The 101,637-nt window shown below is 32.1% G+C and overlaps 5 protein-coding genes and 1 pseudogene across 10 annotated transcripts; 4 read left to right on the forward strand and 2 right to left on the reverse strand.

The window, feature by feature from the left end:
• The first annotated feature begins 15,396 nt into the window (after positions 1-15,396).
• LOC100787707 (GRF1-interacting factor 1) lies at positions 15,397-19,125 on the forward strand. Its single transcript, XM_006589135.3, has 4 exons — positions 15,397-15,883; positions 16,995-17,071; positions 18,138-18,222; positions 18,386-19,125. Exons 1-4 carry the CDS (start codon positions 15,803-15,805, stop codon positions 18,779-18,781), a joined length of 639 nt encoding a protein of 212 aa, XP_006589198.1. The 5' UTR covers positions 15,397-15,802; the 3' UTR covers positions 18,782-19,125.
• A 1,467-nt stretch (positions 19,126-20,592) lies between these two features.
• On the forward strand, positions 20,593-39,799 carry LOC100792816 (myosin-10). Its single transcript, XM_006589136.4, has 38 exons — positions 20,593-22,169; positions 23,533-23,661; positions 24,649-24,792; positions 24,872-25,017; positions 25,100-25,256; positions 25,392-25,450; positions 25,832-25,991; positions 26,066-26,215; positions 26,317-26,453; positions 26,531-26,677; positions 26,809-26,910; positions 27,057-27,114; positions 27,195-27,296; positions 27,890-27,927; positions 30,793-30,919; positions 31,000-31,170; positions 31,322-31,453; positions 31,578-31,687; positions 31,813-31,873; positions 32,134-32,311; positions 32,475-32,680; positions 32,766-32,885; positions 33,553-33,651; positions 33,847-34,068; positions 34,560-34,699; positions 35,224-35,335; positions 35,420-35,464; positions 35,550-35,816; positions 35,920-36,072; positions 36,159-36,365; positions 36,523-36,666; positions 37,102-37,172; positions 37,273-37,372; positions 37,466-37,522; positions 37,622-37,678; positions 37,751-37,831; positions 37,956-38,038; positions 39,257-39,799. Exons 1-38 carry the CDS (start codon positions 22,167-22,169, stop codon positions 39,378-39,380), a joined length of 4,599 nt encoding a protein of 1,532 aa, XP_006589199.1. The 5' UTR covers positions 20,593-22,166; the 3' UTR covers positions 39,381-39,799.
• Positions 39,800-41,421: 1,622 nt separating this feature from the next.
• LOC100788250 (bifunctional TH2 protein, mitochondrial) lies at positions 41,422-45,806 on the forward strand. Of its 5 annotated transcripts, XM_041005760.1 has the most exons (8): positions 41,423-41,851; positions 42,322-42,430; positions 43,025-43,315; positions 43,456-43,870; positions 43,971-44,237; positions 44,907-45,007; positions 45,459-45,515; positions 45,611-45,806. In XM_041005760.1, exons 1-8 carry the CDS (start codon positions 41,532-41,534, stop codon positions 45,614-45,616), a joined length of 1,566 nt encoding a protein of 521 aa, XP_040861694.1. In that variant the 5' UTR covers positions 41,423-41,531; the 3' UTR covers positions 45,617-45,806. The 5 variants fall into 5 exon arrangements, with proteins under 5 accessions (XP_040861693.1, XP_040861694.1, XP_040861696.1 ...); XM_041005759.1 differs by having other exon boundaries at positions 41,422-41,851; positions 45,459-45,806; XM_041005762.1 differs by lacking the exon at positions 44,907-45,007.
• An 8,259-nt stretch (positions 45,807-54,065) lies between these two features.
• LOC100793342 (inositol phosphorylceramide glucuronosyltransferase 1-like) lies at positions 54,066-58,706 on the reverse strand (annotated as a pseudogene). Its single transcript, XR_136860.3, has 10 exons — positions 58,467-58,706; positions 58,149-58,269; positions 57,814-58,000; positions 57,527-57,690; positions 56,736-56,839; positions 56,440-56,581; positions 56,226-56,360; positions 55,644-55,923; positions 55,399-55,522; positions 54,066-54,551 (listed from the first exon to the last, which is right to left on the reverse strand). The product of XR_136860.3 is annotated as an inositol phosphorylceramide glucuronosyltransferase 1-like (transcript).
• Positions 58,707-77,782: 19,076 nt separating this feature from the next.
• On the forward strand, positions 77,783-82,340 carry LOC100793873 (leucine-rich repeat receptor-like protein kinase PXL1). The gene is made up of 2 exons (XM_003535325.5): positions 77,783-80,885; positions 80,982-82,340. The coding sequence occupies exons 1-2, from the start codon at positions 78,194-78,196 to the stop codon at positions 81,392-81,394; spliced, it is 3,105 nt and encodes a 1,034-aa protein (XP_003535373.1). The 5' UTR covers positions 77,783-78,193; the 3' UTR covers positions 81,395-82,340.
• Positions 82,134-96,514, reverse strand: LOC100794385 (probable inactive ATP-dependent zinc metalloprotease FTSHI 5, chloroplastic). The gene is made up of 19 exons (XM_006589137.3): positions 95,445-96,514; positions 94,421-94,892; positions 92,900-93,100; positions 92,511-92,804; positions 92,134-92,418; positions 91,381-91,470; positions 91,160-91,291; positions 90,348-90,521; positions 89,478-89,599; positions 89,183-89,384; positions 87,787-87,915; positions 86,744-86,926; positions 86,422-86,541; positions 85,245-85,430; positions 85,051-85,125; positions 83,977-84,036; positions 83,795-83,902; positions 82,922-83,002; positions 82,134-82,469 (listed from the first exon to the last, which is right to left on the reverse strand). The coding sequence occupies exons 1-19, from the start codon at positions 96,332-96,334 to the stop codon at positions 82,407-82,409; spliced, it is 3,867 nt and encodes a 1,288-aa protein (XP_006589200.2). The 5' UTR covers positions 96,335-96,514; the 3' UTR covers positions 82,134-82,406.
• Between the last annotated feature and the right edge of the window lie 5,123 nt (positions 96,515-101,637).

Genomic DNA, 101,637 nt, shown 5'->3' on the forward strand with positions numbered 1-101,637 from the left:
ATTTATAATTATTTGTAACTAATCTAATATATTATTATAGTAACATCTTTTGAAAATAAAAATAATAATTTAATATATTAAAATAATTTAATTTATCTTTTTTTATTAAAATATATATTTATTTAAATAATTATTAAATTATTTTTGAGATGTAATTGCAAGAGCGAGTGCAGCATCGTCGAGGTTCCCTCTGGGTGTGAGCACGATTGGGTTGAGATCCTACAAGCACGGCAGCAAAATGTCGCGTCGTCGTTTTTTTACTGAGAAACGAAACAAGCAGATTTTTTTTATTTGTTTGGTTAGGATTTTTTCTGAATTTGATTATTTCTCCATTTACTTTTGATCTGCCATGTGATTTATTTTTGGATTTTTTTGAATCTGCTATGTAATTGATTTGCAGACATGTCATTGTTGTTCTTTTGGATCTTTTCTCACTGTAATTCATTTTCGGATCTTCCATTGTTGTTCTTTTGAATCTGCATTAATTTCTGGATCTGTCATTGTTCTTCTTTTGGATCCTCCGTTTTGAATCTACTTTGTAGTGCATTGTTTTTAAACTACCATTATTCTTAAAATTAGAAGTGTGCATTTGAAGAAAGTTGTTGTTTGATAGTGGTGGCATGATTGCAGTGGTCCGCCGGTGTTACTATTTGGAAGGGGTGGAGGTATTGTCATTGATGGCGATTCTGCACAGTTTTGACTGAAATTGGATGATTAGAATGTGAGAGAAATCCGAAAAAACAGAGAAAAAGAAAAAAATATATTCACTTAGGCACAGTTGAATCCGTCAAAGTAACATGGAAACATAGACTTGAAAAATGACAAAAATGTGTGGGGGCAATTGTATGAACAAGTCACATGGTCAAAGACAGGGGTTACGATGGTACCACACATAATTGCAAAGTCATTTAAGGCAAGGCAAAGAGCTATAGACTTGGGAGGTGCACTGCAAGTAACTAATGCAAAAAAGGTCATGGGTTGATGTTGTTGCCATTGTAACCAACACCAAACGCGTTAAATTGCGTCTCATCAACACGTACCCCTAAAACTATACTGTATAATTCTTCAAAGCCTTTCTCGCAGCAGCTGTCACTACCAAACCCACGCGTTGTTATACGTATATTGTATGATTTTGGGGGAAAAAAAATGACTTACTCGAAAAATATTCAATCTGAACCGTGAAAAAGGGATGGATATTCAAACTGGTTAATCAATTTAGATCTGTTACAAGTATTAATTAGTTATTAAATACTCAAATTTTCACTTTTTTTTAAATAAAATGTTCTACATGCTTTGGAGTATTATCCCCTCATTGTGATGATGGTTCTGGGTGCAACCGACAGTACTGACTGCATTAATTTAATTATTAATTTCCTTTTCGGGTGATTCAATAGACTTCCTTGCATTCTGATTTGTAAAATACTGTACTATTTTGTGGGAGCTATTTCTTTTTATTATACTCCAAATATTCTGAGGTTCAAATTTTGGGAGTTGGTCTTTAATTACTCATTTTCATAAAATAATACAAGTAATGTTGTGTTTTTTATTTTTTTTAAAAAGCATGTCATACATTTCCACCTACTTTCTATATAGAAAGCTTCTAGGATTAAATTCTGTTTAGAAACATGTCATACATTTATCCTCATCCACAAAATGCTATAGTATATCATATATTTTTTCGTTTTCACAGAAAAAAAAAGTATGGATCTTTTTTGTAACTTTTTGAATTTAGTATATATTAACTGAAAAAAATGTATCAATAAGTTATTTTATAATATCTTTAAAAGAAGTTATTAGCTTTACATATTTACGGTCTTATAGGACGTGCAAAAACATTGGAAAGAAAAGTAAACGAAAAAAGTGAGAGAAAAAAAAGAAGTTTTTTAAATTAAAAATAATTATTTCTACGTTTATTTAATTGAACTGAAAGGAGAAAATAAATATTTTTTTATTATGTATGATAATGTATATTTTTTCATGTTTATAAGAAAAATATATTATATAAGATAGACAATTTATTGAAGAAAACAAGTAGTGTAAATTATTGCTTCACACCCTCTCTCTTACAAGGTAAAAAAAAAAATGTAAACAAAATCTAATGTAAGAAATGAACAAGGTTGGCATATTTCTTTCTTTGGAGGGCGCGTCATGAAAGGAAAAGAGAGATGAGAGGTACATAGGATGGAAAGCAGCAGGGTGTTGAAAAGACAGGATTGGGATTTATGCACACATAAAATCAATTGAGACACCCTAACTACCCATCATGTTTCAAGACCTGGGAGCACCACATTTCTTGCTTTTTTTTTTTTATTTGACTCCATTCATAACCAATACAGTAGTAATCGTACTTCTATTTTTTAGAATAATAATAATAATAATTAAATACCCCACTTATTATTTATACACCTATTATCATTAGATATTTTCAAGTAGTATTTATTCTCTCATTATATTTGAATTTGGCATATCCACGAAAAAAATATCTTACCACATTTGGTGTACTTTATTTATTTATTTTGGCACAACTAGGTTTTTTATTTATTATCTTCTCGAGACAAACTCATGTAATTTGTCCCAATATTATATGTACTATTTTTCCAAGTCCTTTTTTCGTTCTGTTTTTCTTATGATCCATTATTATGATCTGGGAATCTTAAGAAGTGGACCCTCGCCTCTAGTTAAAATGGAAAGGCAGCCCAAAAGCTAGAGTGGGAAGGTACAGATACGTTGTTGTTGTTGTTGTATTTATTAATATCGCGGTAAATTATGAATAAATACTATGGGAAGTGATCTTAATTAGGATTGTGTTGCGGTCCTAAAGAATTAATTTGATGTTAGGACTCAAATGAGTCTCAATAGTTTTTTTAAAAATGTTGGCATGGTGTCTCCCTTTGATTTTATTTATGTGACCTACAATTACATCACATAGCTTAGGAGTGTGTGCGTGTGGGTATAAGGATAAGGTCAGTTTGACCTTTTGTAGTCGTAATGAGGGCCCTGTTCTAATGACAGTTGGAAATGGACTGGACAACACTCAATATAGGCCATGTGAACCTTCGCCCTTGGGTCCCAACCCTCTCGAGGAATGTGGATCAATTAATGGGATCAAATGAATGATTCAAAATTACTCTACTGATTCATTTATACTTCTTCCCATCTTTTACATAAAGAAGCAAATCATTCATTTATCAATACTGATAAAAAATAGTTTAATTAATTAATTTAATAATTTTAAATTGTATTCTAAAAGTATCTATTGAATCACAGTATAGTTTAAAACATTAAGTATATTTAATTACTCTATATTTTATTTGATTCAAGGAATACCTTTTTCACTAATAAATACCTCCTCTGTTATAAGTGAATAACATGTTTTCACACTTATCAAAAAATTATTTAGTTTCATTTAATTATGTTAATCTCAAAATAAAAATATTTTTTTTAAATTACTTTGTATTAAAACTTGATATCAAATATAAAAATAATCTTTGGTCCCATTAAATAAAAAACATTTTAAAGATAATTTTATTAAATAATATAAAGTTAATTAATTTTTTCATGCATAGTAAAAAACCGAAGGGAGTACTTCACTGTTAATAGACCAATGTATCTATTTTCATAAAAAAATATGATTGGATGTATTATTGATAGATTAATTCATACTAAATCAGGATGTAAAAAATAAATAATTAATAACTTTAAAATCATATAATCTTACCAATAAGCTAAGTACGAATAATATAATAAAATTTATTGTCGAAAAATTTAAATTAAAATATTTTAAATGTATATATAAAAAATTAAAAAACATGATAGAAGCCTAAGGTCACCCTATTAGCCTTGGGGCAACGTTGACTCTAAATCGAGGATGCACCATGTATGTGTGTTAGAGCAAAAGATGTGGAAGTATCAGAGTCAGTAGGCTAAGAAGTTTCTGAAAAGAGAGTAACGAGATAGGTAGAAGAGTCTCTAAAATGAAAATAAAATAAAATTAAAGTAATTATTATATAATATAATAATTTTAACACGTATAAAAATTAATAATTAGACAATATTATATAAATTTGATACACTATTAATTTTTAATTAAATTCTTAACATCAATGTCATAAAAATCACAAATATTAAATTGTATAATAATTCATAATTAGATAATAGTATAACTATGGACGAAATTCAATTAAAATATTACTTTATGGCGTCCATGAAAATAATGAATTCCTTTCTACATCATTATTTTATGTTAGTATTTCAAACACTTTTCTAGAGTGATTATCCTTCTACATTTCTTTTAGAAATTGATTTCTAAAATGGATTTATTTTAAAATATATTACTTGTATGGTTTGTTTATTTTTTTCCTTCTGCAAATCAAGTCAAACTGAAATTTTGACAATATAACAATACAAGTCAACTTTATCATTATTACAAACGGCATTATTTTGATATGACTTATATATTATTCAATAATAATATAATATCACGTTGACTCACATCATCATAAGATCATTTATCTAATCAAATTTCAATTAATAAGTTGTAATTAAATATTATCTAATAAATTTTAAATTTATCTAAAAAATAATATGATTTAATTATATCTAATAAATTGATATTATAATTATCTTTTATACAACATTAGAACAAATATATATTTTATCAAAATTAGAATAAATATATCTAATAAAATTTTGAAATATTTATTTATTTTATCTTTATCTTATTTTTTTATAATAAACAAGCTAAAGAGGAAAATATTATGTATTTATTAGAAAAATATAAATATTTTTTTCTATTTTTTAGTTCGCAAAAATCATTTAAATATAATCAAGGTAATTATAGCAATTATATCTTCATATTTAAAATTTGAATAAATTAATTATTATCACACATGTATATGTTTTAATTATGATAATTATAAATATTTAAATATTTTATTATAATAAAAGGAAAAAAATGAGAAACGAATCTTATGTAATTTATTTAAATGTATTTATGTAAAAAATGTCAACACTATAATAATTAATTTAATTTATGATATTATTCCGTATGTAATATTTTTGTAATAAAAATATATTTAATCAATTAATATTATAATTTATTATATAATCCTATAAAAAAGATATTTAACCTTATTTTATAAATATTAGTTAACAAAAGTTTCATATATAAAGTTATTAATTAAACATAGAGATAAAATATTATTTTATAATAAATATATTAACTAATTAGATTTAAATTAATTTTCAGCATAAATATTTCAACTATATAATATAAATATTATTCAGAAATAGTATTTATTCATAAAATTATTTTATATGATTTATAAGTAAAAATGATTTTATAGGATTTCAAATTAAATAAATAGTAGATTTTATATTTGTGTCATGCATGTGTTTAATTACATTATAAATTTTAAAATATGTACTTAGTATTTTTGTATTTGATATATATATATATATATATATATATATATATATATATTTATCATTTTAAAAAATATTTAGTGTCATACTACATATAATTACATTAAAATTATGTAAAAAGATTAATTATATTTTTAGTTACACATTAAATATGTAGTATTATGCTTTTAATTATGATTTTTGGAAATATTTATTATCATATTAAATATAATTACACTGTAAAAAGATTAATTATATTTTTAATTACATATTAATTAAATCAAATATAATCACATTAACAAATTTTGTTAGATATACTTGTTCTAATATAAATAAAAGATATATTTATTCTAATATTAAATAAAAAATAATTAAAATATTAATTTATTAAATATAATTAGATCATATTATTTTATTAAATATATTTAGAATTTATTAGATGATATTTTATTAAATTAAATTAAATAATTTTTCTTTACCAATATAAGTCACGCTAACATTATATAATTAAATAATAATATAAATAACACTAATATTACATATTTTAAAACACAAATAACAATATAAATTACTGTTTCAACAAGCAAATCCACCTTTTCAGTTACGTCTAGTACGGTATGCGTTGAAACAGCAAAGATAAATTGTTGATTCTTGTTTGACCCGTTAATTAAAAAGGAAAATATTAATACTAATATTAAAGTAATTTGTTTATATCATTAAAATGTATTGTTGTCTCCAAAGTTGTGAACCGATCGATGGTTTAGCAAGTCTGCTTAAGCTATCAAACAAAAAATGCGCAGATTTAGCCAAAATCGATGACCTTGAAGTGATTTGATCCGATCAATCAACTTTTTTTTTTTTTTTGCAATTCTTTTCTAAAATATGTTAAACTATTAATAATTAATTATAAAATATTAATATATAATATATTCTTATAATATTATTTTAATCTTAATAATAATATATGATAAACTACTAATTATTATCTTAATTTTGATAAGATTTAATATTCATGTGTTTTATATATTTTTATTGTATTTATTTATAACTATTTGAGAATTTTTATATTTAACTGTGAAAAATAACAAAAGTTTTTGTAACAATTTAATATAATATCCAATATAATACTTTTAATAATAAATAATTATATAATATTAAATTATAAATTATAAATTAATTATAATTTATTAATTATAGTATATATATATTTTTATTTTTTAATATATATATGTATATATATAATTAACTAATAAGTGGATATTTTTCACAACACTGGCTGTCTCTACTGTTTGGGGGAACATTACAAAATATTAATCTTTACGGGTGCAAGTTTGGATTAGAACGTCGAAGCAAAATATATATATAAAAAATAAGAGTTAATTAAATTTTTAGTTCTCTTTAATATTTTTGAATTTTTTATTTTTATATTATTTTTTTAAAAAAATTTAACCCTTAAAGAATTTACTGTTATTAAAAAATAGTCTATATCATTAATGTTTAAATGATGGGGTATCACATATATATGAGGAAATTTTCATTATATTTAGATAAATAATTTAAATATTATGTTATTAAAATAAAAAAAAAGAAATATTATTAACCTTATTACTTGAAATATCCGTGAACATATAATAATCATTCATGAAAAGATTTGTGAAATGAAACAATAATTTATCTTCTTTATTTATCATTTGTGAGTAATTTATGATACTTAAATAGATAATTCAATACTTAACAAAGATTATTATTATTAACGGTAAAAAATATTTATAATAAAAAATATTATTTAATGACAAACTATTTAAAAAAACAATTTAAAAATAAAAAATTCAAAACTCTCATAATTTAAGAGTTAAAAACTTAATTAACCCTAAAAACAATAAAGCAATTATTAAAAAAAAAACTGTTATAGATAGCTCTTACTCATCCGACTATCTTTTCGGGCCACTTTTTTTTTATTTAAAAAAATATATATTATATTTCAATTTCTTTTAGTATAACAAGCCTCTTAAAAGCCATTTTTTCTTCCTTAAAAAAAGTCAATTTTTCTCCCTTTAAGACTAAACATTTCAGTATTTACTTTAAAAATTCATAAGATAAAATCAATTTTTGTTAGTATAATTTATTTGCAACGGAAGAGAGACCAGAAATTTCTATTTGCTGTTTCAGCACGTGGCACCAATGAAAAAGTGGATTTGCTGGTTGAAACAACAATTTGTATTTGTTGGTTCTTGTTGAGTATCAGAGAAGCACATGAATTTTAATATTTTTTAGTAATTGTGAAGCTGATCTGGACTCTTGTCAAATTATCAGTTTAACTCAATCTTTTGAGAAAAAAAAAAAGAAGCCCATATCAATAATATATTTTAAATCAGACTCATTTTAATAATCAGTTCTTAAAAGAAATCAAAGGGATCTATTACTTCACCTTTTTACATTATTAATTTGTATATTTGGTGATATTTTTCGCTTGACAAGAAAAGGAAAAAAAAAAATGAAAGAGGGAGAACAGGTGACACGTGCATACACATTAATTATTTGACTACCTATCTCACCAAGCTAGTAATATTCTGTATCTTCTGTCGATTGGTAGTATTATTTTTTTCTTTCTCAATCACGGATATAAGTAATAAAAAAATATTTTTATTTTGAATAGAAATAAATTTTAAGTATTTATGTTTTATTTAATAAGGTAAAAAAATGATACTTGTTATCAAGTTTTGACCAAGGATCAATTTTAAAAAAGACTTAATGATTTAATTTAACAAATTAATTAATTTTTAAAGAAATATGAAAAATTTATTTGTTTTTAGTTATAATTGAGTCGGGAGGAGTAAAACACCGCACTACATTCATTTATACAATGGTTCCTGGAAATTAATTAAATAAATTAACAAGCATGACTGCACGAGGGGATTGCGACAGTGATTCATCGATACGATAAAAGTAAATATTATAAGAAAAGCATGCCATGATGTTCTAATTAAAATAATTAAGATTGTTTAAAATTTTCGAATAACTCTCTGTATGTGTTTCTGATTGGTTTACTCTGTATTAGAGTAATTCTCCCAAGAAAATCTGAGTAAGCATACATGCACTGATTAATCCAATTATCGAGGCCTCTTAATCACCGCTCAAATATACTTGTTTAACCATTGACGAACGGCGAAAGGGAATTGATTAAAGTAGTACTAACTCAAGATTAAAATATTCACCAAAATAAAAAAAAAACTCGAGATTATGAATGAAACGGACAAACATCTGCATGGAATTAAAGAAGAAAAGGGTCTGACTAGATAAAAAATTAGCATCTTTAAGAATGAAACCATAGTAGTAGTACTCAATATTAAAAGAGGAGAATACTATTTTTTTTTTAAGCAAGTGTTATTTTAGATTTTAGTATTAATATTATACTAAAAAATTAATATTTATTAAAAATATTGATAAAAATAATTAATATTATACTATAACATTTATTTTGGATAAAATTTTCTTCAGGTGAGATATTTATTTTGAAATAGAAAGAATATTTATGTATTACATTTATTGATATTTTAAATTGGTTTTCTTTAAAACTATTCACGTATTATAAATTTAAAGTAACATTTTGTAATTATTTTAATAAATATGTTATTAAGTCTCAGAAGACAATAGTAATATTATTTATGGAAGAGTGAAAATTAAAATATTTTATTAAAAATATAATATTGTTTTCAAAAGATAAAACTGTAGAATTCATATGAGAAGGATGAAGTATTAGGAAGCTATGGCTAGTTAGCGATGATTTGCACAAAGGTGAAGAACTGAAGGTTAATTAGCGGTGATTCCTAAAGAAGGAGGAGCGCATGATGCAAATTGCAATAGTGGGAATCTCTTACACAAGTCCAACGTCATCATCAAACATTAATAAGTGTGAGACCTATAACCCTCTGCACAGTGTGTCATGTTTATTGTAAGAGAAGATTTTTGGATTCAAATTCCTATGCTTCCCCATCACTTATTCACTTTATAATTTATTAATTTGGCTTGTTTTTCTGAGAAAGGGATCGGAAAATAAAGATGGACTTCCTAGTCTTGTTTTATTTCTCATTTTTACAATTTAGAGTATTTCTCTGGCATTATTTGTTACCTTAAAATAGTAAGGAAATGCCTTTTCTTTTATTGCTTTTTCAATGATATTTTCAAGAAATAAATACACTAGTTAGTAATAGTCACTTAGTCAGCAAAGAGGTGCAGTTACTCATTTATGAATTATAACATTTTAGTAAGATACAAAATAATTTATTTTATTCACGACAAAAAAATATTTTATCATAAAAAATGGTGGTAATTTATTTTATCATAAATATTTTTCATGACAAAATTTTATTCAATTGGAATAAGATTTTTATAAAAAAAAACTTATTAAAAACAAAATTTTCATGTAAATAAGATTATTATAAATAATAAATCTAAATGTTTAAGATAATTACATCTAGAACTTCAACTAGAAATATCTGATAAATTAAAACAGTTTCATATCAATTAATTTATATCCTCGATAATATATGTGTATATTACTCTAAATAACAAATAATTAAATTGAGACAGAAAAAAATATTTATTATCTTAAAATATAGTTTTTTTTATCTAAATCAAATTTAGTTTGTATGGAAAAATTGTAAGACAATTATCATGTCTCGACAAATATAGTTTTATTAAAAAAAAACTTATTTGACAAAGAATTTTTTTAATGATTAATTTAAAAAAGAATTAGCCATTAAAACAAGAATCCAAAAAAACATAGAAAGGTTCAATTTTGTTGTTAATCAATGTTACACTAATTATGAAAAGATAACAAAAATTATATCGTATCAAAAATAATAACGTATACAACAATTTAGTGTGGTTCAACACCTTTTACCTAAATTCACGAAATCATCTTAAAAGTATTTTACTCTTACAAAAATGATTACAAGACTATAACTCATCTTAAATTATGTATCATTCTACAAAATTCGACTTAATGGTTATAAAAAATAATAATACTCTCATACACAAAGAAATTTTTCTCTCAAAAAAATTATTTTGTTTCGCCATCTCTCTTCTCACACACTCTCTTTATGTGTATCTTCTCCACTAATTATTTTTTTTATTTATAGTGAAAATTATTACTAACTATAATAAATAATTTATCGTGAAAGTTGAAATAAAAATAACTTTCAATATATTTATTCAAATAGTCTTCTTATAATAAAATGTAATTTTTAACTTTACATTTAAATCACCTAACCAATGATAAAAATTCAATTCCGATTGTATATTAAACACACCTTATATTTTACCTTGCAACTCTACAAATTTTATATTTTATGTATCTTATTCTTCTCAACGTTCTTAAACCCCAACACTTCAAAAACACGTTAAATTTCCTTCCACCTTCTCACCTCAAGATGCCCTTCCTCCTCCTCTTCACTGGTCACCGATATCTTAGATTTCAACATCATTTATCCAATCATGCATAGCTTTACTTCTTTCATATAATGCTTCCTAATAGCGACAAACATGTTAGAAATTAAAGATAGAGTGTTGCTCCAACGGAGGGCTGATTTCAGAAACACTGACGAAATTTCTGACATGGCGAAATTGAAGATAAGTTGTTACTCAACACTGTTTCAAAAAGCTTATCAATCACTTTTGCCTGTTATTTTTATAAAAGAATTATAAAATAATTTTTAGATATATAGAAAGATAATCAAACACGAGATCAATTTTTTTTCTTTAAAAAAATAGAAATACTGATCATTTATAAATTATATTTTCCATGTTTTATTGTTATGTATAACTTCAGATAAGAATAATGAACTAAAAAATTAATTTACTTAAATATAGTTGTATCTTAAAAAAATTATTGATATTTATTAATTTTTAAATATCACTGTCTTTGTCTCTGTTGTATTCCCACATAATGTTTCGTGAGAGTAGTAAACGACAGGATAAAGGAAAGAAAAGAAAAATTAAAGAATCGAGTGAAGATTTATTTTTCCACAAATTGTTTTGTTTTTGTGGGGACTGGAGGTATGAATTGTTTGAAGAAAAATGACGAAGGAGAAGTTTGAACAACAAACAACAACTGAGTTTCACCTATCTGATATTATTTCTTCTCCAATCTTGATTAGGAGCAAGCAAAAAGGGAGAAAGGCATGCCAAAGAGCTTGTGGGGAGTATACCTGAATGAGTTTCGTTTTGTTGTGGAGAGAATTGTAATAAACGTAAATTATTATTATTATTATTTTTGCTGAAATGCATGCTATTTGTTAATTAATTGCATGCATGTTAATAAGATTCTCTTGAAAAAATAATGCTCTCAGGGAAGCTGAACACCACCATCCAATGCAAACACAACAACATACTCTTTGTGACTATAGGGAGAGAAAGAAATCTCCTTATAGTCAACATCCAACAATACATTGGTGAACTTGCACACCATTCGAGTCTAGCAATGGTTAAAAGAGATGAAATGGAAGAGATGCGAACGTAATTGTGAGAGGAGTACTTACAACAACAAGTAGCCACCATGAAGGAGGAGCAGATGATGACTATGTTCTCGTCTAACCTCACCGCTCGAGAATCTCATGTAGTTAAACTACTATTTGTTGATACTATACAAATATTTATTAATTAATACTTATTTAATTATGTATGAAATGTTTATTTGAAACGAATCTCATCTAATTCCTAAGCCATGGCCCTTATCAATGTCACTTGATCGACATAGGTCACTCATATTATAAATAAAGGATTCAATCTATATGTTTGCATCGGGTTGCTATTGTTGGCACAAACAGTCATGAAATTATATGTGATGCCTAACCAAGTTCAGGAATTCTTGATCTGGTAAGAAATGCTTTGCGTGAACCTTATTTGTAATTTAAGCAAATTTTTAAATGAATAACTATGCATTGTTACCCGAACATTGTTCTTTCTAGTGTCACATGGATGTCTATAGCCTTTGCAAGTAAAATAATATAATGGATATAAGTATGAATTCAATTGTCCAATTTACTTGCAACAATTTTTTCATAGTTAAATTAATTTGATAATTTCTTAACTATTTAATAATTATTGCAATCTGAAAAAAAGACCCAATTAAAAATCTAATGTAGAGATATAATTAGATTTCTTCTTAAAATAAATCGACATGATGAAGGGAAATCACTTAATAAAAATATAAATTATATGTCAAGAATTGAGATAAATGATATGAGGCTTTTCAAACAGACCTAGTTAAAACAATTAGATATATGTCAAAACAAACAAGTCTATTAGAATCGATAATTTACTAAGATGAGTTATAGATTTTGGTATCAATACCATATACTGCAGGAACAGACTCAGGTTTTAGCCAATGGGTGCAATCGTCCCTCGAAAATAATAAGTTCTCTTAATATGCTCGATTTAAAAAAATCAAAAAATAAGCCTCTAATGTCAATCTGTGTGCATAAATTGTTAATTTTCCTACCGTAGACATTATGTTTTTGTTTATCTCTTTTATACAAGAAATCAACAAGTAAAATGTACTTTTTAGATTACTCCAATACACATGTGGTGCACTACTTCTCATTTTGGGAGCGCCGTCTCTCACACTCACTTGGATAGTTGATTTCTCATTGTATTTTAGAATTTACAATTATCATTTTTTACGTTCAAGATCTCATATTTTACCATAAAGGAAATTTTCATAATTTACTATTAATTCATACACACGTACTTTATCTTTTAATAAAGGTCTTTTGTTATAAATTTTGGTATTTTCAAATTTAAAATAATTTATGATTTTTTTTATTTTGATAAAATTAAAATTATATATATATATATATATATATATATATATATATATATATATATATTATATTTGTGTGCACGCTTTATTGCTAAATTCTTAGGTTAGTATTTAGATGAAATTTAAAAACTTCCTATTCATACTCAAAATATTTTTGTCCCTTATCATTTTCTACTTTCTTCCCTATCATACTAGATTATATCTTAAAATTAACCGACATCATGTAAAGTTGTTTGATACCTATAAATTATATAAAAAAAATTGTGACACACAATTTAGAACTTCCCAAAGAGATCCAATTTATTCAAATAGTTAAATAATCTAATCAATAATTAAAAAAACTAACAAATTGATTTAACTTTTTAATTTCTGTATTTCTTTCTTATTTTTCTCCAATCAAACACTCACAAAATTATCATATTTTTTCATCTATTTCTCTCATTCTTATTCTCATTTTGTATTTCTACTTCTCAAAATTTTCTCATTCTTTCTCTCAAAATTTCTCAACTTCTTCTTTAATTTGCTTTCATTCAATGGATCCGAATCAAAATTCATTCAATATGAATCCTGGATTTAATATTATGTCATGTTATCAACAACCCGCAAATCCAAATTTTTAAAATTTTCCAAGTTTATCCAACCTATAAAATAATCCTAATATAGCAGATTTTCAATATCCTACACTCTTATTTCATCCATATCAATTTTACATGTATCCATCACTACCAATTAACCCTTCCATGGATCGAGAATCTTCAATGGGTACTAGTGACATCCAATGTAACGAAAAAGAGCACGATACACCATCCGACTTTGCATCAGAGTCTCAAATTCCACCATTTTTCACCCAAATTGAGTTGGATATATTGTGGTCAACGAAGAAGGAGGAGGAGAAGAAGCATCCAAAAGACAACAAAGATCATGCTTTTTTGCAAAGGAAGATGGATGTCTCGCCGACGCATGACTAAATATTTTGAAGAGTTCAATTGAGGGGATCCAAAAAAGGTTAACTTTTGGACAAATTTCGAAGATAATTGCAATAAATATCATGAGCAACATTTGAAGAAGAAAGATTGGTCACAACTAAAATATCGACAACAAAAGATCAATGAAAGCTGTAAGCAATTTTTAACATGCTATAAACAAACTTGTCAAAGAAAAAAGAATTGTGGCTCCAAGTCTGACATCATATGAGATGCACATGCGATTTATTTGCAAGATACAAAGGCAAGTTTCTAATTAGAAAATTGTTGGCATATATTGAGGAACCAACCTAAATGATTGACACAATTTGAACAATTTAGTAAGAGAACAAAGGTTTTTACTTATGGAGCATATTCATCCTCTTCTAATCCGGATACGCTGCCAAGTAACGATCCAACATCACCTATCATGGATCGTCCAATAGGGACAAAAGTAAGCAACAAAGAGGGTTGTAAAAGAAAAAATAAAGGCAAAATCTTTTGATGTTGTTGATTTCACATTTATGAAAGAGTTTTTCAAGACCAAATCAAAACCATTAGAAGATCAAGTTGAGGAATAAAGAGTCTGACATGCAAATTCTCTATAAGAATACTATTGATATGACCGTCGCACAACTAAAGATTCATTAAACCTTGTGAACAATATTATAGACAAATATGGATTTTAGTAATTGTGCTATTTATTGTAATGTAACTTTTATTAATTATGTTGTTGATTGGGGACGTCATCATCAAATTCAAGCGGATCTTATAAGTATATTTGAGAATGTGTTGGATGGAATAATCAATAAAATTAGTTGTTATTTTAAATATGTAACTTTTGTTATTTTAATTAGTGTATTTGATGTCGTGCTGTGTGAGATTAACTATTTTTATCATTTTAAGTAAAATATAATTTAATTATATTTTTATTTTTATTGTGCCAAAAAATATTTTAAATAATAATAGACTTAAAATTATAATTAATAAATAAATAAAATAATTATAAATTGATAAATAAGTTAATAATAAAATATGATAGATTTAAGATTTTTTTTGAGACCTTAGAAATATCCAAAGAAAGTTACTCCATTATAGACATTTAGTACTTAAAAGTACTTATATTGGAAAAAAATAAAATAAATAACGTATACAAACGAATCCCATTAAAAATAACTTTATAGAGTTATTTCATTATAGATGGTCTTTAGTTTCCAACATCTTTTGTGTTAAGTTTATTATTCTCTTTCTCTCTCTCGTCCATCACGTGAGCTACTTTTTGGAGAGAGAGAAAAAAGGACACGCAGTTCTAGAGAGGGACCCCATTGCAGAGAAGAAAGAGCCAAATCAAACAAGGTTCCCTCAACCTCAACTCTAAAGCAAGCACCATTCTCTCTCTCTCGTGTCCAATAAATAATAATATCTTTCTCGGTGTAGTAGCATCATTTGTAAGAGAAGGGAAAAGCGGGAAAAGAGAAAAAACAGAGGGTTTTGTTTCTCTTTTGCAGTTGCACTCTTGCGTTGCAGGCAGGGGCATCTGTTTCCCGTTCTGCTCCGAGCGATCAAGTGAGTGAGTGAGTGAGTGTCATATATATATACATAGTGCGTTCGAGAAATGCAGCAGCACCTGATGCAGATGCAGCCCATGATGGCTGCCTACTACCCCAACAACGTCACCACTGATCACATTCAACAGGTCCTTTACTTTCTTCCTTCATCCATTCTCCAACCCTTTTCTTTCTTCTTCTTCTTCTTCATATTCACGCTTCTTTCATTCTACTTTCCTTCGCGTTCGTTCATGTCCCTGCTCAGGGGAACCTTTTTTTTTTTTCGTCTCTGCGCCCTTGTGCTCTGTGGGTCTTACTGTGCCACTTTTAGCAGTACTTACCGCTCCATCATAATACCCTCTTCCTCTTTTTATTCTTTGTCAGTTTCTGCGATGTTCGCGCAAATGCTCTCTCTATTTTTTCTGTTTGCTTTTTGGAAATTTCGTAACATGTGTTGTTGTTCTCTTCAGACTATTATCTCATTAACGTAAATCCCTGTCTTTATAACTTCACAGGCCTCTTCTCAGCATTTATTAAGCTTAACTAGACTCTTTCTTGGGGCCCCTTTCTTAAGTTTGTGTTTTGTTTTAATTACTTTTTCCAGAGAAAAACAACTAAAAAGGTTCTTCTTTCATCATATCCACTGTTCTGGTGGCACCCCACTTTTAGACTTGGTGGTGTGTTGTTGTTTTCTTTATTCGTTTCATTGAGTTATTAAAGTGTTGTTGGGTATGAAGTTATTACTAGCTTCTCGGAAGTGTTGTCCTTGCAATTTTTGTAGATTGGTACAGGCATGTACATGTCTGGCTTCTGTGTTTTAGTTTAACTCCTCCATTGTGTGGGGACAGTTTTGAAGGATTTTAAGTTGAATAAATGGTTTGATTACTTCGTGACACTGACACACATTAACATTAATGTAAGATGAGAGGAAGGAATTTGCATGCCGGAAAATGCTAGTAATATTTTTCATCTCGGTTGCATTGTTGGAACATAAATAATTGACACTAATGAATCTTATACTATGGTATACAACTGTTTTTATCCTTTTTTTTTTTTTTTTTGCATACATACATTTAAAAAATACACCCTAAAATATTTTTAACTATTTTCAACCAACGAAGATATTTTCTGAAATTTATTAAGATCGCCATGAATCATAGTGACTTTTAAGGGAAGACAGTCCTTCTTTTTGTTGCTTTTCACACCTCACATTTACTAGGCATCTCTCATATAACCATTTTTCTCTCTCTTTACATGCAGTACCTGGATGAGAACAAGTCCTTGATTCTGAAGATTGTTGAAAGCCAGAATTCTGGCAAGCTGAGCGAGTGTGCCGAGTAAGATTTAGACTTAATTGCAACATCATCTTTTGAAAATTTTGTTTTTCATATCTTAATTTGGTAACAGTGATGACCCCTTCTGGTGGCTAGTTGGAAGGGTTATTGACATTTTGATGCTAGTTTCAGATCATATCTAGATTCCATCTAATGGTGAATGTCTTTGGCAACTAGACACGATACTACACCATACAATTTCCTGATCCCATCATCATCATATCTATATGCTACACCATACACATTATGTGATATAATAATGTGTGAGAACTTAGAAGAATAATATGGCTGATTTAGTGTTATATAATAACTGTAAGGTATAGAAAACTTACAAAATTACTTATATCAATTCCTGTCGTAACGTGAATTTCAATTTTAGTTTTCTGAGAGATCTATACCTTTGGAACATGAGCAATCACACAAATGAACCTAACACAATAGTTTAATCCAAAATCTTAAGACTTAAATTTATGAGTTATTTTCTCACTTATATGATGCTAAACTTTTTCATTCCTACCCAATATAGGACGACTTCACCTTGTATTTCAACAGATAGTTTACACGCAATTCTACTGTTTGTTGTTATAAACTACTCAACCAGTCAATCTAATGATAAATCAAAGGTAATCCATGTCTACAGTACTTAAAAAATTTGGATACCAATAGTTTTATACAATTATGAAGGAAAGTTGCAAAACATGATGACTTGATGCAAAAAAGTTGTAACTTTATGTATGTATATTTGACATCCCGTTTGATTGAAAGGTCAATCATTCATAGAAAGGTTGTAACCCTTTTTGGTAACTGCATCATTCATTTTTTTGTTGTCAATGCAGTTGGAAGGCGACAGAGGATGCTCATAATAGATTAACTTTTTTCTTTGGGGGGGGGGGGGGTTATGAAAAAGTTTCTTCTAGAAATCAAAATTCTCCTTGCTTGCCTTGAGATAGAAAGCCGAAACAATTATTGGATTTTGCCCTTAACATCTTAGCATCAGATTCTCGCTCCTCTTCTGTTCCTTTTGCTGTGGTCCTAAAACATCATAATGATCCTCTTGTCATTATTTCAGGAACCAATCAAGGCTGCAGAGAAATCTCATGTACCTAGCTGCAATAGCTGATTCTCAACCACAACCATCTCCATTGGCTGGTCAGGTACATGCCTATTTTCATAATAGTAATCACTATAACTATACAAGTACTCACTTTGAAAGCACTAACTTGAGAAGATGTTGGATACATTTTAATCAATGAAATATTGCAATGATACATAACATAAGCTTCATTTAACATCATACTCTTGGGGATATCACTACAGTATCCTTCTAGTGGACTTGTGCAGCAGGGAGCACACTACATGCAGGCTCAACAGGCTCAGCAGATGTCACAACAACAGCTAATGGCTTCGCGCTCCTCGCTCCTGTACTCCCAACAGCCTTTCTCAGTGCTTCAACAGCAGCAAGGCATGCACAGCCAACTTGGCATGAGCTCCAGTGGAAGTCAAGGCCTCCACATGCTGCAAAGTGAAGCCACTAATGTTGGAGGCAATGCAACCATAGGAACCGGAGGAGGGTTTCCGGACTTTGTACGCATTGGTAGTGGCAAGCAAGATATTGGAATCTCTGGTGAAGGCAGAGGAGGAAACTCTAGTGGCCACTCTGGTGATGGTGGTGAGACACTTAATTACCTGAAAGCTGCTGGTGATGGAAACTGAACTAGCCAGGGAGAATGGTAAAAGTTTCCTTGGCCTTTAGCCGTTTATTGAGTGAATTATGAGAATTAGGCAATGGAGATTAAGTAGGGAAGGGAAGGAGGAAAGGGAAAAGTTGCTGCTTAGATATCTTGTTTGTTAATCTTGTGCTAAAGGCAAACTGCCTTAACGTTTCTGTAGTACTAGTAACTAGTAAGTAACATGATGCATGCTTTATTTTTCTTGTGTAAAGTTCTAGTCATAAATGTCAGGGTCACAAGTTCCTTCCCTTTCTGTTCTGTTTCTGTATGCACACTTGTTGGCCAAGAGGGTTATTTGGTGAACGATGACAGATGTAATTTTGACGATGTTCCTGCTTTAAGGAGTTTGATGCATCAAAGTTCAATTACAAGCTAAACCCATTATGAAATAATGGTAAGGACACACTCTTTCTTTTATTGAATGAAATTAATTGAAAACCACTAAATTTTGTGAAATTCACATTCTGTTTCCTAAATCTCTTTCAAGATTTTGTTGATTATAATAAATTTTACTAATAAAAAGTGTTAGAATATGTTAAAAAGCGTATTGTTAACTCTTTTGCGAACTATAATTATTGATTATTGATTTTGCAACATGGTAGTTCGTGGTTGGTACTGCATAGCACTTTTCATTTTTTAATTAAGCAAATTTTAAATAATATAAATCAAAAGAAAAATATTTGAATTTATATATGACTAATTAATTTATTAAATCAAAAGAAAAATGTGCATATAAATCATATAAATTAAGATATCCTTCTTATGTAAGATAGTAGTATTTTTTAGATGTCAATTTTAATATAGTTAATAAAGAAAAAAAATTCAAGTGATTATATTTTTATAATACCTATTTACAATTTTTTTTGAAATATTCTTGTATGCAAATTATTAGCTAGCAACGTTCATGACTATATGTAAAAGAATAATGTTTATTAGTTATTGAGCTTCTCAATTAAAGGCTTATGTTCCATTAATAGCTATTGAGCTTCTCAACTATAGTAAATAAACAATCATAAAAGTTTTTAATAATGATTAACACCACAATTTTTAGTTTTTTACACGAAGTTCAAAGATACCTGATTGATGTGGTCATGTAAAATTTCATGAGTATTCATTGTTTAAAATTTTCTTTAAGTAAAAAATAATCATATCATAAATTAGATTAATTTCTAATCTAACGAGTTTAAGAACATTTATGATTTCTAATCCAATCAAGTTAAAAAAATTATCTATTTCTTTTATACGAAGTTAACTAGATTAGTTTTTTTTTTTTATATAAATTAATGGGTTTTTTTTCTTCTATAATTTTTTTCTCATGGAAAAAATAGATAAATAAAGTTGATGGATATGGTCCATACTTCTTATATAAAATTCACTCAACTTAATAAAGTTATTACAACTTAACAAATTACCAACTAAATAAAAATAGTTAGAGAATACATACATATATGGACGAATTAAAATATATATATATATATATATATATATATATATATATATATATATATATATATATATATATATATATAAAGTAACTTGAATATTAGGTAGCTATAAAAAAATAAAAAATATATTTTTTCCTCTTTAAATATATCAAAGTTTAGATTTATCTTTGTAAAATTTTGTCTATATTTTTTTCCTCATAAAATCATAATGTTATTTTTTAGTTGAAAGTTAAATCCCGATTCATATGAACCTAAACCTTAAAACCTACATGACATTTTTTAATATTTATATATTAAAATATAATTTTTGATGGTTTTACAACCCTCACAAATAGCAGAAAAAATAAAAAAACAAGCAAAAATCAAAATACAATTTGTGAAGCTTAAAAACCTGTCACAAATTGCAGATTTTTTTTTTCAAACACCATAACAGCACAGTACCATCACCGTCAAACACCATAACAGACCCAGATAAAGAAACTTGCAAAACCCTCCTACTCAATTCCTGAAACAACAAGTTTTTTGGCACGTTTTAGGCAATGGTAGTAATTTGGTGAGCAAACTACAACCTCCACAAGAGAAAAACAAACTTAAACAAATTCCTGATGAGAAACTTCATCACAATTATGATTAATTTCGAAACACAGAAGCAACGCGTGAAAAAACAAAGGACATGAGCTCTGCGTTTGTTAACATAACTCATAGGCTTGAATCTGATGGTTCTGTGCACATAACTCACATTATTCTAAACATATGTAGCTTAAATTGTATCTAAAAAATGTGACACATATATAATTTATATGGTAGATATTTCAAAGCTAAAGAAAATAAAATATGCAAGAATCGAAGCCTCTTCAGTCTTCCCTAACACCATCAAACACAATAATAAACTCAGATCAAATACTATCGCCACCTCATCGTTCTCCAGCGGAGACGAGGAGCCGCTACCGCTACCGCTGCCGCCGCCGCCTGAAACCTTCTTCCTCCGCCGCGTCTTCCTCTTCCGCATCAAGCTCACTGAGCTCTGCACCTTGCTTCTCTCCCTTGTCCCTCCCTCATCCGAGTGAGCCAATGAGTCGACTCGGACGAGTCGTCATCAATCCATCACCATAAACCACGCAACACCGCCACCGCTTCTCCTCCCCTTACCCGTCACCACAGACAGCGCACATAACAGAAAACACAAATGAACATCAAATAAACAAAGGAGATCGAGAGAGAGGAAAGCGAAATAGAAAAAAAAAGGAGATCGGTGTCGTTCTGTTTCTTTTCCCCCTTGCTCTTTTTTATTTCCTCCTCCTTGTACGAATTTCTTCCTTCCTCCGCTTCTCCCATCGTCGGAATTTCTTTCCCTGACTGTCGCCTTCGACCTTCAATCGTGCCCAAGAGAAAGAGAAAGAGCCTATACGTGTCCATTTTTTATTGGATAGACATTATACACGTAGGTTCTGACTCATCCAAATTCCGGAACATTGTGACTTTATAATGAAGAAATTCCAACTTTTGTATATTTACATTTTAGTTTAGAAAAAATAATATATGGATATTTAAAACATTTAAAACACCAGGGAGGGGAGTGAGAAGAAATTCCGTTAGACACATAGTTAATTAGGAGCCACGAGTTGGCGCGAAAGCAAAGGGAAGAAGAAGAAGGTGCCGAAGTTGAAGGGCGTGGCGAAGAATGTCTCTTCATGGATCCAAACCCTTGCTCACTTCTTCCATTTCCCTCTCTGTTCATCTTCCCCCAAAAACTAATCAATGTCGTCGTTCCTGTCATCTCACTTTCACACCATTTTCCCACTTTCTTAACGCCTTTCATTCAAATCTCAGCAATAACGCTCCCATCAGATCCCTAACTCATTTTCTTCTCTTTATGAACCTTCTCGTTGAGGTCTCCCTCACCTCCCACTTTACACCGCAATAATGGTACGTTTCTCTCGCCATTTTCACTTTACTTTTTGTATTTATTTATTATGCGATGCGATTTTCTTTCTGTATAGTCGCTTGCACAATCAATGGAAGCCTCTTGTTATTTTTATCTTTTTCCATTCAAAATAATAATAAGATCTCGTTTACGCAATTACGTGCGTTGGAATTGAAAATACTTACGTGAAAGATTGAATGAAACTATGAACTGGATACTGGAGAGAAGTTGTTAGGGATCATCATACTTTGAAGTCAAGTGATTCTTTGTAATGCACACACAGCTGTTTTATGTAGTGACCCTCCTCCATGATCAATGCGCATTGGAATTTCGGAGGAGTATGGGAAAAGGGATTGGAGTTCACTGGTAAAATCAATCCGACAAAACTTATATGCAGTTCCTTAGGTGCTTTTGGGGTTGTTCTCAAATCAGAATTGGAGTTTTACCTTGGGAGTCTATGGTGACATTTAATGTTGGGGAGTATTTAGTATACGGATTATTGAGATGAAACTCCAATTCTAATTGGAGAACAACGTTAAAAACACCGAAGGAACTGTATCCAAGTTTTGTTCAAATCTAAAAGCAAATGATTTATTTGGGAGATGTGGCATTCAAATTAAGTTGGGCAACTCAGGCAGCATTGTCAGAGAATAATGATGCCAACAGTGGATAAATTATGAAACAGAAAGTGATGAATCATGAAATGCAAAGCAGACAAACCACACTTGGTTCGTTCTGTATATAGAGTGGATGGATTTTAGCAATGGGTAGAAGAAATATAGATTTAGTAGGCATATCAAGTTTCAAAACAATATTGAGCTCAGAGTCCTGAGTTGTGGGTTGTGACTCGCATTTGTTTATACTTATACATGAACTTCCACTTTTGAAGAGCATCAGTATACTTGTAGTCTTGTAGATCCTGATTTCATGTGGTATTTGCAATTTTTTCAAGATTCAAAAACTCAAAATATCTCTCAGTCAATAATACATTAGAAAAGGATGTATTAGGAAAGAAATATGATATCTTGCCATGCAGCAGCAAACTGTGATTAAACTGATTTTTCTACAATGTGGTATCCAGTTGGTTGTTAGGCCAATATTCCTGAGAATTATGGTAAAACATTCTGATTTATTTTATTTGGCTGTTAGTATTACAGATTTACAGGCACTGTCTAACTAGGCATGTTTTAGTTTAGTTTGGAATTTATAGATCTTACTAGACGCATGTCATGGGACAAACTTATGTACAATTCTTGTTAGCTTTTCTTGAAGACAAGATAATATAAAAATACATATCCAGAACCTTAATGAAATCTTACATAGATCATTGTAATAAAAATAATGATTCCATATCTCCATCTGCAGGGTACTCCAGTGAATATTGTTGTGGGTTCTCATGTCTGGATTGAAGACCCAGAGGTATCTTGGATTGATGGACAGGTATTAAAAATAAATGGAAAGGATGCTGAAATTGATGCTACCAATGGAAAAAAGGTTTGTAGACTGTCAGAGTGCCAGTTACTTGGTTCCCTATTTTATAGTATTAGATTTTTTGCCTTTTTATATCCAATCTTTTTGAGAAGAAGATTGATAGGTTTACGACCAACTGTAGTCATTGATGGGCAGTACCCTATCTTGAAAAATAAGACTTTCATTCTAGAATCAATCCATACTGTGTTGGATAGCTAAACATTTGACATAGGCTTATCGTATGACAACAGTTAATACAGAAGAAAGATAAAATAATAATGACTGGTAATAATTTACCTCTCATTTAGGGGATGTGAAATGTTGCTTGGAGGAGGGGATTGTTCCCATCCTTTTTTTCCCCTTTAATTTTTTTTCTTCTTCCCATGTAGCTTTTTTTCTAAAACAAAATTAATTTGCCCCCTTCAATAAAGTAATTTTCATATTAGGTCCCCCATCTTATTTATTCTAGCTTTGTCCCCAGTCTCCTTTGTGATCATCCTAGGTTTATATACATAGCAACTACTTACATGGTTATCAACTAAAATAAGAAAAAGAACTGCTGGAGTGCTGGTCAGCTGTATCTGAGCTTCAAGTAGATTATGGAATGAGTAAAGAAGGACAAAGAAAACACTAAAAAGTAAAAAGGGAAGAGATCCGTAAACAAGAGTTCTTTCTTTCATTATTGAATGTCCCTGCTTGGGATTCAAGTCATCATTATGATCTATAGAAAATTATTTAATTAAGGTTTATTGTCCTGAAAATCCAGTGTCGAGGTCATTGGAGTCTTGAACAAATTTACTACTGTCTTTCTTCATTGTATTCCTGCTTTATCTTAACTCATTAAACTCTGCAGTAAGCAAATTATTATTTTAATTGCTTACTTCATTTCTTAATGCAGCACTTGTTCTTTCTCATGCATGTATTGCTAACTGGAAAATGTGCAAAATGTTGCAGTAACTTATTAAGCCAAAGATTAAATCTGAATTATTTACCTGTAATTGCTATTTTAAGGTTGTTGCAAATTTATCAAAAATATATCCTAAGGATATGGAAGCTCCTCCTGGTGGAGTGGATGATATGACAAAACTTTCCTATTTGCACGAGCCTGGAGTCCTGCAGAACTTAAAAGCTAGATATGAATTGAATGAAATATATGTAAGGCTTTCTTCCCTTTAATGAGATGAGATTCAGCATATTTTATCAGTGAAAAAGTTGTTACCTATTGTTTTGGCAGACTTATACTGGAAATATTCTGATTGCAATAAATCCATTCCAAAGACTACCTCATATTTATGGTGCGCACATGATGCAACAATACAAGGGAGCACCATTTGGAGAATTAAGTCCTCATGTGTTTGCAGTTGCTGATGTTGCATATAGGTAATCCTAATTTTTTCGTAAGATCCAAGTTTCATTTCTCTAAGTGAAGCAAATATTAAATTGATGATTTTATTAATATCAGGGCGATGATTAACGAAAAGAAAAGCAATTCAATTCTAGTCAGTGGGGAAAGTGGAGCTGGGAAAACAGAAACTACAAAAATGCTTATGCAATACCTTGCCTTCTTAGGTGGTAGGGCTGGTACTGAAGGGCGAACAGTTGAGCAACAAGTTCTTGAAGTATGATCCAATTAATTACACTTATTTTTGAATTCTAACAGAATTCCCGCCCCCCTCCCAATGAATAACATTCCATTTTCTTATCTTTTAATATGAACTCATTCAAGATTTCTTTATTAACTGATCTGAGTGCAGTCAAATCCAGTACTGGAAGCATTTGGGAATGCTAAAACTGTCAGGAATAACAATTCTAGGTGAGTCTCTCTTATATGTGGTAAATAAAGGATTCTGTGGGTTTTATTCTCTATGATTTCTGGTATGTAAGTTAACTTTTTATAAGTCTTCCTGACATGTGGGCAACAAAGAATTCCTTGTGCTTCATTCTTACCGCTAGTCTGAAATTATAGATTAACTTTGTTTCCAGTTTTGTTTCATTTCATTAACTTAATAGCACATTATATTGTCAAAAGTCATTCCGATATTAAGAAGGGCAGTTAGAATGATGTCTTTCTTTATCAAATTTTCATTCCAAAAAGGAATTTCTCTTTTTGCTAACATAAACTGCTACATGATACTTAATGTCTAAGCTAATACCAAAGAGTTGGTTTCAAATTCTCCTAGTGTTAATGGTGCAGCCGTTTTGGTAAATTTGTTGAGATCCAATTCGATAAAAGTGGAAGAATATCAGGAGCAGCCATCCGAACATATCTTCTAGAGAGATCTCGGGTTTGCCAAATTAATGATCCTGAAAGGAACTACCATTGCTTTTATCTTCTTTGTGCTGCACCACAGGAGGTGGATTTCTGGCTACGATCTACTTATTATTGATTCTTTTAATTATATGAACTCATTGAAAATTCTGCTAACAGGAAATTGAGAAATACAAATTAGGAAATCCTAGATCATTTCACTACCTTAACCAGTCAAAATGCTATGAACTGGCTGATGTAAGTGATGCTCGTGAATATCTTGCCACCCGGAGAGCTATGGATATTGTTGGGATAAGCCAAAAAGATCAGGTATTTCTTCCACAAGTATGAATGCAGCCAGCTTTTTTCTTGCTAGAATATAGAATGATTGTTCTCTCCCTCTCTGTTTTGCCCTGCTGTCTTGTTCTCAGGAAGCCATTTTCAGAGTTGTTGCTTCAATTCTTCATATTGGTAATATTGAATTTACCAAGGGAAAAGACATTGATTCATCAGTTCCAAAAGATGACAAATCCAAATTCCACCTGAAAACAACTGCTGAGCTTCTCATGTATGGGCATTGTTGTATTATTACTCATGTCTGTATGATTTATAGTTTCCTTAAGATAATTGTCAATATTGGATCAGGTGTGATGCTGATGCCTTGGAAGACGCATTATGTAAGCGTGTCATGATCACCCCTGAAGAAGTTATAAAACGGAGCCTTGACCCCCAAAGTGCAGCAATCAGTAGAGATGGATTAGCAAAAACACTCTATTCTCGGCTATTTGACTGGTAAGATACTAAAAATGGAAACAAATTCATTTTAAAGACCTTTAAAATCTCTAATTAGTGTCACAAATATTGAATATGAGGATACAGGGTTCTGATTTTTATTCCTGGATCATTTATGTGTTTACTAACAGGTTGGTGGACAAGATTAATAGTTCCATTGGACAAGACCCCAATTCTAAATCTTTGATTGGGGTCCTTGATATCTATGGTTTCGAAAGCTTTAAATCTAACAGGTAATATATAGTTTTGAAGAATAAACATATATATCCATAAGTATGTCCACAAGAGGGCATTACTGGAGATATTGAAAGCAACTACTTCTACTTATTCTCAAGTTTCAATCTTTTGTAACTTATTTTCAGTTTGTCATGCTCTGCAGTTTTGAGCAATTTTGCATTAATTTCACAAATGAGAAGTTGCAGCAACATTTCAATCAGGCAAAGTCTAAGAACAAATTATGCACTTCAAGTTTGTTTGCTATTTCCATTATTAATATGATGGTGATGATGAATTTCAGCACGTGTTTAAAATGGAACAAGAAGAATATACAAAGGAGCAGATCAACTGGAGCTACATTGAATTTGTTGACAACCAAGATGTTTTGGACCTTATTGAGAAGGTTTTCTTTCTCTCCTTTTTCCTACTTTCTTCAAGGAATCGAGTATAATTTATTCATTTTTAGTTGGAAGCCTTCAACATAGATGGTCAAAACCTTAATGAAACTGAAAGGTAGTGTGCGTTTGATATGCTTAAAGATGATATTTACATTGCTGTTGTTTTTAATCATCCAATATAGGTTCATCCCACAGTCTATTTAGTGTGACTATACCCTGCCTATTAATAATGAATTTTCAATTGATCCCAATCCTCCCAGGTTGACAAAAAATACAGAACAACTACATACATGTAGAAAGGAAGAGAAGCAGGGGAACAGGAACTTGTGATGAAAATAAAATTGATTAATGAGTTTAATTCTTGCTTCTTTTGGAATTGAACCACAAGACCTTTATTGTGTCTAATATACACAATCTGATATTTTGGGTTTTAGATGAATATAAATTTACAATCAAGCAAGTTCCATTTCTGAGTAGTGAGTAGTCTTCCACCAAGTTATTATTTTGGGCCCATTTTACAGCCTAATTCAATCCCTAGTTAGGCTTTTTCTGCCTTTTGTTCTTGTACTATTCTTTTACATTGATTTTGCTTTTGCAGAAACCTGGAGGAATCATTGCTCTCCTCGATGAAGCTTGGTAAATAATTGTTATTTTTCCCATGAACTACTTCCTTTTCACAGCTTGCTTGATGATTTTAACTTTCTACATCTACTTTAGGTTGGTAAAAGTAGACATGATCTAGTTTTTGTCTGGTTTCTTCAAATCCAAAGCTCCTTGTTGTCAATGGAATTGATTAGCAGAATATTAGTTATTAATTGACACAAATTGCAGAATATTTGTTATTATTGGCACAAATTTGCTGGTCATTCAAAACTACATATCTTACATGATTATACAACTGTAATTATCTCCTTAATTAGTGATCCCAGCTTTAGGATAACATTTATTGCAAATTGACTATTTAATGCATAGATGTAGAAATCAAATTGTATGAGCACTATTTAAAGCAGAATTCTCCACAGGAGAACACATAAATTTTTCATCTGCAACTTTCTTAGCTAATATGGTATTAGTCTAGGTTGCAATCCTATCATAGTTCTGTCCAAAATTCCTGGCCTCTTGGTTTTGCAAGACTATCCAGTTCTTGCTCCTTGTTCTTTTGTGATTTCTCTCTCGTGATTACCTTTTTTTTCCCCTTAACCTTATGTCTAGTGACAAGTATGATGTCTTATTCATTTGCCTTAATGGCAAAAATCATTTTGCCTGGGCATTCCAGTTCCAGATATTTGTCAAAGGTAAGAACCTTTGGGGTCATGTTGATGGCACTAGTTCTGCTCCTAACAAAGAAAACCAGCCGAACGAATATGCTGCGTGGGAAGTCAAGGATGGCCAAGTCATGGCATGGATCATAGGCTTTGTTGATCCTCATATTGTTCTCAATCTCTGACCATTCAGCACTGCAGCCAAGAAGATGTGGGCCTATCTCAAGAAGATTTATAACCAGAATAATACTGCTAGAAGGTTCTAGCTGGAACATGAAATTGCCATATTTCAATAGGATAGTCTCTCAAATTTTGAATTCTATTCTCAATTCATGAATCGTTGGACTGAATACACTAACATTGTCTATGAAGATTTGTCAAATGAAGGTCAAATTGCAGTGCAACAAGTTCATGAGACTACAAAAAGAGATCAATTTCTTATGGAATTGAGATCTGACTTTGAGGGTATTTGGTCCAATCTCATGAATAGAGCTCAATGAGCTTCTTTGTGAAAAACAACGTCTCCTAACTTAAGCATCCATTGAACAACAAAAATCTGACTCTTTTCCAGTTGCATATGCTGCACAAAGAAAACCTAAACGTCGAGACTTGAGTGCTATCCAATGCTTCTGTTGCAAAGAACTTGGACATTTTGCTTCACACTGTCCTAAAAAGTTTTGCAATTACTGCAAAAAGGATGACCATATCATTAAAGAATGCCCCATAAGATCACCAAGGAAAATTGAAACAGCCTTTACTGCTGCGGCTGGTCCTTCTACCGCTAGTGGTTTGAAAAGTTTCACCAATAGGCACCGAGAATATGGTTTGAAAAGTTTCGCACAACACTACTTGGTTTTTCCTTCATACAAAGCTAGTATGATCTGTCACTTTTCATACAAAGGAGCTTAAAAGTAATTGTCATACTTCTTGTTTATGTGGACGATATTGTGATCACCGGATCTGATCAAGAGGCTATCAATACAATCAAGAGACTATTGCATTTAACTTTCTGCATGAAAGACCTTGGCCAATTCACTTATTTCTTGGGATTAGAAGTACACTTTCGATAGCAAGACATTTTCGTCAATCAACACAAATATATTCAAGATCTAATTCAATTAGTTGGTCTCACTAATTCTGTTCCTGTTGACACTCCAATAGAAATTAATCTAAAATTGCGACGAGATGGTGACCTTCTACTAGACCCAACTTTCTATCGTATGCTGGTTGGAAGTCTTATTTACCTAACCATCACTAGACCAAACATCTCATTTGTTGTTCACACAGTTAGCAAATTCATGCAATTTCATCGGCATTTGCATCTTTCAGCAGTACACCATATTATTAAGTATCTATTTGGTACTTCTAGTCGTGGGCTTTTCTTCCCTACTGGTGCATCAACACAACTTCAAGCATACAGTGATTCTGATTGGGCTGGATGTCCAGACACACGGAAATCCACTACTGGCTGGTGTATGTTCTTCGGGAAAGCTCCAATCTCTTGGAAATGCAATAAACAAGACTCAGTCTCCAAATCATCCACTGAAGCAGAATACTGCACCATGTCTACTTCATGCTGAGAGATTATTTGGTTACGTGGTCTCTTTTCAGAGCTTGGTTTTTCGCAAGCAAAACCAACTCCAATGCATACTGACAATACAAGTGCCATTCAAATTGCCACAAATCTTGTTTACTATGAAAGAAAGGACATAGAGGTTGATTGTCACTCAATCCGGGAGGTGTATGACCATCGAGTTATCACCTTGCCTCATGTTTCTACATTTGTTCAACTTGTTGATATTCTCACAAAATCCTTGACACGTCAGCGCAATAATTTCCTAATCAGCAAATTGATGCCTTTAGACTTACCAACATCAATTTGAGGGGGGGTGTCAATGGAATTGATTAGCAAAATATTAGTTATTAATTGGCACAAATTGTAGAATATTTGTTATTATTGACACATTTGTTGGCCATTCAAAACAACAGATCTTACATTATTATGCAGCTATAATTATATACTTAATTAGTTATTCCAACTGTAGGATAGCATTTATTGCAGATTGGCTATTTAATGCACAAATGTAGAAATCAAATTGTATGAGCATTATTTAATGCAGAATTCTCCAATGGAGAACACAGTTTTTCATCTGCAACTTTCTTAGTCTAATACTTGTTACATAACATACTGAATCTATGTCCATCGTTCTTGCCTTTACCCTCTCCCTTTGTCTTTCAGCATGTTTCCGAAGTCAACTCATGAAACATTTGCAAATAAGCTTTATCAAACATTTAAGAATCACAAGCGCTTTATTAAGCCAAAACTGTCTCGAACAGATTTCACAATTGCTCATTATGCTGGGGAGGTACGACTAATCTCATAGCATTAGCTGCTGCTTAAATGCGATATCTTTGCTTATTCAAATTTACCCTCCTAAATCTGCAGGTATTATACCAGTCTGACCAATTCTTAGACAAAAACAAGGATTATGTGGTTCCTGAACATCAAGATTTATTGAGTGCTTCCAAATGTTATTTTGTATCTGGCCTTTTTCCTCCACTTCCAGAAGAGACATCAAAATCTTCCAAATTTTCTTCAATTGGTTCTCGTTTTAAGGTATCATTCTTTTTCAAGTCTTTATTGGTAAACTTTAGGACTTTGACTAAAAATTCAAATAATGAATATATGAACAAGCTCACCTCACAACCTACAAAAACTGAACTGCATTCTTACAATCAAGAAGCTAATGAAATTTTGAATGGTGCAGCTACAACTACAAAGCCTGATGGAGACATTAAATTCTACAGAACCCCATTACATTAGATGTGTGAAACCAAACAACCAACTTAAGCCTGCAATTTTTGAGAATGTCAATATTATGCAACAACTTCGCTGTGGTGTGAGTATGCTTTTATGTTCTTCCTTTATTTCATTCTTTGGAAGATGGTTTATACAAAAGTATATTCATAGTTTCATCAAGTCTTCACCCCTTCTTCAGCTGTTCCTAACTCTTGTTCCTATAGGGTGTTTTGGAGGCAATCAGAATCAGTTGTGCTGGCTACCCTACTCGCCGTGCTTTCTTTGAATTTATAAACAGATTTGGCATCCTTGCTACAGAGGCCATGGAAGCAAAGTAAGCACTCTTTTAGTTTATCTTCTATGCCTGGGAGGAAGAAAAGTTTTGGCTTGATATGCTCAAATATTTCGTACCAAACTTGGGGATGGTGCTAATATGTCAAAATTTTCACCTGTGAGTAGCTGTGATGAAAAGGCTGGTTGCCAAAAGATTCTGGAAAAGATGGGGCTTCATGGATATCAGGTAATTTGAAATATTTCACCAGCATAATTATTGCTCGTGTTCTTGCTCAGTTGTCCATAACTCTGTTGTAAAGCTCTTAAGGCCTTAGCAACAACTATAACCCATGCACATTGCAGCATGAATTTATAACAGCTCTTTCAGACTTAATGATCTAATATCAACAGGGAACTTGTATGGTCTTATAACTTGCATATGTGTATAATATTTATGCCGTGCTCATATGTTCACAAAATTCATTTGGTTGGCTTCAAATGTTGTAGATTGGAAAAACAAAGGTATTCTTGAGAGCAGGTCAGATGGCTGAACTAGATGCACGGAGAGCTCAAGTACTTGGTAATGCAGCAAAAGTTATCCAACGGTGCGTACGAACTCATCAAGCTCGTAAACATTATCTTGCATTGCGAAAGAAGAGCATATATGTGCAGTCTCGGTGGAGAGGTAAAGTTTTTCAAAAGTGAAATAACCTGATTAGAGTATGCTGTCAAGTTTTCATAGAGCATGACTTCCCTGGTTAGAATAATGTATCTCAGATCTGTAGGAGATCTCATTAATTAATAACTCTCCTTTTTCTATATTAAGATATATGATATATTATCTGTAGGAAGACTTGCATGTAAACTCTATGAGCACTTGAGAAGGGAGGCTGCTGCTAGGAAAATTCAAAAGAATGTACGCAGATATGAATCTAGGAAAGCCTATAAAGAACTTCATGTGTCAGCACTTACACTGCAAACAGCTATAAGGGCCGTTGCTGCCCGCAAGAAATTCAGATTTAAGAAGCAAACTAAAGCTTCCATTATTATTCAGGTTTTGGTCAAGTACTATATGATTTGGATTATCCTCTAGGGAAATCAGTATTCAGTATTTCAAATTCCCTCTCAAAAAATTGCAGGCTCGGTGGCAGTGCCACAAAGCTGCCTTATATCATAAGAGGCTTAAGAAAGGTGCAATAGTTACACAATGCAGATGGAGGGGGCGCATAGCCAGGAAAGAACTTAGGAAACTGAAAATGGTATGTTTCTATGTTTACCATGATTCTTATACATTAAGTAGATCCTTAAGAAATAGATGACAAAAGATGTAACACATTCATCCTACATAACTTATGGCACAAAAGGCAAAAGATACTATTTGATAATTTTTTTAATTGTAGAATTGAGTTTCAAATCATACATATATACAAACAATATTCATATTTTTTGTTTCATCATCATCATTATCTTCATGAAGGGAAAAACAATAGAAGAACTTAAAATTCTCTTCTGATTTGCAAAGATTGCAATTGGCTTTAATTTTTCACTTGTGATAACAGAAGACAAAAAAATCTTCCCTTTTTATTTTGATTTCTTAAACCACTACCATATCTTTATTTTGAAAGAAATGAAGTAGATACAAAATAAACCTTGGAGAAAACTACAAAATAGAATATCGCATCCAGAATGGCCTAAATTGATAGTCATGCAATATTTCTCTTTCTTTGATGTTTCTTTCCTTTTTAGTGGTATGATGGATCAAATCTAAAACTAACCCCACCTTGATCCAACTGATTAAGTGGCTTGTACCTGACTCATTCTGTAATATATAAGTAGCTTGAACCTCACTTTTTTAATTTTGTTTTCCTGGTTTCATTTTATCTTTCTGTTTTTTTCTAAGTTGACATATGTTTCCATTTGCTTTAGGCTGCAAGAGAAACTGGTGCCCTTCAAGAAGCAAAGGATAAACTAGAAAAACGAGTGGAGGAACTCACTTGGCGTCTCCAACTAGAAAAAGGTTTAAGGGTAAGATACATGTTTTGTGGATAAAATAATTTGGAAGGATTTTGTTGTTCTGATCTCTTACACAACCATGCATTTTGAAAAACATTTTTGCACAATTAAGAAATAAACAGAAGGTTAAAAGACCAATGTTTGCAAGTTATTAAATATCCTCTCAACTGGTAAGGCCTAAAGTAAGCCATGTGGAATCATGTACAGACCAATCTGGAAGAATCCAAAGCACAGGAGATAGCAAAAGTGCAGAATTTATTGCAGGAGATGCAGAACAAATTTGAAGAAACTAATGCTCTGCTCATCAAAGAGCGAGAGAATGCGAAGAAAGTTGTTGAAGAAGCACCTCCTGTCATTAAAGAAACACAGGTTATTGTTGAAGATACACAGAAGATCGAGAAACTGAACGCTGAAGTTGAGAGCCTAAAGGTAAGAAAGTTCAGTCATACAAGACCAAATCTCCTATTAGGTGAACTTATTTCAAAGATGCGTCTCTTTCTATATAAAATGCTTCTTTTAAAATTGATAGCTTTTATGACAATATTTCTTTCACTAATATATGACCTATATCATTCTTAGAATGGTACATTAATTTTGTAGCCTCTTTTCCTTCATTGATTAGTTCGTAAAGGTGAAAAAAAAGACAACAGATATGGAATTTGGTATATCAGATTGAGGACCATAAAAAATTTCAATGTGAAGAAGTTATTTAAATAGTATTTTTTTCTGGACAACATGTATCCAGTTATGTAACCTAGCTTGTAAACAGAACTATGGCCTATCTTGGATAAATTTATTCTTGAGTACTTATAAGAGAAGAAAATGAGAAGATAAAATGAATTAAAATTCTCTTAAAGTTAAAATCAACTTATGCACCTTAGCTCATCTTAAGTGATTTTGCCTTGGCTGTATCAACACAGACTTCACTCAAGTCAGAGAAACAGAAAGCTGATGACTTTGAAAGAAAATACAACGAAACCCAAGTTTGTAGCGAAGAAAGACGTAAAAAACTAGAGGACACGGAGAAGAAGACACGTCAGCTTCAAGAATCATTGACTAGGTAATATGTAAATAATGAAAAGTATGTCCTGATGTAATTGTTTTCCCGTGATAATCAATGATGTCTTGCAAGGGAGAGCCTTGTCACAATGTTAAGGTTGTTACTTGTAAGTTGTAACCAAGAGGTCACTAGTACAAATCTTGGAAACAGTCTCTCTGCTTATGGAGTTACAGCTGTGTACATTTACGATTCACCAAAAAAAAAGCGGTGTACATTTACTATCCCAGACCCTACTTGGTGGTGGGAGCCTAGTGCACTGGCCACTGGGTCACCCTTAAATCAACAATGACCTGCTTTGAAAATATTGGATGACTTGTGTAAACTTCTGTGCCAAATTCCTTGTTGTAGAGACTTTCTTTCTCTTGAAATGTGTGATAATATCATTGGCTAGCTGTTAAAACTTTATCTTTCTTTATCTTCTTTTGACATCTCAATAATTTATAGCTAATTCAAAATTTCATCATATTATGCCTGCTCTTAGCTCACTGAGATGGTTGACTGAAATCTCATGATTCTATGATTAGGCTAGAGGAGAAGATCACTAATTTAGAATCGGAGAATCAGGTTCTACGTCAACAAGCTGTGTCCATGGCACCTAATAAGTTCCTTTCAGGACGTTCAAGATCAATTATCCAGGTAATCCTCAATAATGAATATTATATGCATGAAAACAATATAATTCTTGACATTGGTTTAAAGGAGTTTTTTGTCTGTCAACAGAGAACTGAAAGTGGTCATATTGTACAGGAAGCAAAGACAACTCTGGTAACTAAATCTATTATTTTATACTCTTAATTATTGCTTTTGGATATGTCTATATGGATTTGACTCTTTCTTGGTCACCTAATAGCCTAATCAGGAAATGCACAGCAAATCAATGCACCGGAGGGAACCCTCTGACGGCTTGGACGATAAACCACAAAAGTCACTAAATGAAAAACAACAGGAGAATCAAGAGTTACTCATTAGATGTATTGCGCAACATCTAGGCTTTGCTGGGAACAGACCAATTGCTGCCTTTATCATATACAAATGCCTCTTGCACTGGAGATCATTTGAAGTTGAGCGTACTAGTGTTTTTGACCGTATCATCCAAACTATTGGCCATGCAATTGAGGTCTGAAAAATGCAACTTCCTCATGCTAGTAGTCTCTTTTTCTTACACCTCTTTCTTAGCGTCATACTTTCAAGTTGCTGATATATTTCAATTTGGATTTCAGACCCAGGATAACAATGATGTCTTGGCTTATTGGTTATCCAATGCCTCTACACTTCTCTTGTTACTCCAGCGCACACTCAAGGCTAGTGGTGCTGCTGGAATGGCTCCACAACGCCATCGTTCTTCAGCAACCCTGTTTGGGAGGATGACTCAAGTAAAGCATAGCTTCTGATATGAACAAATTAATTCCCAATGAAAATCTTTTATTCTTCAGATAAGCAAGTTCCCCTTTTTTCCCAGAGTTTCCGTGGAGCACCAGCTGGAGTCAATGTTTCCCTAATCAATGGTAACACAAGCAGAGGAGTAGATACATTAAGACAAGTTGAGGCCAAGTACCCAGCTCTGCTGTTCAAACAACAGCTTACAGCATATGTGGAAAAGATATATGGAATGATTCGTGATAATTTGAAGAAAGAAATTTCTCCCTTGCTTGGATTATGCATCCAGGTATGACAATTTATTCATTAATCTTTAGTAGGATTCTACAAGCTGGTCTATTATGTATGCTTTTTAAAAATGATCAATTTTTTTTTTCCAATTTATACATTTTCATAGAAATTCATTCATTTAAAACGTCACTGTTATTTGGTATGTGACGAGATAGGCACCGAGAACATCCAGAGCAAGCCTTGTTAAGGGATCATCACGTTCAGTTGCAAACCCCGAAGCCCAACGCGCTTTGATTGCTCACTGGCAGGGAATAGTGAAGAGCTTAGGAAACTTTCTAAATGCGTTGAAAGAAAATCATGTTAGTATAATCTCTTTTGGCTTCTTTCTTTCTATGTTTTTGCCTCCGTATTGCAATATGTGTCAATAACAATTCTGGCTCTTTACATATATTTTTGGATCATTTACATTAAATATATTGTTGTAATAAATCATGTATACACTTCTATCGAAATTTAATAAAATTACATGACTTCCCTTATTGATTCTCAAGTTACATATATTTTCTTTATTTTGGTTTTAAATAAAGGGGGATTTATATTAATAATTAAATATGGGGGGTTTCTATAAATTTGAGAACGAAAAGGTTGATCTACATAATTTGGCCAAACCTCAGAAAGGTCTTCATATTATATTCTTCCAAATTATTTTATTTGCCTTTCTTTGGCTAGTTATGTTTCCATTTATTTAGTGTTGTAATGTTGTGATTTCTCCAACTTTGGCTTAATTTTGGCAGGTTCCTCCATTTTTAGTTCGTAAGGTGTTCACACAAATTTTTTCTTTCATCAATGTACAATTATTCAATAGGTTGGTTTGTTCTGCACTTCTAATATTCCGTTTTAAGGGCTGTCTTCTGTTCTGTAAATTGGAAGTCTCATTGTAATCATCTCAATTTTTTTTGTTACAGTCTTCTTTTAAGACGGGAGTGCTGCTCATTTAGTAATGGAGAATATGTCAAAGCTGGTTTGGCTGAATTGGAGCATTGGTGTTATAAGGCAACTGATGAGGTGTATTAACTTTGCACTGCTGTTGTTATTCTCTTCAGTTCTTTTAATAGGCACATATACTAACCCTCTCTTCTCCAAAAAAAAAAATTGCAGTATGCAGGTTCAGCCTGGGATGAGCTCAAACATATTAGACAAGCTATTGGATTTCTGGTATCTATCTATTTTTGGCTACATAACATCTGACACTATTTTTTCCCCTAATGGTCCTAGATAAGAAAATATGAAGAACTGATTTTTTCCTTTGTGTAGGTCATACATCAGAAACCAAAGAAAACATTGGATGAAATAAGCCATGACCTGTGCCCAGTAAGTAGGAGAAATCTTTTTCATTGAAAGATTTGCTATTTAGAATAGTTACCATTCTGTCTCTGTGTACAGGTCCTTAGTATACAGCAGCTATATCGGATAAGCACCATGTATTGGGATGACAAATACGGAACGCATAGTGTGTCCTCCGATGTAAGTTTTTACATAAAAGTTTTACTTAAACTCTCCATGTTAGAAAGCAGTATGATGATAACTTCAAATATAAGATGTGCAGAAAAACTATGCTGAGCTCTGCCATATTAATGTTTTCATCTAGGTAATATCCAATATGAGAGTGTTGATGACTGAAGATTCAAATAATGCAGTTAGTAATTCTTTCCTGTTGGATGATGATTCAAGGTCAGCCAGATATCATGATAGCTCATGTGATAATTGTCCTATTATATTTAATATTCTTGCAAATAGTTAAGTTCACTCACATTTTATTGGGTGCTTCAACCGAATAATTCTTACTAATTAGTTTAACTGTTTAACTATGATGCATGACAACCAAATACAGAATAAACATAAAAACTGAAATAAGCCTGTGGCAATCCTTAGAGGTTCAGGGCTGTTTTCAGTTTGTGATCCCTGACTTTTATTCTTCTCAAATTTGTGATCCCTGACTTTCCCAGAATAACACGCACACGCTCACACAGAATATAGGCAGCTTTGTCATGTTTCTATATAACCTACCAAGCTTACTACCACATTCATTGGACTAAACCCATTTCAAGATTACATTGTTGTGTCCTGAGACAAAAAGCATGGGAAAGCTATATTCAGGAAAAAAAAATTCTTTCCAAAAAAGTTATAGAAAAAGAAAAAATCAAGTTCCACAATATGCTAATCTGGACATGTAAGTGAAGACCAATGCCTAGTTTGGATTAACTTGTGGGAATTTTTTAATTAAGAAACCCTACTATTATTATTTTTCAAAGGCAATAATGCCAAGTTTTGATAAATTTACTGGTGCTTATGAACAATTTGGACAAGGGAGCTTCTGAAAAATTATAGTTGCATAAGTTTTTTTTTTAGGTTTAATTACACATTTAGTTTCTATAGTTTTTAAACTTGTCCCTTTTAGTCCCTATAGATAATAAGTGGATTTATTAGTTCTTAAAGTTTATATTTTAATTTTCAAAAGGTCCCTACTGTTAAAATTCTTTAACTAATGGAGTTAAAAAAATTTAATGGGAGGGACCAAAGAATTAAAATGTAAATTTCAGGGACTAAAAAATTCACTTATTAGACTTCAGAGACTAATAAATTCACTTATTAACTATAGGGACTAAAAAAGATAAGTTTGAAAACTATAGGGACTAGATGAGTAATTAAACTTTTTTTTATTATTAGTGTTGATATATTTTTTTTTATTAGTGATAGTTGCATAAGTTGATTTTATGTAGGAAGTTTAATTTATTATACATTCATTTTATATTTTACACTTACAAGTATTTTGTTGAAAAGTTTATCCAAATTGACTTGAATACCAGTTTGAGAAGCTTGTATTCTTATTTGCAAATTTATATCGTGATATTGTAACATTAACCATATGAAAGCATCTATTTGGTGCAGCATTCCGTTTTCTGTTGATGACATATCGAAATCAATGGAGCAGATAGATATCGCAGATATAGAGCCCCCGCCTCTAATTCGTGAAAACTCTGGCTTTAGCTTTTTGTTGCCACGCCCAGATTGATAGCTTTTGGTGCAGATTTGATCCACCGGTATTCTTACCCACCTCCATGGTATTACCAAGTCACAACAAGTCAGTGCTTGAAATTGTTGACTTTGGTTGTGTCAAAAACAAGTCAGTGTATTAAACATACCAAATTTACATCTCAGTGATGGATGACAAAAGGTAGATAGATCATCACGTCGTGCAAGTAGATTTTTGGGCTGACAGTAAAAGGAATAATATTGTTATATGGCCTTTTTCTATGAAGTTTTCACTCATTTTTTTACGAACCTTGTTACTTCTGAGCACAACGCTTTGTTTGGAATAAGATTTTGTATCTAGAAAGAATTATAGGAATTTCATTAAATTATAGTGGTGAATGTAAGTCCGTCAGAATATGTGGCAACAAAAGTTCATTATTTTATTTGGACTTGTTCTGTCGTGCATTTTCATTGCTTTCGACTTCGAGTTTGCTACTTTATCCTATCAGTACAAAATTCTCGAATAATGAATCCACCTCCCACGATATCTTTACTAATTACTAGCTCATCGCTTCGTGGAATGGGACCTCATATAATTGCCAAATATATCTCGGTCTCTCCATGTAGCTAAAAATTTGTAAACAAAATATCAAACTGCTCTCAATCAATATTTGAATCTTCAAAGTTGAAATTTGGTAAGATTCCGAACAGTTTCAAAGCTTACTCTTTTTGCAATGCATGCTCGAGACTGAGGCATATGCATGGATAGAGAAGATGAAGGAAGAAGGATGTGTGTAAAAATAAAAATATTTTTTAAACCTCTAATACCCCTATCATGATTTAAGATCCGTACACGTTAGATCATTAATTTTTTTTTTTTTTAAATTCAACATCGGTCTCTCAGAAAATCTGACGGGCTTCATCCAATGCTACTAGGCTTGATGAAAAATTTAAGGTATGCTTTACTATTTGCAACATCTTTTTTTAATTTTACACCATCCTTCCTTCTTATTTTTCTATTAAAAAAATACCATTATCCTGTTCTGAAATTGAATTTCCAAATATAATTTAATGCACACTGGGTGTTAAAATCTGGAATATAATTTTAAAAAAATTATCAATATTCTAGATTTTAGTTTCAGAACATATAAACATTTTAAAAGAATTTCAATACTTCAAAATTACAATGATATTTCAAGAATTATAGTGATACTAAAATATTGTACAGAATAAATATTTATTTTATAATTAAAATAATTTATAATAAATAAATATTTAAAAAATAAAAATTATATTATAATTAAAATTTGTAATAAATAAATACTTTCAACATATAAATTATGTTTATGATAAATAATTTATATTATGCATATTTTCATTATTAATTATTAACGATTTATTTTAAAAAATATTCAAATTAAAGTTAGAAGTAAAGATTTTGAAACTAATAAATTGAAAGAAATAAGAAGTTAAGTTAAAAACCGCTTAGTTGATATTAAAAGCATAATCACAATTTAAATACATTTTAGGAGTGTATTTCAATTTTTAAGATGATATATATATATATATATATATATATATATATATATATATATATATATATATATATATATATATATATATATATATATATATATATATATATATATATATATATATATATATATATATATATATATATATATATATATATATATATATATATATAACTATTTTTTTTATATTTGATCACAAATTATTAACAGTTAAGTTGATATTAAAAATATAACATAATATGATTTATCATAAATAATCTCAATTTGGGTGTAATTACTTGTATTTGGTATGATGGTTTAAAATAATTTTAAACATTATTCAATTATAATTCATCATTTATAATAAATTTAAATTTTATAATAATTATCTTAAATATCATATATTAATGATTATTTTATATATTATTTTATACTATCAGTATTCATGAGATTAAACAAAAAAACACATTTATTACGGGCCATGAATATCTTTAGTTGGGCTTGGCCCAAACTGAGAGGTGGCAAGCCAGCCCAGGAACAAGAGTAGCACTCGTCTCTTTCTCAGTCTCACTCACTGTGTAGATTGTAAAACAAACACACAGGACAAGAAAGAGAGAGAGAGAGAGAGAGAGAGAGAGAGAGGCATCGGCGTCTTTGTAATTGTTGATATTTGATTGATGCGCATGCGGTGGTTCCTCCGAAGCCCAATCATCAAAACCTCGCTGCTGAATCTGAGCCCTCCAATTTCGTTTAGACCTCACTGGGCGAGGAGGACCTTCACTTCTTCGAGATTGTCAATGGCGGCCATCCACAACCACAGCAACAGCAACAGCGAAACCGGACTCGCGAGACGGTTTTGGATCAAGTTCACTCGTGAATCCATCTTCGCCATGTACACTCCCTTCGCCATCGCCTTGGCCTCCGGTAATTTGCACATTGATTCCTTCCACCATTACATCGCCCAAGACGTTCATTTCCTACGCGCCTTTGCTCAAGCGTGAGTTCACTCTCCTCCTCCTCCTCCTCCTCCTCAATACCTTAACCTTGCTTTGCTTTTCTCTTCTATTATTATTATTGTCCCCAGTTTGGTTGCTGAGAAACTTTACAACTAGAATAGAACAATTATTATCTTCTATTATTATTAATTTTAATTTAATTTATGGTTGTTCCAAGTTAGTGCCACTCAATTCATGTCTTTGGAATTTTATTTTATGTCTTTTTCCTTTTTGTCAGTTTTCTCAGCAACCAAAACTGGAAGGTTAGATTATTTGGTCAAATTGTATATGCATTCATTGAGGTGAGTTTCGGTCTTTAAATCTAGAAAGAAACAAAAAACGCCGTGCAAGACCTACTCTACTCCTCCTACCCTTTCTTTTTCTTTAAATATAAGAAAAAATTGTTTTAAGGTTGTGCAAAATAATTTGGTTGTTTAAAGGTTCTTCTTTGTGTTTAATTATTGTTTCGCAGGTATGAGTTGGCTGAAGAGTGTGCTGATGACGACGATGCGAAACTTGGAATCTGTGAGTTGAGGAAGGCAGTTCTAGAGGAGCTGAAGATGCACAACTTGCTGGTACAGGTAAGACGATTTTCCCCGTAGTGTAGGCATGGACTAGATCAGGGTCCTCAGATCTTACTCGTTACGATTCTGTAACTTATATTTCTGAATTGTGACTTAATTATGAAGCATTCCAGGGCAAGAATGTCATTTTCCATGATTCTCAACTTGTAATAGGCCTCGCGATTAGTATCGTAGGCTTTGTGTGCAAGTAGTAAAGGAAATAAATCTCTTCTATATGCTGATTGGATCCCTTGTTTAAAAAACTCGAGCAATTTGCATGCATAATAATTAAGTTTTATATGTTGGAGCTTGATTACGTGGGACATCCATTCCAGTGGAACAGGGAACTGAGTGCTTGTAAATTATTTCTGGGAAGGAAAAAAATGTATGATTTTTGCCTGAACTTCACCTCAGTTAGTCTATTATTATTATGACAATGTGTGTGAGATTAAGCCAATCTTTAAACTTCAAATGTATGTGATGTATGTATCATATTGTGCTAACTTCATGAAATTTTCAAACTGCCAATTTATACTTCACATGCTTAAATTTTTTTTCCTTTTACCACCCATTTAGCCTATATTATTTTGGTTTTTCGCTAATGGTTTGTAGGAACGGGAGTTGGACCTTGCCAAAGAGCATGGTATTAATTCTGCAACTGTTAAGTACACAGAGTTCCTGCTGGCTACAGCCTCTGGGAAGATTGAAGGACTAAAAGGTCCTGGTAAACTTGCTACACCATTTGAGAAAACAAAAATTGCTGCTTATACTTTAGGTGCCATGACTCCTTGCATGAGGCTTTATGCCGTTATGGGAAAGAAGTTCCAGGAACTTTTGGATTCCAATGAAAGTACTCACCCATATAACAAGTGGATCAACAACTATTCCTCTGATGGTTTCCAGGTTTGTCATATTGACAGTAGAGCCATACCATATTGCCCTTGTGGGTGCTTGGATACTGTTTTGAATCTTGGTCAAATATACATTTTAGTCATGGCATTCTTGCACCCCAACTACTCAGTTATTCTTATATTTTAATTTAGGCTACTACTCTGCAAACTGAAGATTTGCTCGACAAACTAAGTGTCTCTTTGACTGGTGAAGAACTTGATGTCATTGAAAAGCTTTATTACCAAGCAATGAAGCTTGAAATAGAGTTCTTCTCTGCTCAGCCACTCTTCCAGCCAACTATAGTACCCTTGACTAAAGGACATAAGCCTGTGGAAGATCATCTCATTATTTTTTCTGATTTTGATTTAACATGCACCGTAGTTGATTCGTCCGCCATCTTGGCTGAAATTGCCATAGTGACGGCACCAAAATCTGATCAGAATCAGCCTGAAGATCAAATTGTTCGGATGTTATCTTCTGACCTCAGGAATACATGGGGTTTTCTATCTAAACAGTATACGGAGGAGTATGAGCAATGTATAGAAAGCATTATGCCTCCCGATAGATGTATGGTGTTTTTGTGTTTTCTTTACAGTAGTCTTAAATGATTAGGCAGAGCCTGTTTTCCTCAGACTTAGTTAATTGGATTTGATCTTGTGTTTTGCAGTGAACAATTTCGATTACAAAGAATTGTCGATGGCCCTTGAGCAACTTTCAAAATTTGAGAACACTGCAAATAATAGGGTTATCGAGTCAGGGGTACTCAAGGGTATAAGTCTAGAAGATATAAAGCGTGCTGGAGAGCGTCTGATACTACAAGATGGTTGCCCTAACTTCTTTCAGAGCATTGTTAAGAATGAAAATTTGAATGCCAACGTGCATGTTCTTTCATACTGCTGGTGTGGTGACCTCATTAGGTCTACTTTCTCTTCCGGTACATATTCCTTTGCATGAGCTGTAATTTCAGTACTCTTTGCTATCACTTGTATTCCAGTTGTTAATTTTCAGCAACTTTTGCATTTGGAATTAAAATCCTTTTCTGTTGGGACTTCTATGTGAATCAATTATTGTTTGCACTCTAGGACTAGGAGTCCTCCTAATCATGCTGTGTTGCATAGAGTAAATTGCTTGGGTTGTTGATGAACACAGATGGTATTGTGAGGTTTATGCAACTTTCTGATGCATTTTGCTGGAGAGTGACCATGTTTTCTGTTTTTTTATCATTACTTTTACTAGGGGATACAACTTTTGAATGCTTCTCATTCCTGCTCTACCCATGGTTATGGTAAGGGAACTTTTGTTACTGTTATGTAACAAAAGTGGAAAGCTCTGCTGGAATTTTTGACCCACTTTAGCTAGCTTCTTTTTTGCTACTTTGATATTTTTTTTATAACTTTCAGTGATTTAACAACAGTTGATGTTTTCTTTTTTTTTCTCTCTATAATTTTAATAGTTGATGTCTTTCTTGTTTACTCAAGTAGTTTATATCTTTTGTGGTTTCATATTATATTCTTTATGTGTACTTTTTGCTGAGAACTTACCAAATTGATTATATTTTAGTTTCCTATTGTCTTATAATTTTATTTTTCTAATTTTTGAGCAGCTGATTTAAATGAGTTGAATGTTCATGCTAATGAGTTCACTTATGAGGGATCTGTTTCCACGGGTGAAATTGTTAAGAAAGTGGAGTCTCCCATTGACAAGGTTGAAGCTTTTCGTAACATATTGAAAAATTGCAATGATGACAAAAAGAAATTAACTGTTTACATTGGCGATTCAGTGGGTGATTTACTTTGCCTACTTGAAGCTGATGTAGGAATTGTGATTGGTTCAAGTTCAAGCCTTAGAAGTGTAGGGACGCAGTTTGGTATTTCATTTGTCCCATTGTATTCTGGCTTGGTTAAGAAACAGAAAGAATATGTTGAAGGAAGCACTTCTGATTGGAAGGGTTTATCTGGCATTCTTTACACAGTCTCTAGTTGGGCTGAAGTGCATGCTTTTATTTTGGGTTGCTAGTCTTATTTTGTGTCTCGCACCCAAATTCATGCTAGGCTAAAAGAAAGAAACATATATATAGTGCAATACAAATACACAAGCAGGTGGCTAATTTTATAAGCGGCCACAGATTATCTGCTGTCTCATATTTCTCTTACAGGATATTGCAATTCAGAGATATGGTGTCATTCTGATTAGTGGATATGCTGTAATCAGGGTATCTGCGATTTCCTGGACTTTTCTCATGTGTTTCTTTGACATTTGTGTTTGCTCATTGTTATTGATATCTTCTTTCCCCTGAAATCTTGTCAGGTATGAGAAATTCCAGACAGCAATAATACAAATGCTTGTTAGATCAGGACATCAATTCAGGTTTTGAAGTGTTGTACTGGTATTTTGTAGGCTATTGCCGTTCCATAATTTTAAGAATTCGGCAGAGATCCTGTGTATTTTCAGTTGACTCCTTGATCATTTATGAATGCACATGCAGAAGTGATGTTCATGTTTATATTGGGACACTTGTTTTATTTTATTTTACTTGATTGTTTTTCAAATAATTTTTGGCAGATTTATGAAGTTTTTCTTAAATATGTGGGGGAGGTTAAGAATGCAATAGCTGATGGCCTTTTTATGTATGTTCTGAAAATACATAATTTATCAAACTCGAGGGAATTAATTTGCATATGAATAAGAAGAAAAGGTTAGCTAAATGGAGAAAGGAAAGAAAAGTTGAAAGATACATCATTTGAATTAATGTGGGGAAACACTATCTGCTTAATAATCATTAAAGAGTTGTATAGAATAGAAAGTTTTTATTTTATTTTATTTTTATATACAGATAACTGATTTTTTAAAACCTTTTAAATTTTTAGAAAATGATGAGTTAGCTGTACCTTCAAACTGAAAGGATTTCAACATAGAAATAAAAAAATGGATTATGTTCAGAAACAAAATGGGATAATGGGAATAAATTAGCATTTTTTTTCTTAATTTTTCCATTCATTAGAGAAAACAAGTCATGACTAATCTAAAATTCAGTTGAGAGATAAATAAAATCTAGTTAAGAATTATTTTTTCAAGAATTGAATTCAAGTAGTATCTGAATAATTTAACTTTAATTAAAACAAATTAATCACTTATATTTAATCGTTTTTTTTTTATAAAATCGGGTTTTTGTATATGAAAGTTGTTATTTCAACTTATATCTTGTTTCCCTTTATTTGGTGGATAATAAAATAAAATTAAAACTCCATGAAACACATTAAACACTTCCGCATTTCCTTTACTTGGTGGGGGCACTAAAGTGGGACAAATGCTTTCTTTTTATTTATTCTAGTGCATCCACATAAGGAATCTTTTTTATTTGCTAAGTTAACATAAGAAGTCGAAAAAATTCATTATTTTATTGGGATATTATTTTTCTTCTTTTAAAGTGGTTTTTTTTTCTTTTCTTCAAAAGAACTGTCACGGACTTGATCAACTGTCAAGAAAACTCTTATAGCTCACACGAAGAAGATCACGTTCCCACAATTGAACAAATAAACTTGATGGGACTTCAAATGGAGAAAATAAGCACGTTTCCACAAAATCACACTGTCTCGTTTGCACAGAAGAGAGTCAAACAAGAGTGTTTATTTATTAAATTTGTGTTGCATTTGTTTGGGATGTACGGGTATACCGAGAAATTGGGATGAAAACAAGGAGTAATATAGTATTTTCTTCGGTAATAAAAAATTAGGGGGAGAGGATGATGCTAAGTCAAAAATAGGGAAAATTTCTAGACTCAATAATTTTACCTCATCCCAAAGAGACAAATAGAGATACCAACTTGCAACTTGTGAGAAGCCTGAAGCCTTGTCTTAGTCCAATCAACCAACCTGTTAGGTTACTAAAAAGCAATATTTTCATGAGAATTTTTAAAGTAATGAAAAAAGAAAAGAAAAAAAGGGAATGAAATATAAAATAAATGACGTAATAAATAGAGCTAAAAAAGTTATAATAATTCTAAATGAGTGCAAATCACCGTTGAAATTATTTTCAAGACAATTATTATAAAAATCAATAAAATTATCATAAATAATTATTTATGATTGAATTATAATAAAAAATTATTTTTCACTATTTATAAATGACCTATTTTCTCATATAAAATTGCATTGTAAAAATTATAAGTAACATTATTTAAAAGAAAATAAAAGTGAGGTCTAATAACAACAAAACAGATAAATTTTCAGTTGAAAGAAGAAAACTAATTACTTTAGGAAGCTGATTCATCTAGCCATCACCTGTTAAATCCACAATTTTAGCCATATAATATACAACTTTGTATAATAGTTCCCTCTGCCTCAAAATGCACTAGATAGAGAAAACTTCGACATTAAGAATAAGAGCATCCTAATTATAGTGAGACTATAAGACATATAAAACATCACTGGTATTATTAAATAAAGATAAATTACTTTAATAGATATATAGTATTATGCAAAACATAGAATTTAAATTAAGATACCAAAAGTCATTTGGTACAAGTAGTTTGATACTTATGTCCCTTGATCAATGTAAGTTTGATTCTTAATTTGAACATGAAATTACAATTAGAGACATCACTTTACACCCAAAGTGGTTCAATCCTTCGAAGTTAGGTGTAAATAGAAGCTTTATATATTTCTCAGTTAAAAAATTAAATTAAAATTGACTAATTTAAGTGATAACATTTCGTGTGGGTTCCATTTATGTTAAAAACAAAAAAAAATGTTTTTATTAAATGATGAGATGACAATAAGTGCATAAAAAACGTGAAGTGAAAATATAGAAACTATACCAAGCAACTTTGCTGTGAACTGAGAAAGTTTAACCCGAGTTTGTTCAACTTGATCCAAAACCAAAGGAACCAAACATGTTGGATGCGTTGGGAAAACCGTTCCAACTACGTTGAATGGATGTTTCCCACTTTCTCATGCAAAACAGAGAAGCCAGGAGAGACTTGTTTTGGCGTTCACTTGGACTGGACGTGGATACAAGCATGCACTTAATAGTTAACACTCGGATTACAGTACTCGATTTGACTAAAATAAAATCTACACTTCTGAGATTAGTTAACTTCTACCACAGGGTAACTTTAGTTTATGGTGCTTAGCTCTGTATTTGAATTGAAAAAGAATCCATTATAATGCCGGCTAAAATTTAAATGCCCCTTACTTCACAAGAATTAAAGAATTTAAATAACTTATTCAGTAGTATTAAATTTATCAATAATTTTATAGTTTATATAATATTGAATTTAAGCAATGGCTTATGGAGTTGTGGTTATTATTTTTGTCTTGAGGCAGAGTATCACAACTTAGAAAATTTTTTGGTGCTGTAGGAGTAATCTCATGAGCTAAAACAAAACACAGTAGTAACATGTAAAATTGAATTTGCTAAACCTTGAAAGCGTGCAAAAATTTCTGAGTCAATTTGTCTTGAGGCTTGAGCCTCGGCCTCGAGAATGGTGACCAAAAGTGGTCGCACAGTTGTGTGAATAGCACTCACCAAATAATACAAAACACAGAAAAAGTCGTACACTTTTTTGTGTAGGTAGTAACACTGGGGACAAGGGGTGCTCTTGCTTTCTTTTCCAGTTACTAACAAATTTCTTAAACAGTTTTAGCTTGAAATTTGGGCCGGTTAATTGCGAAAATTCTTTGTTTCCCAAACTACAAGATATTAGATATATATGGTTGAGTACAATAGAAGAACCAGGAAAGCATCCACCAAAATCATGGGCACAACCAATTATAGATTTTCAAGTAAAAAGATAAGATGTATGTATATTGAGAATTGAATTTTTATCACTAAGGTTTAGGTGATTTAAATATAAAGTGTAAGATTGCATTTTAATATATGAACCTTAGTTAAATAGATGCATTGGAAGTTGTTTTTGTTTCAACTTCCAAGAGAGTTTATTTATTATATTTGATAGCTATCTTCACTATAAATAGAGAAGATAATTAATAGTGAAACACAACACATGAGGAGAGAGTATGTGAGAAGAGAGATTGTGAAATAAAGTCATTTTGTTGAGAGAAAAATATCTTTGCATGACAGTGTTATCATCATTTCTTGTAATCTTTGAGTGAGATACTCGAATTTGTAGAGTGATACACTATTTGATGTGAGTTACAATTTTGTAATTTTTCCTATAATGTAATTTTTGTTGTATTCTCATGATCCTCTTTGTGGGGGTCGATAATTTTATTTGTGAGAGAGTTGATTACCCAACACAACCACACAATCATCTCCAACGACTTTATCAACCTAAACAACAACCCTAGTTCATACTTTATCTAAAGCTTTACTTTTTCATTAAAGAGAAAAAACAACCTCACTTGACCTACTTCAAAAGGAAGGATTAATGCGAGGTTGCATAATTTGGACTCATTTACTTTACAATTAATAGAATTTTGTCCTGGTTCCAAGCCTTGTGACAACTCAAATTGTAAGCATTAATAACATACACTAACTGCCAACACTGGATAACCTTGATAATTAATTAGCTATAGGAAATAAACTACTTGGTTGTTCAAGTCTACGATTGAAAGTTTTAAGGCCACGAATATTTTGATAGCCATAGCTCAATGAGTTTCTTTATTCTGTGAGACTTTGTTTTGGTACAATAGATGACAAAGAGATTCAAACCCACCTTGTATAACCCATCTTTTTTAATCATACATGCTAACAAAATGAAATTAGTGTCATATAAACATTGCATTGTTCATCAGCCTGCTATTGATGGAAGAGCTGGTTAGGTCCACCATATAGATAAACAAAACCCCTCCAACTCAATGCTCTACGCACAAATACAACAAACAAAATTATTCTTCAGTATTAATAATTTCTTTAAGTGACATCTGATTCCACAATAGTAATTTTTGAAAAATCTTAAGTAATAGAATATTCCTTCTTTGTCAATATTCGTACAAGAAATTATGAATAAATCCAAGACACGGGTGAACTAGATAGACCCTTGGCATTTATGTGTATTAATATAGAATATTGTTCCATCCATCTCTCGTGTTCTAAGAAATATATATCCTCTTGAAAGAATAAGTAGCAACTCTGTAGCCTCTTTTCCCACAATCTCCTTCTCCAAATTAGTCCTGCAGAAGAAGATCATCATGAGGGGCTTAAAGACGAGAACAACACCAATTTTGTCCAAGTTCACGCCTTTGTTGGAGCCATGGCCAAATGATGCTACAAGAATGGAACTAGAAACCTGATCAGGACATTTGACCTGAGGAAACCTGCCCTCTAGGCAAGTCTGATGCTTGGCTTTTCATCCCTGCTGTTGAGAATCAAATAAGGCATGGCTCATCTCATGAGATTATTTAGCATATTATATCTGTTTGATATTATTATAAGTTTTCTGTTTACCACTCCTCCTTCCTTTCCCAGCTGGGACAATGATATGTTATGTATATCTTTCTCTGCTCTACAGCAGCTGCATTTGTAATACTACTTGTATGAAAGCTTTATTATACCTCATTTTTTTTTTCCTTTCTTTTTGTTCAATTGGATTCTTAGTTTATTGTATTGATTATGTGCAACTGGCATGGCCAGGTAAGAAAAAGAACAAAAAAAGCTTACTGGTTTCTCTAAATTAATTAATCAAAGATATATATTATTTGCTGGATTTATCATAGCTCTTCCAATGAGAATATAACCACATGACATGATCCTTTCTGACTTTATATTATTGAAAGTAACTGCTACTTCCCATATGAGATATTCAGTGTGTGTACACTTCTAACGGCGAGGGATTAGTGTTTCAATTGTACAAGCTAAAATGATGATTGACTTAAAGCAAAGTAATAAAATGAGAACATGTTTAGGAGAAGAAGAAAAGAAGGAATATATTACTCAAGCAGCCGGCCATGACTTATATGTATATTGGTTAATAATTGTCAGGTTAAAAACCATGCTATTCCAATTGCAGACTCTTCAGCACGCACAGATATGTCAATGATATATGAATATAAAGCATGTATCATGCATCTACATCTTGTTTCAGATCTAATGAAATAATGTGATGATTCTAAGTTTAAAGGAAAAATTGGATTGTTGACGGAGGACTAAACTCTCCAAACAGCTGGAAACTGGAAATATTAATTCTTGTGGATGAAATGTATTGAACATTTGCCTACAATTCGCAGCTGCAGGAAAGGCTTTTTAGTTCCATCAGTATCCAATTGATGAAGTTAGCTGCAACTAATATATTGCTGTGATAAATGCTATATAGTTTTTTGACCCAGTTTGAAATTTCATGTGTATGTCTTATTTTAATAATTTGATACTTCATATTATTACATACTACTAAGTACGGTCAAGAGTGCACTTGGTTTCACGTTCACTTTTTGATCAACAGTCCTAGCGTATACCTGAATGGTATTATGCATCTTTAACTGAAGTCATGAAAGTCTTTATAATCATCACTCTCCTTCTTCTTATTCAAGATGTTGATTAGGACAAAAATCAAACTAGTTTACCTGGTCAAACTTCTAACAATTATACCACTTGAGTTCATATTAAGTGGCCCCAAACAATCTGTGGTAAATCTTCATCAAAGTTTATCATTGGATTTAACGTTAGAATGTGCATATCATGCCCCACTCAAAACTTATATGCATAGGAGGGAAATAAAATATATAAATTGAGCAAATTAGTAGTTTTCATCTACCACACCACACTTTCACTTTAGGATAAGCATAATAATTATCGTCAAGTCTAACCTCAATTTGTCCATTATCAACTTTATTTTTTCTTTATTAAATATGAGTTAGTCGCCATGTGTCCCACCTGGAAGAAAGTGATGCGCACCAACAAGTATAACTATAACCTGCCTAAATAAATAAATAAATTTGTATTGGCTTTTGAGTCATCAAGGGCAAAAACGACAAGCCAAATATATATGATTAACTTTGTTTGATAATTGATACTTTGATTAGTTATCGAGGATAGTTCAATTATACTGAGAAAATCCAGAATCCAACCTAAGAGTAGCACCTGCTTCCAATTTAATCAATTTCTACCTTTTTGATATTTTCCATTCTCTGTTTTGGCTTCTAGTGGCAAAAATTTATGTTCATTGTGAATTTATTTTTTTTGAGTAATTAACCACTATGATTAAAAAGATACAGACTAATAATTAAATAGTTTGTCTCTTTATAAGTGCTACTTACACTCTAATAGAAAATAGATCTTCTATGAATAAAATCACAACTAGATTTTCTTGTGCGAGTTCCACTATCACTGGGAACAGGTATGGCAAGTCAAGACTGCTATGAAATCTAGCATAGAACTTGGTCTTGAGTTAGGCTTTGCTTTTATGGAGCAATAGTTTATTTTTTTTTACTAATAAATGTTAGTTTGTTAGTTTTGATAGAAATTTCAGTAGGGAGATTCGAACCCACCATTCTTCCTCCTTCTTTTTTTCTTCTTCAACCATTAGTTCATTCTTCCTCCTTCTTTTTTTCTTCTTCAACCATTAGTTCAATCTTGTGTCACAAAAAAAAAATGTTTATATGATGTTTCTACCTGTTTTAGGGTGTAAAATGTTATTTTTCCTTGGATGCCATTGCTACCTATTTTAACAAAGTTAACACAAAAAACAGTGAAGATATCATTCTAGTAATTGCCATCTCTCATAGAAGTGGATCCCATACCGAAGACAAGGACGAAAAGAAAAGTATACTGAAAGACACAAATCGGCTCTCTTTATTATTAAGAAAAGCAAGGAAGAGAGATGAAAAGGAAGAAAATGACAAAACTTGAGCTTTATATCTCTCCCTCTTTTTATTGTGCAAGATATGGATAATGTATAAAACTTAAAAAGGTTCTGGGTTGTAACCACTGTGCACCTCTCATTATTTGGTCAAGACTTGGTCAGTGCCTTGATATTTACTGCAATACTGAGTTCAACTCGGTGCCAATGGGCAATTGGCATCATTCAACATCCACGGCAGAAATTGAAATTATTGTTAATGCGAATTGATAGAAGTGATTAAAGATTCAATACAAATTCTCACCTTTTTCGTAGGCGTGAGTTTGAATTCCTGTGGCATTACTTTCCTCGCTCAGTGGATAACCCTTCACAAGGAATTTTTCTGGTGCCATAGAACTAATTGAATAGTTACAATTGAATGAAACTTCTTGCAATTCAAGCCTATGTAGTTAATTCTTTAGGTGGGTCTATGCTGAGTTGCTGACAACCACTATATGTCATCAGCACCCTGCTAACAGTATTGGAGATGCCTCTCCAATCTTAACAATTTTTTTCCAAGAAAAAAAAAAGAGAGAAAATCATCTAGCAAGCTAAATTTTATGTAAACAACGTATTAATCTTTAATGTTAAACAAATTCAACTAACAGTGCAAGAGTTCCGAATTTATAAAATATCTAGTGATTAAAGCCTATGAGGACACCTCATAATCTTGAACAAAAATGAAACTAACTCATGAGCAAAAATGTACGATTTGTAGTTTGACAACTGTGCAAGTGGCATTCTCTTCCTAGCCTTCAAGAAAAGGATGTTTCAAGAACAAAAATACAAGTTTCGCTAATCACATAGGTGCCTACTTTTATTACGCGCAATTTCGACAGCCATTTCACATCAAGCAAGCACGTTCTTTGAAAAACAAAACACGTTTATCTTATTCGCGACTCAGTTGTAATTTCAAAGGAGCGACGCCATCTTTTACAATTATAATAAAAATGTAACAATGGAAACAAGGAAAAATACATTATGATTCATTGACAAAATTAATGTTACATTGGTCACTAGAACAACGTTACCCGTTAGTTGAATACAATAATAACCATCACTAAGTCTCAACATGAGATAAGTTAGATGAATCAAATGATTCAAATGTTTTTGGGTTTTTACCAAAAACTAAGCTTTAAGAGTTTTTCCTGAGATTTTTTTGTGCAGCCTAATATCATGCTTTTTTTGCATTAGCAGCCCAAGCTCGGTTGTGTATGGCAACGTATCCCAATCCTCAATGACGCATATTTTCTTGAAGTAGAGGTGAATAAAATAAAATAAAAAATCTACCAGAGTTTGCACCAGATCAAAGAATTCAATCAACAACAGAAGTTTGCATTGCGTGCAACATCCCTCTCTTCAAGCCCTTTCAGAAATGATCTGATTGCAAGACGTTCGGAGGAGTATGTCAAGAAACATGCTAATATTGCGCCCCCAACAACCATCAAAGCTAACCTGTTAGAAATATAAATCAAAATATAAGTGTAAATTCAAAGAGAAAGATTTGAAAAAAAAAGTTTTTTTCTCTTAAAAAAACTACTTAGAATTAAAGGACAGAACACACCACTTCAAGCTGAATGCATATCAAAAAGAGAAGATTATTTTGGTAGGTTCCATTAAATTTCAATTTCATGGGTACTATAGAGGTGGCAGTCTATGTGCTAAAAATAGGCAACAAAAAGCACCAGAATACAACAGAAGACAGAAAAAGAGAAACCCTCCTGATTCAAGTATGTTGCTCTCTCCAAAAACACATACCTATCTGTTAAGAATTTACTTCACTTCTTCCTCCCTCTTAAGTAAACAAGAAAACAACAGCAAACAAAGTTACTAAAATCCCTAATTGTCTCCAAACCACCATTCCAGCTTAATGAGGTAGAAGAAGAACTGAATTAACATGTGAGCCAAAAATATGCTAAGAATGACCAATGAAATGGTTAAATAACCTTACAGTTCATGATTGCACCTCCGTTTCTTAGGGTGGATGAAATTGAAATCACAGGTTGAAAGCCTATCAGATGCACCATGCACGTGACTATATGTTACCACTCAAAAGAAGCCATTGCAGACTGTAGTTTCTTTTAAATTTGGATTTTGAAGTTAAATAATAGACTATAGTCAATGATTAGAAACACATACTGAGAACAGAGTGCTATTTTTAAAATTTAAACCATGAAGACGGATAATGAAATCACACCTAAATTCCTAAAATAAACAGAAAGTCTATAACAAGATCAAGCATGATGGCAAAAGTGCATATTTCAATATGATATCTTTACTAATAAATTCAAAGGAAAATTACCGTAAAAACAATGCAGTGATCCCAAAAAGAAAAGGCAAAGATGGAGTAGCAATGGCCAAGAAGGCCATCCCTAATCCATAGAACCACGTAGCAGCATCACATGATGACATCTGACGCTGATGAACTGTTAATGCAGATGAGATAAAATTAAGGACGACAATTTAAAAAAAAAAAAAAAAAGTCTTGAGGAACAGTTAGATGAAAGACAAAACCCCCCAAATAAGCTCTACTCTGGCAGAACATACCTTTTTCAGAATCATCATCAGAAGATTCAGGATGAGACAACGAGGAAGGCATTTGTGATGCAATAATCCTTCCCCGATGATAAATCAAATTTAGATAACCTCCAAATAGTATAAAGAAGATTGTGAATGTCCATTCATACATCAAAAGCAAACCAGTCCATGGAGCCACTTGTCGTGGTACTATAAAGATAGATAATCCAAGAGACACCACTGCAACCAATAAACAGACAGAAATACTGCCCAAATATGCAGGCACCTTGTACTGAACACCATTTATGAGCTGTTTAACACCATAAATAATACTTAGTATTGCTTATAAAAAAATGCATAAGCATAAGCAGCATGAATATCCAACCACAGGATTTGGATCCTCTAATGTGAGAAACAGCCTCTTTGCATATGCAAGGGTAAGGCTGCGTACAACATCCCTCCCCCATACCTTCGCATAGCGAAGAGCCTCTGGACAATGGGGTACGAAGTTTTTAATGTGAGGACATCACATTACCCAGTCATCTGATGAGTATGCAAGAGCCTCACATGATCCAAATCCCTAAATAAGAAGATATAGAAGCAAAAGATGACCTTATGAGGGGAATTGAAAGTTGAGGTAGAAATGGTAGTATATGCAAGTGGCACCCTTGATTTAATCCTGTAATAAAGGTGTCTGACATGATCGCATAGTGAATTTCTACAACAGGAACCAAAGTACCTCTGATTCTGCAGAAAATACAACATTATGAGGCACACGGAATTCCTAATGCTTAAAGAATAAAATCAATCCATGATAAGTACTGACCTTTAGAAACGAACGACAACAGCAGAACAGCACAGCACAAAATGGTAGCAGAAAAAGAAACTTCACAAGATAATTATCTTTAGGATTTTGGCCCCCTCCAGTTCCAGGAAGGGATTCCTCCAGCTGTTCCCTTACATTCTGCAGCACAAACAAGGTAAAAGCAAATTATTTAACATTTGTCACAAACTTCAACTTAGTCACATGACTACTTAAGCAAGATGGCCTTTTAAAAAATTACTGGAAGACAAGTTTTTGAGATATTGCTAAAATAGGATAATAAGTTGCACAAATACCTGCAGACATCAACAGGTTTCACAAGCCAAGATGTCCACCAGTCCCAAGGCTTAAGAGGACCTAGTGTATAATGAATTACACGGAGTTCATTCTCATCCACCATCCACTGGACAAATCAGAATGAATATTTATATAATTGAAGTAAAAGTTGCAATGAATAAAAAAGACATATTTAAATGCATATATTTGGTATGTATGTGAGAGAATGTGCGAAATATTCAAACTTAGAAAATTAAGTACAAGAATCTGAGTTTCAACTCCTGAAATGTTCATCCACCTCCCACCATTTCAAAATCAGCTTCAATTGATTGAAAGGCAAAGGTTACCTACTGCATACTTGCCCATCAATGTTTGCATCTCCAACAAAATCTTCTCAAAATTTACCAATTTCTCGTCCACATTGATCCAAGCCTCAATTATGGCTTCCATCCCCTCCAGTTTCTCTTCCAATTCATTCAATCTCTCTATCACAAACATCATGATCTTAATTTTTATTACTTCAATTAAAATATTGTTTCCAACTATCACAAAGAATATCTGTTAAGACAGTAGGTGTTAAACTAATTGCATCATGTGAATTGGAGCATAAACTAAACAACAAACATGTAGGACTATTAGCGGTTAAACATTAATCAGATAAGGCAACTGGATCTAACAGGCATCCATCTGAACTCAAAACTCAAATAAGGAAGTTACAAAGGGAAGTAACAAAAAGGGAGATGTATCACTGTTGTATTGCCCCTTATTATGTATAAGTAAGGAACCATCCTCTTATTTACCTATATTCCAGTACCTTGTTAGCCAGCATGTAAAGACCAACGTCTGCATTATAAAGTGTGGAAAGTCGCTCCATTTCAGGAACTGGTCTAGTATCCAACATGTCTGGGGACAAATTTGGTTCAAAAAGATGTGCGTTGGGAAATCCAGAGTAATATGAATTGAGAAATCCCTGGTCCCCTGTGAAAGCAGGAAGATAGATGATGCAAATTGTTCAAACATGTCAGGTTCAAATCCTCATCTAATACAAAATGCATATAATATTAGTACAAAAAGGAAGAAAAAAAAGAAAAATGATAATACCTCCAGTGTAAGATGGCAGAGTTTTTACTTTGCTCATCATGTCATTGAAAATGGTAGCAGATGGCTGCACCACCATGACTCCCGAATTCAACCTCTCAGAATGCTTTTAAATTAGCACAGAATTTTCCACATTTGAAAAGTTCTTCAATATTCTTAACCACTATAGTATCAGCATCAAAATAAACAACTGCAGGAAAACATTCAAGACAGCCAATAAATCATAGTGCATAAACATGAGAAGCTACATTCCATTTGAAAGGCAATAACCTAAATGGAAAGTTTGAGTATCCTCCACAACTTCCATAACTCGACACAAGAAAACATAAATACTTTACCTTTCTTGTAGTCAGTCATGTTAAATATTTTGAGCTTCGTTTAGACACCCCAAAATCTCTTTGGACGTACTTGATTAGGATTCGCCAATAAACTAATCTTCTCAACTATCCACCCATCAGCCTACAAAAAAACCAATCATAAAACCCTTTACCCTATCCACGAGTTCTATAATCAACAGTATCACTTAATAATAAGTTATAACTAACAAAATCTAGGATTCATATAAAATGAAACACTGATATTAAATTTAATATAAAGTGATCACAAAATTTCATTTCTGGTTCCGCGTTAATACATTTCGCAAAGGAAAAGAGTACCTGGAGAAGGGTATTGGCATAATCAGAGACAACATCAGAGACCAAAACGACCATATCTTTGTTGGATCCAGTGTCGCGTATCGATTTGCCGAGAACTCGAACGCCCAACAGGAATTCATCTCCGTACAGTAGAGTCACGTATGCCACATCAGTCCTCTCAGATCCCAATGATTGAACTGAAGCCAACAAAAGTATCAGCCATAACCATATACTCGGACACAATGCTAGATGCACCAGCATTATTGTTTGGGCATCCAGCATTTTTTGGTAATTCCAGAATTACCCTTGAGTCTTCTTCTTTCTTTTTTAAGTTGTTTTTATTGATTTGTGGCATTTGCGCTTCGTTTTCTGCCCCGTAGGTTTTTGTCGTTGAGTGAGGTGCCGCTTGGGTAGAGGTGAAAGTGTTACCGGTGGGTGGTGGTTGTTGCGGTGGTTGGTTCGTCGTCGAAGGTACACCAGGTACACGAGTTGGTGTTGCTAGTTCCCCTGAGTGAGTTGATTCGTATGTTTAATTTCAACATACAGATCAACTTGATGCATAAGGTTTATATGGATCAACTTGATCCATATGGTTTATACGGATCAAGTTGATCTGTATAAACCATACGGTTTAATTTTTTTAATTATAAATATGTTTATATGTAAATTTGTAAAAAATATTATTTGTTTATACGTGTATTTGAAATAATTTGTATGTAGGTTGATATAGAGTTTTTTGTTTTTAATATATATGGTTATGAATTGTAGTATTTATAAAATGGTATGCAGTAAAAGATTATGTTGAGTTTTATATGATATTATATGTATAGTGCGGTTAGGTGTTGTATGTTTGTCATGTGGAAATTTTTAATTTGTTGTTAAGATGGACGAAGATCAATGGATGTATGACAGTATAATGTCTGAAGAAGTTGATATGGATGATGAAAATGAACAAGAATGTGGTATGAATGAACAACATGTTGATTGTTCGGATGCGTTCGATACTTATCAGGTAATAATCTTCATTATTGTTATTAAATTGATAAAATGAATATCCCTTTGAAGACTAAAATTGTGTGGGTTGTGTTGTAGGTGTTTGCTACCCGAGATGATGTTTTGCAGTGGGCTCGATCAGTAGCTCATGAAAACGGATTTGTAACAGTAATTATGAGGTCAGACACAAACACTAGTATTAGAGGAAATATTTCATTTATGTTAATTGGTTGTGAGAGGAGTGGTCAATATAGGTCTAGGAAGAAAGATTTTGTTAGAAGAGATACTGGGAGTAGGAAATGTGGGTGTCCCTTCAAGCTTCGTGGGAAACCAGTGGTTGTAGGGCAAGGTTGGATGGTAAAGTTAATGTGTGGGAGTCATAATCATGAATTGGTCAAGTCATTAGTTGGGCATTCATACGTTGGACGATTGATTAAGGATGAAAAGACAATTATTGTTGATATGACAAAGTCAATGGTCAAACCAAGAAACATTCTGCTAACATTGAAGGAGCACAATGTCAATAGTTGTATAACAATCAAACAAATATACAATGCAAGAAGTACATATCGTTCTTCCATTAGAAGAAGTGATACTGAAATACAACATCTAATGAAGCTTCTTGAACGAGATCAATATATTCATTGGCATAAATTAAAGAATGAAGATGTGGTACGTGATATCTTTTGGTATCACCCTAATGCAGTGAAGTTATGCAATACATGTAATTTGGTGTTTTGGATAGATAGTACCTACAAAACAAACAGATACAGACTCTCACTACTTGACTTTGTTTGTGTGGCACCAATGGGGATGACATTCTCTAATTGGTCAAAAAAATGTTGGATGTCTGCGGAAGTTTGGTTGATTGTCCTTTGAAACATCAGTTCGATGATTACCTTAAGAAGTTTGAAATTGTTTGTTCACCCTGGCTAATGTTTGCTGACTATGTTAACGAAACATGGATAATCCCCCACAAGGAAAATTTTGTTACAGTCTGTACAAATAAGGTGATGCACTTAGGAATAAAATAACAACAAACAAGTATGAAAATGTTCAAGTTTGTCTATTAGGGTTGATGAATTGATGGATTTTAATTATTGTATTTGTTTATTGTTTTTTTGTGTATTTCAAATGTAGGGTTGAATCTGTTCATTGAACTTTAAAAAGAGTATTACAGAATAACCTTGGAGACTTATGTAGTGTTTGGAATGCCATGAACAACATGATCATGCTGCAACACACTGAAATTAAAGCATCCTTCAAAACAAGTACACATGTGGTTGGACATTTTTTAAAGTTACCTTATACAAGAGGCTTTTTGGCATGGTTTCAAGGTATGTTTAAAATCATATTGTTGTTAAGTATGCGCGTATACATTATGCTGGCAAGAATCCTTCTCGTTGTGGTTGTATCATGAGAACTATGCATGGTCTTCCTTGTGCATGTGAGCTATCTAAATATGTTATTAGCATCCCACTAGATTCAATCCATATGTTTTGGAGGAGACTAAGTTTTTCATACCAAGGGTTATCTAAGCCCTAAGTGACTATAAAGGAAGAGATGGAAACCATATCTAAGCGATTTGAGGAACTTGATGTTTGTGGTAAAGTAACTCTAAAGAGTAAACTTCGGAAAATTGCATACCCTGATCAAAACTCTATGTGTCCTCCTCCAGAAAAGATCAACACTAAAGGTGCACACAAGAAACTCATGAACAAAAACCAAAGATCAACAAAGCATGATTCGTCTTACTAGGAGTATGTTGATGCTTTACATTCTCTGCAAAATAGTAATTATTTAGTGAAGCGTAGTGCATCATCTTCTGACCAGCCCATTCCAAGAAGGATCATGCCGATGTTGGATCAATTTCATCTGTTTATACACGATTTCATTGACAACATTGTGGATGTCAAAGCTAACGGTAACTGTGGATATCGTGCAATTGTTGCTTTATTAGGTATGGGTAAAGATTCTTGGTCCTTGGTGTGCAACCATTTTCTTAAAGAACTTGGCAAATGGTCAGATGATTATATCAAGCTCTTTGGTGGCACAGACAGATTCAAGGAATTAAGGAGGTCCCTACTTGTTGATGGGTTATCCATGGTATGTAATTTATGTTTTACTTTTTAAGAATTAACTTTAAATAAATGTGATGTGTATATTTGTTTGATTCACATTATTATGGATAAGTGGATGGATATAACCGAGATGGGATATGTCATTGCACCAAGGTATAATGTAGTCCTTGTATCGTTGTCTCTAAAACAAAGCATGACGTTTTTTCCTCTTAGAAGTCAACCACCAACAGATGCTTCTGTGTATCGCATAATATGTATCGGTCACGTCTATGACAATCATTTTGTTCAGGTAGATTCAAGATAGTCCTATTTTTAAATTTATGCAATCATTTATGTTATAATAAAGTAAAATTGTTTATGCATGTACAACAAGTTTATTTAAAAGACCATTGTCCTTTACTGCCTCTAGCATTGTTATGGTCTAGGAATTGTCATCCTCAGGCAAAGCAGTGACTAACTCCATATATTAGTAGAATGCATCAGTACAAAAACTTGATGATGTTGAAAAGAGACTATGTTGACATAACTGAAGACTGAACATCTAGCTTCTAATGACTTTGTAATGTCTTACATTAATATATAATTGTTAGGCTGCATATTCACATAATTGTCAGTATCTTTGTTACGTTAAACTTAATTGTTTAAGGTGTAGAACTTATGAATTTACTGTGGCGTCATTACTAAGGTTACTTGATACGTTTAACGGTTACGTAATTTAAAATAATTTGTTAACGTTAACCCTAATATTTAAAGGCATAAACATAGACTAAAAATTATAAACCAAAATAAGTTAACATTTAAAAAATGTTTGGGAAAACCAAAATGTTGTCAAATACAATAAAATTATAAACATAGTCCAGATATTGAAATATAAAATGGATGGCATCTATGGTTGATCCGTGCGTCGCCTTCGTCCGACCTGACATAAACATTGCCCTCTGCTGTGACACCCCTAGCCATTCTTAAACAGTATTCCATGACCTCGTGTATTTTTGTGCCTACAGTGACTATCCTTAGGTTAAGCAAATGCTTCAACCTTTCTCCGATTGCTTGGCAAGCCTCCTATGACATTGAAAATAACCGATAAAGTATTACATTATTTCAAAATTAAACTAAATGACATTTAATAGAACATTAATGCAACATTATTTACCACTGCATGTCTAGGTTGCTCCACATCAAAAGCGGCATGTGTCAGTGCTGCTGCTGGTGCCACTGGGACCTCAGGGATATGAGGCTTCACATATGTGTCATCTTGCATCACAGGTGGATGTCTGGCCGGATCAGCAGATTGTGCCGGTGTCATGAATGAATGATAAATATGAAGAACCACTGCATGTAATTTGATGCACATTGTCATGGCAAAACACAAATATGTCTCATTGCTGTAAGATAGTCAGAGAAATGTATCCACATGTCGTCAATATCTTCAAATGATAACATTGAACCCTAGTCTGTGGAGGAACGGTCTGAACATATCCAAATTGTTACACCACCCTCTGGTTCGTGTCTGACGACAACGGGATCTCATTGTATATGACCTGAAAAGCATGAAATCAAATCAAAATCCTGCACTACACAGTGGTCACCGTAAGGCATCCAGCAAACATCAGCAATCGTCAGTTCATCTAGACTTACTGATACGTCGATGCTGGTAATGACTTCGAAGAAGCCTTCGTAGCAATCCACCGACAGACACGTGGTGACATCTCATCATAGTCTGGATCACTCAAAGATTCAGCAACAGAGGAAAAATGTTCATGTATCCAACACTACAAAGATTAGATCAAAATAAAATAAATGTCAAATTAACATATTAAAAACATATTAATAACTTTTTAAAAACAATTAAATTACAATAATTGACAATAATTACCTGTAATAGGGTGATGTAACCAGCAAGCTGTCGGTTACCGCTCTTACAAGCATCATTCAAATGATCATACATATGAACTAGGGCAGAAGCTCCCCGTCTGTAGCTTCCATTCTGACTCAAGTTTTGGAAAGCGTTTAAAAAACGACATGAACATGTGTTGCACTCTTGTTAGCAAAAAGAATGCAACCTAACAAATGCAACAGATAAGCACGAGTTGCAATAGTCCAATGTCCGACCTCACATTTACTCTGATAAATATCTCATAGCCACGATAGGTGTACGTATGCCCCATGACATTGTGTTGTCTCAGCTCTAGCTTCCTCTCCAAAGACTTCAAGTAACTCCACCAACATTAAGATCGCTTCGTCGACATGTAGAGTCTCGAAGCTGTGGAATGTACCTATAATAGGAAGATGAAATAGAGAGATCTATCATTCAAGGTGATGGTCAACTCTCCAATAGGAAGATGAAAACTGCTAGTTTCCTTATGTCACCTCTCCACAAAAGCAGATATAAGTCCCTAATCGCCAGTGTCCATTGAACATGCGATTAAAGGACTTAATCCTGTGGCAACGACTAGCCCTTCAATTTCAGGAGCAGGCCTCCCAAATTTTTGAACCTTTCTTCCATGGGAGGATAACTTCAATTTAGGACGTTCTTGTAAAAAAAATTAAATGATTCAACAACTTATAAAAATAATAATTAAAACTATGACAAATTTAAATAATAACAAATACTTAACAAATAAATTTAATTAAAAATTTTAAATACCTCTTCATTCCATACGATGACTGCAACATGGTCACCATAGTCAATTAGCATTGATGGGTCACGCGGCTCACTTGGAAATCCTTCAGCATCATCAACAGCTTCTTCAGCATGTGCATGTATGTCTTCGGTCACGTAAGGAGCATCCTCAACGACAAGGGCAGCTTCCTATTGCCTACGTATGGATGTTGTAGGCCTTTGCCGCTAGAACATCATCTGAATGATGATGATCCTCTCTCCCTAGGACTCTACCTATAACCCTGACTAAGGCACGACCTAACCCTCTAATTCTAATCATAATCTACAAATTTTGACACACATGCATTTTTTGGTCAAATTCAATATTTACTATTAAAATAAACATAAATAACTACAAAATTTATAACTACAAATAATATATGAATATTTTTCATTGAAATAAAATAACACCATTTAAAACTATTTCATAACAGCATATATGACTACATAATTAAAACACAAAATTCATAAATAAAATAACAACTACATTATTAAATAATATATGACTATTTTTCATTGAAATAAAATAACACCATTTAAAACTATTTCATAACAACATATATGACTACATAATTAAAACACAAAATTCATAAATAAAGTAACAACTACATAATTAAATAATATATGACTATTTTCCATTGAAATAAAATAACACCATTTATAACTATTTCACAACAGCATATATAACTACATAATTAAAACACAAAAATTCATAAATAAAGTAACAACTACATAATTAAATAATATATGACTATTTTTCATTGAAATAAAATAACACCATTTATAACTATTCCATAACAACATATATGACTACATAATTAAAATATAAAATTCATAAATAAAATAACAACTACATAATTAAATAATATATGACTATTTTTCATTGAAATAAAATAAACAACTTCAAAATTCATATATTTACTATTAAAATTTATAACTATTTCATAACACCATGCAATCATACATATTATTTTTAAAACGCAAACAATACCTATTTTTAAAACAAAACTAACAAATAAACTACCTATTTAAAAACATTTTTCAAAACATAAATACCTATTTTTAATTTTTTTTATTTGGATTAAAAAAGGTCATACGGATCAACTTGATCTGTATGCATTATACGGATCATATAACACTTATGGATCATGTTGATCCGTATGAACGCACAAAAGGTTCGTATGACTCATACGGATCAACTTGATCCGTATGCGTTATACGAATCATATAACACTTACGGATCATGTTGATCTGTACGAACGCACAAAAGGAAAAATGAAAACCCAACCATTAACGGAGACACAAAACTTACCTCGATGGTGGAACAACAAAACGAAGTTGCAGGTCCTTAATGTCGACAACGAACCACCCAATGCACGACAAACGAACCTCCAAGGAAAGCAAACAGTGCCAAGAGGAGAAGAAGCTCGAACGTCGTCACGAAAACAACCAAACGACACAGGAAAGAGGGACGTACGGAACGCGTGAATAGTGTTGGATGTACATGTTTTATATTTTAAGTGAATGACATTTTCGTTCATTCACTTAAAATGCTGGGTGCACCTAACAACATCCAAAATTTGGTTAGGATGGGAGATTGCCACTAAAGTGGTAAATAAAATTGTTTGGACGAAAATTAATTATTGATATGATTAATAGATATTTTTTTATTCATGATATGATTAAAAAAACATATATATTCTCTCATTTTCTAATTATAAGATCCAAAATGATGAATTTATATTATTTTTTCTATTTATTAATTTCAACTTAAATACTCTTAACTAATTATACTAATAAACAAATGATCAGAAGAAAGACAAGAGTCCATAAAAAAAGTATTAATGATATCAATAGATATTTTTGTATATGAACTTTAACTTTTTGAGTCCATTTAAACTGTAATCTTTTTAGCTCAATCCATTTAATTAGCTTAACGACATGCTTCATGGACTGTTCACACTCCATGGGCTTTTATATCTTAAAAAATGTATTTTTTTATGGTTTCATAAAAGTAAAATAAAAATAATAACTAGACTAATAAAATAAAAACAGCATGGGTCATTTTACTTGAAATTAACTACATTTCAAAATAGTCAACAACAAACCAAAACCATAAAGAATGATTCTCATACATTGAGTGATTAATTTGGACTATAAAATGATAACAAAGGATACATAAAAAGGGTTTTTAGTTTGATTTTTAGTCACTTTCTTAATTTATCTTTTAAACAAATATTTGTTTTTAAAAATGTTTGAAAAATAGGTTAAATTTCATATTTTAAAAAAAAAATTGTGAACCTGGACTTTAGCTCACGGGCTAAATGATGCGATTATGACCTTACTAAAATACAACTCATTTAAAATGTGGACTTTGTGAGATGGGTTGTGCAAATTGTGGGTGTGAACTTAAATGGGCATGTTTACCTACTATCTAGCTCTAATTGAGTCTTATAAATAAAAGCAAATGAAGTAATAATTTCTAAATATTCTAAAACAAAATAAAATAAAAAGCATGTATCTATATAATTAAGTCAAGCTTGTAAAAAAAAGTCAATATTGTTATAAGAAAATTTTAACTGAGCTTCTAGGTTTGAAATTTGGCCTCTTTTCTCACTATGACATTCCTACAATGGTAAATGATCACATCTGAAAGTTAAAAAATAAAATAAAATTAGCAATCAAATTTCAAAATTTCAAAATATATAAATTAAACTTATTTCAATATCTTTTGAGAAATATGAAGAGTTACATGCTAATTTAACCATATATATGTTTTATACGTATAAATCATATTTAATGATATGCTATCGATCTGATAGTTTTTTTTTTTTTTTGGAGAAGTCTGATAGATTTAGTAACCATTTGTCTTGAAAAATTATGCCAACCTAACTATGTGGCCGGCTAAAAATGAATAATTATTCATTCAGCGAAAAAAATGAATAATTATTGGTAAGATATTTTTTTATAAAAGTGGTAATAAGGTTTTAACTTAGGACCTTGTATAAATTATTTAAATCCTCTTATTACTATGTCAACTCTAGTAAGTTACTGAGATTTTCCCTTAAAAAAAAGTTAGTGTGATTTAAAAAACACATAAAATAATAAATAACTTGAAAATTTATTAAATTTTGTTTAAAATCTTTAAATTGGCAAAATTTCAAATTATATAATTGAAAAAAATTTCCCAAAAACATAAAATTTTATTTCAATTATCCTTAATTATTTTTTATACTCTGACTATCTATTGAAGGTTTATTATGAAAAGAAATTGACGTTCAATAGTTGATTATTTAAAAGAAAGCATGAGAAAACCGCAAAGAGCTCGCTTTGGCTCCTCTCACACTTGAACAATTAATGCCAAAGGTTGTTTTATTATATACTATTAAATTATAACTATTTTGTAACTGGCTTTCAATTCCAAAATATAATGTATGAAATAGTTGTGGAAGGAAACAAAATCATGATAAACTTTCATGTCATCGAAGATCTGCTAGTTGGCGAGTGGCGGCTGACCTTTCTTCCCCGTTGAAGAACCTTTTTTTGTTACATTCCCCGTTGAAGGACTACAAACTGTATTTTTTTATGGATAAAATATATTAATTTTTGTGAGTGAAAGAGATTCAAATTTATAATTTTTTTTCATTTTTCCTTATCCCTTCAACGAACTACAAACTATATATTAAAACAAAATATTTATAGCTTAAAAATATAATAAAAATCCTTTAAAAAAATAGTGTATACTAATAATAAAAGGGTTTTTTTAATGAAAAAAAATGTTAGATATTTAAAGTGCGTTTGACAAGGTAAATAAAGTAGCTATTAACTTATTTAATTAACTAAAATACTTGGTTAACAAAAATATAATTGTTTAGTAAAATAAATTATTTCACTAATTTTAACATTTTTTTAAAATGCGGTAGAGTTTAAGCTTAAGGTCTTGCTTTGATTCTCAATAAATATTTACATGAGAAGAAAATAAAAATAATAATAATTTTTTTTCCACAAATTAAAATCAACCTATGTACCTCAGCTTTTGAAAAAGTTAGATAAAAGAAGCTTTTATTAAATTTGAAGTTCATAAATTTATTTTGACTTATGAAATAAATTTATCTTATTTACCTCCTTACTTTCTTCCTGTATAAGTATTTATTGAGCAACTTATCAAAACAAAACCAAATTATAACTTCATAATTTATTATTAATTTTTATCCTGATTAACTTATTAATTTTTATTTTGCATTATCTTTGCTTACATTGGTATCACAATTTATCTTATACAGGGCACCTTATGTTCTATTCTAAGTTTAAATATCAATAATTTTCACTTGGTTTTTCAAAAATAATTTTTTATTAACTTATTAAAAAATTCCTTTACACTTAAAATTATTCAAAAACTCATTAATCACTCTCTCCTACTCTCCCGGTCTAATTTAATTACTTATCTCTTGGTTCAGATAGTCAGAGTCTTTTTTCTTAATAAATCGGGGGGTTAAGACAAAAATAATCACTCTCTCCCACTCTTCCACTTTCATAAATATCATTTTTTTAAATATATATATATATATATATATATATATATATATATATATATATATATATATATATATATATATATATATATATTATTTAATTTCATTTAATGATTTTTCCGAAATAAATTGAAATAAAATAAATGATAAGTATTTTTTTTTGAAAGAAAATGATAATCATTTAAAAATATATATATTTACCAAAATTTATGTTATGACCAATAAATATGACCTTTTATTTAGCTCCACAATTAATTTTGTCAAATATTAATTCAATAAACTAATTTATTAACTTTCAATTTACAGTTAACTAACTTATTATGAACTAATTAATCATTTCAAACAAACCTCAAGTATATTTTAATTGGTATAATTTAATTAATAGAAAACAAATTATTAGCATATAAAATATAATGCATTATGTCAATAATACTAGTAGGACATATTGTTGGTTTATATCTATCTTTATTTTTCACCCAAAAACAATATCTATCTTTATATTGACAGAAATTTTTTGTTAATATATAATATATATCATATTATTATTATAGACTTATAATTGTATCCATGCCATCAATTTAATTTTAATTAAACAAAAAAAGGATATTGTTAACTTACAACACTAATTAAGAAATTTAAAAAGGGATTTTTTTTTTATTAAAAATTATGTGAGAACACATTTAAAAATCATTGAAGCATATTTCTACACATCTCAATAAAAAAAAATTATTTTTACTTTCTTAATCAGTAACTAATATATATGTTTGTTTAATAAAAAAAATTGATCTGACGATAGCTCATTAAAATTGTTACGTACACATATTAATTGATGATCTTCTCATATTTAACACAGTTTGAACTCAAAACTATCGGTTAAGTTAGTGTATTAACCTCACATTGATGCATTCCGTATTTAATGGTATCATAATATTATTAATGATGCACTATATATTAGTGCCTGCTCTACCCAACTGAAACTACATTAACTAATGCATAAAATATCTACTTTCACGATAATACAAATAGTTGAAATTTTAGTACTGTTTTAGATTATATATATATATATATATATATATATATATATATATATATATATATATATATATATATATATATTATCAATAAAAAAATGCCATTAAAACAAAATATATATGCATGTCTGTTTGGAATTGGGGTTAATTAGATGAGATTCGCCAAGTTTCTCCCTCCAAACTTACAGGATATTATTGCCAAGAGTTGGCAAACTAAGTGACAGTAGGCCCTCTCCCCTCAATAGTTGCACCACTATGTCAAGCCGCACAAAGACACCAATAAAAAAAATAGGAAATCTATTTACTTGCTTCAATTCCCTTGTGTATAAATACACCTTAAAACTTTGTAAACTTCCTCTCCTCCTTATTCTTTCTTTTTTTTTCCTTCCTTTTTCCTTTCTTTTTTTAGAACGTTAACGTTTTTAGATTATGGTTTCTCAAAGCATGTGGCTTTGGAGGTACGCTAAGATTGTTGTTTTAGAGATGCTCAAAGGAGAATTACGTACCATCCACAATTAATACTTATATGTCTTTCGCTGAAGCTTGCAATCTACTGCAAATGCATGCCATGAGGCAAGTAAAGTGAAATGACCAATTGTCTACATACGGCAAGTCTGGTTCTTGGCTCTTTTTATTTAGTCTTCAATCTGTATGATCATTTGGTTTAACATATGACAAAGTCATACAATATATATATATAGAACTATGATCATATGAAATTTGGTACCAAAGTTACATGAATATCTCTCAGTTTTCAGGCCTCTTGGTGTTGGCTAGTTTTTATTTATTTGTTGGGTTTGGTTTCATTTCTCTAATTATTTTCTAGTCATAACTTTCATTCATCTACTTGATTTCATTAATATGCCACCTTCCATAGAAAAGCTTTCAGCATATATCCTACATGTGAAGCAAGAATAAACAGACCACTAAAGGAAAGAGGAAGAAAAACAAAAATGTATTGAATCAACAAATTCAGAAAGAGTTGAGTTATGGTGACAGAGAGAAGATAATGACCAAGCTCTATATTCTTCATTCCTACTAGGAATACTTGTCTATATATGCGCCAATTTATCTCAGACACAGTGAATTGGATTTTTGTCATAATAGAATGAACTGTGTTACACAAAATTAAGTTTTACAACATAATGAATATGAGACAAAGCCCGATCCATTTTCTTTCTTGTCCATGAATTCTAACTACAGCGATATAATCTTGTATTCTTGTATTCTTATATCCCTATCCAAAGCTATGATTTTAAATCATATCAACCACGCGTAGCTGTCATCTTGTTTACCAGTATGGATAAGTTCGCCACGGTTTTCCTCGATCTTTTTAAATTTTTATGTCATGCATGTCCTTTAAATTAATTTAGCAAAGGAGAAATCATATTCTAAACATGTAGTCATTGGAGCCCTATCCCATAGGATTCAAAGTGCTATCTCCTTCCTATAATCACTCCAAATGCCTAAAGAGAGAGAGAGAGAGAGAGAGAAATCATATATATTGGCATAAAAATGAATTGCATTATAATTAGAAGTCCCACATTAATATATAGGGCTATCTAGCAGCTCCATCTTAATATTTTAAATCCATATTTTAATTTCTTTTGCTAAAAGAAGTTACTCACAGTCACATCCCAAGCTAATTAACTTTTAATTCTCCCAATTCTTTCGTAATCATGTAAATTAGTTAAAAGGTAATTATTTCAGTACATACATAGTTGCGGGATGAATTTAATACATTGCAAAATTTGTTCGGACATAATTTTTCACTAAACTTTCGTGTGGATGCGATGAAGGATTAAGGAAGCAAAATTTTGAATACGTCTTACCCTTGGCAATACCTGCTTCAAATTGATTTTATCTTGGCTCTGCTCAAGGACTATACGGTTTATGACTTTTTTCTAACATTTCTATCTATTTATTTATTCATTTATTTATCTATAAGAAATATATCAAGTAAGCATATTTATCTATAAGAAATATATCAAGTGAGAAGGACGGATCCATGAATTGATTTTTTTTACACAATTCTTTAAATACTTAACTTCGAATATAATTTAATAAATAATAAGTTTTAAAAAATATTTATTATTAATTTTATGGGTAAATTTGAGATGTGATTTACTAATAGAAAATTTTTAAGTAAATATCAACTCAAAAACCTATTTTTTATAAAAAAAAATTATATTATTTTATTTTAATTTTTTTCCATGTATACATAAAAGATCCCAAGGGAAGAAGGGTCAAGCTCCTTGCTTGCCCCCCATCAGCTGCAAGTGATAACAATTTTAATTTTAAAAATAGAGGGAAAAAAAGATATGCAATGATAATGAATTTTTTTTAGTCATCAAATCATAAATTATCATATTTTTTTTGTATAGATGATATGTATCTTAATTCACTAGATAATTTTATTCAAATTGGATATGAATATTATTGATGACAAAATTCTCCTTCTAAGTATTAATTTAATGCAATGATACATATCTAGAATTCGAACTTGAGATTGTTAGTTAAGTAAGAATAACTCTATGCTAGTACTTGCGGATTAAGCCCAAGACATTTATTCTCGTGTTTATTATTGTTCATGAGCATTATCAACACAACTAAGTCAATACAATCAAAGCATCATTTTGATCTTTAGTTCAAAATTCAAATTTATGTGTTTTTAGTTGGAATGTTATATTTACTCATTTTGTCATGTCATGTTCAATTTGTGATGTCAAATAATTCCATTAATTCATTAAATATTGGATGAAACTAGACAGGTTCTAAGGTGCTAAGGGAAAACTCGGTTTGGTAGGTGCAAAAACTAACAAGGTTGTTCGATTTACTTGTCAATGATCCAACAGTATGTTTTGGGTATGCAAAACTAAAAATATGTGTAGACCACAGTGGGAGAATCCACATTAGATAAAATTTAAAAACTCCTTGTTTTTTTCCTCTCTCACCGGAACTTTTCCCTCACAGTCTGCAACCACTCCTACCTCTCTGACCCACCCCATCATCGCCACCACAAAACCCTTTGTCGCAACCTGAAAGACAGTCATTATCGTCACTGTAGAATAACCACTCGCTCCCAACACCCCCGGTATCGAAATTGGACCACCCGCCTCGGGTTCATTTTCAAATTCGATGGTACTCAAGTTGCAAACAGAACAAGGCGGAGACACTGATTTGAAGCAAAGGCACAAATCTAGTTTTTTTTTTTTTTTTTTTTGCAAATCTAGTTGAAGTGACGAAGGTTCTCCTCTCCTCTTCGTCATATGCTCGCCTTTTCCCTCATCCTCTTTGATGACTCACAAGCATCTTAGAACAATGTCAGGCAAGAGCCAAACCCTTAAGTAAAAATACATTTTCAGAAAACTCCAATGTCTAGTAACATCTCACGTGGGAAGAATCGATGCCAATCCAGATGCCGCTATGAGGTTTGATCTTTTCTATTGACGAGAATACAAGATGCAAAGCAAGAAACAGAAGGAGACGCACCTGACCATAAACGGTGCCAACATCACCGACAACGAAGAAGATGAAAGGAAGACTGGAAGAGGACAAGGACAGATTCTACTTTTTTAATTTATTCCGGTATAAACATGTATATCGTAATCCTCACTTATTTGAAATGTTGATTGTATCTAATGTATCACATTACACAATATTTTTGTTTTGCACCTACCAAAGCCAGTTCTACCTTTCGAGGCTAGTCTTCATCAAAATACAAATTTTAGATGATGATAATGGCTATTTTAGTGTGTCACTATCATTTTTTTTAAGTTGATAGTAATATGTTTGCAACTTTGCATCAGTCAAAAAATTTAAAGAAGTAATGTTTAGGAAGTTATTATTGGTCACATTCCCCAATTGGCCCCTACTAAGGTATTGACACTTTTTTATTCCAAAAATGTCATTTTTACATAATCATAATTTTTGTTGTATAACTGCATACAAAATTCACGATAAAAATATGTTTCTATTGTGTAATTTTTCCGTAACCTCTTTTTATACCATGGAAACATGTTTTTGTTAGTTATTTTTTCATGAAAAAATAATTTCAAAATTTAGTTACTTTTTTTACTTGAATTAATTTTTATACAAATTATATTAAAGATGACACACATTACCTTTTTTAATTATAGTCAAATTTATTGTTGCATAAATTAATAAAAAATCATAAAAACAAAAAAAAAACACAACAGAAATATGATTTTGTTGTGTTTTTTCTAAAACAATAAAAATACACAACGAAAAAAGATTTTGTCGTGTGTCTCAATGAAGATCACAACAGAATTGTGTTTTTGGTGTGTATTTATTTGTGTTTTAAAAATACAAAATGAAATATTGTGTATCTGAATGAATATTACAATAAAATTGTGTTTTCTTTGTATATTTAGCCAGAGATGAGGAGAAGGAGGATAAAAGAGGAAGGGGTAGGAGGAGAGATGAAATGTTTGAACAGAAATATAAAATAATATTTTCCAGGGGTTTTAAAGTTTTATAAGGGACAATAACAATTTTGGTAAGAGTCAATTTCAACTCCCTGTTTAATAATGTCAACTAAGCTGTTTGAAAATAAAAAATAACAATGTCAGCTAAGCCAACGGCCCAACGCTAAGGGCTAGGGCCTATTTCGAGCAACACACCCGTTCCCCTTTTTCCTTTTTCTTCCTCTACTTTTTTCTCTTTTTTTTTTTTCTTTTTTTCCTTTCAGGTTATTTTGCATTTTAGTGGCATTATTCACCTAAATGTATTGTAAAAACTGCTTGTCACTATGGGTTGCTGGCTTTTTCTTCTATCATTGTATCAGTTTTTGGGGTATCACTTGTCCCCGGTTACTAATATAGTTGCATTGTTGATCCATAGGAAAAAAAAAAGATAAATAATTATTTTTATCCCTAAAAATATGTAGCACGGATAAATTTGATTTTGGAAGATGAAAAAGTAAAATTTAGTTCCCAAAATTATAAAAAGTAAAATAAATTTATCTCACCGTTAACTCTCATCCGTTAATGTTAGAAAACTCACGTAAAATGTAGGAACAAAAAATATCATAAATTGATGCTCACATGGACATAATAAGAACTAAAGTTACTAATAAATAGTCCCTAAATTTAATAACTTATTGACATTTTCATCCTTCAAAAATACAACTTACAAATATATCCACGAAATATATAAATGTAATTAGTTGACATAAGTAATAAGATACATGCATCAACATCACATTAGACTTAAAAGTTTTTTATTTTGTTATTGCAAAAATCTATTATAATATATTAAAATTATAATTATATTTATAATGTCAACTTATCATAGAGGAATCAAGACTCAAGAGAAAATAAGACAAGAATAAGTTCTCAAATAAAAAAAAAATCAATTTATCAAATCTTAAATGAATCATCCACAAATAGAAGAAAACAAGCATTGTAGTAGATCTAGCAACCAGAATTACAATATTTTTATAGGTTTCTCAAGCTCAGTTAATGACCACCTATAAAAGCATTGTAGTTTTGATTACTAGACCTCTCATGTTTATTTTATTCTACTTATGGATAATCCGTTTAAGATTTGACAAACTATTTTTTTATTTGAGAACATACTTCTTCCTTGCATCCTCTTGAGTCTTGGTTCCTTTGTGATAAGTTGACATTATAAATATAATTATAATTTTAATACATTATAATAAATAATTACAATATCAAAAACTTATAAGTCTAATATGTTGTTGGTGCATGTATATTGTTACTAGTGTCAACTAATTATGTTTATATATTTCGTAGATATATTTGCCCGTAAGTTGTATTGTTTGAAGGAGGAATATGTCAATAAGTTATTAAATCTAGGAACGTATCTGTCAGAAACTTTAGTTCCTAGGACTATAAGCATAAATTTCATGACATTTTCATTCCTAAATGTCACGTAGACGAGTTTCTTAACATTAACGAATGAAAATTAAAGATAAGATAAATTGGTCTCATTTTTTACATTTTTAATGATTAAATTTTTTTTTTTCATCTTTTAGAAACATATTTGTCCACGCTATACACTTTTAAAGACAAAAATGATTATTTACTAAAAAAAATATTTACTCTTGATTGACATGCACTAGCAGTAAATTTTCTATTTTTTTTAGAAATTAAACTTTCTAATCAATAATTGAGAGTATACTTTATTTTCTAAATACACCTTCTCATTTAAAAAATAAATAAATCCTAATAAATAAGATGATGCGACAATATAAATCCTTATTAGATGTCTTTGTAAAAAAGTTTGACTCCAACGATGAACATAAATTAAATTCATATTATTAAAACATTATTATGAATTAGCCTAATTTAATAGTTTCTCTCTTTTTTTTCACACTTATGATTATGAAATAACTTTCAAACTCAGTCACGTTTATATTACTTTTGTGATTATATTGTTCTAAAACAATACAACTGTATTAACGTATTCGTCATAATTATTGAAATATATTGTACGAGCTACAAGAGTAGCCAAAATTTCGAGTTGGCTGCCCATAAATTCTAATTATGCAGTAAGGATATGAATATGATTAATGGCGGTGGTGGGCCTAAGTCTTTGTTGTGGAGCCATGTGGGGAACCTAAGCTTTCACCCTTTCGTGGATTCCAAATTGGGCATAAAAATAAAAATAATAGTGTATGACATGGTTGTAAGCATTAAGCAGCTTCCCTTTTTCTTTTGGTGCATAAATCAGTTCCAATAATGAGGAATCAAGTACTATTCCTCTTCCCCTCAGGAATTTGCCCATTTCACATGGCTTCCAGCCCTTCACCTCTCATTGTTTATGGGTCCAATTATTAACCTGATTGGAAAAGCAGAATGAATAATACATTAATACTATGTTATATCCTTTTTATGTTACACCTTCATAAATTTTATACATTATATCTATCATAATCTATAATAATTAGCATATAGCCAGATGTACCCATGTGGTGGCCATTGAATGGGACACAATTGCTTTGTGACAGGGAATGGGGTTTGGTAGGTGCAGACAATGATTGTCACATGACACATTCCCTATTAAAATACACATCTCTATAACCCCGTTACACACTAGAGAAGAGAAAGTTCCAAACTGTGTTGTTTCCGCGGTGGATTTATTACATACGGAGTACTAGCAATCCCTTTTTTTTATGATTAACTGAATATTATCTATCTATATTAGCTTGTCGTAGATAAATAACTAGTTTAATTTTTAAGTGATTAATGATACAATTTCGCAATAATAAAGCAAAAAAAATGTTAATTGCATGCATTTTTATTATGTCTGACCACTTATGCTAAGTGGTGAAAAATTAATAAAATTCAACTCCTTTTACTTAGTGAAGTCCATCATACAATATTTGCTTAAAAGTTAAAAAAGTGGTATTGTACCATTGGTAATATTTCTCAGTTCACCTATGCATATAAGTATATGACTTTCGTCTTGTTATAATTAGAAGAAGAAAAAAACTATACCCATACCCATCTTATCTTACCTCAAATGGGATATGAAAAACTCAATTTGACTAGGCAAGTTCGAGATATAGATGCTCTATTACACATTATAATAATGAATTTATTGCAATAATTAAATTATAAAATTAAACAGATATTATTTTTTAAACTTTCTTTCTTGATCATAACGTTTATTTTTATGCATTATTTAGTTCAAACTTTACTTTATAATACATAGTATAATTTATTTAAGCAAAAATGTGAAATTGTACAAAACAAAATAAAAGGAGTGGGTGAGGACGGATTCAAGAAAAGGTTTAAAGAGATGAAATCAGGGTTGGGAAAGGCGAAACCTACCCCCACTTCCCTGTGCTGCCACCCCTGAATACAATATCCATTCATGATTTTATATTAAAACATACCTTATCTCAGTAATACTAAGTACTAACATAAGAAATTACTTTTGCATAATTGCCAATATGCTATGGCAATGGACCAATTAAAGTTCAACCAACATTTCTTTAATCATCTGTCTCTCACATAGAAGAGTGAATTATGGGTTTAACAAGTTAATCATTATTTCATTAATGTGCTTACTATTGAACACTGTCTTGAAGTACCTTAAAGAAAAGAAGAGAAAAAAGAACTGCATATGCAAAGTTGTGGAATGCCTAAATAAAGAATATTTGGACAAGGTAAATTACTCACTTCGGTTGACATTATAAGCAGTTCTGGAACACATTCTGTGCATGTTATGATGTCTAGGAGATTTCAAATGAGTCCAAAGATTGACAGTGATCAGTTGCACATGATTAGGTGGTTCAGATCCCAAGTACCCACGTATATATATCCAATAAAATAATTGCCCTTTGGCTTATCATGTATCTGTCACTCATTAGATTAACTATAAACTAATTTGTCCCTCAGAACTTCCTAGTTCCTATAACCTTCCCTTCCCTCCCCTTCATTCCTTGTTCCCTGCTATGAAAAATGCAACAAGATTAAGAGGAACCAAAGCAAAGAGAACAACCACCAAAATGCAAAGCCACCTGCTGTTCTTCTTCTATTGTTACATTGGCCTCTCACTTATTTTTACTAAAGCTGCAGCAGATGATGAATTGTCAACTCTTCTCTCAATCAAATCCACTCTCATTGACCCAATGAAGCATCTGAAGGATTGGCAACTACCAAGCAATGTGACACAGCCAGGTTCACCTCATTGTAACTGGACTGGAGTTGGTTGCAACTCTAAAGGCTTTGTAGAGAGTCTTGAACTCTCCAACATGAACCTCAGCGGTCATGTTTCAGACCGCATCCAATCTCTTTCAAGTCTGTCTTCATTCAACATAAGCTGTAACAGATTTTCTTCATCACTGCCCAAATCACTGTCCAACCTCACCTCTCTCAAGAGCTTTGATGTGAGCCAGAACTACTTCACTGGCAGCTTCCCCACTGGTCTTGGAAGAGCTGCAGGCTTGAGATCAATCAATGCATCGAGCAATGAATTTTTGGGTTTTCTTCCTGAGGATATTGGAAATGCAACATTGCTCGAGAGCCTTGATTTTCGAGGGAGCTACTTTGTGAGTCCAATCCCCAGGAGTTTCAAGAATTTGCAGAAGCTCAAGTTTCTAGGCCTTTCAGGCAATAACTTCACAGGGAAGATTCCAGGATATCTCGGGGAACTCGCTTTTCTAGAGACATTGATTATAGGATACAATTTGTTTGAAGGTGAGATCCCTGCAGAGTTTGGCAACCTCACCAGTCTTCAATACCTTGACTTGGCTGTAGGCAGTCTAAGTGGACAAATACCAGCTGAATTGGGTAAGCTGACAAAACTCACCACAATTTATATGTACCATAACAACTTCACAGGAAAAATTCCACCTCAACTTGGCAACATTACTTCTCTAGCATTTTTGGACCTCTCTGACAATCAGATCTCTGGAGAGATTCCAGAAGAACTTGCTAAATTGGAAAACCTGAAGCTCTTAAATCTGATGACCAACAAATTAACTGGTCCAGTACCAGAGAAGCTTGGTGAATGGAAAAATTTACAGGTGCTTGAGCTATGGAAAAATTCTTTTCATGGTCCTTTGCCACACAACCTTGGACAGAACTCTCCTTTGCAGTGGTTGGATGTATCCTCCAACTCACTATCCGGGGAGATCCCTCCAGGTTTGTGTACTACAGGCAATCTCACTAAACTAATCCTTTTTAACAATTCCTTCACTGGTTTCATTCCAAGTGGACTTGCAAACTGTTCATCTTTGGTACGTGTTCGGATTCAGAACAATCTTATTTCTGGAACTATTCCAGTTGGCTTTGGAAGCCTCCTTGGCCTTCAACGGCTGGAGTTGGCAAAGAACAACCTCACTGGGAAAATTCCTACTGATATTACCTCATCCACATCACTCTCTTTCATTGATGTATCTTGGAACCACCTTCAGTCCTCTCTACCCTCAGATATTCTTTCTATTCCATCCCTTCAAACCTTCATTGCCTCTCATAACAATTTTGGAGGAAATATCCCAGATGAGTTCCAGGACTGTCCATCTCTCTCTGTGCTGGATCTTTCAAACACCCATATATCCGGCACAATCCCTGAAAGCATTGCTTCTAGTAAAAAATTAGTCAACCTTAACCTTCGAAATAACCGCTTGACAGGAGAAATCCCAAAATCGATCACAAACATGCCCACCTTATCTGTTCTTGACCTGTCCAATAATTCACTGACTGGTAGGATACCCGAAAATTTTGGCAACTCCCCAGCTTTGGAAATGCTTAACCTGTCCTATAACAAACTTGAGGGTCCAGTACCCTCAAATGGGATGTTGGTGACTATAAATCCTAATGATCTTATCGGCAATGAGGGTCTTTGTGGAGGCATTCTCCATCCATGTTCTCCAAGTTTTGCTGTGACAAGCCATCGAAGGAGCTCACATATCAGACACATCATTATTGGTTTTGTGACTGGCATTTCAGTGATTTTAGCTCTTGGTGCAGTATATTTTGGTGGCAGATGTTTATACAAGAGATGGCACTTGTATAACAATTTCTTCCATGATAGGTTCCAGCAAAGCAATGAGGATTGGCCCTGGAGGTTAGTAGCATTCCAGAGGATCACCATCACTAGTAGTGACATCCTTGCATGTATAAAGGAATCAAATGTCATAGGCATGGGGGGCACTGGTATTGTCTACAAAGCTGAAATCCATAGACCTCACATTACTGTAGCAGTAAAGAAACTATGGAGGTCACGGACAGACATAGAAGATGGCAATGATGTGTTGAGAGAAGTGGAACTCCTAGGGAGACTTAGGCACAGGAATATTGTTAGGCTGTTGGGGTATGTACACAATGAAAGGAATGTGATGATGGTTTACGAGTACATGCCTAACGGGAATCTCGGAACAGCACTGCATGGTGAACAATCTGCAAGGTTGCTTGTTGACTGGGTCTCAAGATACAACATAGCTCTTGGTGTTGCACAAGGGCTTAACTATCTCCACCATGATTGCCACCCACCAGTTATTCACAGGGATATCAAGTCTAACAACATACTCCTTGATGCAAATTTAGAGGCAAGAATAGCAGATTTCGGGTTGGCAAGGATGATGATTCAAAAGAATGAGACAGTTTCCATGGTGGCTGGATCATATGGATACATTGCACCAGGTTAGTACTTGGCTCTCGTTATTTAGAAGTTCATTTACGCATTATGTTGTGCAAGCAAAAGATGATTAACATCATGCTTATGTCTTTGGGTTTTAGAATATGGATACACTCTGAAGGTTGACGAGAAGATTGACATATACAGCTACGGAGTGGTGCTTTTGGAGCTCCTAACTGGCAAAACGCCTTTAGACCCTTCGTTTGAAGAATCAATTGACATAGTCGAATGGATAAGGAAGAAGAAAAGCAGCAAAGCCTTGGTAGAAGCACTGGATCCTGCTATAGCTAGTCAGTGCAAACATGTCCAAGAAGAGATGCTGCTTGTACTCCGGATTGCTCTTCTGTGTACTGCAAAGCTTCCCAAGGAAAGACCACCCATGAGAGACATCATCACAATGCTTGGAGAGGCAAAGCCAAGAAGGAAAAGTGTTTGCCATAATGGGGGACAAGACACCAGTAGCGTGGAAAAGCCAACGATCTTTACCACCTCCCCAGTAATCAGTCTTTTGTGACAAGTTGTCTAGTAATTAGCAATATATTTTGAATTCCCTTAACCTCTGAATTGGACGTATGCTTTGCCTACGTCGACCAAATTTTTATCAAATAGTAATACATGTATTCTAGATAACATTTTGTTTCTTTCCTTTTCAATTGAGGAAGAAACGGTGATTTTTATAATCATAATCAATTCATCCTCAATAAAAGTAGCCAAAATGTGCATAAAGACTGTATAATGAGTAATCGACTATAAAACCATTTAATTACCGTTTGCCATCTCAGCAAAGACATCTCTAGCATTTGCAAACTTTTTTTCCGGCCATTTTCCAATTTCCACTGTTAACACGATTATTCTCTTTCACAATTGTCTTACTGCACCGATAGTTTCTCAGCTCAATATTCTTTCTTCGCTAGTTATTTATAGTTATACCTTTTTAACTAGTTCAATTGTCGCATACTAAATGGCGGAAGAAAGAGCTTCGATGCCTACCATGTGGCAGCGAGACAAGAAAACAACTCCATAACAAAAATTAAGCTGCACTCAGTTCGAAGTTGTATAATTTTCTAAAATAAAAAAGCGAAAGATTATCTAACTTTGTTGTTTTTTCTTCCAATTCTGAATGTGTCCTTATAGATACTCCGAGTTAATCCAAATAATATGGAAGAAAATGCAATCACAACCATTACATACAGTTCCGCTGCTAAGTTCATGTCTTCAAAGTAAGAAAAGTAAGTTAATCAAGCAGAAGTGTATAAGATAAGAAGTACAATGACATTAAATTAAACTATTCGTGTTACAATGGTAAGGAAAAAATATTGGGATCTGGCTGACATCAAGAAAGGAAGGCCAAGAAGGAAAACTGTTATCTCTTCTCATCCCAACAAATACGAGCATGATATTAGTGTATCCTGTATCCTAAACTATACACATTTATCCAAGTACAAATGAACAGATTGCCCTCCAAAAAACAAAAAGAACAGGAGTCTCACCTCAAATTGTCCCATATCCAATACTATCCCATTAATCTAGGATGCTAATAGAGCACTTCCTGATGCATTTCCTCTTTCAAGGAAGCTGCCAGATGTTGGCTGGAAAACAGTAACGGAAACAGTAGTGAGATTGGTCCATATGTACAGAGCAATTGGAATACTGGCTAAACTATACGTAAAATACAAGTCATTATAAATAAAATTATATGTTTGCATACAAAATTTAAAATATCATTGTACATATGGATGCGGGTTTGAAAACTCAGGTTGACATGCAATTCAATCCATAATAACACTACAATACATCCGAAGAACCCATAGGCTAAACCCAACTGCTACCAATAAAACCAAAACCTTGTAAAAGTTAATATTGGCTCCTTTTCATATAAAGTGACAAGGTAAAGTAGGAAAACAAGAGTATACACTCCAGTAAGATTGCCAGAATAACTGGAAAATCCAGAGTATTCAGAATAAAGTTCTTAAAACTGAATTTCAAAATTTTACTCATTCAATCAATTCTTTCAACTCATTTAGAGATAATACTCATATACCTCACTAGCTTGAACTTCACCAAGAGTAAACGGCTCTTGCTCCCTGATTACACCGTTATCTTTAGTAATTCTTTCTAAATCCTGCCAGAGGGGTGATCAACCATGTTATGAACAATCAAGAAATAACTTCCATCAGGTTCAACATGAAATAACAGATTGCAAGAGCAAAATGTGTGGGTGGGGGGCAGTAGAGCCATATATCCCTAATTAGACGAACACCAAGTGAACTCATTGCACAGGCACTTCAATATAACTGGAATTTTGATATGATACATTACTGCTACTTTCAGTATTTTAAGCACAACATAATGAATATTTATAATCAAGAGATCAGACAAATTTTGATAATAACTATACAAATGGAACCAACTGTTCATTGAACATATATTTTAGTATATTAGTTAATTAAAAATATTTAGATAAACTAAAAGAATGTATCTTATGAGTAACACGGGTTGGTTAATACTCCCACCAAATATAAAAAAATTGGATTTAGCAAAATAAATAAATAAAACCAGACTTAAAAGTACTGTATCGTGTCTTGCAGACCTCAATAATAGATTTCAGAAAGGGGATAAGAGATTGCAAAAACCACGTAAGATCAAGAAATTAGGCTTTCAGATGGGTAATTTTTCCTATATCCATAAAAACAGACCTTCGTAGGGGTCAGAATGAATCACAATTTGTGGTAAATAATTTAGTCACTGCATTCTCTGTATTTGGAATGACATACTGAAATTACAACAAAAATGTGCACTTTCATCAAAATTTGGAAAATACATGCTCATGTTCTTTAAGATATTAAAAGAATTTGTATGGCATACAAGTAGACAAAATACTAAATACAGCATCTCAAACACCAACACTCATTACCTTTCCAGTCAAAATTTCAAACTCGAGTAATTCCTCCACAATCTTTTCAAGTACAAGGCGGTTTTTCTGCAGGATTTCTCTTGCTTTGAGATATGCCAAATCAAACATCTAGGAATATCACAAAAGATTACATTAGATCTTTTTGTATAAAAGAAGTTAAACTTCTATTAACATATGGCTACCTTTTCAACTTTAGCTGCCATCACATATTCATGGTCATCCCCCATGCTTAATGCCGTAACCTATGTCAACAAAAAAAAAACATAAGAAAAGGCCTACAATATACTAATATTAAAAAACCAAGGCCAATAAACATTTCTCCTTTATTATGCAGTTGGTACAGAAACCTTCCATTTGTTCATTTGATCATAACTCCCTCAAGATATAGTTTTGCTTATCAGATTCAAAAGGCAGTGCTCTCTACTCATGAGGGGGGAGGGGGGGCAGATTAAAGAATCACAATCTCCGCCAATATTCTGAAAACTGGACTGCTTAGTACTAGCCAAACCAGAAGAGTAAGCGGTTCACAGATCATGGTTAAATGTGTGTGAGGGGATCAGTTGACACTGTAGAAAGGTATGAAACACTTGTACCATCCAATAACTCTTTACAAAAAGTGGTTTTCGTCAATAAAACCATTGAGCTATAAGGGACTATCATTATTCATGCCCATCTTACACCAAATTATGAAAAATATAAATGACAATAAAGTATGCTGGTATTTTCATTTACTTGAAAAGTATGTTGCACCTTAGTTTTTAGACATCTTAATGGCACATGAAAAAATATTAGATTAATGAGATATTTGACAAACAAGTAATGCATGACACGTCTATATGTGGCAATTAAATCATGGATTCACCAAATTTCACATGGAGCTTGAAGCATTCAGAATTTGTGGACTACATTAGTTCAATCTCAGATTCCACAACACCTAGCTCTTTTGGGAGATTGTTTATCTATCATTTTATGTTATTTTTCCTCATTTATAAGTTGGGCAGCACTTGCTCAACTAGCAGTTCAACAAATTATTTTCATTCAAAAAATAATAATCTTCTTAACCATCTTGAATATTAATATATTATTAACGCCATTTGAGAAACACAGACACGTTAGTGACGTGCTATGTTAAAAGTAAGCTTCAAGCAACACCCTACTAAATAATTCAATCTAACTTTTCAATGCCACACAATCAACATGGAAAAAAAAAAACAATTCAACAGTAGTAGTTAAGATGCATGTAAAAAGGTCTATACCGCATTACTACGGTAATATATTGCAGGACTGTCATCAGGTCCCCACCCATACTGAATGACCATTCGTGTAGCTATCTGTTTTAAAGAAAACAATGATCAGAATTTTATACTTGCAACATTTTTTGGCTAATATTATTATTTCAAGGAAATTATAATATAAAAAAAAGCAGATATTAAGTAAAATATAAACCGACCTCTTGTGCCTGCTGTATCTCAGATGTAGAAAGTAAGTTTTCTTCCCCAAAAGGAAGTAACATTTGGGATGCAACATAAGAACCAAAACAAAACACAAGCTTCTTTTCAAGATATGATCTTGATTCTGAATTCCCATTGATGGAACCTTCATTTCTTGCTTTTGTGATTTTTGTACATCCTATTCCCTGTACAATTGTCAAGAATCTATCATTAATCAAGTAAATATGACAAATCAACTTTTTTTGGTAATTAAATAAGTCAGTTATATTTTTCCTCTATTGGCCTTTAATAACAGAACTGTAACAATGACTAGTAATTAAGTTTGGAGAATACAGGCTAGCAATAGGCTTCATATAGAGCCACTTTGTCAAAAATCAGGTTACTGTAGTCTTTATTAAGTTGGTATACAGCAAAATCACAACATAAAGGGACAGGCCACTTCTAGTAACAAATGGCAGGCTAGACAACTGAAAGCAAACATACAAGGTTGGAGTCAAAGATACCATATTTTACAGTTAAAAAATAAATAAATAAGCAATGCTAAAGAAGCATAAAAGGAATGGAGGAAATCCTAGAATAAGAAAGAAGTGTTTTTCTTTGGGAGTCTTTAAATTTAAAGGTCACAGTATATATAGAATACAAAAGCCAGCTCTTATCAGAAATACTTCATTTCCCAAAAATTCTGCTACGGAATTTACGCTTCCAAAATCATTATATATAAATACATACATATATATATACATACATACACACACACACACACACACATATATATATATTGCTAAATATTTGCATTCAAAGCATTGGCTAGTCAAAGAATGCTACAAAACATTCTTTAATACACTCTTCACTATTGAGTGAAACTCATGTGGGTCCCACTAAATAAAGAACAAAAGTACTGAAATGGAGGCCGGGACCCACATCATTTAGTAAACCTCACATGAATTTTACCCAATAATCAGTGTGTTGAAGAATGTGTTGCCAGTAATCAGTATTTCTCTTGGCCAGTTACTCCAGATTATATACTTATAATGTAGATCTCATGGCATTCAATCATCATCACTTGATGGGGCAATAGCAAATTAGCAATAACAAAAGCCAAAGTTAGATAACTAGAAAGCATTGCTATAATATTGCCAGGTTACATATAGCAGACCAGGAATGAGTATGACTAACCTGCCAGGATAGAGGTTCAAGCCAAAGATTATCAACATCATCAAAATTTGGTAATAAAAGAGCAGTAAGACCACGACCAGCTGCCCAGACAGCATGTGGGAACTTGGTTTCCCTCGTCCACTGAACAACAAATAAACTTCATTTAGTTATTTTTTGTAGCAAGTCAATTATTTTTCAACTTCTGAAATAGAAAATACTCAGACTGCAACTACGTTCAAATAAATGGAAGAACAAACTCAGTGATTATACATATGAAAATAAGTATAAGGCAAAGTTGTGCTTTGACCACATAATAAGCATTATGCAGATAATAGTTTCTTACATCAAGTGGAGGGCTCAAATACTCTATCCCATTGCTTATTTGCCCATATGGCTCCATCAAATCAACAACATTCTGCAGATCTTCTTTTGTCAATGTCAGTCCAAGATGATTCACCAATCCTTTGCTAAACTTATTGAAAATTTTGGTCTTCCGCAGCCATTGTGGAATCATAGAACTGAAAGTCTAAGCAAAAATAATAAATATATTTCATTTCATACAGGAAAAACTATATGAATATTAAATTAAATACACACAAAATAAGGCTGTATAAAGAAAGTGATCCATAGCAGTCTCCAGATAACAAAAAGTAGAAAGAACAGTTATGCGATAATATTTTTTTTTTTTGGTGAAGCAGGATACTCCTCAGCCAAAAGCCAAAGACTAATCCTTCGAGGTACTGAGATCCATTTAAGGGGTTGACCTCTCCCAACAAATGTTTTTCCATACACACGGGTTAGGGATCGAACCCATGACCACATGTTTAAGGGACAAATGCAATAATGTTTTCAATTTGCTTATTTGTTGTACTTCTCGTCGAAAATTAAATAAATGGAAATTTGTGAGAGAGAGCGAGAGAGAGAGAATGACGTGTCAAATGAAGAATTATTCATTATCAGATTATCTTATTACTATAAACAAACCTAAGAATCATTTCCTCTTAACTTGAGAAGGCAATTCACGAGAACTAACTCCTGTTGTGTTACCCATACCGATGGACATAATAGTGTATATCAGATGTCTCTCTTGGAGTCTTCTGGAGACTACCAGTTCTGTTAGTCAGTTGGACATAACCTTCAGTTATTCTGACAGCTGTTACAGCTGCAGTTAGTTAGACTGCCCAGTTTGTTACACAAACCACCTGTACTCTATAAATAGTTAAATACTGTATCATTTCTCTTGAGACATATGAATAAATAATATTTATATCACTTTGTCTATCTAAATTCTCTCTATCTAAAATATATTAGGCCCAACACAGAAAAGTTTAACTTTTCCTATTCAAGTTATTGTGAAAAAAAGTAACACAATTAGCAAATTCTTACCGCAAACAAACCACAGTAGTCCATCAATTCATCTGTGTCCAGTACTTTGCTCCGGAAGGCACTTCCTTCCAAAGCCATTGGAACAATTTTTAATTCGATAGGTCGTAAAAGAGCTGTCTTCTCAGCAACCTGAAAATGAACAGCTTTTTGAGTCCAAAGGTAGGAACAAGCATTAATTACAACCAAAGACCTTAACAAGGCTTGATTAATTATTTTAAATGTTATAGGCCAGTTATGTAATTGGTGCAACAGTTATTTGAGTGGTTTTTATTTTAAATGTTATAGGACACTTATATGATAGGTGTGCCAGTTATCTGATTGGTTTTTCTTTGTTGTAGGGCATTTATTAATTTGTGGAATATAGAGTATAGATATAGGAAAGTAGAACAGTTAGAGGGGGTACGTGTGATTTATTGTTTTCTGCAGTGTTGAAGGAGGAGACTCCTTATTAGGGCAATCGCGTGGGTGAGCAATTCAGTAATTCAGACTCTGGTTTTATTCGAGAATTGTTATAAATAAAATTGAGCCACTTGTTGTCCCATCTCTTGAGTCTAACATATCGTAGTAAGAGAAAAGAATTCTAGGGAAACAATAAACACCAAGAAAAAACTAGGCCTCAACAATGGCATATTACAAGCAAGAGCTCATTTCTATTTATAAGAGAAAACAAAATTTTAAACTAGATGTACTAACCTAAGAAAATTGGATCTTCAGGTGTGTTTTATGCATGTAATTTTGAGTCTCTAACTCACTATCTTGATATCATCAAAAGATCTGTCTTGACAAGCATATCTAGAATTCAAAAGCCCCCTAGAGGGTCAAATTTTTTGTTTGGACATTGTTATTTTCTAATGATTAATACAAATGACAGTTGCTGTAGATTCACAGGCATCACACACACTCCCAAAATCTATGTGTATTCTAGTTCAGAAACAGCAGACTACTTATTTTTACAATGTAAGGCAGCTACTTTCTTATCAAAAAATCTTTTGGGTTTCTTGGTAGGCACTGGGGATTGGGCATGTCCTGCTCTTTGGAGTAATTTCAAAAAGGTTTTCAGTAAGAACAGTGAGAGGATTAAACCTTTTAGTAATGTAAATATGTGGTTCTTAGGTGTATTTAGTTGGAGCAAAATGCTCACACTTTCAACAGTGTCCTTCTTCCCTTACACTTGTTAAAGCACGGGATTTTATTTATTACTTTTTTTTGTGCTCTACTCATGGTTCATTTCCAATATATAGAGACTGGGCAGTCTTACTGCATTGAACATGTTTCATATTCTTGGTTGTACCTTGCTTTTCTCTTTTGTGGGATGTCTTATCCTCCCCCTTGTTGAACTTTCACAGTTTTCTGGGGGAAAAAGTGTTCTATTTAAAAAAGAGAAAGTAGGATAAACCTTTTTCCAGTCAACGTAATCAATAAACTGATCATCCATGGTTTCTTTTGCAGACAAGTACAATATTTTTTCTCTCTCAGCTTGTGTCGGTCTTTGAAGATGAAATATTCTATCCATGCGACCTGGCCTCTGCAAGGCCTCATCAATTTGCTTGAGATTTCTAGTAGTAGCCATCAAAACAACCCCATCTTGTTTCTCAAATCTGCATAGTATAACAACCAGTTGTCAGTTATTACTTACATATGAGCATATCTTCATTCTCAGACAGTCAAAAGAAGCAAAAACTACAGATTACCCATCAAGTTCCACAAGCAGTTGATTGATGAAAGTTTCATGGTCTTGATTTTTGGTATGAATATATGTACCACGTACACCAGCAAACAGGTCAAAATCCTCCACAAATATTATCACAGGAGCCTACAAATAGCAACAAACAAATCAGGAGAAGAGGAGACATAATCTAGGACTCAAAAGATCAACAAAGTCATTCAACCAGTCAAGTATACAGCATGGATAAATAGAAACCAAGTTTAAAAAAATACACAAATAAATAAAACAGGACATGAAATCTGGGAGAAGTGGTTCACTGTCCAAACGGTTTGACCAGTGGTCCAACCAGAAAAATAAAAAGGAAAAATAGATGAGAAATAGCAAAACATTATGTAAAACGTATGTAAAAAAAATTAACATGCAAACTCATATTTTTAAAATAAAAATTACATAATGATTTGTGAAAGAATTCAAAATACGAATATTTTATTATTATTTCTGGATTCCGGTTCAACCTGTCTTTGACCAGGTTTGGGAGGTAACCAAACCAAAAGTGGGGCCAGTTAGTGATTGGCCAGCCATTCCAGTCCAGTTCCAAGAATGCTGGCATGAACATACATATAAACATAATTTGAGTATTTGACTAATATAACTACCAGAACAAATGTATAACAAATTGGCTGAATTCATTGTATCATGGCACAGTAACAACAAAGGCCAAATGAAACTGAACCATATGAATTATGAAGTTCATTTTAGTAGATATCTAGACCATTTTTTTAATCTTGTGAACTATACTTATGATTAATAACTTGTTTTACTCAATTATAAAGATATAAACTGTGAAAGATAAGAAGATAGAAAATAAATATTAAAGTGGTTTAAAGAAGATAACCAGATCTCTTGCTGTCTGAAACAATTCACGAACATTGGAGGCACTTTGTCCAACCCACAGCCCAGCCTCCAATTGTTGGGCCTTAATTTCAACAACGGGCACCTTAGCCTCAGCAGCTATAGCCAATGCTAGAGATGTCTTACCTGTACCCCTCTCGCCTACAATAAGAACACCCTGCAATATAGAAAACAGTTCCTAGGAGTTGATATAGGTATTTTCAAACCAAAGTGCATGAGACATTAGTTATACGATGAACAGTTCAGCAAAATGTTAGAAACATGGTCAACTACAAGTTTACATTGTTATGAAATGAGTTATTAGAATTAAGAACAAATTATGTCTAATTCAACTCAAAAGCTAGCTCAAAAAGGGAGGATTGCCAAAGACTGGACATCAAGAGTGAAGTTTGAAGGATTGGACATCTATAAAATGGCCCAACACCAAGAGCAGGGTGAGCTAAGGATGGAAGAAGGTGACTTAATTTTTTTTCCCATTTTTCTAATCAGAGGAGGGGATGGGGGATTTTCCTTGTTGAGTGAAAGAAAGCTAATAAGAATTATTAACTTAAAATCCCATAGCTTTTCTCACCCTTAATTGAAACAAATAAATACGGTTAACTTAAGTATGTTCGGGTAATTTCAAGGTTTCTTCTATTGAAAAAAAAAAAATCTCCATGCATCAATTTTCAAGGGAGCGGGAAGAACCTAAAAATTGATAGGAAAATTACATCACAATTTTGCAAGAATATATTAGAATTAAAAAAATAAAAACAATGCCTTGTCAAGTTGAAAAATCTTCATGCAATATCATACCCGAGGTGCCCGCGCACCCATTTCTTGAAATGCCTTTGGATTTTGTAAAAATGTGACAACTTCATTGATTTCCTCTTTCATAGACTCAATGCTAGCAAAGTTTTTCAATGGAATTGGTGGTTTCTTCACCCTCTGCAGAACAACTACAAGTCTCAGTTTTTTCCTAGATGAGAGTATTATCCAGTATTAAAACAGAAAATAAACAATTCTAGAGTTTTAACCTTCATCTGTTCAAAAGCGGTCTTTATGGGATCAACGCCATCCTTTCTCCTCTGCTTGATTTTTTTCAATTTTTGAGAAATGTAATACTTCTGCAAGATAGCCATAAAAAAGAGTAATAATACTTAATTAAAAGTTCCACCATGGTAACATAAGATCTGTATACAGGACATCATTCCATCTAACAGAAGTAAATTAATGAAAGCAACAACTAGTGGTGCGATCAAAATTTTATGCATACATGAGTGCGTTCAAGCTACCTGAAGCAGTTCTGAACTAGTGATATAACACAAGACTTATTGAACATTTTCAGAATTGAAATAATTCAATAATCCTATGATGTATCACCACCAAAAGTAAAACCTACATTCTTATCAACATAAGCCAGTAGACTTTTTATATCACAAATTAGAAGGATTTGTTTAAAACCCGAAGCTAATTAAATTCAAATAAACGCAACTTTATTATCAGTCCAGTGAGCTAAATTCGAATATAGCCTCCAAAAAGATAGTGAGTGGTTTCAGCAATACTTTTTAAGACTTTCATTTTCAACAGAAAAAATCAGTTCAAATAGGGTGTATAATACTACTGTGACACACTGGCATGATATAATACCACAATACAGTGAAATAAGTGGTAGCCAATAAACTAGGAGTAGAATTTTAGAAATTCTCCAAACAATGATAAGATAACCATCAGAAAATTATGCAGAAATTTCAAAATAACATGCACAAGATGCAAGAACAAACTTATACCACTCGCCGCAACTTCTGCATATTCGGATCTCTTCGCAAAGGCCCAAACCCAAGAAGACTAGGAAGTCTTCTCCTTGTAAATTTCAAAACATGAAACAAAACAAACCCATATATAGCAGCTCTGACAAAAAACCAAAAAAACCATGGAACTTCTTCATCATCATCTGTTGTTGTTTGTCTGGATCTAAAATTCAATTCTGCTTCTGACTGCCATTTCAAGTACCATGTGGAGTCAACTGTCTGATATATTTCCTCTGGCCAAGCCATCCCCAATTGTATCCTCACCTGTATCATAATGACAACAAAGGTTTAACAAATTTATCATTTAAAACCAAACACCTGAATTAGCAAATGGCAAGTTCTGAATTCAACAATACCGGGTAAGGGACTAAAAGTTCCACAGTAGGAAACACTATCACCACCATTATGTCATCAGTTGTATCCTTAATATTCTTAAAGATCCAATTTCTCGCATTCGTGACAACTCCAGAATTCCACAAGCCACTCAAAATCCCATGAGACACTCTTAAAATCAATAGAAACTGTTGGCGGATATTCAATTCTGAGAAAGGAATCCACATCAGATGAACCGCTGTTGGAATACCACAGGCAAGCATTTTCATATACAGCCCATCAAATCCCCCCAAATCTTCAAAAAGCATTTCATATTCCTGAAAAAAGAAAGCATATTTAATAATCACCATACAAGAAATAAAGCCAAAAATTGATTTCTCAATAAGAAATAGAATATATATACAGCTACAACCTTTATGTCTACATAAAATTCTTCATCCTCCCCCTTTAATGCAATATACATGGCACCCCAGTCATGCCTAATGCGGACATGCTCTATTAGCTTTTTCGAGACAGCATAAGGAACAGCCACAGGATCAATCTCCCATCTACTCTTCTCTTCATTGTACCAAGTCCTTGACACTACTCTGTCACGGTCCAAAAGAATTCTTTCCTGCAATGGACAAGCAGTAAGTAGTGAAAGGAAAACAGTAATGCCTGATGACAAACAACAACAATCAAGCCTTTTGTAAAATTGTCAAGCCTGATGACAAACAGTAATGCCTATCTAGACTACTTCAAGTCTGATATCGGAACCATGTGTTTGGCACCATTAATTGTAAAATTTTGTACCTCTGGTACTCATCTAATACAAAGTATATATTTTTTCCGAGCAAAAAAAAAATCAAGCCTTTTCCCACTTAATGCCTGATAACAGAAAGCAACAAAAAGTTCAAATCCAACTACGTGCACAAAAACATGTGAACAATAATATATCCATCATCAACACCTCACACACAGACACATAAAATTTTGATTTTATGGTACTCTATTGACATGTAGAGAAAAGGCACACGACAAGATCCACTGCAACATACAAGATATCTATTTAGCAAGATAAAGACTACTAATAATTATCAAACAAGGGAATCAATTGCATCTCAATTTGACCTGTTCAATGCCTTTCTAGTGAGTTAGCAGTATTTATGATACATTTGTGTTTCTACAATTCCAAAGAATCATTCAAAGAAGATACAAAATCAATAAACCCTTAACCACCACTTCTGATGAGTAAATAATACTGTTTTATTTTGTTTTGTGCATGTAAAGTTCTCTCAAAATTTGCATCCATAATCACTGGTACAATACTTGGTTATGATCCCTTAGTTATGATTTGATGCCATATGCCAATAACATTACTTACAATGTCCTTGGAGAAACCAGACATCAAATGTTAAAATAACAAACTCAATGATTTAAAGTCTGAAGCCATTATAAGGTCCTTTACTATCTAAATTATCAAATAAAAACAATTGAAATCTACAAGCATGCATAATAAACATATTGATGGAACTAGAGAGTCTAAAAATCCACCTATTTGGAAGGTATACTCTATGAGGGGACATAGGATGTAGAAATCTGATCATGTGGCAGTTGTGGTATGACAGTTATGCATTTAATTATGCAGGATGGTTGCATAATAGTTATGTATTTAACTCTGCAGGACAGTTAATCGGCAGTTGTGTGTTTAACAATGCAGTATAGTTATGTAGCACTTATGTATCCCTAGTATATTATGTGAGTAGAGTTAGGAGGAAGTTTGGACAGAGTGCAATCTTTGTAGGAGTCTCAACTCTGAGACAGCATTCTTGCTGTAGTTTCTGTAAAAATCTGTATTTAATCATAATAAACATCAATTTTTATTGGTATTCTATCACATATATTATGCAGTTTATGCATCAATATAGATACACATGGAAAAGTGAAATGGAACCTGTCTTTCAGCCACATATTGTCTGCCAAACTCTGCATCCTTAATTAAATTCTGTTTTAAATTTGCCTTGGCTTCTTCACGCCATTTCTTCCAACCATGGTACAGATGGAGACCAACAGCTTTGGGAAGCACAACCTCCTTATTTCCAAACATCCACTTTAACTCAACTTCGGGAAAACCCTTAACCACCTCTTCTTCAGGTGAATAAATAATACTGCGTTTTTCCTTGCCAAACTTCTTCATTTTTTTTCTTATCTGAGCCTCTAAATTCCTTTGCTTCTCCCTAGAGTCTTTAAGACTTCTTGTTAAGCATTGGGCAAAATTAATAGAGTCTTCATGAAAGAATGGCCCAAGATCTTCGACATCCAAAATACTAGGAAGAATTATTTGTTCTGCTTGTTTTCTATGAACAGTTTCCAAATCTTTCTGAATGGCAGATTTCGAGAGCCTGGTAACTGAGCCAGTAGGCAAACTGCAACCACATGACAAGATGATTGCAAAATGACACACAATTTCAAATGCACCATACCAAAACCAAATTGCATGACAAAACATTATGCAACCAATAAAGTTATTGCATGACAACAATGTTATATGGCTTTATTTGTAAGATGCACCAATTCAAAAATAATTTCAAGAGATAAGTCTCATCCCTGTCAAAATTTAACGGCAATTTCCCTCTTCTATTAAGTCCCTCGGCCAGGTAAAATCAAACACAAAAAAACAATAACAAAATAAATTAATAATAGTATGAAGAGGCTCCAAGCAACAAAAATTAACAAATGGTAGAGAAGTTACACCCTAAAAATTCTAACAACCGTCCTTAACTACTACATTTTACTCAAGTGACACAAAATCCTCACCCACATGCTATCCTACCATAACCTCCTCACTCACCTAATTATGCAGACAAAACCAGAACATAAAATTGCACTCAGAATCATCGATTATTAACGAATGCACAAATAAACAAACACATCACAATACAAAAACGCATTGATTCAAATTATCAAGGAAATGTGACCTTTTGAAGTCCTTATTTTTTACTTCCCGTTTAAACCTCTCCACCAGCTGCTCGCACTCCCTCTCTATGAAATTGATTTCCCTCACTCCATAACTCAATGCCACAGTCTCCTCCCTCGAAATCCTGTCCTCGATCTCCCCAACTCTCTCCCACACACCATTGTACTCATCCTCCATCACTCCCACACTCTCCTCCAACTCCTTCATCCTCGCATTCTCATTCTCCTTCTCGTTCGCGGCCACCTTCGCCTTCAACTTATCGTATTCCGCCATTGCATTCAATATCTCGCCGACGATCTCCCCGGACCGTTTCCACAGCGCCTTCCTCTCCCTCCTGAGCCTCTTCAGCGCCGGGTAGAGCCTCCCGTTAATCTCTTTCCGCATCTCTTCCTTCTTCGATTTCACGGCCTCCAGCGCCGCCTCCGCCTCGCTCACGTCGCCATTCCCGTTCCGAACCTCGTCCACGGTTTTCAACAGAAACGATACCGTCTCAAGTAGCCTATCGGTGCAGTCTGAGTACTGGTGACTCTTGGCTCTCTCTTTCTCCTCGGTGCCTCTCTTTGCCCAATAAGTCCATGGAGCTGCAATTGCGAATGCAGGAGGAGGAGCGTGGAATGCACCGAGCGCGGAGAAACCAACGGCGAAGCAGAACAATGCGCGAACGAGGTGTTTCGAGAAAACGTCGTCGTTCGGGGAGGGTGTGGGTGTGGGTGTGGACTTTGCGGCGAAGGTGATTGGTGGAGTGAGGGTGATGGGAGCGAGTAAGAGTGGGGTTCGTGGTGTTCGGCGGGGGTTGTTGGAGATGAATGTTCGGTTTGGAATGGGACGAATGGAAGTGAAAAGTGGACGCTGGGGGAAATGAAGTGGTGAGTGAAGTGGAGAAGAAGTCATGGTTGAGTTTAGGGAAGAGGAGTGAGAGAGGAAGAGATAGACATTGAAATTGAATTGAATGAAGTAAGAGATTATCTATCCTACCACCAGAGCTGCTGCAACAGCATCGGAGGGGATGGATAGTAAGATAGATGGGTTACAGAAATAAACTAGATTGCTGGTACAAGGTCATCTAGGTCAGTTACTTGAACGGTGTCTGATTATTGTTATAAACAATGTGTTTAATTCTTACTAATAAAAAAAAATTACTAGTACATTAGTGAGTAATCAGTGTAGAAATTTTTTACACTATTTTGCTTTGTCTCTTCTTCTTTTTTTTTTTTTGTTGATGTTGAGATAGTATTAAAAATTAAATTATTTTAATAATTAATTTGTATGAAACTTATGGATAATTAATCGTATGAATTATATGAATTGTCAATTCATATAACCTAAAAAATTAAATAAATTTTATTTTTAATATTTTTTTATAAATTTGGTTATATTTTTTAATATATTTGTATAAATATTATTACATTAACTAGTTTATGCAAGTATATAGAATATGAAAATTTAGATATAAATTTTCATATATATGCTTATAAATTTTAATATAATGTATTAGTATATGTAATAAAAATAATTATAAATTTGTGTGATAGTATATGTTTATATTTATTGATATATCTATAAACTTATTTAATGTAGAAGATTTTAAAATAAATTTGAACACATGGAAGTTTTTAAAAAAATATATTTATTTATAAATAATTAGAATTATGTATAATGTCGTTAGTTTGTCGTTGAATTTTTTTAATGTTTTGTTAAGATAAATGAAGATTAGTGGATATATGAGAATATGATGTCTGAAGAAATTAATATGAATGAATGAAGACAATGGAGAGAAACCTGGTATGTTTTAAAATATTAATTGTTCTTATGCCTTCAATACTTCTTAGATATTGTTAAAGTAAATAAATGAATGTCTCTTGAAGATTAGACATCTATTATCCCTTTTGTAGGTGTTTGTTATCCGTGATGACGTTTTGCATTAGGCTCGTTCTGTTGCCTATAATATTGATTTTGTGACTGCGATAATGAGATCAGACACAGATACTAAAAAGAAGGAAATACCTCATTTATTTTAATTGGTTGTGAGAGGAGTGAAAAATATAAAGCATACAAGAAAGATTTAGTATGAACGGTGACTATTGTTAGTAGAAAATGTGGGTATCCCTTTAGATCAAAATTAATTATTACAAGATTTATTATGTAAATTTATATGGTTCAAGACCGAAGAAGAAGTAGAAAAAAGGTAAAGTTGAATTGTTTTAAAATATGTTTGGTGTAGAGGAAATTTGAATTAATGGTGTATGAAGAATAACCCTCTATGGACGAGTCTAATAACCATTCTCAGGCCACCTTCTTTGGCATAGGTAGGCTACTATCTTTGGAATGACTACAACAATTTGTTTTTTTTTTTAAGGTCAATAATCTCCCCTTTAACTTTTTGCATCAGATCTCAGTACCTTTTGTTGATAATGATCCCCCATGCTGGATAATATTAGAAATGTGCATCCTAAAAGAACTATTGATGTGGCATTGTGTCCTCCTTCAAAAGGTATTTTTAAGGTTAACACAGATGGCTCTTATCATTCCAGCTCTAATAAGGCCGCTTATGGAGGTATCATTTGTAACTAACATAGTGTTCTCTTAGCTATGTTCCACATGAACTTAGAATTATGTAATGCTATCTAGGTTGAATTATGGTCTTTGAAGATGGGTATCAAGATGGCTAGAGAGTTGAATCTATATCATCTTGTGTTTGAGATGGACTCTCTAGTTTATGTGCATATTATTCATAAAGGAAAAACCAACTTCGTTTTACTTTAACCTCTGGTTGCTACGATCTGCAGTCCATTGATGCTCGTGGATTAAAAGTCGTCTCTTCATCATGTTTATAAAGAGACCAATCGTAGTCTGGACTTCTTGGCTAACTTGGGTTATCACAAATCTTTTGTTTTGACCGAGGTTTCTTCTCCTCCTCATCTGTTGTGTATTGTCTTTGATTATGCTCGAGGTCTTGCTCACTCATGGTTTATCATGTTAGTTGTTTTGGTTCCTTCCATTTGTAATAAAAAATTAAATAAACAATTTTATTATTTTTTTATGAGTTTATTTAAATTATTTTTATGTAACATAATTTATTTTCCTCTTTTTAAGAAGCAAATCATACATGCTTCTTAAAAAATATTTATATAAAAATATTTATAAAAAACATTTTGAACTAAGAGGATAATTTGTCATTAGTCTAGTTTAATGTTGTCTACAAATAGTATCTAGGGAAGTTTTAGAGAAAAGCTATTGAAAAATGCACACACTCTATATCTTAATTAATTTCGGAATGAAAATTTTCTATGAAATAGAAAATGTGACATCATAAAAATCTTATATAATTAATTTATTTGAAACATTAAGTTGTCATGAGATGTAGTATAAAAAAGTTGCTAGTATAAAAATTTACTTAAAATGTTTTTTTTTTCTTAAAAAAAAAACATTACAAGATTTGACTATGGTTAAATTTCTTTGTTATGGCACAACATGCAAATTGAATTCATGTTCAAATAAAACAATTTCAAGTTTCACTTTTATTTAAATGAAAATTGAATGATCGAAATAACTTTCCAACCAGTGGTGGAACTTGAGATAAACAAAATTGGAATAACCAAACTAATTAAGATTAAAATATATAAATTAAATATAATTTTTTTGATTTTATTATTTCTTATAAAGTATTCTAAATATTTAATAATATTATTCAAATATTAGCTATTTATCTTATTCAGTTATCTTTTTAGTTATGATGCGAATAATATTCTTTCTACTTGATAAGCTGAGGATTATTTTTTTCCTATGAATTGAGTTTATAATTACATCTGGACTGTTTTAATAAAAACATTTTTATTGAAAAACATTTTAACTGCATTTTTTTATAACAAAGCTTACATTACATAGGTAAATAGCATAAAGTTAAGAAAATATAAAAAAAAAGTTTATTTTTAACAATGCGTTTGATATGTGTAAAAAGGGTGACAAAGACTTGCACCAACAAAATGAGTCATTATTATAAAAGTTAAGCACTTATTGATAGTCGATAGTAATTGTATAGTTAAGCTAGATGTTAAGTGCTCTTGTTCTTTTTTTAATTTTGTAAATCAATCTCACCTTGAAAACTGAACGCTTATGCTCTCTTTCTATGTGATTTGATCAATTTCAAAAAAAAATAATTGTCTCCATGAGTTCACGACACTTCATTTTGTCTATAAGTTGTCACAAATGGGTAGTAGGACTGGGCAAAATAGGGAACCTAGCCATAAGCTACTTAAACTATCCCAAAAGTGCATTTTTAGGCGACTATGTATGGGTATTAGATTAAAAAAAAGTACTAAAAATAATAGTGCAAATCATGTTGGGTGAGTGTGCGGATAAAAATAACTTTGTTGAAACCTACACCTAATCATACATGCAAGTAAATAAAGAAAATTGTAGTTGACTCATACATTGTTCCTTCGTTCAAATTCAAAATTTACAATTTACAAATATATTTTTTACAAGTTCAGGTGTGGTTTAAGAGTTTTCACAAGTCACCTTAAGCATGGTGCTACTTTCTATCAAGCGCTACTTTATCTTTTAAAACTCAAAAGCCACCTTGTTATGTTCCTTAGCCTCACATTTGATCCTTATGCACGAGGGTGTTCTTCTTAACCTCCCATGGATCTTAGCCTCTTTAATCATACATATGTCATGGAAGAGGTGGAGCGTGTAGTTTTTCCTTGTGGAGGAGGTCTCAAAGCGCTTACCATACCCTTGAAAAAGCTTGAAAAAACCATTGAAGAAGCTTCAATAATACACAATTGTTCATTCTTTGTAAAAACTCACACATATCCACATGAATTATATGCGACACAATTAGTCTAACAAAATGTTTAAAATAAAATTAATATTGAAAGATACGATGCAATATATAAAGAAGTTGTTGCAAACTTGTCATTCAATGATAAAATATTTTTAATACTTATAAAGCTTTTGTTAGAAGGAAAGTTTTGAATGTTCAAATCTCAACATTTTATTTGCACAATTTTTTCATAAAATATGATAAATTATTTATTGTGTTATGTAAAATTAAAATTTAAATAAGATTTAATGATTTAATTAATTTAATTTTATATATTTTGTTGTCATCACCTAAATTATAATGATTATGTATTTTTATAAATTAAAAAATTAAACAACGTTGTAGCAGGAAAATAAAAACATATGCACACGTGGCAAAATATTTTTTTTATAATGACATAATTAATAATTGATTGACTACAAGTCTTAAAGTATGGGTTTTTTCCTTTTCAAATTTAAAAAAATTATAAAAACAAAACATTTGTAATTGTTGATAGTGCGGATACCAAGTTTTTTTTTATTATTATGGAAAAGGATAACAAAAATAACTATCTTAACCCATGCTTAAGGATGATAGTGTTTTTTTTTTTTTTTAAGAAAGGATGATAGTGTTAAGAGAGGGAAAAAGATTAAATCAGAGAAAAAAATATTGGATCGGATTAAGCCCAACAACAACAAAAAGGAAATTAGCAGCAAATTTGCTTTCCTATTAACATGAGTAAAACTAACATTCATACTACCATTAACAAAACCAAAAATTTGGGTCATTAACACCACATACCGATGCAAAAATATGGCACTCCCATGAGTTTATCACATTCAAATTATCCATTTCACAACAAATAACTTTGAAGCCTTTTATCCCATGCGACCTCCTAGCCACAAAAATAGTCTTTTAAAACATCTTTGAAACCATCATAACTTCATAAGTTGGAAAGCTAGTAACCCACATCATGGTTACGAATAAGGCCACTCGACCCAATACAATATGTTTTGTTGGTTGAAACTTCCATCAACATTGAGTATATAGTTGTTCGTAAGACGAGGAAACCACTTTGGTACGCATAAATGTGGGTCTGAATCAACGTCCTAATCTTGGACATATAATTAAAATCATGTCATCATGCAACATCATAATGTGGTGAATGACTTGCTGGATGTCCCAATTTTGCTCATCAAATATTCTATCATTGCACCATTTCCAAATCTACCAAAAGGCTACCATGAAAAGGTAACTCTTGACACATGATAGCAGTTATGAACCCATATATGAGAGTTAGGATCAAAGTAGTCAGGTTGGGATAAGAAATCAAATTTGGACCCCACTTCATTGGCATGTGAACAATCATGGATGCAATGGAGGGTATCTT

The sequence above is a fragment of the Glycine max genome, chromosome 10 (assembly GCF_000004515.6).
Source record: "Glycine max cultivar Williams 82 chromosome 10, Glycine_max_v4.0, whole genome shotgun sequence".
Classification (NCBI taxonomy): Eukaryota; Viridiplantae; Streptophyta; class Magnoliopsida; order Fabales; family Fabaceae; genus Glycine; species Glycine max.

Bases quoted from the DNA above. Each gene is read 5' to 3' on its own strand.
- LOC100788250 (XM_003536085.4), top strand. From the start codon at position 41,532: ATGCGCATGCGGTGGTTCCTCCGAAGCCCAATCATCAAAACCTCGCTG. The intron at 43,316-43,455 runs GTTTGTCATATT...ATTTTAATTTAG, and splicing joins ATTCCTCTGATGGTTTCCAG to GCTACTACTCTGCAAACTGA. The intron at 43,871-43,970 runs GTATGGTGTTTT...TGTGTTTTGCAG, and splicing joins CATTATGCCTCCCGATAGAT to TGAACAATTTCGATTACAAA.
- LOC100793873 (XM_003535325.5), top strand. From the start codon at position 78,194: ATGAAAAATGCAACAAGATTAAGAGGAACCAAAGCAAAGAGAACAACC. The intron at 80,886-80,981 runs GTTAGTACTTGG...TTTGGGTTTTAG, and splicing joins ATATGGATACATTGCACCAG to AATATGGATACACTCTGAAG.
- LOC100792816 (XM_006589136.4), top strand. The intron at 32,681-32,765 runs GTTTTGGTCAAG...AAAAAATTGCAG, and splicing joins AAGCTTCCATTATTATTCAG to GCTCGGTGGCAGTGCCACAA. The intron at 35,817-35,919 runs GTCTGAAAAATG...TTTGGATTTCAG, and splicing joins CTATTGGCCATGCAATTGAG to ACCCAGGATAACAATGATGT.
- LOC100794385 (XM_006589137.3), bottom strand. From the start codon at position 96,334: ATGACTTCTTCTCCACTTCACTCACCACTTCATTTCCCCCAGCGTCCA. The intron at 94,893-95,444 runs GTCACATTTCCT...ATGTGGTTGCAG, and splicing joins AAAAATAAGGACTTCAAAAG to TTTGCCTACTGGCTCAGTTA. The intron at 91,471-92,133 runs GTATAAGTTTGT...GCTATCTTGCAG, and splicing joins TGCAGAAGTTGCGGCGAGTG to AAGTATTACATTTCTCAAAA.
- LOC100787707 (XM_006589135.3), top strand. From the start codon at position 15,803: ATGCAGCAGCACCTGATGCAGATGCAGCCCATGATGGCTGCCTACTAC. The intron at 15,884-16,994 runs GTCCTTTACTTT...CTTTACATGCAG, and splicing joins CCACTGATCACATTCAACAG to TACCTGGATGAGAACAAGTC. The intron at 17,072-18,137 runs GTAAGATTTAGA...TCATTATTTCAG, and splicing joins AAGCTGAGCGAGTGTGCCGA to GAACCAATCAAGGCTGCAGA.